This window comes from Apteryx mantelli, chromosome 17 (assembly GCF_036417845.1).
Source record: "Apteryx mantelli isolate bAptMan1 chromosome 17, bAptMan1.hap1, whole genome shotgun sequence".
Lineage (NCBI taxonomy): Eukaryota > Metazoa > Chordata > Aves > Apterygiformes > Apterygidae > Apteryx > Apteryx mantelli.
In genome coordinates this window covers 10,089,661-10,211,556 of record NC_089994.1, presented here as the reverse complement: position 1 = coordinate 10,211,556, position 121,896 = coordinate 10,089,661, and the positions used below count along the sequence as shown (strand labels likewise).

Genomic DNA, 121,896 nt, shown 5'->3' with positions numbered 1-121,896 from the left:
TCTGTTTTGCTTTTGCTAGCAAACCTGAGAAGATACAATCTGGCTGTATGCATTGCTAACTGAAACACTTGCCGTAGGAATGCAAAAACGCTGCCTGCAAGAGAACTGATTGTTGGCATGGAAAAAAATCACCAGGAAACCCTGTAATTTTGAGATGTGGTTGACTTTCTAAAGACAGGCAAGTCCACAACTGAAGCTGAAATCTGTCTTTTTGGGGGGAGAAATGCTTTCAAAACACACTTTTCTGGAGGGGGCTGACAGGCTCATAATCAGTGAAAGGAACGTTTTGGTGTGAGGAGATGGCTATGCCCAGGTAATAACTGATTTTGGACAGCCCATAGGAATAACCCACCAGCGTCTGTTCACCACCTGGTAACTACATATCCAGCTCTTTTGGATACCAGGGCCAGGTATCACAGAGCCAGGCTTCTGAAACTCGCCTTTTGCTACAAATGAAGCCAAACCAGCTGCTGAGGTTTGCAGAGATCCTGACACTATAGCACGGAGCTGCTCTTCATTCAGCTTGATGATATCTGCTCATCTTAGCCAGTACCTAGAGGTATGGCCAGTTAGTCAGGCCTTGCCTGCACTACAGACTTTGGAGCTGAGCAGGTGGAGGAGAAATACCCCTAGCAGAGACAAAGCAAGTGAAAAGCTGTTGAAAGGCCTCATAGCAGACAAAGCCTACACAACGAAACTATCTCCTCTAATTAATCCACGGTCATCAATGAGGCAAATGTCTCTGCCTCCTGAGCCAGACAGGGTGGTGTTTTAATAATAGGCATAAATCTATTGTGCTTCTCTCCTCATGACCTAGCATATGCTGTCAGGGCACTGCATACCTCAGAGAAGGAGTAGAATTTATGTGCACAATAAAACAATAGAGCTTCAGTGATATCAGCTGTTTGACAAACTTTAATATACATTTGCTATAAAACAGGCAGCAATTACCAGAATGTGATACTGAAATAAAAATCCTTGATCCATTTGCACGATAGATCTTCAATTTACTCACATTCATGTGAGAGACACATAAAAATGATATCCATGCTTAAAATCACTTAGAAGCACAGTCTGAAAGACCCCACAGTTGCAAGTGATACTGCAGTACTTAGCTAATACTCATGTTTCGATGGCTTTGCCTTCATGATTCTTCCAGTGGTTCCTTTATGTTTTCTGGTATTTTGCCAAACACCTGTGAATCAGTGCACAACAAATATTCTTGCCATTTAATTTAGCCTTGCATAGAAAGGCTATATTAGGCCTGATGCAGATCTAATCCCAAACCTCTAAAGAGGTTTAAGGCACTCTGGTTTCACCTAATCCCGAAACCTAAACCAGAATCATTGAAAACCTCCATAACACCACAGGAATGGGCAAATAAAGGGTTTCCACTATGAAATTATTAAAAGGACACAGTGTGTCTTTTGGATTTGAGACCTAAAGCTTTACCTAAGGAGCTTGGACTGTCCACAATAAAAGTGTTTATTTTGAAGATAGGAGGTTGAAAGGTTTATTTGACTAGAGAGTTGATTCCGCCCCTCCCACCCAAAAAAGAGAGGGGTGATTTCCTAGAGGAGTGAAAAATCGGAAAAAAGGCTGAATAAGTAACAAGGCAGGGGCAGCCCAGCAAAGCAGCCAAAGACAATGAGGCCCAGGTTTCTGCTTAAATCTCAGTCAAGGCTTTCACTCTTTCTTATTCCTTCTGTGAGAAAGAGCACAGCCTTCAATACACAACCGAGGTCTTGGTCCCTGCAGTTATTCACAGTAAATATGGAAGAAATGACTTACTGGTGATACATTGCTGCTGTGCAAAATGGAGAACCTGTCTTTTCTGAGATCTCTTATTGATGAGAGATAACATGTAAAAACCTGCACTGTAATGGAACTTTCAATTACAAATTGCATCTAACTGTAATAAATTTGATCTTGCATTAATTCATGTTAAATTAATTGGATTCTGTCATTCCTGAATTCTGGTAACCACCTTATCTTGCCATATAACTCATTATCTTTGTGTTGTGAAAGGGGTATTTCATTTTGAAGGAGACTGCAGGGAATATTAACTGCATCATATTCTAATAAACATTTAGTTCCTAACAAATTAAAGACCTGAAGGTATCCTGTACATGTGGTTTCATTATGTGTGGAATTTTATAGCCATGATCTGCTGTTCTAAATCTAATTCAAATCACTTCAGCAAAATATGTAGGAAAACAGGGTTGTATTTGTGCTTTATACAATACTGAAGGTATTTATCTGTATTTAGGACATTCTTCATATTGAGAGGCATAGTTTCCTTAGTGCACTGCATTTTCATAACCATTGAATCCAGTTGACAGCCCTTTAGAGCACGCTCTCGGGAATTAGCTGTCCTATGGGTAATGGGTTTGAGATAATAATTAAATTAGAGTAGAAAAACAAAGCCCAGATTTACCTTCACATACTCACTTAAAATTTGTATGCCTTTGTTTGCACCAGTGGAAGTGGAACAGCATAACACTTATTAAACAGCACTGTGGTACTCTAGGTGTAATTTAACTTTGAAAAGCTCTTTGGCTCCAAAAATAAGAAAAATGAAAAGCATTAGTTTTATGATGTACCAATCTCTCTAACTGAAATTATAGCAGTGTAGCCTTCTGAGAAGCTACAAAAAATGAAGAAGCTTTTCCCTCTGAGACAGGTGATACAAGCAAATTATGGTTTGTTTTCCTTGAGCAGGTCTTGGTGTAGCTGGAGAGCAGCAGGGGACTCTTAAGGGGGAAGTTATGTGTTTCTGCAGTGCTGTCATGTACATGTGCTGTCACGAGAGCCTACCATCACCTGTCCAAGGAGGGTGGACGGGTATGTCAGCAGGGTACAGTTCCAACCCCACATACAGTGTTTTTGTTCTGATAGCAACAGTAAACATTAGGCTGGTTATTTAACTGTTGCTTGAGTCCAACTGTGATACCTAACCATTAACTTTCCTTTGGAACAGTTTCAGGGATCAACTTTTTCCTCTAAAGAGTCTCTTCTGCAAGGCAGCACCTGGAAAACTAACGGTGGCTCTGTCGGGCTGAAAGATTTGGGGCTGCCCGTCCCACAACAAATACGGATTCACAGTGGCAGCCAGCAGGCGAAAGTGAATTCAGGAGCGCGATAACCCAGCGCTCGGCAAACAGATTCCTGGCAAACGAAAGGCTGCAGGGAGCAGGTCTACGAGCATGGCCTGGCATGCACCCCCTGACCAGACTTCGCAGGGCACCAGAGCTGCAGCGACCCGCGCCACCCCCGCCCTCTTCTGCCGCTCCAGGCGCTCCTCGCCAGCGCCGGGGGCCCCAGGTCCTTCCACGGTGGCTTCTCGGGGCCCGGCGCCCCCACCGCGGAGGGGCAGTCTCTCCGGCAGCCCGGCCCGGAGCTCTCTCACCGGGGCCCCCTCAGGCGGCGCGGCCGCGCCGAGCGGCACCAACGGCCGCCGGGGCGCATGCGCGCCTCGCTGCTCTCCCCCTCCCTCCGCTACGTCATGCGCGGGCATCACGTGCTCGCTGCTGCCCGGCGCTCCGCTGCATCGGCCTGGCGGCGCGGAGGCCGCCTTAGGAACAGCAGAAGAAGGCCGAGTGATCGCTCTCCCCCAAAACCCCCGCGGAGCCGCCTGCCCGCAGCGGAGCGGAGCGGCGCCGCCCCGGCGCGCGGAGGGAGCCCGGTGAGCGGCCGCGGGCGGGCGAGAGGGGGCGGCCCTGCCTCCGCGCTGCCGCCGGGGAGGCGCGAGGAACGCACGTCACCGGCGGCGGGGGCGGGGCGTGCCGCCGTCACTGGCGCGGCGCCGCCTCGAGGGGCGCGTGGCGCTGTCGGGGGGGGGGGTTAGTGCGCGTGCGGCGGTGTCGTCACGGCAACCGCTGAGCGGCGCGCGGGGGGGGGCGGTGCGTTTCCGTTGCAGCCGTTACCGTCCTCGCTAGCGGCGTCGGAGGGGGCGCGCAGAGCTGGCGCGGCCGAAGGAGTAATTGCCGGGGGGGGGGGATGCTTTAGGCAGACGCTTGGAGGAGATTCAGCACGTCTCCTGCGCCAGGGCTGTGCTGGATAAAACCGTTCGGGTGGCCATCTGCGTCCGCTGAATTGCGGTTAAGCTGCTGCTCTGAAACGGCCTGTCTGGAGGGTCCCTGCGCAACGTCTCGTCCAGCAGCTGTAGCGCTAAAGCCTTGTGCTTTGAGTTCGGAACATACCCTATCAAATATTTAATATCAGTGAGCCGTAAATACCAAACCTAGTTGTAATGGAGCTTACAGTTTGGGTGTATTGAATTTTACAACTGTTCCGTAATAATCTCTGTGCTTTTATTTTATGACCAACAGTAATGAGTTTTTTTAAGGTAGTTAAAAGTAAGTGCTAGTGAGCAAGCTCGTCTCTCCTGCCCTTGTGTGGACGCTGCTCCTTGAGCAGTAGATCAAGGTGAGGCAGGGAACTGAATCTCCCAAATTCTGTACCCAATTCTGCTCTCAATTGAAAACACAACTTTAGGTGGGATTTTCCTTGCTTTGTGCCTCCCCATCTGCAAAATTGTAACTACAGTCCTCAAGAAGAGTTGTTGAGAGTAACCAGTTTTTAAAGTGCTTTAAGAGCCTTCACTTCAAAACATTTGCAAAAGTAAAAAATAGTAGTTATATAATAATACATGTAGTATAGTAATATGAAAAAATAGCGTATTTCTCCAACTGGATAAACTTCTGATCAACCTCATCTGATCTTCTAGCTGAATATACTCTGAGCTGGAAGTCAAACAGAGACCTCCTCAGGTCCCTTCCAACCTGAGTTATTCTATGATTGTATAATTAATACACTGTAATTTTATGCAAATAATGCAAATTTCTGTTCAGGTATAGCCTACTGAAATCTGCAAAACTCACCTTCTAGCAACAGGTTGACTAGAGTCCCTGGGTTTTTACTTTGACTGCTATCAGAAATTCTACTATCAGATTCTACTATCAGATTTCCCTTTGATTACTCTCAGGAAATTGAAGAAATCTTGCCTTGCTAGATTTTTCACAGGCCGCTTCAGTTAGCGGGGAAAGAGAAAGATCAGCACTGCTCGTTTGTCTTCACAGAGTAGTGGCCTGGGCGTGCTGCTCCCTTTTCACCGAAGGGCAGCACTGGTACTTTCAGATTCCTGTTAGCAGGGTTTACTTGCTTTTGCTCCCTCTACTGGCAGTCTGATTCTGCAGCAAAGTATTACAGATTTATTTATAAAGTGTGTGAGACATAAGTCTACTTTACAGTTATTCTCAGCATGGGCGCTTTGTTTGCTGTCTAGCATTTTATGGACCTAGCTGGTATTCTGAATGTATTCTTGTAGTGTTTGGGTGACGCCTACATACTGATACCTGAAATTTGGATTCTTTTATATATTTCTTCATCTCAGTAGGAGTACTTGATTAAAATAAATAAAATGCCTTATACAGCTCCTTTATATGTCAGAGCTTAAAGTGGACAATGTTCAGATTCAATAGCCTCATTCTGAAATGAACAAAGTACAAAACAGTTATGGTATGTGCTTTGGAAAAAATACAGGACGTGAGAGATTGAAATCTGCAGGCAACTTTTACTCTCTGAGAGTTGTTTTGCAGAACACTTCTTCATGCTTTTTAGTACAGTTTATTTGTGATTTATCTATCATTTGTACAAAGCTCTCTCCACCAAACCTCATTTTTAGTAGTATTTCTGTGAGGCGTTTCAAGAGGGGTCTGTGACTGGGAAGCATTTCATTTAATAATTTGTCCTTTCTGTATAAGTTATATGGAACGTAGAGGACATTTTATTTATTTTTAACAAAATAGATAGATTGTAAATAAACTACTGTGATAACTTCTTGTCTTTTAATGACCCCTATTCACATTTTTATTGATTTACAGGTAAAGTTGTTTTTCTAGCTATTGTAAAAATATCCTGTGATCAGGAAATCTGACTTGATTAGTTCTCACTTGAATGTGTCGTTATCATGTATAAAAATTTAACTGATGCATGCACTGGAGTAGAAGCCAGCTTCTAATTTCACAGATATAATCTATTTTTGGTTAATTGGTGTAAAAACTTATTTTTAAGCATTAGGATTACAATATTAGAATCTTAATGCATTAGGGAGCAAATGTTGGCTAACTACATTGCACCTTAATGACCGTGTTGACCGTTTTAGAATATTGTGAATTCCTTTTTGCAATGAAACCCTTAACTACTGACCCGTATATGTTCTCACATTCTAAGGAGACAATATTTTGGCTCTGTATCATGCAGTACATCTGGTTGTATCATGTCTTGTGTTTTCATACCTTCTATTTTGAGTGTTATTTCTCTGCAAGCTCAGCCATAACAACATACCATTTCATTGAACAGTAAGAACTGTAAACCGGTCAGTTGTAGCTAATTGGCTTATATGGGGAATTTAATGCTGAAGATTTCTGCTTTCCAAAATGTTATTCTATTAGGCATTTTCTTCATGGGGAAACTAGCTACTATGCTTACTCTTCTTGTTTTGCATAGCTGCATTGGGTTATAGATATATGCAAGCCAGTTTTCTGGTGCTGTGAAGAAAAATTTAGTAATGATTAAAAAAGGAAAGGTTGAACTTTCCTGTTCAGACACCTTTTATGAATTGTAATGCTGATTACTGTAATGTGCTGAGTATTTTTGCACAAAATTGAAATCTCAGCAATTTTACGTGTTTGTATGTATGTCTTTATAAAGAAAAAAGGTAAGTTCAGTAGCAATAATATTGCTGGATCCAAAAATTTAGTGTGGATGGATTTATGTTTTCTTTGTAAAAATACAGTTTGACCCACTAGAATATAGTTGGTAATACAAATTAAGGGTTTCAAATTAGCAATAGATTAAAAACTACTTTAACTACTAATTTGTTTTTTTTTTTTTCAAAATTGCTGGTCTTTGTGGAGCAGTAAAAGTGATCACAGAGCAATCAGAAAGAAAGAACTCTACAAAATCTGCACAATTTTTGCCCAAGCAAAACAGCTTGTTTTTGAGCTCTGTTGGCACAGCTGTGTGATAAAAAGTCAATTTTTAGCTTTTCATAAGTTTTTTTTTTTCACAATTGTAATGAATGCATTTCCTATGGTGCATTTTAATTATATGCAACTAATGATGGCATAACTCATCATTTCAAAATTGTTTGTGTCATTCATGACTTGGTCTAAGCATTCATATGCAGTGGGATTATTTGAAAGAACTGGAACTTTGAAAGATGTCAGAGTTGCCCTGTTGAGAGAAGTGACTCATTAAACAGTATGTGCTACTTATTAAGAGTTGATTATGGGTCACAGTTAGGCTTCAAATACTACGCAATTAATAGTTAAAAGGAAAAAAAAAAGTATTACTGGATATTGCTTTAAAAGGTATATATTAGTCTTGAAAGTTTCCAGACTATTGAACTGCAGAATCCAGGCTGTATCATGATTCAGAAGCATTTAAAATATGAATCGGCCTCTTCTGCATCTCAGAAGTGCAAGGTATTGGGGAAAGCTCCTTTTCTATAAACAGATTTGCCAGCGTAGGTCTTCAGATAAACTTAGAGTTGTAGCATCACACCATAAGCAAATTAAGAGTCTTAGGAGCAAAAAATCTCTTAGTCAGCAAATTGTTTCTCTCATGATTTATTCTTAAAGGCCAGAAGGTGATTGTGACAATCAAAAAATAATAATTTGTACAGGAAAGCCTTCCCAGGTGAGATTCAACACTGCCCTAAAGTTTGCAGCCTGAGTTTCCCAGAGCTGCTGGATGACTGTTGGGTGTGAGGTAAAGCCGAGCTGGAACTATTTGAAAAGAAAAATAGACCAATATTTAACAGTTTTGTAGTTACTCCACAGCTTTTCAGTAGAAGCCATATTTCTTTGATTTAGGGGAGGGAAAGATTCTGCTCTAAAACGTACCGGATAGGAATCTTAGGACAGACTTTTTGCACTCAGACAGCTGGAACAGCTGTAGATTCCCCACTGAAATGAAAATGCTACACTTCAAGATTTAGGAAGGTAAAAAGTGTGACCAGAGCATTAAATAGAAGGGCTATATGATACCAAAATTTAGCTCTGTGTTTATTATAAAGAAAATCCTAGTTGTAGAGGAGAAAAAAATGAACTTGTTCCACCACTTTCTTTTTTCCTCAGGAGAAAACACAGAATATATCCTAGGTAATAAATCTGTTTTATGGCTCACATGAGAAAGGGTGGAGAAACTCCCATTATTTTCTTCCCAGAAATTGAAATGCACATGAGCTAACATGGGAGACACTGGGATTTTCATCCAACAAATGCACAGCTGGCTTCTACTTTTATTATTTTTCTAAGCCTAATAATTTTTCATTTGATTAGCTGGTGGCTGACAAAACTATCACTTGCTCCGTGTTTTGTATATTTAGTAGAGTAGGTGTGATGCAAAAAAGAGGTTGTAATACATACCCAGAAGCATAGCTCAACTTGTTCAGCTGATAAGAAATTTCTACTTGCCTCTCCTTAAAATGCAAGTTTCTATCATCAGGATTTGAGTTTGAATATCAAAAAAGTAGCTGCTTGAAAACTGGAGACATTAGAATTATAGCATTTGAGAGTGTTTGAGGGTGTGTTTTTTTTAATTTTATTTCACATTATAGATTTGCATTACACTCTAGAGATACAAATAAATAGACAGGAGCATCTCCTAATAAGTTGACAGTCTACAGGACCAATTTTGCCATGATAAAGTGGGGAGACTGTTGGAGAGAAAAAGTCCTATTTAGTGTAAGGAGGTGGGGGAGGCAGAGCTGCAAACAAGATATGAGGCATCAAGGATTTAAGTGTTTTCAGGGTGAGCTGTGCTGTATAGGATCAGTAAGTGTTGCAGAATGGAAATTTGTAGAAGACCCATGGACACATGTAATGCAGAGGAAACCAAGGAGACAAGCGAAATCTTGATAAGGTGAGCATGCCTACATGTGGGCGAAGAGGAGACATCTAGGAGTGAGGCTGATCTGATGAGCCGTGTCTGTGCAGAGCTTTGTAGGTAAAGCTGTGAAATCTGAATTCAGAATCAGGAGGCAGAATGGCCTATCAAAGCTTCTAACTTTTTGTGCATTCTAAAAAATAAATATATTGGAGAACCTAGTAACCATGCCTGTTTTGTGTTGGCCATTAATACCAGTGACAGAGCAGATCTGCTCCTGCCGCATTGGCTGTCCTGGCATTTAAAGTGCTAAGCTGCATCAGAGCTTGTTATCTTTGTTGTCCTGGGCAAAGCAATGCTAACGTGTTCCCTAAGTAAGCAGCAGAGGAAGAAGAATGCAGTTTTATCCCAGATTGTTAGGTCTGTGTTGTCCATGCGTTTAATATGGTGTTTCTAATTGTTGCTTTCAAAGATTCCAAAACAACTCAGCACGTTTTGGGGGTTGGAGAGGATGTGGGCTATCTGCTTTTGCTTGAATGTTCTATGACGTCTTCTCTGTTTTTAATTTGTAGGGATTTATAAATGATAAATGTTCAAAACCTTCTAAGAAATTTTTTAAGTGAAATGACCTTGAAGCTACAAGTCCATTAGAAATCCAGACTTCTGCTTAATTTGAGGTCAGTTTTGTGTTCTTTTATACTGTGTTTAGCTGAGGAAGAAATGTTTTTCTAAAGGTTAGTAGAATCTATGTGCTATGCATCTATGTGCTGACCTGGCTCCCCTGCACTCACTAAATAATTGTTGACAAGTTCAAGCTCTGTAACTGGAAGGTTACAACTTTGTTAAATGCCATAAGCCAATATATTTTCATGGATAAAGAAAACAACCTTAATGGGAAAATATGAGAATACTGAAGTGGCAGTAGATCATCATGAGAACTCTCTTTTGGATGTAGCTCCCTTTGAGGATTTATGTCTGCTAGATATCAGAACACTTGGTGTATGGGACTGTTACTTGGGCCGTGGAAGTGTGTGAGCCTGTATCAGTAATGTCTTGTTCCACTTGGGTCTTTCCCAGTGCACAGGTCCATGTAGCGACTTCTCCAGAGGAGGTATAATTTGGGCAGCCAGCTTCACACACCGTCTCCCTCCTTTTTCCTCGGTCTGTCTTGCTTGAATTTGCATCTCTGGCCTGCTAGTATTTAGTCATTTGCTCTAATAAATTTTCTGTTCTGTGGTGGACCCATTTGACATTGTGAAGCTGTACTTTTGAGTTATAACACCTTTAGACCCTTTGATTCTTTTGGCCTCTGACATGTGAGACATGCCACGTCGGTTCCTGGCTGGGGACCTGTATTGCCGTGTGACAGGAGGGATGCATTCCTGGAGTGCAGGTGGGGACACTGCTGCTTACTAGAGCCCCTTTGAGCAGCGGTGGCCTGCCACAGTGGTGCACACACTGCTGCAGCACAGCACCGCGGCCTCTCTTCTGCACTCGGATCCCATGTGCCAGAGGGCTCTCCACCCAACCTGCAATAGGTCACAGACAGGGAGAGAGCCCATGGTGCTGTGCTGCGTAATTGATATACAGTCGTAGCTGCAGTGACGTTTCTGGCCTGATACTGTTATAGAGCATTTATGCTCAGTGCATGAGGTCTGACAGGTTCACTGTTGGTAACAATTTGACCTTACTGAACAAGACTCTTAAATTTGAGAGTAATTGGGAGCATGTGAAACGTTCAGGACATTTTTTCATTTTTACTTTTTTTTTCTAGTAAAGCGTATAGGCCCCCCACCTTTCACTTCAACAATTGAGGGTGTTGGTTACTTCCTCCTGTGTTTATGTAAGAAAAGTTTTTTATAGTCCGTTTTTCCAGTTGGCGTATGTACTTCCTCCATTGCAGCTTAACACATCATTCTTCCCACTCCCTCCCAACCACTGAAGTTAATGGAAGACCTTCATTTTTTTTATTTATAATAAAAATGGAGCTGGGGGTTGGAATGATACTGTTCCTGCTTGGAAACATGTTCTTCGACTGGCTATATTTTGTTTGTTCTCAGTAAAGGAGAAGCATGTAAGGTAGCAAAGATTAATCAGACATATCTAGTTTACAGGATGTTTGAACTGGAAATTTCCAGCTTACTACTTATTTCACTGAAAATCTCCCTAGAAAAGCAAAAAAGTTTTTCAAATGAATGGAAGTGGACTGCATTCTATTTTGTTGTAAAAATTTTCTTCAGGGAGTGCCAGATGTGAAGAATTTTTCAATATCATCCCTCCCAGCTCTGCAAGGATCCCAGCAAGGGTGAAGGTAGTCTCGGAGCACCATATCCACCCATCATTTTGCCCCCTATGTCTGGGTCTGGCATGCTGACAGCACTTGAGCCTTGCAAATTTGAAGCTGTGCTGGAGGTCCTAGCTTGAAGCAATGTTAATTGTCCTCAAAAGGGAGGAAGGTAGCATGGCCACTTCCCCTTCACTGGCTGACAGAGGTATTCCTTGTCAGGACAGCATGCACTGTATCCTCTTTAAGGACAGTACAGCATCTGTTTTGGTAGGGCTTCGCTTCTCCTTGCTGGATGTTTTTATCACCAACTTTTATCCAGGATGGTAATTTAGCCCCAGAATAGAATTACTAATATTTTGCTGTTACAGCCTTTTTTTCCCCCCTCTATGACAGATAGCTCATTGAGAATATGTATTGAGAATGTCTTCTATTTCCCGTATTTCAGGTGATATTTCTCAATAAAGGTTAAGTTTTGGAACTCATTTTCCAATTAAAGAGATATTTTAATATAATCTTGCAAGGTTTTCCAACACTAATGAACACAACCCTGGTCCTTCAGTGGGGATGCATGTCACTGTCTAGAATAGCTGCTGTCTAGAATATATTTAATTTGAAGGTGAACTGAAATACCTCACTGCTTCAGATCTTTAATATTTTCAGTCTTCATATAAGCCTTGTTTTTTCCCCAAGTGACTAGTTTTAAGGTGACATGGTGACTCTGGTCCAGTCAGGACAGAAATTCACTCTCCTCTTTTTCTATATACTAGCCTCCAGCTGTACTGCAAGCTTGCAGCAAAAACGTGGATCTGAGGAAGACAGAGCCTAATCACAGCCCTAGGCCTGACAATCCTTGTACTTTTAGTTGCGCATCTCACCCAGGGACATTTAAGGACCTGACAGGTCATTTAGCTCCTCTGGTATTGTTTCATTACTCTGTGAAAATAACATTTAAAAGGGACTCGCTTATTTTATTGCTTCATAGCTAAATAATTGAAATCAGCATTTAGCATTTAATTATAGTGGTTTTATACCGTAAATAGTGTAGTGCCTGCAGAAATATTTGGGTATTTTATAACATCCCCTGTTTTTAAAAATAGAGGGAAAGTCTGGAATTCTTGCCTTCACACTTGTGCCCATTAAATGTGGTTATCATTATCCAGTGACAGCATATGTTCTTTCTAAATAGTATTCTCTTCTCTTTCGTGCTGATACTATCTTTGTGCTAGATTATTCCTGTCCCTAGTAGAACTTCGGGGCAGGAGCGGGAAGTAAATGTGTCCCATATGGCTGCTTTGGACAGCAGTTTGGGGTGTGGGGAGACAGAAGAGGGGAGACAGTGGGGTCTCGGGGGCTGGTGCGTCCCTCCCGGTCACGAGTGGGGGAGCAGAGCCATGCCTTTCTGTACCATCGCGGGAGTGCGTTTCATTCAGGATGGGGTGAAATTACTTACTCTCCCATACGAGAGGAAGGGAGCCAGGGAGGAACTGTGACTCTGAGTCACTGTTCTCCTGGAGCGCCTCCTGGGGTGGTGCTGCTACATGCAGCCCAATACAAGACTGAGCCTGAAGGCCTGAACTGGCTGACTGCAAATATTTTACAGAAGTCTTATTTTCTGGTAATTACTTTAATATGATTCAGTCTTTTCTCTTTTGAGAAAAGTCTGATCTTGTTGATGACTCTTCATGCCTGATCCTTCCCCCACTGTTGTGGGAGCAGGGCAACCATTCCCATCCTTCCTGCACTATTCCTGCTTTGTTTCGCCTCCTAGTTTCAGCGGCTGCGAGTAGGTGCATTTCAAAGCGGTGCTGAGAGTGTTGCTCGTTAATACGGTGGACCAAGAGTGTGTCCTTGCAGAAGAATTACTAACCCTGGACCTGTTCTTTAGAAGTCTTTGAAACTACTAAGCTCACTGGAGATTGTGGGGGTAGAGCAGTTTGCAGAACTGGGGTTCTGGTGCTATTTGCCTATTAATGTGCCCAGCGCTGGATGGATATATGAAGAATGGCTAGGATTTAGGTTCCAGTGGGTCCCCAACACTATTTACTAGAGACTAATAATAATAGTGAACAGACTCATTCCATTCCCAGTTCTCTAGGGTTTTAAAAATCCAGCAGAACCAGCAAAATACCTAAAGCTCAGCCAGTGAAATCCAGCCAAGTTTTGTAAAAATTACAATGGTAGCTTCAATTATATATAAATTGTGCACTTTAAATGTACGATTTACTTAAAAGGAGTTACTTTGCCAAACCATAAATGTACCAATAACTAAACCAAGAAATAACAGTTTAAGAAATCTAAGTTTACAAGGCTTAGAAGAAAACTTGCAGATATTTTTAATGCTTTTATTTAAGCATGTGATTCATATTTAATCCTGGTTAGACCTAATTCATGCTTATATATCTTTATAGCAGGCTGTACACTTCTCATAAGCAATTGACCAGTCCATATTACTGCATTTGTTCAACATGGAGAGAGAGAGAGGTGTAGAGTACAACTCACTTTCATAACCTTTTGCATATATTAGAAAAAATCTGTCTCACATTATACCTGCAAGAAATACATGGGTGCTCATAATTCATATTATCCCATAAAATTTAGAAGAGCATTCTGAGACTGTAAATGAAGGTAATTTATATATAAAACCTCATCCATGAAGAATTTATTGCCATAGCAGATATAATATACCTTGGCACAGACGTCTTCCCTGAAACTAGTACTTGCAGATTTGAAAAAGGAACATACTGAGGTCCTTGCAGGTTAAATTATAATCTGATTTTATACCAAATATATTATTATGAAAGCTTTTGTGTTTGAGAGAGCTAAAGCTATTTGCCAAGTTAATGTTCCATGGCTGTTTCTTGCAGATGTGTGTGAACATCTTCAACTATGTGAGTAGTGTCCTTAAAATCAGTGTTAGTTTAGCAGTGTTATTCTTATGTAAAATTTTTGATGTGTATAAATATTTTTGACCTTAGTGGGAACTTTTTACCACTGAGGAAACTGCAGAAGTACATTTATATAAAATATTCTCATGTGCAGTGTCTGAAAATGAATCTTCTGCTTTGCAGAGGTAGTTTGTTATCAATTTCATGAAATCCAGGTCTCATTTCCTCCTGCAAGGACTGCACTGGGAACATGGGGCCTCATCTTCCTCTCTGCGCTTTGGCAAAACTGCCAGATAAAGGCCATGGGATCCATCCATCCCATCACCGTTTCAAGACAGGGGCCTTTCTGGGTGGCCGCAAGGAGATGTGGCCTCTGTGTCTGTGTAGATTCCTGCTGGTAGACTTGGGCGCATGGTGGCAGAAGAGAGGCCAAGGTAGGCTGCGGTTGCATCGCGGCAACGTTGTGCTAGCGCAGGTCTCGGGGAGATCCCAGCAGTGTCTCCCTCAGTGCTTGGGTGCCTGGAACAAGGATGCGTTTCCTTCTGTTCCTTATGCTGGGGTCTGGATTCTTTTTTCTTTTGAGACTACATTGTGCATATGTGCTTCTATTATTGATGCCTCTTTTTGACCCAAGCACTTTCACTTTCATTAAAGTTAATGATTTGAGATGAAAATGAAGGAAAAAGAAAAACAACCTGTTTCCGCTCCAACCTTTCTACATGGTACAAAGTAACCTTAAAATAGGGAAAGATCTGATTAGCCATAAAATATGTCACCTAAATGCATCTACCTTGGGAATGGAGAGAAACAGCTGCTAGCATGCTGTGCTATAGGGATTTTGGCCCAAGGCACCAAGAGAAACTACAGAGCTTATTGCTACAAAAGTGGACCAAAGCTCTTGAGCATTGGTATAGAACAGCTAAGACCTTTAAAATTCTTCCCTGAAAGATACACAGTGGTATAGGGAAGCAGTCTATTAGGCTTGGATGGACAGAGAATGTTATCAGTTCCTCTGGGATTTTAATTAGTAATTCCAGGAAGTCTAGGTGTTTCAGGAAGTGCCATTAAAAATATTATGCTGTTTCTTCCGGATGTAGATCCTTGCACAGTGCATTCACACTTAGCCTTTTCTGTGTTGGCTTGCCTTACAACAGAAATCCTAAACTATTGAGAGCAAAGATAACTTCCTTTGCCAGGTATATTAGCTGGAATTATATCTACTGCTGAAAGAAACAACTTCTTCCTTGGAAGTCATATGTGATTTTTGAGGTTAGTGGAGATTTTTCTCATCCAATTATATCTCATTGCAGGTGTCATTTTGCTTCTAGGTAAACCCTGAGTGGGCTCATATCTTGAGTACTGTGTACAGTTCTCTGCTTTTCCAGAATGATATAGTGGAGTTAGAGAAGGTGCAGAAAATGGCAACTGGAATGATCAAAGGAAATGGCATGTGAGGAGAGATTAAAAAGGCTGGCACTCTGGTTTAGAGAGAAAAAGGCTGTGAGTGGGGATATCACTGAGATTTACAAAATCATAAAGGTGATGGAAAAGCTGAATGTGAAACTGTTGTCCTCCAAATCCTGCAGTGCAAGAACTAGAAGGCATTCAATGAAACTAGTAGGAGATCAGGTTTGAAATGGATAAAAGAAAGTAGACCTTCATTTTCTGATACTTCAGGTAGTGATTTTGCTGTCACATCAGGTAGAGAGGGCAATAGTATCACTAGAGTCAAAAAGGATTAGACAATTTGATGGATAGCTGAAATCACTGTGCCTTGTAACATCAGTAATACAGCAACAATGGACGGGGAATGGACTGCAAAAAGCAGTCAGGTTTGTGCCTTTTCCCTAAGTAGTATCTTATATTACCACCGTTGGACACAGGTTTCTAGGCTAGATGGACCACTAGTCTGACCCTGTAGGGCATTTTTTATGCAATGCTAGAACCATGTATTTTCATTTGCAAAGCTCTGATTGTTAATACACTGAATTCTTATAAGGATAATAAAGAAAAATTTTGTGGCAAGTATGTTAATACTGTACTGTTTTTATGTGAAGTGTTAGTATGTGTTTCAAAGTCTGTCTGTTGGTAGCTAAATGCCTGCCTGTTACTATGTATAGCTAACATGGCATTTATTTGGAAAAAGTATACAGCTTGGAAAATGAAGTTTAAGTTTGTGTGTATGTTTGTTTATTTTTCTTGGCAGTAGATTTTAGTTATCTCTGAAGTGAAAAGCCATCCAGGTGCAGTGAAGCTGTGGGTGCTGTACGTACTCTAGCAGGACAAGTATGCAGGGAGTTGTTGAGTCAGAGCAGTTTCTTCATGCTCCAATACTTTGTGCTACTGAGATGCTTTTGTGCTAGTTCCAGGTAGGCCAAATCAAGGGAATAGGGCAGACAGAAACTCTGAGATAACCACGTTGGTGGATCGGGCGCCCAGAGCTTTTGCACAAGGGGGTTGGTCCCTGTTCTGGCAGTGGGCGTTCGGGCCGCGGCAGAGCGGTGCTAACGTCCCTGCAGAGCGGGGTGTCCTCCTCAGGCACCCTCTTCGGTGCTGCCCAGGGCCTCATGGCTCAGTCTCTGGGCTGAGGGTCAGTAAACCCTACTATTCAGGCTGCTGCTTCTTATAAAATTGCGAGTGCTTTTATTGTTTGGATTAATTTTTTTGGAAAATTATTTAGATTCATCTGTTATCAAAATTTGTAGCTTTTAGAGGGGGCCTGTAAAGAGGGGAAAAAAAAATACCATACGCACTAATTCGCTTTAATACAGGACACAGAAAAGCTCTTTAAAAATGTTTTGTCCACGTATGTCTTATTTTAGGAAACATTAAGCTTCTCAGCAAAACCACTCTCTATTTTAACTAGAGCACTTGAGCCTTGTTCACCCTGAAGCTTTGGACCGCTTGCGTAGCTCCCCCGCTCCAGAGGCGAGCGCCCGGCAGAGCGGCTCGGGCCCGGCAGCGATTGAGCAGCGCAGCTCGTGCCGGCCCGTCCTGCGTGAGGAAGCGGCTAGGGCTCTGCTGCTGCCGAGCGAGGCAGTGGAAACAGATCCTCGCCAGTGGTCTCAGATGTATTGTTTGGAAACATGTTTGGCTTTTAATCAAAAGAAATGGAGGGCTTGGTACTTAACAGGAGTTCAGTTTTTTTCTCTTGTTTTCAGTAAGTTAAATAAAGTTAACACAAATGAAGAGTTTAAAACATCTGAGTAAAACCTCTGTTAAGCTAATTGAGCTTTACTTCCTTGAGGCTTTTGATGCCATTGTCCTTTTTGTTCTCCAGTTTTCCAGGGAAGTACTTCAGCTATAGGACAAAAATAAACCAAAGAAACATTTTAAATCTTCTTCGTACCTAAAAGGTTTTATGCATATTCTTTAGTTATTATTTACTGGTTGCAAATTTCTCTTGATGTGAAAAAAAATACTATTCCAAGTATATTTTTTCTTAACAAAGATTTAACCCTCATTTTTATAGACAGTTTCACTATTTTTCCTACCAACATTTAGTTCAAAGGAGCACTTCTGAGCATGCATGCAAAAAACAGTTCTATTGTATAAAATGGAGATGTGTGTTTTATATCACGGGAGTTTAGCGAACAATGCAAAGGTCAATTGTGTTGCTTGCTCCCTGTCACATGGTGGGGGGGTGTATGAATGCATCCCTGGAATTCCACCGTGGGATCTGCATCTTTGAAGCTGATGCTAAAATTACTGCTTAGGCTCTTCCAAAGGCGGATACTGATAGAAGATTCAATGAAATCGAAGGTCGCCAGTCTGGTAGGCGTTGAAAGATACCTGGCTATGATACTATTTCTGATTTAATAATGCGAATGGGAGGCTAGCCCTTTGTAATAATTAGGACTAATTACTGAAGAGGTGTTGACAGATGGGCTAAGAGGAAACAAACTGCCTTTATCCAGTGGCTTAGAGTCAGATTACTAGTCTTGTGTTATCTGTTTCTCAGAAAGTAGAAGCTTCAATCATTCGCTAAGTCTTCAAAGGGGAAAGGATCCTAACAATATACAGGATTTGGGATGAAACTATGAAATACGTCTTTAACTCAAAATGGCTAAATTAATCCTCTTTCCGTAAATTATCATACTTTTAAAGTTTGAATTACAGATGGAGAATCTGATTATAGTACTGAAAAATAAGTGAAATCAATATTGATGACTGTCCTGTTGTTGTTTGTTGCTGCTCCTGCTCATGGATTAGTCTGTATCTAGTTCCTTGCTCTGTTAATTATCTTAATAGGAATTCTTTGTTTCCTTCCTTTGCTATGCTTGCTATCCACCTGAAACTGAAATGACAAGGGAAAATATTTAGTATGTTCTCATTTTTAGTGTTTGTTTTTTTGCTTATAAGCAGAAAATAGATCTGCCAAACCTTATCGCAGTTATTTAGCTGCTTAGGAGACAGGATCATGGATATTTTAGAAAATATAACAAATTACACATACTGCTGTTTTTACTGAGAAACTAGTCATTGATGTAGGATTTCTTTCTCTCTTTTCTCTTGCTTTCTGAGATGGTGTCCATCCAGGACTTCTGGATGCGGTAAGTAGATACCATCATCCGATAGGAATGGAGTTAGCAAAGACATTCAAGGGTTAATACTTTGTCACTAGAATGAGCACTCAGTGTGGCTTACTTTAGGCAAATGATTTAAAACTCTAGCAATCCCCCATCTTCTCAAATGACTGCTTTTAAGTGCATCTATTCCCCCTCTCCACCATGTATAGGTCCTGCTTTTCTGAGAAGCATGAGATAAATATGGTTGTCTTGGATGGCTTTTATAAGAAGAGGTAGTTTTCAATTATTTATTTACTTTTTAACAAAAGAGGCCTTTTAATTAGTGTTTAAATATTTATAACAGTTTTATTGTGCTGTAAAATCGGTTATACTTTGATCTAGATTTTCTGGTTTGAGATAATAGTGCTGGTAAAAGTTTCCCTAATGAATTTGGTCAGAACATGACATAATCTGATTATCTGATGAAAGATTGACACTTCAGTTCCTGCCAGCATAAAAGTGCAGTACAATAGGGGGCTGTTCAGCACACATTCAAAGGCTGGGAGTTCAAGTTCAGGTACTGCAGAGTTGTTCAAAGTTCCTAATTATGGTGGTGAAACAGTTTTGTGGTTTTTCACTGCATTTTTGGTCAGTAGTAGCATATCCTGGATGAGAGGAGTGAAGTTTGAAGTTACATATATAAACTACGTAACTCTGTCCTGTAACTTTTATTTTCTTTCTCTCCATTTGCTAAATAGTTATTGGTGTTACTCCTTAAAATATTGAGGAACTAATTGATCAAAACATTGCAGGCATAGGAAACAGTTAGTACTAGAAACTGGGAATTGAGCATCATCAGTATGCAATTGCTGTTGGACTCTCAACCAACTTTTTATTAATATCCCTTACATTTTAACCATTTAACTGTTTGGCATGTGATTACTCTTACCTCAGAGTGTTGGAGATGAGCATACTTAACTGAACTGCTGCATCCTACATACTCATGCAAAATGGCTATAGAATTATGTGATCAAATTAACATGAAAGAACAGTTGTGGGTTTGTATCTAAAATGTAATCTTAACTTCAACTGTTAAAATAAACATTTGTTTTATTTGATGTTCAGGCAATATTTGCTTTGTAAATGTCATTTCTGCTTGCACTGGAATTATAGGGATTCTTATTAGATTTCTTAGACTAATTTGTTCTCTGATAGCTTGGCTTATTTAAATGGCATTTGCTTATACTGTATTGGATGGGAATCCTAATGCACAAGTGGCAATACTATTAGTAATTACGCTTGAATTTTGAGGGGTATTTTATAACATAAAAATACTTTATAATCTGTTACTTTGAATGATATATTTAAAAGTGTTATACATGACCCTGCCTTTCCCCTAAATTATTAAAAGGATTATTGGAAAAAGTAAAATGTATGTACCAAATGGTATTGTCGTTACTGAAACACAGTTACTTCTGACCCTGGGAGTTCACCCGAATAAAGTTTTAAAGTTTTAGCCTAATGAACTGATGCAGATTAAAGTACTGTCCACACTGCTTTGTTTCTTTAAATATTATCTGGCGTGTGACTTTCCTTGGCAATGGGAAGAGCCTGTCTGTGTCTGGAGTCAGTGAACGGAGCCCTAATCCTAGCTGCAGTGACTGCGCTACCTTGGGCAAGGCACTTGCTCTCCCCGCCTCCGTTCCTCTGCCTGCAGTGACCCAGACTACTGCTGCTCTCGCAGACGTACTGCGGCTTACGCAGAAGCAGAAAGCTTCTGAAGAGGAAACGCGTTATGAATACTGATGTAATGAATGACTCCTGCTAACCCTTCCTCATCTGAGCAGTCTCACCAACTTCATCTGACAGTTTGTACGAGTGTAGATTAGGACCAAAATTTGGAATTTGAAACGTGAGCTGGATACAAACAGGAACTATCTGTGGTTATTTAATATTCCTTCTATGCTTACTTCAATTTATCCCATTTACTATTCACAATTTCAAAGTATATTTTTGACCCATTTTTTAAAAATATCTATGAAACAAATATTGCGAATATAAGCAAAATGTATGTGCTGGGTGGAGGGAGAAGAAACAAGTACAATATTCAGATATAAATAAATCCCTTGCCATGGCAATGCTGGGAGAGTACTTAGCTTGTTCAATTAAGTGCAGAATCTTTTTTTACCCCCTCTTTTGATCAATTTATGCTTTGTGAATGTGGTGTGTACTTCTCTTTTTTCTTCTATGAAATATAAAGTGGAGAAATAAAAAGAAATATTTTGGAAAGCTTTGTCAGAGAGCTTAACTTGCAGTGCATTTTGGTATAATTGCTCACCTCTGCAAGGTATCTCTCTTGGTAAAGTGTATACAACAGGAGGTTATTTCATAAGCACAAGAAAGCATAAAGCCAGGAATATAGACAGAAGTTTTAAAAGTACATGAAAAGTAGATTTGCTTCATTGTGTCTTCATAAGAGTCACTTCTCAGTATCTTCTCACACCAAAATTGCAAGAACTGTGAATTTCAGGGACATTGGTATTCAAAGAAACTTGAGGACTTCTGACTGTAAATGACAGTCATTTTACCTCAACTGTGGCCAAAGCAAAATAAAATACAACACTCCTAATTACCTGTGTAATAAAATAGTTGTATACACTTCTGTTTTACCATAGTTAACTCCAAATAAAAGTATTTATAAAGCAAGAAAAGGGTTTTTGTTCTTTTGTTTTAGTTGAACCTAAGATAACTTGACACAAAATTAAAATACGGTGTCTTGTAAAACTTAATGAGGTACTAAAATGAATGTACTTTTAAGATACGTATGAAAAGGGGTTTTGGCTTCTTTCTCCCTTATTGTTGACGGCATCAGGCCAGATCCTGAGCAGAGCTTGAGGTCAACAGAAACAACTCCATTTCTCGCAGCTCTGGACATGGTCCTGTATATCAGGAATCAATTGATGTCACCGTATGATATATATTTTAGAAGTGTAAGTTAATTTCCTATAACTTTTTTCATTATGTAATATCATATCACATATACATTTCTTTAATTCCAAAAACTCTTAAGTTCTATTTCACACTTTGAAGAAAAAAAAGTATAGAAGACAAAATGTCATCCGATGTGTATTGTGTTTCATGTTCCTATGCCCTGGGGGAGGAAAAGAAAAGTAATAGAACAGACAAATAAATAAACGTGGTGTTGAAACTGGCATGACAGTTTCTGCTGTTGCGCAACAGAACTGCAATCAATTTATTGTCTTCATTGGTCAAATGCCAGAATAACAGTATAATATTATACAAGACTAGATTAATTAAAGTGTAATTAGAACTGAATAAATTAAATAATCATAAAAGTTTGTCATGGGAAAAATATGTGTTTAGAATTAATTAGTTTTCAAATAAAATGCTATTTTAATTGCTCAGAGTTACAGAATCCTTAATTGCAGACATATAATTCTGGCCCAAATAACTTCAGTTGCTGTAACAACTTGATACGTTTCTTCTCAGTCAATTCTTTTTAATAGTTTGTTACTAAACAAGATTATTGCAGGAAATGTCTGCTAAAATGTCTGGAAGATGTTTAATTAAGCCCATGCTATCTAAGGACATTATTAGCTCTTGGAACCAAAGGATTTGTAGCGGATGCTGCACTAGGCAGCACCCCTAATTAAGGAGGATGGGCAGACAGCTCTGTGTGGCTGACAGATTGCTATGCTTGGCTGAACCGAACGGCTACTCAAAACAACCTTTTGATGATCCTTGGCTTATCAATTTTCTGCTAGTTTGCAATGATTTATCAAGTGTGCAAATTTAAATTCATTTTTAAGTCTGATGCTGTGGTATAGTGAGACAGTTGTATAAATCCTTTTCTTCCCATTTATAGCGTGCATTTCCACACACTTTTTTTCAAGGAGATTTGGATTAGTGGTCCTACATCTTTTTTGCATGAGCCCAATGCAGAGTCCGTCTTTGAGCTGAACTGCTATGTGCTTTGTGTCCGCTTTTTTTTCCAACAAGGCTTTCTGTAGTTATATCATTGCACTTTACCAAACAATTAATGGCTTCAGAAGGCAAAACAGATGGGTTTCTTTTCCCTCATCTGCAAAATGAGCCTGTTAGTGAAACACTAAAATTTCATCATTCAGCTGTATTTTCATGCTGTATTTTAGACTCCCATATTAAAAGCTAGTGCAATGACATGTAAGATAGGGGCTCTCATGTTTTCAGTCCCCGTATTTCTGGTGTAAATGCATCCAGAATATTTGGCTGTCTCCAAAATGTTTACTTCAGTAAGATTTGCAATGCCCAAAATGTTTAACTGTGTTAAAAAAGGTCAACCAGCTGATAGCTGAAGGCAAATATGTCAGAATGAAAGGCTGGAAAAAAAAATTATCAGCCTGACACAGTGGGAGTATTAGAATGATTAATGTTTATGTTAATTTATGGCTTTTACATATTGATTAATAGCTTTTTGTTTCAGTGACCAAAATGTGTAAGTGGCAATGAGATCCATATGCTAACTCAGTGTCTTTCAAATAATTACAGTCATTCTCAGGTTTGTTCCCATGCTGCATCTATGTTTTCATATGGAAAATAATTATTGTACAGTGACTTTCTTTAAAATTGCAGATGTAAGTATTTGAAAGTGAACCTCAAGATACAAGCCTAGGTTTTAGCTATTTCTGAAGGTTATACGCTGATATTCATATGCATTTTTCTTGCAAACATCTTTACTTAAAATCATAATATATTGTGGTTTAGTCTTTTTCAGTTAGAGGATGCTTAGCGACAAAAAAGGTGCTAACACTGTGAGGAGCCATTATGAGTGGAAATTATTGAAAATGAGTTGCATTGCATCATGATTATTAGTCATTTTCTTTTCTGCTCCTGTAAGATTTCTTGGCATATCACCGGCAGCTGATAAGCAATTTTATTTTCTATCTGTTCATTGACTGTTGCAACTAAAATGTGGAAACTTCCATCATTCCTTGTCTAAATGTCAGGGGAGAAGCTAAGTTTGGGAGAGAACCTGAGAGAGGATGCACTCCTAACCTCCTTGAAGTCAATGGGAAATGGAGGTTCTCAGCAGTTCTCAAAATTAGACTTTTTTGAAGTGTTTTTGTGAGCAAGCAGTCATTGTTAGTCATTAATAACAATTTTGTGCCCATTTAGAATGAAAGCTCTGACAGCATTTAGTATTTCCAACCTGTAAATTGGGCTTCTTGTCAGTCGTAATGTTGGCCGTGTGGCAACAGGTTTATGATAACAGTTGATAAAGAATTGTATAGCTGAGTCTTATAAATCACTGCATTCTCATTGACAGTGAGGTGTCTCTGATTAACATGTTTCAAAAGCAAGAGAATTTGATCAGTTTGACTCTATTCTTGATTTTATATATTTCAATGCAAGCACACTATTGAATACTTCCTGTCCACTGTTGTGAATTTTTGTTTTGTTTAGGTTTTGAATTCAAATACAAAAATAAATCACTGTACATAATCTCTACTTTGGTAATCAAAAAAAGTAGGTAGCAATATGAAAAATAACCAATTTTAACAGAAAGTGTTGGCTACACTTCTAAAAATTAAGAATCCTTTACTAATACAGTTTACTGATTAAATCAGAAATTTCTACCAATTTTAATTTCTACTTGAAATGATTTTTTTTAATTAGCTTTAGAGAAATCCTAGAAATATAATGCAGTCCAGAACTACATTTAGCACCAAAGATATCAAATGGAGCTTCAGCCCGAAAGAGTAATTGTTACATGCTGTGGTGTTAGTTGACTGATGAGTGAATTTTCATATATTCCGGGGCCCCGACCTTTGCAACGATCTGTGCAGCACTCCCCTGTCTCCGGGCCTGCGCAGCCGGTGCCGTGGGCCACGATCCCGCTGTGCCATTCGGGGAAGTGAGGCGGGTGCTGCTGGGCCTCTCCTGCTCTGTACTTGCTACTGCAGAAACTCGGCAGCCAGGCAGCAGGCAGCTGAACAGCGAAGGGCCGCAATGGTCCTGGGCAGACGTGTTATAAGGGTGTTTCTTGGGCAAAAGAGGTTGCACCGCTGTGAAGCCCGATTGTCCATGGTGAGTTAGAAGCCAGAAACACGGGAGATTTGCATTTGGAAAGCTCATCGTGCAAGGGCTGCCTGCTGTATTTTAGCACTGGAGATTGTAAATGTAATAGAATAAACAAATTGTTTGCCTTGCACTATTAATTTGATGGAATCTTTTCTTTCCACTGACTTCCTCTGCGGGAATGACCCACTTTGAAAACACAGACGTGCGGTAGAGCTATGCCAATACAACACGGCAGAATGTCGTGAAACCTTTGCCTGAGTGCGGGGTAGGCAGAGAAGTGCAGTCCAAAAAGGGGGTTTTCTATGAATGAAATAGAAACAGCCTGGAAATGAGGAAGAACAAGTTATTCACATCTTCCTCAACTCATTCTTTTCTGACTTTTCCTTTGGGAGGGTGGCACCTGGTAGACTAGGAATTTCCAAAAAATAACAGGGATTTCATCTATCTGGTGGTGAGCACACCTGGATGTGTTGAATATTTTGCAGTAGTAATTATGTCTGCACACCTGCTGCTTTCAGTCCCCAATCAGTTTGCTAGACATGCCTGGAGAGATTTATTTCTCCTATACCTGAAAAAGCTCTTCTTACCACCAAGTTTTTACTACTTTAAATGAGGCTAAAGAAAAAATGAGCATGGTGGTTTTTGTTCAAGCCATTGGTATCTCAAACTGAACTGCGAAGTTTGTAGGGGGAGGAGGGTGTTTGGATGATATTTTAATAGCAATTTGTTTTTGCTTCGATGTGTGATAGAAATACAAGTGACAGGAATGGGAACAGGAGAGTTGCTGAATTCTGCTGCAATTTTTCCTGTGGGAATCTGTTAATGTTTTTAATTCTCTGAGAGATTTTTCTAAGGTAATCCTTTTGACATTTACATATTTTAAATGACTCTCATTAAATAAAAGCTTAACTTTTCTATCTCAAATGCTGAAGTGATGATACTGGAATACCATTGTATAGAAATTCAGATGGCTTGAAGATTATTCTAATTGCAACCTAAACAAAGTGAGTTTTGTGAAGGATATTAATAATGAATTGTTCTTTGAAAGAATGTAATTCTGAAGGAGATTCAACTGTTTTGGTATTTAGCAGAAGCATATTTTGCTAGACAAAACCTTTTTTAATACCTAATGTGTGGTACTAGCCATTTGCTAATCGAAACACAAATTTGAACAGCTGGATTTTCCCCTCATTACTCATGTATTGAATACAATCTACATGCAAGCCCACGTGCTTGCAGTGCACCTTGTCAAAAATACCTCTGGTTTTCTGTATCGTTTCGGAGTATAGATCAGGTCCTGGAGGAGGATGCTGTTACCAGCACAAGGAAGGCTAGAAGAAATAAAAAGGGGAATATCTTTTAAAAAACAAGACAAGAACATGGTGATGAAGTGTTGCATCTCTTACTTGTGATATCCTCTTGCAACTAAATAGTGCCATGAGCAAAACAATTCATATTCTTCAATGTCCTTTCGTAGGAGGCAGCAGTCATAGCACATGGGTATCCCAGGGACAAACATATAATTGAGTCTTGAGATACTTTTAAATGAACTTTCTTCTGTAGGTTTCATTTTGCTAATTCAAGCCCTTGAGCGAGATTTTGCTCTCAGACCAGCCTAAATACTAAGTAAATTCATTTAATTAAATTTACTACAGATATTCCCAGTTATAACAAGAACGGATTGGTCTCCCTGAGGCTAGATGAAGTTAACAAGAAAATAAATGTTGTGCTAATTAGAGAACTCATTTTTAGACACCTGGGGTGAAACTTCAAAAAGTCGTAGAGATTTCGGATTGAAAGTTCATCTGAAAATGAGTCCTAGGCTTCTAAATCACTTAGGCACTTTTGAAAAATTTACCCACAGGCTTTAACCATCACACAGTCATTATATTTAGCATGTTTATAGCTGTCTGCTTAGCAAAGCACTTTGTAACCATTATCTATTAGTATCATTACACTAATATGTATTTCATTATCCCTTTAAGTAAAGTGGGGATATTGAGCTACCTGGAGAGTTGAAGGTAGCTTCCACTAAATGTCTAAATGTCATATTTGAGGATGCATATGTGTCAACAGAAGCGGATGGATGCCTTCTCCGGGTTTCAAAGCACCAGTGCACCAAACTTTTTTTTTTTTTTTTTCCATCCTCGTGGTACTTCTGTCTGCTTTAGATACCTGAGAACTTTTAATAAAATGTTGGTCTTAAGTGAATTGTCCAAGCTCACAGGTGGAGCAGGCAGCACCGCTGCAATTTTATAGTTACGTAGGTCATTGTCTCAGGCCCAAACCACTGTGCCACTTGCAGGGAGAAAAATGAGACACTCAGTACTGTCACACAACCATTCACCTGCCGATTCAGGATAGGAAGTAATAGCGACAAGTCACCTCATACGCACAACAGAAAACAGCATGGGTTTAGTATTAAATCCAGTTTCCAGATTTGTGTATCTGATTAGCAAAAGCAAGCAAGAAACAGGCTCCACGCAGGGAAGAGTCACCTTGTTTGCTTAGAGCTTGAAAGTATGTATACAGTTGTTATTTTTTTCCTACATCTAGTTTGAGGATTTTTCTGAAGTATTGTCCTTGTAAAGACACGCATTAGAAGCATCTGTTTTGTGCCAGGTAAAACCCTCCCCACAGCCACACACACTTGCTGTCTGTCAGCAAAAACTTCTGTGTCGGTAATTAGAAAAATGCTATTAAAAACCTGCCTTGTAATCCCAGATAGCCTCTGGGTTGGCTCAGTTCTGGTTTGTCTTCCTCGCTCAGTACAGTAACCTGGGATCACTGCAGCATCAGGAGGGACACTGCTCCTCTACCCACACTATTTATGCAGTTCTACAAAGTGTCATTTTGAGGGCAAGAGGATACAGCTGTAGTGTCCCAGTGAGGTGATCTTCATTGATAAAAACCTTATTCTAACAGACAGGCTAATAACACAGGTGAAGCACGTTACAGACAGGCACTTGGGAGCTGGATCTCACCATGGGGAGAACCTGTAAAGCATGTAATCATCTGAAAATTTACTTCAGCCTGTCATGAGTCTAGATTATCAGACATCATAAAACAGATGAGTCAGGCCACTAAAACGTGGAGGTTATCCACTGAGCTCATTATTTTCATACATAATTACACAGTGCTATTGAGGGAGAACTGCACATTATGATGAAAAATTCTGTTTCATCACTAGTCCTAAAAGATAATTGTGTTTAATTAGAACCTATAGATACCATGGTGATTAGTGATCTATTAAACCCAAGGTAGACCTGAATCTCTAATTGCAAATGACTTGCAATAGCCAGTACTTCCATTAAACACAATTCAAAAGCTGATACTGATGAGAGGTGACAAATAAAAATTGAGCTGTTTTAATTTACTATGTAACTCGTAGCTCTGCTGCTCTGTTCTGATTTTCTGCAATTCCTCTGCTTTGAACTAGGAGGCAGGCAGACGCCTGCTGGTCTTCTCTTACAGAATTTAGAAAACTTATTTTAATCTGGTCTAACACATGCATGAATGTGAAGGAGTCATGAGAGTTGACATCTGTTGTGACTAAGCTGCCCTTTTCAGACTATGTGAATACAGGTCAGAAAGGGAGAAGCGTGACTAGTAATGTCTCACAGAAAGCAGTGAAAGCTTGTTTTGTAATGCATGTTACAATGTATTTTCCAGTGAATTGCCAATTGTATTTACAGTCACAGAAGCTGCTGGTTACCTTGCCCCAGCACTGGTCCAGAGGGTCATTTGCAGCAAGTAGGAACAAGGGAGAGTTGTCATTGCCCTTCCTCTTTGCAGGCAGTTCCTGCAGAAGCATCGAAGGTGCTAAGTTGAACGGTCTTTTTTCTGCTACAGAAATATTTTGTGAAGGTGCCAGGTCAGTAAGAGTGTGTCTAATTGGAACATTCAGACTATCCCTGTTAGTTCACAGTAAATTGTGTTTCACATTTCACATGTTTAGGTGTTTGTCTGAGCAACATACTTCCCTATAGACTTGTTCTTTTCTGACTTGGGCCACATTTGAACCAAAGACATAGAGCTGGAAGTATCCATCTCCCTATTGCTCCTTTGGGGAATACAAACCCCTAGAATAAAATGTTTAACGCAGCAGTCACAAAGTTAGTGTGAAATACTGCATTTCTTTTTTCAAGTAAACATGCCTGGAAACAAAAATTGAAGCACTTCAGAGTAATGAGAATCTTATGTAAAAGTTATCATAGTTCTAATCTCATCTGAAATTCTTTTCAGCTGATATAGTCACTGCCATGCTTTCCTTTAAATGGTTGTCAGTAGAAAGCACAGAAATAGAATTATTTTGGGAGGAAGGGGGAAGACTTGCCAAGGGGCTAAGTGATAACTTGCTCACTAAATTTCTGAGCATCCAGTATCCAGCATTCTGTAGCCCTTGTTGGTCCACTTTGCATCGTGGAGAATAGCTGAACAATTTTGTATTTACAAGTACATGAGAGGTACATACACATGGCTGGCTCAGCACTTACCTTGCAGATTTGGTAGATGCTTGATCAGTAAGTGTTAAGAGGAAACATTTTATGCAGAACTGTATGGCAAATAGAAATAACATCCAATAATGGCAATTCAAATGGAAAGAGACTAGAAAATGCAAATGTCCTGAGCAAAAAAAATTTAAAGTTGTAGTTTCACTTTAGGCTGTCTTGTCCACTATGTTATCTGTGTCTCCCTCTCACTCCCCTAGTTCGTTGCTCTGATGGCTCTGCCACCTCCTGATCCAGAGTTTGTCCTAAGAGGTACCAGTGCTGCAGTCCACACTCTGCATTTTTCTTGTGCAGGCCAAGAACCTGATTTCCCGATTCTTTTCTCTGGGTAAGTAAGTCTTTGACCAGGACTTACAGCTGAGCTGAGCATCATACAGACGTTTCCTTTTAAAACAAAATGTATTGCTTAGATAAATAATATCTGTGAAAGCAAGAAAATGCATGATTGGTGATTGATGGGTGTATTGTCTCTACATACAACTTCAATTTTGAAAAAAAAAGGAAAAGTATCAGACAGTCTTATCAGATGGTATGTAATGGTCACACTAAATGCCTTCTGTTCTTACTGCTAGGTCTGAGAATGGTTTTGTCCATGTCTGGAACCTGAAAACACGCAGAGTGGACACGGCACTAGATGGTCATGGAAGAAAGTCTGTCTACTGGGTGGAAACACTGGATGCTAAAGACAGGCTCCTTAGGTTAGTGAAGCAGTTAAAAAACCAGAGGAAATTATTTTTGTTTCTGTAATATACTTGATTAAAAAAAGGAATATGTTATTTCTGGACTCACTGAAAGTCTCTAGAACACATACATAAAATGTACAGAAATACAGAAGAACCAAAAGTGGAAAAAATAGTATGATCACTTTGTTTATGATACGTGTGTGACTACATCATGACAGCTTGGGGTCTGTAGTGTCTTTTATTACTGCACTGAGATCAGGTGAGGTCTTTGGGAAAAGCAAATGCACTTGGATTGGAAGCTGACAAATACTTCACAACTGGTTTCCAGGAAAGATCAAATTTAAAACGAAGTGTTTATAAGAAGGGAAAGGGGGGAAGAGTGAGGAAGGAAGAGAAGAATCAGAGATGGAGAATGGGAAGACATTGAAAATGAGAGGAATTCTGAGTTGCATGTCTTTGCCTTATCGTGTTCTCTTTTAGCAAGGGAAGGTCGGGAAGATTTGTGTACTTTGGACTAGACAGGTGATCTAGAGTAGAGCAGATGCCAAAGCGTCTGTGTGACTTGGAGATGTTCTGACATGTTTATCTAGAGAAGACATCTCTTCTAATATACAGTGGAACTCATTAGCATTTATATTTATTATCTGCTTAAGTACAATTATCAACTCTCTCCCATATAAAATCATACTGAATGAGTATTGTTTGTATAATTATAGAGTTTTTCTTTTTCCCCTATTTTTGCTGTATATTTATAAGAGTTCACACAGCAGTGTAATTTTAGGAAGGCAGTTTCCTATATTTTTATTTCTCTGTTCTAAAGCTAAATCACAGCAATTTCTTGCAGTACCATGCTGTATGTATGTCCAGTGCTATACATATTTTGATATTTTGTCACTCGACTGAACAATAGATGGGAGTTTCTGCATTGATGTTGATGTCTCAACAGTCTGTAGATTTGCGTCTACCTCCGTTTTGGATTCATACGTCTGTCAAGTGATACTGCTAATTAAAATAATGTATGGATAGGGTATTTTTGATGACTCTTTATCCCAGGTGATAACATGAGGACAGATATCCTGTGCTACTGTAGTTTGTGGATTGAAACAGCTATAGCTTCTCCACAGTAGTAGTTTGTTCTGGGCAACTGGAATCACGTAAATGTGTAACAATAGATATTCTACCCTTCTTCTGGCCTCTTCAATCTTACTGTATGGGACCAACACACAGGCTTTTCTGTGGGATGGGGAGGTAGGCAGAAAAGCCTCTGCTTGAGCTGCACCAGTACATCTGTGATGCAGCCCCAGCCACTCCACTGTGTTGATGTTTCAGCCATAATATTCCATTATTTAATTCCTGTTGCTCATTGCATTGCCGGTTCCTCTCCTGTCATTCCTCCACACATACCTGATGGTAAGAGCCCTCTATGCCGTCACTGTAACTGTGGGTAGTTGGCTGCTGAGTGACTGTAGTTCTTTATTTATGTTTTGTGTGGTCTTTGTTGTCTTGCTATTTGTGTCTCTGAGTTGTCAACATGCCTGATATTTGTATTACACTGCTAGGGTAAAAGAGTGTTAAATGAGCTGTTCTCTGTATACGTTTGATTCTAGTCCTTTTAAATTAGATATCAGCAATGCTAAAATGTAAGTATTCATAGATATTTGCACATAAAAACAGGATTACTGTGTATGATCAAGTCTGTCTTCCTAAGGAAACATGGCTTACTGGGACAGCAGAGTATCTGACAAGTCCTCCCTCTTCCCAGTAGCTTTTGAACCTATTGGCCAGTTTTACAGTCAGTGAAGGGTAGACATCTCACTGACAGTGAGTTCTCACACATTTCATAAAAGACCCTATTAATACCCCAACAGAAGGAGAAGCTGTAGTAAGCTTACTCCTTAGTAGATGTCAAAGACCCATCTTTGAGAAGCTTACCTATAGGAAGCCAGGTTTCCTCAGTTCTACTGCTCACAGAACAACTTGTTTTATTGTAAAAGCCAGGGTCGTGACCAAAGGATCTGCCTGTGGGATTTAGCAGAAGGACGGACTTCAGTGACGGATTCTGTTTTCACGGAGAATGTGGGATTCTGCAGATGCTCTCTGTTAAAGGTGGCACAGGGGCGCTGGCTGATGGCCATGGCAGCCAAATCCCTAGAGGAGGTAGGAAATATCTCTTTTTCTGGTGCTTGGCAAGGGGTTGCTTTTGTTTCTTAAATAAGATAGTGCAAAAGGGCTGTCAAATACTCTGCTCAAGAGAAGGTGGGAGAAGGAACCTTTTGGGGTTGCTAGTTTTACCTGCCAGAAAGATGACCTAATTATATAACTCATGCTCTAATAACAAGGATACTGTCCCAAGTTTTGTCTGATATTTAAATATTTGCAGCTGCTGTTGCTGGTCTTTCATGTGCTGGAGTTTTGAAAACTCCTCTGGTGCTGCTGCTGAATTCTGTTAACGGGATCTAGCATCCTTCTGGGGAACTAATGGTCAGAAAGTCTGTCAGCAGACAGAGGTACTCATCCTCCACCTGAAACTGAAAGTCAAGTCTGGTGAGAGAAGGGGAGGGTGCAAGTGATTTGTAATGTGATGCGTGGTCTTTCACCCCGGGCTAATTCTTTAACTGGTACGTGGCCTGGAAGTAGTTGAATTACTATTAGCTACCAGAGGTTTGCTCTGTGCGAGATGATTGCAGGCTTCATTTTAGTTCCTACTTGATACATCCACACCTAATACCCATTATCACAGCCAACATTAACTGACAGCTTTTTTGGCAATTTCCACTTCTGTTTTGTAGAAATCGTATTTTTGTTTTCTTGGATAGACTATTTGCGGTTATCACACTAAATTAAATTAATCAGAATACCAAAAATAAGAAAAAAAAAGAAAATGGCACAAATAAATAAATGAAATATTGTAGCTAATTGCAACTTGTTCATGGACATAAAAGGCCACATATTTTTCTAGATTTTAAGGCACATCTCTTGAAACTGAGAATTACATTGTATGTATACAAAGTAATATGTGGGAATTGTGCCTGCATTGCAAGAGAATGTGAACTTTTTATTATTCAGAAGTTAAGCACATATTTAAGTACTTTGTTGGATCACAGCCAGAATGTTCAGCATTTTGCAGAATGGAGTGAGCCAGTAAACACAACTACTGTAACCAGAAAATACAACCATTGTAAGTCCCATACATTGTTCTGATCAAACAAAAAAGCTGCATCCATTTTACAGCAGTGTTCAATAATATTTAACTTCAAATGAAACAAAATTGAAAAGTGCGTTTTTGTGTCAGGCAGGGAAGAGTTATACACACATGCATTCTGTTAATGAAGATTTAAATAATCCTCCAGTCCAAAGAGAAGACATTTACCCCAATGTCTTTCCCTTCCTTCTTACAACTCATCTCTATTTTATTTTCACTTGTATCCTTGGGCCGTGCAAACTGATAATGATTTGCTCTCTCCTGAAGTAAAAGAGTTCTACTCTGTGTATGAACCTTTACATTAGAACTGTGTCAGGATTCCATAAATTCACATAAGCTCCCATAATATATAGTGTTTCCAAATAGGCAGCACTGTGTGAGACACAGTACATTTGTGGCTTATGATTAAAATTAAGACTTAATAAGTGTTTATGCTTGGCTGGTGCCCAAAAAAGAGTAATTTTGTCTTAAAGCAGGTTCAGTCCATAAATAATGAGATCTGAACAGGCATTTATTTGTTCATGATTGCATTTAAATCACCAATTATGAGTTACACGCACTTTTCTTGCCAATTTGCCAGAAACATGTTAAAAGCTTTATTAATGTGAAAAAGAAAAAGGGTGTGTTTCCTTGTGGCCAGTTTTAGCCACCCAGGAACACTATTAACCTCAGGCAAAGGCAAATCTTTCTCCTATTAAGCAAAACCAATATAAACACAGAACTTCAAGTTTTAGGTTACAGTTGTCAAAATATATGAAATAGTATTTATTTCTAAGGCTCAGTTGCCTCTAATGCAGACAGTCTCTGGAACTGTCAGTCTAGCAGAGGCAGATCATGCCTGACTGCCTTCTGCAAAAAGCTCTTCTCGTCTCTGTTTTTTCTTTGTCCTTGGCAAGCCCAACTATAGCCCTTGTATCAGTTCTTCCCTTTTGAATCAAGGTAAAGCAAAGGAGGTTTTTTCTTTTAACCTGCAGAAGTGCATTTATCACAGTGATACCTCTTTCTTTGTTATGTAAAGTTGCAGTTTCAGTCTTTTTCTTCCTGGGATCTAGCAGGTAATGCTCTTTGGAGAGCCAGTGATGAAAGACACTAGATGAGAGCAGGTCATCTTCATATTTATAGCCCATTTCCTGTGACGGCTAACTAGGTTACTAGGTTGATAGCAAGAAAGTTGCCAAGCAAAAAGGAATTTTTTGTTAAGAGCTCGGCTCCAAAGACCCAGAATTCCCAGATGATCAAAGTTTGGTCTGTTCACAGGTTTCATCCATACATTGGATGGCTCTTTGCTGTAGTCCCTATCCCTCAAAACTGGAGAACAGTTTCCTGTTCCACTGCTAATTGGCTTTAGAAAATGTTCTGTATATTGTGTTTAGCACATTGCAGACTCGCAGTCCTAGAGTGCAGCTGGCTTTTGGCAGGCTGGCTGACAATCTCTAGAAATAGGAAGATGTTCTGGCAAGCTTTGAACTAAAGGTATGGGATTGGAAAGCCATCGCAGCTGCCGTGGTCTTGATTGATGGCTCCCAGAGGAGCCATATTTGTCTAATACCTCATCTCAGATACTTAAGGAAATTCACATGACTGGGGCTGTCCGACAGCAATATTGGGCCTTTGCACATTCTGAAATAACCTAGAATGTCTGGTAATGCTGGATTTACCAAATGTTTGAAGTCCTTTAATTTTATGAAATAATGCAGGCAATTGTTTATTGAATTAAAATAAAAGATCACCCCAGTGATCTTAAGTATGCATTCGGGAAACAGTGATATGGAAAAAATATTCCTGGCAGCAATTTTTTCATACCTAAGAATTTCACTTTCTCCATAGCTACGGGCTCAAGAACAAGCCCAGAGCGAGGCTCTTTTGTGTCAGTCAAGAGACTCAAAACCTGCCAGTGCCAAATTGCAAAGGCAGACTCCACTGATCTTGCCTGCCATCATCCTGAGGTGGAAATGAGCTACTTCCTTGGCAGAGGAAAGACTTGCCCTATGCTAAAAAAAAATCAGATCCATAATTCATTATCATCAGTGCAAGCAACAGTAGAGGCTGCTATGTAGACAGCAGGTGTTTAACACAATGTTGTCTGACCCTATTCAGAGTAGAGTCAGACAATATTGTAGTAAAAATACCTGTATACCATCAGTGCTCCAGCTTGCATTAGCAGAGAATTCTTAGATTTAAAATTTGCTAGTGCAGAGTCAGCCAGGAAATAAATACATACCTTAAATATGTGCAGTGCCTGTATATCCACAAAAGCTCTGTGTTACCATGCCAAAACTGAGAAGATAATGCAAGTGTCCACAACTGAAGAAGCTTAGCAACGGAGGTGGAAAAAGGGGAGAGGGAGAGGAGAGGAAGCAGGGGAGTAATTTTTAGATGAAGCAGCCTGCAGTATCATCCACTGTATGAAAGAAGATTATAAAATACAGAGGAAAGAGCAGAGGGGAAGAACAGGATATGTTATATTGTAGCAGTTTTATCTGGTCTTCCATAAAACAATGCATTTATTTAGATAGCTGTAGATTACCCTACAGCTCCAACTTAACATGCATTCTCCAATTTCCTCCAGACAGAGTTTTTACTGGAAGAGCTTACACTAGCCTTAATCACCTTAAAAGACTTTTGTTTTTAACAGCAGAATTTTGAACTGGAGCCTGACCAAATACTCTTGTTTTCCTGATGTCAGGTTCAGGTTTTGGAGCTGCCATCCAAGACGTCAGTCTGTACCTTGAAGCCAGAGGTGGGTGCCAAGCTGGGCATGCCCATGTGTCTTAAGTTATGGCAGGTAAGGCAAGAGCGACTGCTAATTGTGAAATGTTTTCCCTGTGATTCATTTTATATGAAGCACATGAATCTTTCTTCACATGGATTTTGATTTATTATCAAACCAATCAAGTAATTATACTATTAAAGGGGGGAAAGATTTGTGAACATCCTTAATGTAACTTGCAGAGCTTTCCAAGCTTTAATGGAAGATTTGCAAATACCCAGGGAAAGCTTTGTATCCTTAGGATAGATACGTTTTTTTGCACCAGTCAAGAGGAAAATGAGTGACTTACCAAAGCCAGTTGTTTGATATGGTTTCTTGCTGTATTATGAATGATGAGAAATGATTGGGTTACTTAAAAACAATGATTTTAATGGCAGGTTGCATTCATTTCAAGGCCCTCAGGACAAGGAAGTACTCTATGAACATTTCTATTCCAAGCATGCAATAGGAGCAAAATACTGTTGTTGTATTGACTTTGGACAAATGGGTAAATAAAAATACTTCTTGCCAAAAAGATGAACATTTGCAGGGTATTTAGCAAATAATGTATATAGGGTGCCAACATTGAAAGGCAAGTAATACAAAAAGGTGGCAGTGGAGGGAGGAAGGAGTTTAAGTGTTCGGCTCTACATCTTGCAAGAATTGGTGGCAAAGCTGATCCCCTATTTTAACCCTTCGGACCACATTCCCTTATAGGTCTGCAGTACCATCAGAGCTGATTCCTGCAGGCTCATCTGAACATTTCTATTCATTTCAGTTGAAGAAAGTACTTATGAATCAGCTGTGAATTTGAGGCCTTAGGGTCTTCACGCCAGGTCGTGAACCAAGTGAAGTCCAGAGGAATTAGTTTGCTGACCATACAAAAGTAGGACAGGCCACAGTTCAAATCCCATGGTGGAATTAAAAACTAGAGAAAAATCAGAAGACAAATTAAAATAGAATGCTTAGGCTTTTATTAAACAGAAAGTTTCTTCAATAAATGCAATCAGTGTTCAGTACTCAGTGAAATGAATGTGGCTTTCTGTCTCTGGGACATATTTTAATACGGTGAAGATAACTGAGGAAATGTTCAGTGTTTGAAAATATTGTTGCCTGTATAAAAAGTTCTCTGTCTTGCCACACTTTCTACATACATTAATATTGCTATTCCCCTAGGAAGCAGAGCAGGTGCAGAGACTTAATTTTATGTAGTTTTTAATTTTGCTGCCAGTGGGGATAAAGCAGAGGACTGGGAATCGGAAAAGCTAAACTATTCCATGCAAATTCTGGCTTTGGGAAGTCACCACATCTTCCTAGACTGCAACATGCAAGGATAGATAATCATTTACAGTCTCACAACTGTATTTGCCCTCTTCACGCAAGTGTACAACTCAGTTTAAAATATGGGGGTGGAAGGATACTCTTCAGGGGCAAATAATTATATGTGGTATACCAAAGTGATGCTCTGCTTTCTGCTTTGTGGTTTAATTGTAAGCGGCAGCTGAGTAACCATAAAAGCAGAAGAATACGGGCTAGCACAGCTGCACCCCTCCCTGAATAGCAGTAGTCTGGGATTTCTTTGTACATTACTGCATTGGGCAATATAGACATAATGCAGAAGATGAGCACTCCCCAACCTATGGCTTATGGGCAACATGTTGCCTAATAGACCATTTGATGTTGCTTATGGCACAGTAAATTAACAAGTTGAAACAGAGGCTGACATGGAGAGAGAGCCACGTAATGGTCTGAAGGAAGTCTGCTCAGGGTTGTTGTCCAACAGGAGTTTGGGGGACTGCTGCCATGTATCATCATATTTTTCAGCACGCCAAGAAAATAAAAGATCCATGCATCAGTGAAACAATACACTTTACTAGCAACAGCTTGAATTAGAAACTTTGTTGTAGAGTGGAAGGAAATTGAGGCTTAAGTTAGGCTTGTGGATTAATCCTCACTGGCTTCTTTTAAGCTGTTAAAAAGCTGGCATCAGTGTATTTTGTTGGTTTGAGACTATTTTTTTTATTCTCATTTTACTACATCTGTGCTTAAAAGTATTAGTTCGTCCAATGGGTTTTTTTTCCTTGTGAAGGTTCATATTCTTAAATACATTGTCCCCTGAGCTTCACACCTTCCTGCTATTACTAATTGGGTGGGGTAGCATTTGCAGGAGTAAGGATAGTCTTTCCTTAAATTTTTTGCACTCCCTGGGGAAGGCTTCATGTTGCGTAATGGTGCAAACAAAATAATTCAACAGGAATAATACATGTAGAAACTGGAAATGCAGAGTTATTACTTTATATAAACTATAGCAATTATTCCTGCTGAGTTGACAGCAGATCACCTTTTCTTCCTTCCTTGACAGTTATCCAAATGCAACAACAAAATGTTCTGCTTAGGAAGAACAATGATTTATATTTTAAATTTTCCCCTGAAACCAGAACATGAGTGGTGAAGACGTTTCTCCACAAGTGTCCATTATTAGCAACTGAAGGAAATAGGCTGTTGTGATCCATTGCTTGGTAAGTCCAGGCATCAGACTGAGAGCCCCCGATCTTTCAGTAGCCTTTACTGGTTAATTTCAAGTCTATGTACTTATTAAAATATTACACGTCATATAATTTGGGAAAGTCAGGAGGGAGATATGGGGGAGACCTTCATTTCAGAGAAAACAATGATTTGATTGTTTTTTAAATTAGACCAATCTTAGATCTCACCTGCAAATTACTGTTTTTCAAATCTCAGCTAAGATACGCATAGTAGAAAATAATGTGTTTTAGCCTGGCATTTTCCATGATGCTGAGCCCCTGGCTGTCTCTCGTCTTAACGAGGGCTGCTGGGTAATGAGTACCTGTGAAGATCCGGCCATCCCATTTTGAGCGAGGTAGAGGAGCTGACCTTACCCATCCATATCTTGTTTCATTGGCTAATGAAAGCTATACCTTATATAGAGCCCCAGGGCTCTGCAGGAGTCATGTGCTTGTAGACGAGCTGTACAAATAATTGATTTTTTGGTTTGCTGCCCATACTGGGGGCTCTTTTAAACCTAACTGAAGCACTATGAAATATTTCATTTTTCTTTGAAGCTTTTACCATGTATTACAGATAAATAAATACTTAAATGTTTCTTTCACTCAGATTTTTAAAAATTTTTTCTCCCTCCCCAAAAAGCAGATATTCTTCATTCAAAATACCTGATGATATAACATTAATTCACAAATATCTGATAAATATTTTTTGACTTGAAGTTTTATTATCTTAACAAATCAAAGATTTGACAGAAAACTCATGCCCAGTTCTGGTTGAGGGCCGTTTATCACATGAGATGTTCTTTTTTCCTTTGTAGCCAGAGCATGCTCCCTGCCTTTTCAAAAAAGAGAAAAAGATCTTAAAGTAAGGAATGACACTCCCGCAGGATCCCAGGTGTAGACAGTCCTGTTCAGAAGGAAGATGTAGGAGATTTCCCTTTGGCTTCCTCATTTTAAGGGCCAATTTTCTACCCTGCTCAGTGAGATTCATTCCTCGCTTAAACACTTCTCTAGGCTGGATAAACCCAAGAAAGAACATGAGGCTTTTACTCATCAGTCTTTTTACCTAGCTCACCCATCTCTTGTTAGTTTAACTCCCCCTAGAACAAATAATAACCAGTGTGAGAATAGTCTGGACCGTTAATAGAGATTGTGAGCCTTTGGCCAGTGCAGGTTTGCATCATTGACAGCCAGTCAGTTTGAAAGAACCTCATTCAATAATATGATGCCAGTAAAAATTAATTCTTTATAAACTTCCCTTAACTTTCTTTTGAATTGAATGCAAAACAGAGGAATCCTGTAGGATCAGCTGGTGTACAAGAAGAACTGAATAACCTAATGGATGCATTATTAGGGTAAGATGTCCCTCTGTGAGGTAGCCTTAATCCCCAGGTCTATTTTGGTGGCTTTTCTCCTATTAAAGACATAACTGGCATTAACAGATGCCAGTTTCTTAGTTGCTTTTCATTAGGGATTTGCATCTTCACTCACATAACCAGTTACTGCTTACAGGGTCATTAGTCTTTTGGCTGGAGCAATGATGAATATTTTCCTTAAGTGTGACATGTAATCCAGTAATGTTCCCTTCTCTGAGTTATTTCAGAGGCTTAAATAAATTAGGTGTCTGCCCAGGGTGCCATGCCCTTTGGCCTGTGACATCGTTAATCAAAATAGCTCTCAATTGGTTACAGTGGGACTCAGGCGCCCGTTAACCCCTTGGTGACTCGCCCAGAGATTCTCTGAGAGGTTCAGTGTCTATCTTTAAGCACTGCCAGGCACTTGGGTAAATGATCTGTATGCGTAACCCCACACTTGGCAAAGTGAAACTAGAATCTTTGTGCATGGGACTTCTTTCAATAGCCGTACAGTTTTGTATAGCATGATTGTAACTCAGTTGCTCTAAGTAATATTTTTAAGGAGCACAACTGAAGTTTAGGCCATGAAGTAGAGCTTCTGAAGCCTTCAGACTTCAGGCACAAGAATTTTGTTCAGGTGATGTTGAGGAGGATAGTTTGGATTTTCAGAGAGTAAAGTATTTTTATATATTAATCTCCTCTCTCGCTCTCTCTCTCTCTCTCTCTGATATTTTTATTTATATACATATATGTTTATATATATATAATATATATATAAAAACATAAGAGTGTCAGCAGTTACATAATAATATATTTTTTTTTATAAATGTGGCTGGACTATCAAGCTTTGTCTTTAATGGTTGCATTGATTTTCAGACTTCTAACTTTTCACTTCTATGCCAGTCAGCATTTTCATTTTTTTCTGGTGCTTGGATTGAAACCTAATTGTGGATGAGAATTTTCCTAAAAAACGCTTTACTTTTTATGTTTCTTTTTCAGCTGGACTCTGGTTCTCAACCTTGGCTTCTGGCTGGCTATGAAGATGGATCAGTGATCCTTTGGAATCTGTCAATGGGAAAAGCGTTGAGCCAACTTGTTTGCCATCAGGAGCCAGTGATGAGCCTTGACTTTGACTCAGAGAAGGCCAAGGGGATCTCAGGCTCATCTGAAAAGGTGCTTAGCATCTGGAGCCTCAATGAGCAACAGAACCTCCAGGTCAGGATCATTGGCCCTCTAGTGTCATTTATCCCACTTTGCACTAACAGTTTGATAGACTAAAAAAAATATTTAGTCATGAAGAGGAGTTGTTGCAGATCTCTAGCTAATTAATCACAGACTGGTTAGAATGCCTATGCTATGTGACTAGACTTAGCGAAAGGTGGTGAGGATTTAAAAAAGAAAAAAAGAAAAAGCTTCTCTCACATGTTTCTGGTTTTACCAAAGTTGCAACAGGCACACAGGCCTAGCATTACTCAAGCCATTGCCTCTATGTCTTCATTTATCATGTTAGTAGTATCCAGCCCTTGGAATGTCCTAAACATTATAAATGAGTTATAAAAATGGGAAACAAAGGATTGCTTTTCCAAAGGTTCTGCTTGAATGGATAGCGCTTTCCTTCCACTGTAAGAAAGGCAGAAATATTCCATGAAATACTTCACAAATCAAAAGAGTAGGAGTGATTCAGATGCCCAGCTACCACCAAGAGAAAGTGTGATTTAGGCAGCCAGCGTCCTCTGACATCTTTGAGAGTCCTAGTCTGAGATAGGGAAAATAAGTTAATTGGATGAATCAGTTTGTGTCTGAACTACACATACCTGGAATGGCTGGTTTGGAAGGAGGTCTTATAATCACCAGTTCAGTCTATGCTGGTGAATGGCAATAAATATTGCTTAATCTAGACAATTTTAGCAAGTGTTCCAACAGTGCCAAGGAGTTAAGTAGGTTTTAACTAGGTGTGGAAATGAAGTACGTAAATAAAAGCTCATGCAAGTTAAAATGGCCCCTACATAGCTTCTCCACTGCTGAGTGCTTCAACCTTTTTTTAATACGGCAGTTGGCCCCTGAACGCACAAAGAAGAGGACCTTAACCAGTCCCTGTCTGCTCCCATAGCATCCTCGAGAAGATAGCTGCTAGATGTACAAATTCATGGAAAAACAGTAACTGCTATTCCAGCTTGCAGCTTTTGTGGAGATCTTCTAAGTAGTGTGGTGAGTTAATGCTGTTTCTGAAAGGAGTTACAGGACGAAAAACATGTGTTTGGCCATCTAACAGTTACTTAACACCCAGGGACGCTGTGAAGACGCACCATTTATTAGGCATCACCACAGAATTAGCATGTACAGATAGGTAGGGCACTAGGACCCCAATGCATACAGTATAAATACACCTGTATGAAATGAAGTTGAGAGGAGACAGTGCTCACCAGATCCTGAGGCAAAAGTCTGAACTTTAATAATCAATAAGACACATTGTAAAAGAGGTACTCTAGACTCTGAATAAGTAGTGAAGGAGTTCTAAGTGAATGTGATAAAGATGTGTTTAACAAGTCAGGTACAGAGTTGTCATGGTTTCGTTTTGCTCCCCCTCCCTGTGGCAGCCTTCAGTTGGTTCTTCCTCTCACTACTGGCACATGGCTCCACCTGAGTAGGCGATAGAGTCCTTAGCACAGGGAAGCAGAGGGAAAGGTGAGCAGAAAAGTCTCAGTAAGAAACTTGGTATTGAGACTAGTTTTCTAAGTTCAAGGTGCAAGAAATCTGACATAATGACAAGTTTCCTACAGTTTCAAATGCTTTGTGTTGGAGAGGAAGCTATTCCTTCATATTCATTATATCTTTGCTTTTTTCCTAAGTTCATGGTAGTCTGATAAAGAAAATATTGTTCCCCACAGCACATTTCAGTTATGAGTTAACTGTAATGCAGGGGTACAGGTATGACTCATGGGAAAAATAAACCCTTGAGTTGTTCACCTGAAGTATTCCAGGTATTGCTTTCCACAGAGTGTTCACATGCCCAGGAGATGCAGGGTTAATTGCAGCTTCAGCACATTGCACTGAGAGATAGTAACTTTTCTCAAAAGAAATTTAAATGCCAAGTATTGTAAACCGTAAGTATTGTTTCTGTGCTTCATGGATAGTGTGAATTCCATAATAAAATGCATCTCTTATACGAGCACTAGAAATTGTCAAGGACCTAGATTAAGTTTTTTTCCACAATTGCATTAATAATATAAACCAGATGGGGATTTTTTTTCCTGACATTCCAGGTACCTGAGGTAATGGTAGACGTTGGAAAGCCACTCAGTTGCACATTATTTTTATTCTAAAAGGTTTTAATAAGTAAACGTGGTGCATAGCTATCTGTTGTTGGAGAAATAATGACGCAATGATGGTACTTCAGCTCTGTTTTAAGTGGCAATGTTCCAGTGTGTCAATGAATAGATGATGAAGGTAACTTCATAGTTTATCCCGATGGGGAAAGTTTGGTGTATTGTCTTCTACCAGAAAGTTGCCGAAATCATCACTGTCAGCAAATGACTGGATTGGTTATGAGCCTTCTGATTTGGATGAGATAGTATAATTAAGTGATGATGTTTGTGGCAGAAGAACATACAAGGTAAACAGCTTCTGCAGGTGACTAAACAAAGCAGAATTGAGAAATCTGATAATCGCAGAAGCTCCTTACTTTATATGACAAGGAAAAAAAAATCTATAAGCTGTAATGTAAATAAGCACACAAGCTTTGGTTGGGTTGCTAAGGTTTCTCAAATTCTGAAGCTCCAGTTGCTGTCCCCACCATATTGGCTATTTCTCTAATTAAGAACAGGGCTTAAAGACATGATTTGGAGTGTAGGGGAGGGAGATTAGAAGAAAAAAATCATAGATGCCATGTGTTCAGGAGGGAAGGAGAGGTGAATATCTGTTGGCCTCAGCATGTCAAAGTTTATTAACATGTTTGCTAGTGACTGCAATTGTCCTTGGCCATGACTGGCTGAAAGCAGCTCACCTCAGCTTTTCCCTCTTTCTTTTCTGAATTATCAGTTGGTTAAAATATGTTAGTATGCATATGTTTACAATAGTTGCCCATAAGTGAGTGGATGGCCCAAATCCGTGCAATAGGGTTTCACCTGGCTATGAATACCTCGAGCAAGTTGTTCTACTTTGTTTTGTTTTTCTCTCTCACCTCCAGTATTTGCAGATCATGCACAAATGCCCACTGTTCCCTCATGTTCTGTAGCCAAAAGGCATCACCATTATAGGCTTCATTTTCAAGTTGCAGCTTGCTGATGACATGCAGTTCCTCCCAGTCGTCTTGATTTTGCTGTATGGGTCTTGCCCACGTAATTGACAGTAATGATGGGAAACACTACACCCAGGACTGGTTATAGCCATTAGCTAATAACCTCGGTTACAGAGTAAGGCCCATCTTACTTTTGCCAGGCTAGTGATGTCAGTAACATCCTCCCCTTGCTAGTACACATATGCTAACAAAAATCCCACTGAAGCCATGCTGTGTTAGCATAACTGGGGAGTTTGGAATAAAATATGTACCAGCAAAAAGCACAGATTTTACAGACCATGTTGTAACTCCACAGAGAGGCTACATGCAGCCTCCTACTGCTGCTCAGGCTTTAGAAACACTTGCTATCCCCTGTCCTGAACTGGGTGTAGACACCTTCTTCAGGGCCTGTTTAAAATAGGAATGTATGGAAGATGCAAGAAGCACATACGAAGTTTCAGTTAGCCTTTTTCTCATCGAATTTGCATATCTTTTAGATATATTGCTGCTTGAGTGAAGAGCTGGATACTTATTATATTGCTGAAAAATAACTACTTACAGCTTTGTTCCTGTAAGATTCCACAATGTGCTCCACTGTATCTGAAACCAACTTTGACTAGCATTTCATGGGTTGTAGTTTTCTAGATCCAATATTATAGCTAATGTGATCTGCAACCAATATATTCACGAAAAACTTGTACTGATTGTGCATCATGGAATGTCCTTCTTAGAGGAAAATTACTCAGATGTAACGTGCTTTTCAATCCCTTCCCTCCTGAGGAAAACAGTATACAACATGTAGTGTATTAAAACATGCACTGAATTAAGCTTTGGTACAAAATAGCTACATGTTAGCTTTTAAGTACATGGAAGCATTAACATGTCATTTCCAACTGTAATCTTGAATTATGTATATAGATAACCACGCAAAGATCAGAGTACACTCAGAAGGCTTTTCCGCATTGTGACAAAGCTATGCTATTTCAACACAAACATACATACACTATGATGCATATACTGCACGTGTTTCAGAGATGGACTGCTGACTAATGCAAGTTATCTGAGGTGAGAAAAGCAGAAGTGTGTTAATACTGAGTCCATTTTCCTTGTACTTCAGAGGAAGTTCCAGACTCCAAAATGAAAACTTTCTTTTTGAGGGCTAGGTAGTGTGCAGTCCTAGTGCCTCAAGAAGGATGCTAAATGCCTTCCAATTTAATCATACCCCTCAGAAGTTTGTGCCCCAGTAGTCTCCAAACAGTAAGAAAAGGCTTCCAAGATTGAAATCAATAACTTGTTCATAATCCCCTTCTTGGAATTTGGTGTAAATAAAAGTCTCTTGGGAAGGAGTACTTGAAATACAGATTTCCTGACACTGTAACCTAACTCCTGGAAGCATTCCTTTCTCAAGACTGTGGTAAATGCTACCACAGCTTATTGGGGTTTTTGTGAGGGGCCACAGTAGTAGAAATAAGTAGCAGGTAGTTTAAATGCTAGATCAGAATATCAGCATGGGAATAGTGCAGAAGTGGGAAAATACACAGCCATAGCTTTGAACTTTGCAGCTCATGCAAGAATAGCTAGAAGGGCAAAGATGTGTAGTCCAAATCTCAAACTCAAACCCCTGACTCAGAATTTCAATTGTGATAGAATATAAAGAGTTTTAAATGCAATATGAGTTAAAACAGAAAAGAGATGCTTTTAAAAAAAAAAAGAGAGAGAGAAAGAGACTGGTGCTGGAGATGGGCTCAGGTCAAGGGCTTTTCCACCTCTCGTCTATAACTGTTCTCACTGGGACATCATCCACCACATGGTGAAAAGCTGCACACTACCTGCCTGGCACCAGGGTTTATGGGTGGGCATTGTAGCTTCTGAAATCCCCAAAGGTTACTTTTTCTTTAGTTTATAGATGATATCAAATTTTTTAAAACAACTTTCTTACTCAGGTTCACAAAATACACAAACTTGTCAACTCTGGCATATCTGATATTACCATCCGTTCAGACAAGAAGATATTAGCAACAGCAGGGTGGGATCATCGCATCAGGATCTTCGGCTGGAAAAAAATGAAGCCCTTAGCAGTGCTGGACTACCACACAGCAACTGTCCATTGTGTGTCCTTCTCAGATCACAGAAACCCAACTGAGAGACTGCTAGCAGCTGGCTCAAAAGATCACCGCATCAGTATCTGGTCAATATATACTCAGACATGACATGTTCTGCACTTTCACGGGCTAGAAAGCAGGACTGGTGAAGCAGTAATTCAAATCTGGATGTGGGGAAGCAATAGCACATATTTCCAGGCTGAAGTGAGAGTCTCTGGAAAGTGTTAGATTAATTTTTCTGCTGCTTGTTCAACTGCAATGTTGCAAGTTTTGTTTTCCAGAGAGGAGAGTTGATCTTTAAAATTTATAACAAGTGGAGCAAAGCCAGTCATGAATGAAGACACGGGAGAAGTAGCTCCGAGTTCTGTTGCAGGCTTTGCCATGGCTTTTTCTTTGGCAAGTTGCTTGAATAACCCGTGCCAATTTCTGCTTTTCTGAAAAGGGACTGGAATCTCTCAGACTGCTGTGGGGGCAGAATACATCTGTTTGTAAGTCATTTATGTATCCAAGAATCTGAATCAGTGTAAAATATGACTCTTCCCTGAGAATTTATACCCATTAAACCACCTCCAGTGGTTTCTCATTGTCAGTTACTTTTTCTTCCCTGTAACTGAAGGCTATCGGAACAACCTTGATTTGTTCACACTTCTGTCAGTTTCTAACTTAAACCAACAGCCAGGAATGTGACTAGGGACGGCCTTTGGCATTTATGAATTTCATTATGTCTCCTGTCACCTCAAGCCTTGCAATTAATCACAGGAAAGAAAGAAAGAAAGAAAAAAAACTTCCCCTGCCCTACACTGCAAAGCTATGTAAAGCCTTTTACAGAGCCAGTGCTAAATCCTTTCCATAGACTGACTAGCAGAAGGATTTAAACTCAGCAATCCAATTAGCACCCTTCTCCTTGGAGAGTTAGGGGTAAGTTTTCAGCATGGCAAGTCTGGGATTCAGCTACACGACTTCCATTAACATTAAGGGAACTGCATGGATAAATCCTTATCCACAGAGTGCAAATGGATCCATTAACTTGTCATCTCTATGGTCATGGAAGCTGAAATTCATTCATAAAGGGTTTTTTTTGTTTCAATCATGAGACAGCAATAGCATTCTTTTAAAACATATACTGGGCATGGAACAGTCCATTCATAGACATCTTACTGTTGGATTCAGGTTTGTCAGGAAGTTGCAGTTATAACTATACCACTGAAGCAATTAGCAAGTGCCAGGTTGTTGACAGAGTAATTTAAAAAGGAGGTGGCCTGCAGACTAAAACTCAGCTTCACAAACTGAAGTGTTTTGTGTATGGCAGTGCTGCTCTGTTGATCTTTTATTGGAAATATTTGTTTCTGCCTCTGTATGGGCCTGGACATCAAAGAAAAAGTCACCAAAATTGTAATGAGCAGCAACATCAAAAGGCTTCAGAAATTATTTCAGGGAAAATGCACAGGTGAATTCTAAGGTCTGCTATCCAGCTGTGCTTTGCAGGCAAAGACAATACTATTGAACTAAAAGGCTAAAGCACCAAGCCTGATGTTCTTTCCATTAAAACACAGAAACAACATATTGTTGCCAGGCTTTCCTAAACGCAGCTTGGCCTTTCACGTTTTGGAGTGTGATGACACTTTAAATAATTTGTTTCTTTGATTATTTCTTTACTGTTAGGTAGCTGCATGGAGGATCACACTGCAGTTGAAATTTAAGGCCTAATTTCGAGTGATCCTGAGTCAAGGGGAGGTGCTGGTGTTCATTACACCCACCAGGTACAGTTGTATAGATGATAATCTCTCCATCTCCACATGCCATCCACCTCCCACATGAAGGAGGAGCTATCCAGACAGTACAAGATTCTCCAGGCCAGCAGTCTTATGGAATGAGACAGAGACCTTCTCCACAAGCCTACTGCTGGAAGAAATATTTTTCCCCTCTCTTTAAGTAGGTCAAAATTGAAGTGTATATTATAGTGTATCATTACAGAAAACATTGTCATGTGTGGTCAAGATACTCTTCATTAGGCTGCTTGCAAAGAGATTTCATTTTGGCTGACCTGTCTTGTCATGTAGCACAGATGAAGCCTGTCAGGCAGCACTGAGCCTAGTGTCCCATCCATTTGAGTGGGGCTCTGTAAACATAACTTTTAGTGAAATTCTGCTGTAGGAGAATTCACATGCATGATCACCCAGTGACCCTTAATTTTCAAAGCAACATAACTCAGTGCATAAGTACTTGGGTTTTAGTCTCCTCTTCACTTAGATTCTAAATAAATTGTTTAAATATTAAGTGAAATAAGCAGACTGCAAGTCTCCACCTGCTCAGGAGAGCACCCTGTGCTTTAACCTGTGGAATCACTCCACCTTCATCAACAACCTCAAAGCAATGACGATAGTCCATGTGCCAGAACTACCTGCAAGCTGGTGGCTAGGCACTGTCCTGGAAGGTGAAAAGCCAACTCTGCATCTCCTCAAGCACTGACCCAAGGTGTCCTGTGTCAAACATGAGCACTCTACACTCCCCACAGACCCCTCCCGAGGAGACACAGGGTTAGCGGCACAGCTGCTACAGTCATTTTGTGTGGAGCATGATCAAGGCCAGCAACACCTTCTTGGGAATCCTGATACAACAGGCATGGAACTCCTCAGTGCTGGAGCCTGACATGCTTTAGACTATATCTGAAAAGTTTGCTTCTGAGCAAAATTTAGTTTCCACTGTTTATCACTAACCCCCATCCCGAAGATGCATAAGCAGTCCCTGAGTTGCAAACCCACAGCCAGTTCCCTCTCCCAGCCGTGCATCCCAGCCATTAAAAATTCATTTCCCCCACCCCTTCCCTAAGGATCTTGAGATCTTTTCTGCAGTGGCACTTGAGAGATGAGAGGGTGTGTGGGGGGGGGGGGCTGGAGGGAGAAGCATTCCTGTTTTCCATGGCACCAAACAGCAGCCTACAGTCTTGGACAACTTCCACAGAATTGAGAACTGTAGATTTAATTCCCATCCAGGAGAAAAGGAAATGAAATCTACGGCTCACCCATCTTGGGTGAATGGTTACTGTACAAAATGAGACTGGCCTCACATACTCCCTGTAATCACTCGCATCTCGTTCTTTTGACAAGAAAAGGCTGCTTTGCCACCAGAGTACTCTAGGCTGCAAGAAGACAGTTTCAGGAAGGAGCTGGGTTAAGATGCAAACCTCTCCAGTATTTCAGGGCAGTTGTGCACAGCATACCACTTGTTCTGAATGCCATTGATGAGCATTAATGCTCCAAAGGCATTGTGAGTATTGAAGGTATTGTCACAGCCTGGCTTCTGCTCTAGACACAGCTGGCTTAGGGGTTGGGTCATAACCACCCCAAACTAAGCAGTATTCCCCTCTTGTGTTCTAGTCCTTCGCTCCCAATGCAATGTGCAAAGTGTGTCTTTAATGAAGACTGTGCACCTTACATCCACAGTAGGAAATAACTTTTGATGCAAACACCATAATGTTGGCACAGTGGCAACCCCTCTAAGAAGAACAGATTAATACCCAATGTCTTAATAAGAATGCTCTTAGATCAGAGCATGAGCGTTAGACGCTCCAAGTATATATTTTCTCTGAAATAGCCTTTTAATGTCAATGTCTATAGTAATTAGGGAGACTCGTAAGAGAGGCTTAGATTTATTAATAAGTTTCTTGGAAGATATACTAAGGATTACTAGCTATGTACCTTCACATCTAACTTACTGCCCTTTGCTTTTGTTTTAAAAATAAACTCAGTCCTGCAAGCACAAATTGAAAATGAGGGCATGAACTGCATCTGTAATCTTGCTAGCAGACATGCACAGAGGTGAAGAGTTTCATCAGCTTCAAGAGGAAGGACACATGTATGCAGATCTGCTTGCAAGAATAGACTTAACCTATATTTATTTAGTTCCCATTACCAAAGAACTATCCCTGTGATACTTTTGCATGTTATAGCAATGAATTCATTAATACCTTACATGATTATTGATTAAAAAAACAAAAACAAAACAAAAAAACAAAAAACCCCACTCTAGTCAGTAAGGGGAATTTTAATGTTTTTCACATTAGTTTTGTTCCACTGAGCAAACAGACTATATTAATTTGATATTTGAATGTGAATTGCAGTCTTCTAAAAGTGTATTTGCTTAAGGAGCAGACCTGGACTTTCCTAAAGTAGCATGCTTTTCAACATGAGGGGCAATCTATACAGACTGTAAAATACAGTTATTTGATTGCATCTAGGAAATTAAAATATTTTCAGAAAAATTGTTAAACTTCTTTAAAATTGTAACATTGGCATGTTTATCACTTAAGAGTACAGCTGACTTACTTGCTAGCAAGAAGGTTATGAGTGAAGAGCCACCTTAAGCTGCTGGAGCTAGCTCTGGAATCTCACCTGCCAAAAAGGAACAGGACTAGCCTGTACCTGGCCTAAAGGATTTGGGAGTGAAGGTGATGACAGCTAAATTATTACAAAAGGCTTCCTCTCAAGGATCGTCTTTGGCACTATGAGAGGGGAGAAAGCAACCAGCATTCATAAACTAATAGAAATAAATCCCAAACATTAGCATTTGTGTAGCAATTACATGGAATATTTATCACCACTGGAATGAATGGTGATCTCTGACCCTCAAACATTTTCTGCAAATGAATCCATTAGTTCCAACCCCTTTCTCTTATCTGTGCATATGCCATAAAGCATTCCAGGCCTAGTTGTAGATGAGCAAGGAAAGAGGAGATTAACTGCATTTGTAGTAATGAGTGAAAAAGGAAGTAGGCTGAGGGCCTGCAATGAGAAAGTTGTTAAATTTAGCCCTATACAATGCAATTGCATTAATAAGCCAATAAATTACTCTGTGCAGCTTGACCTGGACTGCTGCAAAGGTTTGCTTTTTCTAGGGTGGAGTTTTATAGTTAAAAGTCAATACTAGCTTCTGGATTGGTTTGTTTCTTAGCACATTTAAGATGTATCTACAAAGCCAACTCACAAATTAATAAATCTTTTCCTTAATTCAGTCTGCCAAGAAGAAGTTAAAACACTGACTGCTGCAGCAGCCATGTTAATGATGTAAACCAAAGGACTGGGGATTAAACAAGGATTACTGAGTGCTAAATCAATGTGTTTCCTTTTCTGGCTGTATGTCTGTGGTGTGAAAGTATGGATCATTCCTTAAAACACGGCACATGACTGCTTGGATTAATACTACATGTTAAAGCAATGCTGAGACACAAGGTTTGATGTTTAAGCCTGACCATTCGGTGTGCTACAAGAAAGTGATGGCAATGAACAAGGAAGGTGGCGTGACTTTTTCCACTATTTGCACTATTCTGAAATTCCAGTCTGGATCCCAGTACTAAGCACTAATATCAAACTAAGCACAGAGCAAGTAGCCATATTCTGGATATCAAATTCTTTGTCCCCTGACCTTAACACATACTCTCACCCCTTTTAAGACAAGACCAGCAGCCTGACTTTAAGCTGGTCAGTCACACAGCCATTTGCATGTATAGTTTTATTTGTGCCCTCCCCCACCTTCTTGTCAAGTAATACAAAATAACAGGATTGTTTGGGTTGAGGCATCTGCTCCCCACTGTGCATTTTTTTAAAGATATCAGCTGCCTTTGCTTAGCCTATTAAAATAAGAATTTTGTACCAGAGTAGTGACAACTCTTCCCCCTCTCCCCCCAAGCATGTAATACTCATGTCTGAGAAGGGATATTCTAAGTTTTAGCTATTAGTCATTTAAACACCCCCCCCCCCCATACAATCCCTCACAAAACCTTTGTCACAATAAAGTATTATTAAACCACATCATAGTTGGGACTGTGGCAACAGCATCTCTCAGTTGTGAATGTTTTGCCCATTTGATTGATGGTGTGAAATATAACTAGTAGCATTATTGTGTATTGCTTTATCCGGACTTTACCTGGTGGACTTTGATGAGCAGTTCAGTATTATAAGGGGAAGGGGAATGGAGGGGGGCGGGGGGCAAGACCCAAACCAAACCAAACAAAGCAGCCTGCCCCCAAACTTAGAAGCACAAAGGCCCTTGAAGCAAACTGAGATGCCAGGTTCCTCGTGGAAAAAGGAAAGGGATGGCAGGGAGGAAAGGTACTTAGAGTAAGCAGATGGTGATAGGTCTGTCCTTTTAAACTTGCAAGCCAATTCTTCAGAAGTATTTGCTGTCACCCACATTCCATTTAAAAGTGTTGGAACATTAGGAAATCCTGTAAACTGCAACATGCACTGCATGTCTTGGGAACAATGTAAACACACTGTCCAAAAATGCCTGTGCTCTCCCAGAGGAGTGTATATTTATTGTACTACATGTACTGCAGAACCATCTCAGGTCAGTACTGACTTGTGACAAGAGAGTGACATGGCAATGCAAGTATTTATTGTAACAATTTTTTATTTCAATTGGAAGTTCTAGTCTTAAAAAAAAAAAAATGCTGATCAGACTGAGATTACAGTTGAATGCTCTTTCTTCCTAGTTTTTATTCAAAGTGTACGCAAATTAGAGTGGGAAAAACCTGTGGCACTTTCTAGACAGCAGTGATCTGTTTCCTCCCAGCTGCATAGATATTGAACCTGATTATGTCCAGATCAGGGAATCTAGGGAGCATGTTAAAATGCTGAGCCAGACTTCTGCTCCACAGTTCTGGCATCTCATGCTTGCAAAGGTACATTTTCCAAGTACCTGTGGCACTGATTGCTATTGACATGTTCTGACATAGGTAGGAGGCAAGGTTAGCACAATGGGCCTACATAATAATTTTAAACATGGAAGGGAATGTGGACATGGTATTTGTCTTGATGGTAATTAAAAGAAATGTTGTTGATATGAAAGCTTAATGATTCTTGGATACATATGGTCTGTGGACACAGAAAAGCACCTAGGCTGCTTTTAACATGATACTTAATAAGTATTATCTTTTCAGATTTTTTTTTTTTGTCTCAGATATTTTGATGGCATGCAGACTTGGCATCACGCTAAATAGAGACATTGAGTCTTTAAAGTGTTATCTCTTGAGCCCATCTGGTTTGAAGTAGCTGACAACAAGCAGGTAAGGGGATAGAATAAAAGACTCGCTTCATTTTTGCTGAAATAAAAGATATGTAAGGCAGTGCTCAAATAAAATCAGACTGAGAGGAGGGCCTCTGCACTCCCCTCTTGCCATCCCTATTCTGCCCCCTTGAGATGTTTGGAATGGGAAGTCTTCTTCTGTGACCCCTCCACACTCCGTGCTAGCTCTGACTGCCCACACTGCAGGGGCTCGCATCCAACCCAGTGGCAGGTGAGCTAGGCAGGCTGGAGCACAGAAGAGAGGGGGAACCGTCTGCCCAGTGGAATGAGGTACAATGGGCACAGTAAGCAAGCAGGGGAAAAAGCAAACACTAAGGCAGAGCCCTTGTCCATCAGTCAAGCTAAGGCCATTGAAAAAACGAATAGTGCAAACACTTCAGATGAATGTGCTTCAAGCAGTTTTACATGCTGTTTATTCTGTTTTTAACTTCCTTTAGCAGTTTACAGATACAACCCAAGGATTTCAGTCTGAGTACCTGGGCACTTGTGCAATTACCCGTTTTACACGCAGGTATAGAACACAGCAATGGTGTCAGAAGACTCCTGCCCTGCCCACTAAAACAACCTGTGGGTTAGTTACTTAAACCATCTTCAGTGAGAGTGTATTTGGCAGCAAAAAAAAAAAAAAAACAACCCAACAACAAAACACACCCTCTCTGTCTACCAACGCCCACTAAGAGCTGTTCATACAAAAATTAGGAAACACTGTAAGAGCCATCTGGTAACTAGAACTCAAGGCAGAACAGAATTAAAAGGGCACTTGCTTTCTGAATGAGGCAGACTATAATGAAATGCTCATCCTTTCATGGAGGTGATGAGAGGCTATCTGTTACCAGTTACAGAATCACTCTGGGAGCATGAGCTGGAAGTTGCTATACAAGCTTGGATGATTTTACACCATGTAACAGCTAGTCTTGCAAATACAGATGCTCTCTTTACCTTTATAGAAGTTACGCTGCTCCATATCCTTATAGAATTAGGTCCTAAATATGACTTTTCTGGCTTTTGTTCTTAATCACTTTGTTACTAGTTCAAATTCATGCATTTAACCTAAATATGAATGAATGATTTATTGTAATTATTTTGTATAGGCTGCTCTTCATAAACTTAAAAAAAAAATCTCAAAAACATTTAATTTCTCATACGGAAGGAACACATTTATCATACTTTACTTGGATATACTTGGCTGAATAGTGCATATATATGCAAAACATATGTGACATATTCAAGGCTGAATTTCATAAAACAGAAATGCTATGAAATGTGATATAATAAATATTACACAGGCATATGTGGTCAATTTATAAAACTATAGTATCTTCAGTAAATTTATAATAGGTCATTTCTATTAATGGGGAGGGTGGTGGATGCATTTTTCTGGCATATGTAACACATGCAGTACTTTACATAGCCTTCCAGAAGGAAGGTGGACCTCTGAAAAGAGGAGCAGCACATGCACATATATAGTGTAATAAGACGTATACATTAATTCTGAAACATATGGCTATCTTGAACAGGCTCTTTTTACATTGATTGTGTGTACAATACACTGGGCAAAAAAAAAAAAGTATAGAATACGGTGCTTAGAGGTTTGCTAATCTCTAATACACTAACTAGGTTCACACAGACATTGGGTGTCACTTGCTTCAATGAAGAACACATTTACTAAGCACACGCCATGGTCATGATAAGGGCCAGCAGTAGAAATCTTTGAGTACAGTTGCTTTCCTCTAGTTATTTTAATCGCTCTTGTAAATTAAACATCTTACGGATTGATTGAATAGGAATAATTAAGTGAAGAAAAAATGCATTTTTTTTCAAAAATTTACATACATATTAGCCACTATACTATGTTCTCTGACTCTTCATAATACTGTGTTAAAGCAACATCTAAATTATTGCTGTCTGATTATCCTGAAGTCCTAACCCCCAGATTAATACCCTTCCTTATTTATGCCTGTGCAGTTTAAAGATCAAATCTTGGTTTACTAAAACGAATCTATATTTTTCTCTCAGATTGCGTATTTACAAGTTTGGGCCGAAGTTCCTTAAGTGGTCCTTTTGTATGCGTGCATGATCTGATTGGTGCAATGCACAACTCTTCCCTCTGGAGGGAGCTTGCTCTTCAGGCACGGCCGGGCGGGTGTGCGTGTGTGCCGCATCCTTCGTCCACCAGTGCCGTGGTGCAGGGATACCCACCATCACATTCCAAATCCGATCCTCCGATCCCACTGGAGCGATACGTTATCTGCTGTCTACCCAGGCTGTTTAATATAAATGGCAGATCAAACCATTGCACCCACCCTCTCAACAGTTCCTCCAGCAAAAAGCTTTTGCTCTTCACTCCATCATGAAACTGAACAACAGAAGGAAAAGCAACAAGAAGCAAAATCCATGTGTGCACATGTGTGCACGTGCACACACACTCCCCCCACCCTCCACCCCAACATACGCTCAACAGACTTGCAGCAACTTCTTGAGCTCCTTGGATGGAGGTGCTAAAACTTGCTTTAACAGTACTGCTGCATTAGCTCCTCCAACACTCCTTTGAGGAGGTCTCAGCTTCTGCCACCTCCCTGCACAAACAAAACGCTGGGGGTGCCTAACTTGTTTCCAGTGGCTGTGGGGACCATTTAGGCATTTTACGCGGGCAGAATATTACACAGCTTCTGTGAACTTCTTTTTTCTTATCCCTTTCAGACCAGAAGAAAGTACCACCGCCCCTTTTCCAGCGATCCACGCATCACAAGTTGAAATGCACTTGCTGGAGAGAATGAGGTCTCCTTAGCAGAGGGAGGACAGCATAACAGCAGAAGTGGCCCCATGTCACACAGCCCCAGTAGCCATGGCTGGCCACAAAGGATGAACTAAGAAACCTCAAGTTAGTGGGGACCCACACTGTCTCCCAGAACATCTGTACGCAGTTAGAGGGCAGCTGCTGGGCTAAGGAGAACCTCTGCATGAACAAACTTTTCTGGGGAATTTCACACCATTACCCAGGAAAGGGCACCTACTGCAGGCAGGGGAAGCTGCCCCATTTACACACACACACGCCTGCTCTTGGGCCTTGTGCTCAGCCCTTGCTGCCCTGCATTAGGGGCTCCTGCGGGAAGCACTGCAGCAGCTTAGGCCCCCTTTGAATTCTCTCCAGAGGAGCGAGGCATGTGAGAAACCAAACCCTGGGCAGGGGTCACGGAGGAACTGAGCCTTGCAGCATCCCCTTTTCCCTTCCTCGTAAGCAGGCTGTGATCCCTTGCCCCAGGATAGAGGGGAGAGGATAACTTCTTTTTTTTCTGGGGGGCAGGGGGAGGGAAGACTTTTTAAGTCTCCCAAGGTTGCAGCATTCCCTGTAGAGAAGTCCTGGGCTTCCTGGCAAAGGATGCAACACGGCAGAAATAAAGGGAAGCCCAGCAAGTCCTGAATAGCTAAATGGTACAGAGGTCTGTAGAGTGTGTGTGTGTGTGTGTGTATGGGGGGGGGGGGGTAGGTGTCTCTGCTCATGGCTCACAGAAATCTGAGCATAGAGACCACTGGAGCTCCTATCAAAAGTGGGAATCTCACTGCATGCAGAGATGATTTTGCAGGTGAACATTTGTTCTTCATGATCTCATAGGTGGACCTTGCTCATCAGACCAGGTTGGGATAAAACCTACAGGGCTCAGTAGTTGTGTAAACAGTCACCAAACCTGATCCAGGCCTTTCCTGTGTGGTCTGCCCTGGTGGCTGCAAAATGCCTTTTCACTCTTACTGCAGTCCTTGGGTCACCCTCCACCCTGCAACGTGCTGTTAAACAGACTGTAGCATGCAGGAATCCAAACTACTTGCTCCCCTAGCAATGGCCACAAATAGGTCTGCTTGAGATTGACTGAAGTGATACCAACCCCCTAGGACACCGAGAGGCACCTTACGGTGACCACCTTCACAGTTCCACCCAAAGCAGTTCTTGAGTCCCCCGAACTTAAGCAAAGATTTCAAACAACATCCATGAAGCGTGTAAACATTATGCACAAACACTGCAAGCATATAGAAATATCACCCCCATGCTTGCATCCTATGTTGAATTTAGTCAGATCCATCAGCAAGAAAAACAAAAAACGAAAACAACCAAAAAAAAAAACCCAAACAAAAATGTTCCTGAAAACCTGAGTTGTCCCTGGTGTTTGGTGTAAGTGATCAGGCAAAGAACTCCATCATTTCACCTGTAGATTCCTAATCCTGTATTTACCCACTAGAGTAAGTGATGTGGTTTCAGACCTGCTGAGCAATCAGTAAATTCAGCTTGTACCTCTGGAAAACAGAGCCACATGGCTAATTTATTCTGTAGCCCTGTTTAGGAAAGACAAAGATTGCTTGTAACCTCTGTGCTTGGGTCTGTTTTACCAGCAGCTTTTAAATACACAGTGTTATGTGTGACTTGAGGTGACCATAAGTGGAAGTATTGTCTGGAAATGCTGTAGCCTACTTCCCAAGTATTTGCCTTTGACCTCAGTGACAGTATGTACTGAGTGAAGTTTTAAACATATGTATAATCAAATCATACAAAGCTATTTTTCAAATGAAACTGCAATACATATAGGTAAGGCATGACCTGTACATGATACCTCTTGACTAACCAGTTGATAGGTAGCATGAATTTAAAGTATCACTGGTTTTCGATGTTACAGCTTTTGTGTGATTTTAATAAGGCTTCTACCGCTCAATATGTATGTAGTTGGGGTTTTTTTGTTTTTTTTTAATGCAACTTGTTTGTTGGGATAGAAGAATAACCCTGCTTGCTTTCCATATCTGGAACACTCCCACCCAGTGAGATGGGCACTGCTATACAAGGAAGAAACACAAGTCAAAGCCCAGAGAAGGCTTGATTTAAAAACTATAATAACATAGCATGAAATGGACTGCTAACATGTTTAGTACTAACACATGCAAGTACCTTGCAAGTTGCTGGCCTAAAAGCAAAGATAGAAATACCATTTTCACACTTAAAATTGTAATCTTGATACAGCTGCATGGTCTCTACCTTCCATTCAGGCACAGGACTCCCTGTAGTGGTTCTTCTTCTAGCCCAGTGAACCTGAGGGCCCACTGCCCCATACATAGTTAAAAGTTTTGACCTGGGATTTTCTTTTCTTCCAAAGGGGAAAAATTAAGCTTTGCACAGTCAATGCAAGGACTTTGAGCCACTTTCTGTAAAAGCACATTTTACTGCTGGTGTACAGGGCTGTTCAGTCCTCTCAGCCCTTGTGCAGCAAAGTGTGTTTGAAAAGGTCTATGGCCAATCTGCATTGATCAATGTATGTTTAAAGAAAACAGGTGCTAACAAATACAAACAAAAGTGTCCTGTATCCATTTCAGCTTAGGACCCCAACCCTGTCAGTTGTTGCATAATGATCATTATAGCCATAAGCAGCCCCCACAACTAGGGGGGGGGAAGGGGGGGAGCAGTCACCTATGAAGATTCACTAGTTCCTCAGGCTAAACAAATCATAAAACTACAGTTTTGTATTCCTCCTTAAGTGACCTCAGTTTGCAGGGGAGGTTTAGACAGATAAACTGACAAACACACACAAGTAATTAAACAAGAAAAGAAAGAAAGAAAGGAAAGGAAAAGCATTTATAAATGTCACTGTCCAATGTCTTTTCAATTTAAATGTAATAAGATTATCTACACGTATCTACAAATATCTACAAGTATCTACACTGTTTGCAGATATAATTCTTTGGTTGTCATGACTTTTTTCTCTACACTGCAACTATCAAGGAAAAAAAATGTTTGTATAATCTTTGAAAGAAATAATAAATATAACAACTTCATTAAACGTTTGACCAAAGCTTTGGCACTAATCAGTTTACAGATAACAAATCAAAACTCTGAAATAACAGCGGCAAAACAACAGAGAACATCAGAGAGCCATTTCCCACTGATTAATAGTAAGCACAAGGCTATTTTACATCAACCTTTCTGAGAACATTAATTATGGTTTAGTCAGACACTAAGAATTTCACAATTCACTGCAAATGTCAAATAAAATACATATTTCTTGCACAATTCTTTTCCATGGATCCAGATATATTTTTTATAACAGAAAAAAAAAAACACAGAAAATATTCATGTTAGCCTGCAATCCCTTCTTAACCGTTCCAAAGAGTTTCGGAAGCCCAAAGCCCACTGCCAGAGAATGAATAAACATCACTATTAACACTGCCACCTGCATAAGGGAAGGATTGTTTTAAAAGGTATCAGCAAACCATTGCAGAGTTGGTAGTAAAGACACACAAACATGGATGAATAGAGAACTCAAAAGAAAAAAACTTTTTTTTTTCATAGAATCACATGGAAGAATCAGAAAAGTGTTTATAATACTGTATACCAACACAGCTGAGAAGCTGTTCAATACCTTCTCTGAACAACACAAAAGGACTGACATTTGGTGACGCATCTGACAAAAAAAACACAAGCCAGCTATTCAAAACACATCACTGGAGAAATTGTGATGAACAGGCCCATCTTTTCAACAATAAGGAAAAGCTACTGAAGAGGAAAAAAAAAAAAAAAAGTACTTACCAGCTTTAAGAGGAAAGGTGCAGCAAGCAGGTAGGTGCAGAATAGGTGCTTTAGGACTACTGCAGTTTGGGTCAACCAAATATAAGGGGTGAGGCATTCTGGGAAAAAAACCCTGAAGTTCCTCTAAAAGGCACCTCTCAATGGGAGAACAGCAAGAGCCCAGGAAAGGCTCTGGGAAGGCAGTACTGTGCAGCTGCCTCAGGAGCAGCCAGTTTACAAACTATTGCTGAGAATATACAGTCTAAATTTTGTGGGTATTCCCTCCGCCCCCAGGCTAGTTTTTAGATCTTAGTAGTATCAATTGTTGCGAAAAGAAGAAGCTGTAGACGGCTGTGCTCTTGGACATGTGCTCTTCTCAACAGCTCCAAAAAATAGCTTTTGTGGTTAAGCTGCCCCCATGAACCCTAAAACTCATGAACAGCTCAGCAACGGGAAAGACCAGCGTGGATTATATTTCTTATAGTGCTGCCTGTGGAGATCCAAAGTGTTCCCTTAGGTTAAACTGTTTCCTTTGACAGTATCCCAGAAGAACGGAGTCAGTTGTGAATGAGGCCAAGGTAAAGGGCAAACTTACATCAACACACGCTGAATTATACTCCCGCCCCGGGGTCCGTGGCTGCCTGTGGCTGGTGGCTGCCGGTGCTCGCAGCCCACCCTGCAGCACACTGGCCCGTCCTACTCAGTGTTAACACAACACATTCCTCTGGGCTGGGAAAACCCCGTGGCACTGCCCAAAGTGGTGGCAACGCCAGATTTCCATCACAAGGCCAGGTGGGCGAGTGGGGAAGGCCTGGGGCTGGTAATCAGCAGTACCAGAGCCCAGGTTTGGCTGGGGCCCTGACCGCCAGCAGAGTCTCAGGCAATTCACCTCACAGCTGCCACTGCTCTGCCCTGGGCGCTAACGGCTCCATCCTACCCGCTTCCCGGGGCCCTATCATCCTCAACACCCAGCACACCACGGAGGTGGGATGGGGTGTCCGCAAGAACACAGGAGTGGGGGTAGGGAGAAGGGAGATAACAACATATGGCTTCATTTATCAAAGTGCAGCTGCGGGTCACACAGCGATGGCGAGCACCCCACGTGCCCCCGCCAGCCTCAGGCACGCAGCCGCCCCCACCCTCGCAGCCCGCCGCGGGGTGGGGGGGCGGGGCGGGGCCCGGCTCCCTGCGATTGGGCTCTCCGATTGTCGATCAAGTCAGGCTGGCCTATCAGCTCGTTCGTGAGGCGGGAAGAGGGGGAAAGGCGGGAAGAGGGGGAGGACGGTAACGGTCGCGGCGACGGTCGCAGCACGCGCCGCCGCTAGTCTCTCGCCGGGCCGTGGCGGCGGCGTTATCTGGGCCCGTAGTCGTAGTTGGCGGGGGCGCCGGCCGACGAGTACATGTTGGCGGCGGCCGCCGCGGCCGCGGCCGCCGCGTTCATGTGGTGATGGTGGTGGTGGTGGTGGTGGTAGCTGTGGCCGCGGATGCCGGGCAGCGGGTAGGGCGCGGGCCGGCTCTTCGCCCCCAGGTAGTGGTCGTAGGCGGCCGCGGCGGCCGGCGGGTACTTGTAGGGGTGGTGGTGGAGCGGCTCCGAGGCGGCGGGCTCCAGGCGCAGTTCGTGGTGGGGGGGGCTGGTCCGGCCGCCGGCGGCGCCGCCGAGCGGCACGAGGCCGCCGCCGCCGCCGCCTCCGGGCAGCGCCGGGCTGAGCACGCGCGACATGAGCTGCTGGTGCGCGGCGTCGGCGTGCAGCGGCGTCCCGCCCGCCGCCTCCCGCTCGTAGTCCCGCCGGCTCTCGGCAGCATCTGCGGGGGGCACACGGCGTCAGCGGCCGCCCGGCCCGGCCCGCAGCGCGGAGCCGTGCGCGGGAGCGGCGGCGGGGACCGGGCCGTGGGGCAGCACCTCCCTGCTGCGATAAGTGGGGCTGGATTGACTGACAAGTCGGTACACGCCTGAGACTTTTGCAGTTGTGTAACGCTAAACAAATACAGACTTCCCTTTATTTTACGAGCCCGGAGTGTGCTGGGAGGAAGGCCTCCGGTTGTCTCCGCAGTTGTTTGCTCTGCGTAATGGAAAAGGAGGGGTGGGCGGCTAGACCGGACCGCAGCTCCCGCATAGGAACAGGTCTGCCCTGAGCGTGCTGCCGGGGTGCTTTCAAAGGGCAATGCAAGGTGGTGTGAGTGGCCCTTGCTGCATCTCTGCCTGAAAAGCTAAAGTTTCAGCCAAAAAGTCTAAAATGGGACACTAAAGGAAGAGCACGGTGTGTTTTAAACAACCTTGCTGCTTTCCCTCATGTTTAAGCACAACAGCAATGAGTGTTTTGGACCTAATAAAAGTGAATTAGACTAAAAAGATGTCTTTTTATTTAAAGAATAGACATCATCAGTGCAAAGCTTGTTAGCAATGAGGACTTCCTGGGCTGTGTGCTTGCTGTAGGCAGCTGTGCCCCAGCATTGCAAGTGAGGCTGCCTCCCAGCACCCGTGTGGTGCTGGCTGCATGGGCCAGGGTGGCAGGCAGGCCCAGCCACTCGTGGCACTCACCTTTCTCCGTCCCGTTCTGGTGTGCGGGGGAAGACACCGGATTCCGGGATCTGGCAAAAGCGCTCATGAGAGGAAGGGCCCCAGGCCTGTGATTCCTGGGCCTGGAAGAGAAAGAGGAGAAGTGACAGGGAGCTATTGCTCCAGGCAAATGGGCACGCGCATGCACCACTGCAGCAGGGCTGTGAGCTGCTGCTGGCAAACAAGGCCTGACCCAGTGCCTGCTGAACACAATGCATGTCTTCTATAAATGTAAACTGGGCAGGTGTGCGCTAAACTGGGGGCAAGAGGGGGCTAGCTGTAGTCAGCGAAGCAGCCGCCTTACCAGTCTTCAGGGTCGCAGTCTCTGAATCCCTTGGCAAAAGGGTTGCTGGCGATCTTGAGCTGTGTGATCTGTAAGGAGAAGCGGGGAACAGTCTGAGTGGCACACATAGGGCTCCCCGGTTAGGCGACGAGCGTGTCTCTGACCGGGCTTTCAGGGGTCGGTTGTTCCTGGTGTAATGGGGAGGGCCCAGGTGGCCTGGGAGCCAGGGCCCTGCTGGGGCGTGCTCTGCTGCAGAGCACGAACATGTGCTTTCCCTCTGTTTGAAAATGCGGGCTAGGACGCTATCTGAGTTCAAGGCGAAGGGAGAGGTAGCCCGAGTTGGCTGCAAAAGCTGCCTAAATGCACTTGTAAGAAAATGCCACATTATATGGGTCACCACCGGAGCAGCTAAGACAAATCACTGGATAAATCATACTTATGTATTTATTTAATTCGCCAGGGAGAAGGCAAGACATTTTCTATATTTAAGCAAATCCACGGATAAAGTATGTGATTGTGAGTTTCCGGAATGGGTTGAAAAACAAACTTTAAGCCCCTCAGTGACAGTTCCAACCTTAGAGGTCAAACTGATAGAAAGCAGGAGAGAAAGAGCAGCTGTCCGGAGCCATCAGGCAAATGCCAGCCGGGGAGGGACTCGGAGCCCCTTAAAGGCACAGCCGGCCTGGGCCGTGCGGGGAGGTCGCATGCAGCCAGATCCCAAATTTTGGGGGACCCCTTCGGAGAGGTTTGCTCGCGGCTATTGCAAAAAGTGGCATCGCTGCTGGTTGCTTGTGAGCAACCCCGCAAATCGGTGTGGGGATGGCCGAGACGCTCAGCCCCTCGGACGGGCCTGCAGCATCGGTGCAGAGCAGCGACGATGGTTTCTGAGCAGTGCAGAGAAAACCCTGCTATGAAACCGTATTTGCACTCGAGCCTGGGATTCCTGCTCTTCACATTATGCTGATGCGATTTAAAGAAGCAATTGGATTAACTGCTGCCCAGAAATCCGCATCGGATTAGGGGAGAGGGAGTTGTCCCATCCCATCCCGTCCCCCCCCAATATAATTGTATTCCGGTGAGGAACAGACCGGGAGGGAGGGAGCCCGCAGAAGTAAAATCGCAGATTTATCCAAACAAATTGTGAGTGACATTTCGCAGCGGGAAGCCTGTAGTTTCCCAACTAGCCGGGTCTCGGGTTTACATAGGTAATGACGTCCCCCTGGGCCGCGGGAGTCTGCGACGGGGCAGGAGCGGCAGGGCTGGCGCTCACGTCGCTTCCTCGGTGTGCGGCAACGCGGCTCTGCGGCAGCTCCCCCGGCTATCGGGTTCCTCGAGCTGCCCGAGAATGGGTTTAGCAGATGGGGGAGGAGGAGGAGGAGGGAATACCCCCAGACACCGCCGCCTCCGGGGGACGCCCGCAGCCCGGCCCTGCGCCCCGGCGCCGCCGCAGGGGCCGAGCAGGCTCCCCGGGGCGCAGCACGGGCTAGCCCCGCTCCGCTCTCGCACCAAGCGCCGCCGCTGCAGCCGGTCCCCGGGGCCGGGCTGGGCTGGGCTTATCCGCTTCCCGCCGGCGCCCCCGGTGCCCCGGCCCCGCTCACCCGGTGGTTTTGGTAGGCGGTCACGGCCGTGAAGCGCGTCTCCTCGAAGACGAAGGTTTTAAAGTTCTCCTCCGCGTATTTCTCGCTGTCTTTCCGGGGGTCCACGTAGACCACGTGAAAACGCGGCTGGTATCTGTGCATGGAGTTCAAAATGATCTGAATGATAAAACGAGCAAGGAGACAATAACTGATCCAGGCGGAGCAAGGAGAGAGGAGCGAGCGCGCAGCCCGGCGCCCCCGCCCGGGGCAGCGGCGGGGCTGGGCAGGGCGGGGGCTCGGGGGGACCGGCGGGGACCCCGGCGCGGGGACCTCCCCGGCTAAGCCCCGGCCCCGGCGGGCGCCTTCCGCACCTTCTCGCCGCGAACACTTACGTGCCCGTTGTCATCCAGCAAGTTGTTGGTCAGCTTGAGCTTATCGAAGGAGACGATCTGCTTCATCCACTGCGCGCCCTTCGCCGGGGAGTCGGGGTGGTAGTGCACCCTGCCGGGGGTGGCGGGGTCGGCTTTGCCGGCCACCAGCCAGGAGGAGCTGTGGAAGGCGTATCTGCCCGAGGAGAAAACGCCGTCAGCGGCGGCCCGGCTCGGCGCCCCCGGCCCCGGCGCCCCCGAGGGGTCCGGCCCCGGCGGGCCGCTTCCCCCGCCCCGGCGAGGTGGGGCTGCCGCCTCCCCGGGCGCTCCCGCTTCCCAAGGAAACGGGGGGCATGAGCGCTTCCCAACAGCCGCCCTCGTCGTGGGGAAAAAACAATATTTTATCAGATCGCCGATGAAACTTGCCAGAGAGGAATCTGCGGGATCGAGGAAATTTATAGCTACCTGTACAGATTTGGGAGAGAAGCCGCAAATGCTCCTCTCCCTCTACAAAAAAAAAGGTGAAAGGGAGCCCTCTATACAGGAATATTCTGGCTCTAAGTGAAGAGTGGAAATTTATGTGCAGATTAATAGCAGGTCCAGAGTTTAGCAGCCTTGTTTCATTCTTTCAAAGTACATATTCAACAGTAACATTTAAAACAGAGAAACCAATCTTCTATACACGTGTTTACTTTAAAAGCCAGTGTTTGCACAGGGGGAATTAGACACCATTGGACTCGAGCAGAAACATTACTTTTTAAAGATATACTCAATTGGATGTTATATATCCCACTTCCCTTGACAAGCAAACATTTCTAGGACGCCCTGAGAATTTGGATATCTGTCTAAATATTTATATATCGGACCCTGCGATTCATACGCACGCTGCCTGTTAGGCGTCCTGATCTGAAGCTAAATGCATAATGCGCCTTTCACTGTCTTAAAATTAAAGGACTTGCAAATCAGCCCGCATCGCTGACTTGCGAGTCGCCGGTTTCCGAGGCCTTCCTCCGCTCCCGCTGGAAACAAGGGCAGGGTTTTGTGGCTCGGGCAGCGGGGGCTTTCCAAAGAACAAACCCCGCTCTCTTCCCCCAAACGCGCAGCCAGCGAGCGCCCCAGGTGGGCACTGCCGCGGGTCGGCACCGACGCTGCCACCTGCCCCGTCCGAGGAGCACCGGGGGTTTTTTTGGAGGGGAGGGGGGAACGTGTCCCAGGTGCGACGGGGACAGCGGCGCCGCGGGCGTCTGCACCTGCCCCCGCGCAGATTTTGCGCCCGCTTGCGCCCGACCCCTCCAGTCGTTGCCCGAAATTCAAGGGGGTCTCGGCGGATCCGCGCCCGGCGGAGCCGCCCCGGCCGCGCCGCTCCCGGCCCGAAACTCGTTACGGGGCGTCCCGGGCGGGCGCGTCCCCGGGCGGCAGCGGCTCCTCGCCTCTCGGCGCGGACGGGGCGCCCCGGCCGCCGCGCAGCCCTGCAGCGCCGAGCACCGCCCGCCGCGTTACTTGCCGGTATCGCTTGTCGTCCACGGGGACGAAATCCATCAGGAGCATGTAGTCAGCCATGGGGTCCATGCCGAAGATCTTCACCTGGAAGGTGGGGAACATGCGCCTGGCACGGAGAGGAGAGAAGAGAAGGGGAGAGCTGAGCTCGGGGCGAGCGGGTGCCCCGAGGGGCTTCCCCCCCCCCCCCCGCCCAGGAGGCCCGGAGCCCCGCACCCCGCGGCCCTTCCCCTCCCGCTCCCGACGTGCGCCCGAAACGGGGCTTTGCGCCTCCCGGGCGCCGTCTAGGAACCACGGGCCGCCGCGGGGGCAAGGGCGGACCCGGCGGGGCAGCATGGGGACAGGGCGAGCGGGGGCAGCTGTGTCCACACGGCCCCCAGGAGCATCCCAAAGGACGAGCCGGGGCGGCACTGCCTTTCCGCCGGTTCCGCCGCTGCCCGGCCCGTCTGGGCCCGACGGGGCGGCTTGTGCCGCACACGCAAAACACCCGCCACGGCGGGGTGCAACGGCGCGGGGGGAAATAAAGCTTTGCTGCCTCCCCCTTTGCAGGCGGGAGACACAAGTGGAAGAGTTTCCTTCCCTGCTTTTTCCCCATCTTGCCAGCTGCTCTCATGTAAGGCAGACGCAACGCAAAGCGTCCCCCCAGGCCCACCCCGGGGTGCCTGCTGCGGTCCTGCCTGCGTGCGACCCGAGGGAAACGAGCTCCCACGTCTGCAGCTTCTGCTCCCCAAAACCTGCGCCCCTTTTAAAGCAGTGATTAAAAAACAGCAGCGTGTGCGTGGAGCCCCCGTGCATCCCGCGGCCGCCGGCCCCGCGGGGACAGTGCCCGCGGCGAGGAGGGGCGCACGCACGCCGCCAGGCCGGCCGGCACCGGGCATCGCCCAGCGAGCCCCTTCCCGGCCCCGTTTCGTTGCCGGAGCCCGGTGGGGCCGGGCCCCCGCACCGTTGCGGGTGCGAAGGAAAGCGGAGGGCGGCCAGTGCCTCGCAGACAAGGGGCTCAAGGGGGGCCGCGACCCCGGGGCTGCCCCAGGGGCTCTGCTCCCTGCAGACCCCCGGGGACACGTCCGAGGTGGGGGGTCCCACGCCCCGAGACACAATTTTTCCGAGGGGCTGCGGGACAAATGCAGAGGGGCCGGGTCCGGGACGCCCCCCCCGGACGGCGCCGGGCCCGGGCTGCAGCTCCCGAGCGGGGCGCGCCGAAGATGCGCCCTGGCGTCGGGTCTCGTTACGGCTTCGCTTTGGTTTGATATATTCTTTACCCGACCAGGAAACCCAAACGAGCAATAGCAGTAGGTATTTCAGGAAGGAGGTTTGAACCCGTTGAAAAACCAAACCCCAAATACCCCCCGAAAAAACAACCCGACAAAAGCCGGGCCCCACGAGTACCCCCCGGCCCACTCGCGGGGCACCTCGCCAGACCTGCTGTGCGCGTCTCAGGGCTTTTTTGGTTGTGCTGCTGCTGTTTTCCACCAAGAAAGGGCTGCCTTAGCCCAGAGCCAGGGCACCCAGGGCGGTGGGGGGCCCAGGGCTCCGGCTCCGCGGCCGCGCAGTTCCTTCCACCCCGGACCCGGCGCTACCGGGCAGCACCCGGCGACGGGCAGCTCTGTCTCCCTCTCTGTAACGCTTTAGCAAACCCTGGAGAACATTTCCAGTCGCCTCTTCTGTTATTATTATTTTTAAAGGTGTAAAAGCCCCCATTAGCTCCAGTTCCGGTGTTTCTTGTTTTAAAACTTTTTAAAACAAACAACCCGAGTTGATAAGACCCACCTAGACAAACAGCAGGGCCAGCCCAGAGGCGCTGGGAGAGAACAGGCTTCGCAGCGTCTTCCCTGCGCCTTTTCCTGCTGGTTTTACCCCGCTTTCTTCTTTTTTTACCCGCCTGCCCGGAGATTTGTCGGTGTCATTAAATAAACGAAGAGGACGGGGGAAAAGAAAAAAAAAAAAGAAAAAGAAAAGCCCGCGGTTTGAATCAAGTTAGTTCCCTTTCGAGGCCGTTTGGGAGCGGAGTGTTTGCAACCCTTTCGCTGTCCCGGCAGAGCGAAGGAAGCCAGACCGAGGAGCTCCTGTTTGCAGAGAGCCGCCGCCTCGAGCCTCGGCGGCCTTTTCCGCCGGGGAAGGCGGCGCGGAGCCGCCGCTGGGCTCCGGGCCGCGGCCGGGGACGGCGGGGCGCAGAGGGCGGCCGGCGCCGCGGAAGGCGCTTTCTGCGGGGAGTCGCGCCCGGGCTTCCGCACCAACGCGCCGCCGGCTACTTTTTCACCGGGCACCGAGATGATTTTTTTATAGCAAAATGCTATTTTTTAAATTATGCAAATATAGAAATATACTTAATTTTTCCCCACCTTCAGGAGCCTCAAAATCGCCGGAGGGAGAGCAGCCACCGGAGCCGCGGCAGCAGCGTTGCTGGGCCCTTTCGGAGCAGAGCCCGGGCTGCTCCCTCGTCCCCCCAGGCACCGCGGCAGCGCCCCTGCGGTCATTCCCGGGACTCATCGAGAGCGATCACCGGGGAAATGTATATACTTCTTTTTCTATTATTTTTTTTTCCTCCCTCCCCGTATCGCTTTAAATCAAGGGAACAAGACAGAGCCTGAGCAACGCAGCCGGCACCCCAGGAGGCAGCGGCCCCAAACCTGCCCTGCAACGAGCTCCCGCAGCAAAGGCGCTCCCAGGCGATCGCAATTAAACGCAGTTAATTAACAAGGCTAATTGCCCCCCCCCTTTCCCCCAGATGTTTTGCTCATTTCTAACGCGGCAGGATCAGCCGCTTCCTTTGTTCCCGGCCGGGAGCGGGAGCGGGCCCGGCCGCCGAGCTGGGCCGAGCCGAGCCGGGCCGGGCCGGAGCAAGGCCGAGGCGAGCTGGGCGCAGCCCGAGCTCGTTATTCGGTATTCGGGAAATGCAATATTTCTGGGGGACGTTTCGAAGTGTAAAACAGCCAGAGCTGGGGTCTGTTTGCAGTCCCCGCCGAAAGGGAAAATCTGCCCCCACAATAAAAGAAAATCATTTAACCGCAGGTTTTTCGCGCTTGTTTTTTCTTTGCTCCTGGCTGTCCCCTCTGGGAAGGACAGTGCCCTTTGCGAACGCGTCCAGCTTGAGATTCGTGCGGGGTAATCGAAAGCCGAAAACGCCCGGCAGTGCCGGCGCAAAGAGCGTTTTTCAGCGCGAGTAAAACACGCCGCGGAGCCCGCAAGCAGAGCGTGCCCGAGCCCGGCCAGGCTCCCCCCGCCTCCCCCGCCTGCGCGGCCAAACTTTAACGTTTGCTTTTAGCCCCCCAGAGCGGCACTTTCTTCCGCATAACACCCAAGGCCTCCGGTTCCGCAAGAACTCGCAGATTCTGCCCCGGGAGAAACGTGAGGATCAAATGACGGCAGCCCTGGGCCCGCAGCTCGCTTTTCCCCTAAACGCCGCGGATCCCGCCGCCCCCGGCGGGGCCCCGGCGGGTCCCCGGGCGGCCCCGGGAGCGGGGCGGCGGGGCAGGGCCGCGGCCGCGCAGCCCGCGGGCTCCGCACTGACCTGCCGGCCTTGGTGACGATCATCTCGGTGCCCAGCTGGTTGAACTCGTCCCACAGCGCCTTCATCTCCAGCTGGACGCTCACGTTGGCCACTTTGGGGTTCTTCTTCACGGGCGCCTTGGCGGCGGCGGCCGGCCCCGCCGAGCAGCCGGAGACGGCGGCGGGGCCCGCGGCTGCGCCCCCGGCGCCCTCGGGCGGCTCCGGGCCGGGGGGCGGCGGGTTGGCCCCGGCCCCGGCCCCCGCGAAGGGGTAGCCGTGCTGCGGCTGGGGCGGCGGGTGCGGGTGCTGCTGAGCCGTGCAGGGCTCGTAGTGCGGCGGCTCATGCTGTCCGTACGGGTCCCCCGGGGAGGGCGAGAGGTGGTACCCCCCGGAGGCGTTCAGGCTGCTCAGGCTGTTGGCCGTGAAAGCTGCAACATCGCAAAAATGGGACAGCTGGGTGAGCCAGGGGCTGGAGATAGCTGAAATCATTCCAAAAACAGGCGGTCAGGGCTCGGCTCCGGCTCCCGCTTTTTTCCCCCCGCCAGCCTCGGCGCACCCCCCGCCCGGCAGCTCCGCGCCGCTCCGCGCCGCTCCGCGGGGTGCCCTCCGCCTCCTCTCTGCCCCGCGCCCAGCCCAGCGGGGCGCCTCCCCCTTTCCGCTTTGCTTGGCCCCAGCCTCGCTCCCCCCGGGGCAGGCGGGGAGCTCGCTGCTCCCGCTGCCTGCCTGCCTGCCTGCCTGCCGCGGCTCTTTCTCTTTTTTCTCCTTTTTTTCTTTTCTTTTTTTTTTTTTCTTTGCAAATCCGAGAGATCTGCCAAGAGCCGCGGCGGTGCAGAGCCCGTGTTATCTCTGCAGAAGGCCTCCCTCGCCGCACACGAATTGGGACAAAGCAAACTCCCCTTCCCCCCCCCAAAAAAAAAAAAAGAGGAGGGGGGTGGAAAACCCCGAAGAAAGAAACTGGTTCTTATTTCTGTGTAACTAAGGTGCTGCAGGTAACGTCCCTCGCTGTGGAGCCGCGGGGACGTGGCTGACAGGGGAAGGCGGGTCTGGTTTTGCCAGACCCCCTTCTCTGCGCCTCCGAGCCACCGCGGGGATGGATGGGGACAGCAGCGAGGCACCGGCTCCGCGCCGAGCAGCGCCGGGGCGGCCGCGGGCGAGCGGCCTAGGGGCGTGTGACGGCCCCCGGCGAGCGGGCGGCTCCTTTGGGTCCCCCCGGTGCTGAAATGCTCCTCGCGGTCCAGGGGGGCTCCTGGGTGCCCAGCGCGGCGGCGGCCGCAGAGCTCGCGGAGCCGCCGGCGCCGTCGGAGGATGCTCCGGCACCGCCGAGGAGGCGCGGGCGCGGGCGGCGGGGCCGTCGCAAGCCGCCGGCGGGACGCGGCACAGCCCGACTTTACAGAGCGAGCGGCGGGCAGCGAGCGGGGAAGGGCTGCGGGCGCCCGGCCGTGCCCGGGGGGACGCGGCCAAACCGTCCTGGGCAGCGGCCTTGCCGCAGCGAAGCCTGCAGCCCCGCACGGGGAACCTGGAAGCAGTAAAATCCTCTGAAAATCGGTGGCCCCCGGGGGCGAGGGGGGATCCTGGAGCGGGGCAGGGGGCGGGCGGCGGCCGCCGGCCCTGCGAGCCCTGCGAGCCCTGCCTGCCCGCGGAGCGGTGCGCGCCGCGCGGGGCTGTGCTCGGCGCTGCCGGCACCTACCTTCCATGTCCCTGGTGACGGTGCTGAAGTGCATCTTCTGCGGGCGGGGGCCGGCGCGGGCGTGCTTGCTGCGGCCACCGCGGCGCTCCTCCAGCGCTTCCTTCCCTGCTTGCTCGGCGGCGGCGGCGACTGAAATCAGAGAGGCGATACTGAAAGCATTTGCCTTGGGAGACAGAGGGCTGTTTTCGTCCATAGGGGAGACACCAATGCAGGAGCAGCAGCCGCGGCAGCCTCCCACCACGAGCCCCCCCTCCCACCCCCTCACTCCCCTCCTTTCTAGCGCACCATCCAGGGAGGTGCGAGCGAGACCCCCCTCCTTCCAGAAAGGTGGGGAGGGAAACGAAAAAAAAAAAAAGAAAAAATACCCAAACAAAAAACAACCCAAACCCTCTCCCCCCGCGCTCGGGAAGGGCGTTGGGGAGCAAGAAACTTCCCCAGGGCCCTTTGCAGCCAGCGCCGAGCACCGAAGCGGCCGGATCGAGCCCTGCCAGAGAGAGGGAACCGGGGGGGAGAAAATAAATAACCCAACCGATTTATCCCCCGGGGTCTTAGTTTCTCCCCCCCCCCCAGCCTCTTTCCCTGCGATTTATTAATTTATTTCCTCTCTTCCCTCCCCCCCAACCACCACCTCCTGCTTCTGCCCCCCCCTTCCCCTGCTGCACGTAGGGAAAGTGGCTCCCTTATAGGCGCTTTCCCCCATTCAGTGGCTGGGAGGCGTCACATGGAAGCCGGGGGTGTTTGCCTGCAGCGGCGGCGGCGGCGAAAGCGAAGTGAAACTCCTGCCGCGACGGTGTCAAAGGGCTGGGGAGGCCCTTCCCCGCCTCCCGGGCACGGCGAGCGGGCCGCCGGGGAGGGATGTGCCGCGGGGCGGGCGGAGGGGCCGGCGGTGTCAATCACGGCGGCGGGGAGCCGGCCGACGGGAAGGGAAGAGCCGCGCCGCGCCGAGCCCAGCGTCACGCTGCGGATGTCCGGTACCGAGAAGGGGGATCGCTCCCTTCCTCCAGCCCGGGTCCACCCGCGGGGCTGCGGCCCGGCCCGGCTCAGCCCCGAGCCCGCCGGAGCGCCGCGCCCGGGCGTTTCCAGCCCGCGCCGCCGCCGCCGCCGGGGCGGGCAGGCGACCGGCACGTCGGGGTGCGCGGCGGGCGCAGGTACCGCCGCCCGCCTCGCCGGAGCGGCAGGGGGGACCTCCCCGGGCCACCAGACCCCCAAAGTCACAAGCAGGCGCTGGACCGTTTCCTTGGCCGAAAAAAAAAAAAAATAAAGCGGAGAAAACGGAAAGCAAACGGCGCGGCGGCGGGCGAGCCCGTTGCGCGGCCCGGGGTGGGAGCCCGCGCCGTCGGCAGGCACCTGCCCGGCCCTCCCGGGCGGCGGAGGGAGGCCGGGCCGGTGCCCGTCCCTGCCCCACGGAGGCCGAGGCGCTACTCACCGGCCGGCACGGGCCCCTCGGAGAGCCGCGGCGTCCCCCGGGCCCTTCCTCCGCATCGGCACGGGGCGAGGTGGCGCGGCCGCCCCGCTGGGCCCGGCCCGGCCCCGGCCCCGGTCCCGGCGCCGGTCCCTGCGGACGGGCGGCAGCAGCGAGGTCCCGGGGGAAATGCCCCGACGGGGCGGGCGGAGCCGTGGGGCGCGCCGGTGGCTACCGCCGCGATGGGGGTTGCATAACCCGAGCGATGCGCGGAGAGCCGGCGTGAGCAAGCGGGTTATATATAGCTGCCCCGTCTGTAGCCTGCGGGGCTTGATTCTTCTGTTGAAATATTATCTTTGGATGTGGTAAAAATATTTGCAGAGAAAAATCTAGACGACTCTTACATATTTGAGCATATGTTCCTGCCGCTAAAGGCATAAGGGCAGAACGTGACACGAACGTTGTTTTGTTGCTTTGCTGCTGCTGTCAGCGCGTTTCCCGGCCGGCCACTTTTCTACCCTGATCTTACGGGCACGCAAAGGAAAAAGCTCTCCCGGTGCGGAGCCGCGCTGGTTACCTGGCTGCAATAAAAGCAGGAGGGGAGGGGATTTCGTTGGGAAAGCACGGGGCGAAAGTGCCGGAGCAGCGGGGGAAGCGGAGGAGCCGCGTCCGGCTGCAGACACCTCCCGGGCGGCGACGGCAGAGCCGCCGGGAGACTCCGCGCCAGCCCCTTCCCCGCTGCGTCCCGCTCCCGGCAGCGCCTCCCCGCAGGGGCAAAGGAAATCCCCCCCCCTCGGAAATTAAGAAAAGCCCCGAATCCCAGCGCCCCAACGGGTGCGGGGGCTCGGCGGTTCCTGCCCGTGCTTTGGGCTGCCCCAGGCCGTGTTCCCAGGTTTCTCCCTTTCTCCTTCCCGCCCGCCGCGCTTTTCCCCGGAATCCCCGCTGCTCCGGAAAGCCATAAAGCGCGCAAGCAGGAGCGGAGCCCCCGCGGCGTGCGGGGCGCTGCGCCCTGCCCGCTCCTTCCCCTGGGCCCGCGGTAACTCCGCGGCCTCGCAGGCGATGCCGGGGGGGGGGGCAGCCCCTCTCGCAGGCCCCCACGGGGTTCACACGCGTGTTAGCGGCTCCGGGGGGTGGTAGTGGGGGGCGAAACAGCCCCAGATCCCCAGGACGGGGACCCCCCCCACCCGGGAGAAAAAGCCGAGAGAGCCGGTTGCGTTTCTCTGTGCTGCAAAGGGGCCCGCAAAGGGGCCTGCCACGGGCTCGTCCCCTCTCCTGCCCCCCCGGGCCGCGCCGCGGCCGCTCTGCCTCGCCGCAGCGCTGCGGGGTGAATCCGGCCTGGACGGGGCTGCCAGCACTGCTGCTATCGCTGCTGCGTTGCCCGCGGCTCTGTAGTTGCCCCCGGGCCGAGGGGCAAATGGATGAAGCCCGGAGGCCGTCGGAAGGGGAACAGGGGAGAGGGCGAGGGGGTTTATCTGCCCCCCGCCCCCCAGCTCACACCTTCCCGAGCAGGTGGGAGGAGAGGTCGGGACTGTCTCGCCCCCGGGAACAGCTCCGCGCTGCGGGAACGCCGAGGGCTCGAGCCGGGGGAAAAGGGCAGGAATCGGTGCACATCCCCGCCGGGGCCACACGTCTCATCTGCCCCGAAGTGCTCCCGCCCCGGCGGGGCGAAAGCCAGCGGCAGCACTGGGGAAAAGCAGCGCTTTGCAACGGCGCCCGCGGCCCCCCGACGGCAGCCCCTGCGCGGCCGCCTCCCCGCCGCCCCACGCACCCCCCCGCGGGTCTCCCCGCGCCGATCCTGGCCCCACACAGCGCCGTTCCCCGCAGCGGTAACCGTGCGGGGCCGGCGCCCCCCGCTTGGTCCGGGCCTCCAGGACCCCCCGCACCCCGAAGTGCCCCAGGCCTTTCCGGCGAGGCCACGCTCAGAGGACGCCGGGGCCGGACACCCCGGGCTGTGGGGCCGGACACCTCCCTGCTCCCTCGGCGGGTTCCTCCCCGCCGGGCCCCGCCGCCCCGGGCCGGGCTCAGGTGCCCTCCCGGGCCCGCGTACGCCGGTCTCTCACCCCGGGCCGCGGCCGCGTGACAGCAGAGGCGCCCCGGTTCCTCCCGGGCCGGGGGGCCCCGCACGCCCCGCTGCAGGCCGCGGCGAGGGCGGCTGCTCCGCGGCCCGCGGGTGCGCCGGGCGCAGGTGCGCCGCGGCCCGAGGGCTCCTCCGGCCCCGGGTGCTCGTCCGGCCCGAGCGGCCCCGGTCCCGCCGCCTCCCCCTTCCCTCCGTCCGCCCGTCGCACTCACCCCCTCCGCTCGCATCTCTCCTCTCGTCCCTGCCGCGGTCCCTCCTTTCTGCCCGCTCCCCCGGCCCGTGCCCGTGCCCGGCCCCGCCGCCCCTCCCGCCCCTCACCGTGCGCCCCGGCGAGCCCCGCTGCCGGCCGCGGCCGGGGCCGCCCCCGCGGGGCAGCTGCGTCCCCGCACAGCCCGGCTCCCCGCGGAGCTGCTGGGCCGCGGAGAGCGGGGCGGCCGCGGCCGGCCCGGGGGCTGCTCCGCGCACACGTCCGCGCGCGCGGATTTCTCCCTACGGTTCCCCCGCGGCGAGGCGCCCCGGGCCGGGTGTCACGGGCGGGCCAGGGCCCGGGCCAGGGCCAGGCCCGGGCGTGCGGACCGCGGCGCCTCGGGGCAGCGCGGAGCGGTGCGAAGCCGCCGCCCGCCCCCGCCGCGCTGCCCGGGCTCCCCGCGCCGCCCCGCGCAGCGCCGCCGCCGCCGCCGCTCGTGCGCTGCGAACGATGCGAAATAATAACGACAGAAATGAGAATGGCAACAATAACGGCGACGGCGACAGGAATAATAATAATTCGTAAACGTTCAGCTAACGGGAGTCACCGACATTTACGGATTCGTTCTAAGAGAGGAGAAAAAGAGGAGAAGGGGCAGTTCTCGGCAGGTGAAAAAAACCCTGCAGTTCCCGCAGGTCCCGCAAAAAAAGAGGATTTTTCTAGCGTTTAATTTGAGAGAGTTATCGATTGTTACTATTACTGTTATTATTATTATCATTATCATCAGTATTACTACTACTACGATTATTATGATTATTTTGCAATCGACGTTGGAAATGTAGGAGCTGAAATTAACAAATCTGTTTAACAGATCTAAAACCCAAATATACCGTTGACCAGGTCTCACCGAGGAACACAGAAAGACAGAAAGAAAACAAGAAGGAAAGAAAGAAGAAAGAAAGAAAAAAAAAGAAGGAAAGAAAGACAGAAAAAGGCAGAAAAAGTAAGAAAGAGAAAGAAAAGGAGAGAGAAAAAGCAAGCAAATAAACAAGCAAGAAAGAAAGATAATGAAATAAAGAATTAAAGGAAGAAATAAAGAAAGAAAAAGAGAGAAACAGAGAGAGAGAAATAAAATAAATAAATAAATAAATAATAAAGGAAATAAAGAACGAGCGAAAGAATAAGAGAAAGAAAAGAAGGAAAAGGAAAAGGAAAGAAAAAGAAAAAGGAAAGAAAGGAAAAGAAAATAAAAAAGAAACAAAGAAAGGAAGGAAGAAAGAAAAAGACAAAGAGAAAGCAACGAGAAAAAGAGGGACAGCGAAAGACAGAAATACAGAAAGGCAAAGACAGAAAGAACGAAAGAAAAAGGCAGCAGGGAGTCGAGGGAGGCGACGGTGCCGCTGCTCTGCGGCGAGGCGCGCTTTGGCGACCCGCTTCCCCTGACGTTAAGCGGTTTCGGCTCCGGGGTGGTTCCTCCGCGATCCGCTGCCGGCGGCGGCCCGGCCCGATCCCTTCGCCCCCTCGCCGGTACCGCGCTAGCGACCCGCTGCCGCCGGACGGCCCGGGGCGCCGGCCGCCTCCGCGCCCGCCCGGCCCCGCGGGCTCCGGGGGTCCCACGGGCTCCGGGGTGCCGCGGCCGGAGGACCCCGGCCCCGACCCCGGCCCGGCCGCAGCCCCCGCCCCGCGCCCCGTCGGCGCGGCCCCGCCGCCCGCCGCGCTCGGTGCCGAGCGGCTTTAGCCGCCCCGGCCCGGCCCGGCCCAGCCCCGGGGGCGCGCAGCCCCGCTCCGCTGCGCGGCAGGTGCGCGGCGCCCCGCGGAGCGCGGCCCCTCCGCGGCGCCGGGCCGGAGCGGGGCTGGGGCACCTGCGGCCGGAGCGGCTCCCTCCCGGCCTGGCTCCCTGCCGCCTTCCCGGCCGCGGCGTCCTGCCGGGCAGGGTCTGGGAATCAGGGGCTAGGGCAGAAAGCGAGGAAAAGAAGAAGAAAAGAAAAGAAAAAGAAAAAGAAAAAGAAAAAGAAAAAGAAAAAGAAAAAGAAAAAGAAAAGAAAAGAAAAGAAAAGAAAAGACGAGACTAGAGAAAAAGAATAGAAAATAAAAGATAAAAAAAAGAGAACGATCAAAGAGAACAAGAAAGACGAGAGAGAGAGAGAAAGAGAGGGAGAAAGAAAGACACAAAGAAAGACAAAGAAACAAAGAAAGAGGAAGAGATAAAGAAAGAGAGAAAAAGAAAGAGGGAGAGAAAGAACAAGAGGATGAAAGAGAAAGAAAGAGAGAATTAAAACAAGCAGGCAAGCAAGCAAGCAAGAAAAGAGAGAAGCCCTGGACGACAGAGATTCTAAGAACAAGTAATTATTACTGTAGTCAGAGCAATCCTCACAAGTACCAGTCCTTGCTCACTCACAGGCAGCGAGGTGCCTGGGCAGTGCCCGGGGCTGCGGGGCTCTGCGGGGCTCTGCGGCCTGGGACCCCGCAGCGGGCACGGGCTCGGCGGGCCGGGGGAGCGGGGCTGGCCCCTGCGCCCCCGCCGGCTCCCGCTTGCCAGCCTGGGCTCTGCGTTATTTGCTATGGAGATTTGGGGCTGGTTTTATGGGGTCGCTTGCCTGCAGATCCCAATGTAGAGATCACGCACGGGGAAATTCTCAGAAATAAACCTGTCAGCCGCCCTGCCCGGCACACAGCCGGCAGGGTTTCTCCCTTTCCTTTCTCCCTTTTCCCCTCTTTTATTCTTTCCTTTTTTCCCCCTTCTGATGATTGCTCACACCGCTCCAGCACGACATCCGCACTCTCCCACAGTGCGGTCGCCCCATCATGGACCACAGTTTGGGGTCCCAAAACTGGGGTCTGGGCTCAGCCCGGGTGGTGCTGCCAGAGCAGCTGGTCCGATCCTGGGGGAAGCTGCTGGGAAGAGGCAGGTCTGCAGGGTGCAGCGCTGGGGGGGTGCGGGGACCCCCCATCTGCCCTGGCCACTCATGGGGCAGCAAACAAGCTGAGGGGCCACTATCCTTATGCCTTGTGGTGAGTCTTTGAGGGGGGAATACATCCCATCAGGAGGGGGAAAAAGAGCCCCTGAGAGCAAAGTGGCTCTGAGAGAGGCTGGAAAACACCCAGCCCGGGAGGAGAGGGGATGTGGTGAGGGACGCAGAGGGTTTGGAGGGAATTAGCAAGCGACCAGCTCAGCCCCCCCCCCCCCCCCGGCAATCTGCCTGCCCTGTCCCGTCCCCCTCTGGACACGGCCCCCCACAAGCCCCTTTCCCAGGTGAAAGCCCTGCTGGCAGGGCTCTGCAGACCACCCGCTGCCCAGGCAGCCTCCCTCAGCAGCCCACAAATCTACAGAAATGTAAGGTATATCCCAACAGCAATAGAAAGCTAGTAAGAAAATAAATAAACAAAAAATCTAACGTCCTGCTGCAGCCTGTACGCTCGGGTGTGCTGCTGGGGGTTGCCAGACGGAGCCCGTCCCGCTTTCCCCCCGCTCCTCCAGCCCCCTTGCTGCACTGTTTATTAATGCCACTGAAAAGCTCTTCACGGGGTGCTCCTGCGCTGCCTGGGTCTCATGCGCACATCGGCCGCGCTCCACGCAAGCAGACTCCTGCCCCGTCCCTGCGGCCTGGCCCTTTCCTGGCTCGCACCCTCGGCTTCTGCGTGCGGGAAGAGGGAGCGCGCTCGCCGGGCCGCCACCGCACCTCGGTCACGCAGGGGAACGGGGCTGCAACTAAAGGGAAGTGAGGTGCTTTTAGTTTGAAAGAAGGACCCCCCCCCGTCTGACACGGAGATGCCCAAAATAGCTCAATTCGAGCATATTTCCTCGTCGCGGTGCAAGCTTGGGTGAAGGGCGGCGAGGAGACCCTGCTGCGCTCTGCAGCCGCTGCACCCTGCTGCGCAACTGCCGCCGCGTTGCACCCGGAGGAAAGCAGAGCGACCTCACTGCTTCTTGCTAGATCCTGCCAGCGGGGCGAGAGCTGCTTTCAGGCAGCCAGAAACACCGTCCGCTCGAAACCGAGTCACTGGAGGGAAAAGGAGGCTGCGTGACTCAGTTGTGGTTGTTGCACCGAAGGTTTATATTCACTCAGCCCCACAGCAGTATCCTGTGCAGACATTTATTTTGGCTTAAGCCAGGCTTGTTCTCGTTTTGATTCGGTCAATGAGGCCTGATCCGCACAAACGCTTTGCGCTGGTGGAGCTGCTTGAGCCACGCAGGTTGGTTTAGTCTTGGTTTGCTTCCAAGCAGGGCAGCGCAACGTGGCCGCGGGTAGACGGGCACCGTCCTCGCGTGCAGGGAGCGTTACTGAGTTCAGCCAGCTGCAGGAGGTGTGGGGTCCCCAAAACTCCCTGCTCACAGCTGCTGCACTGCTGTAAACTCTCCTGCAAGGACGTTTTCCCTGCAGGGAGTTTTCCCTTTTCTAATAGGGCATTAAATGATCCCTGATATTCCCTGTTGTCCCAGCATGCCTCCTCTGACTGTCATGGCAAAGAGCAGATCCACATTGCTTGTTCTGGAGCTGCTATGTTTTAGTGGGGTTTTTGTCTGGCAGATGATGTTATATATTAATTACTAACACAACACGGTACGTTAGCACAAACAAATTAACACGCACGATAATCAGCAGGGCTCAGCCTGCAAGTGGGAGGCTGCACAATTTCCAGGGCTCCTGCTGGGAGAAATCCTCGCCCTGCATTGCTGGGTATTTCACGGGACACATTGCAAACTTGACCCAAGCACCATAAGGAATGGATGCTTCAGCTGACGTCAGCTGCTTCTTCGAATCCAATCCGGCATAAAAACTGGCTCACTCCATCCCAGAGATTTTTCTCTGTGCGTCACTGCTGGAGCTGAACCTCTGGACCGGCTCCAGCCGAGAGGCAGCCGGGCTCCGCGCTGTCACTGGGGGCAGCTCACGCACATTGGAGACGCGAGGGAGAGAGCGATCTCAGGGAGCGCACCCGGACCCGGAGACGAGCCCGAGGCCTTGCTGGAGCCCGTGTTTGTCCGTAAAGGGCAGCGTTGCTTCTAACAGAGAAACACGCTGGCTGCGCTTGCTTCTCTGAGCTTGCTTCACTCTCTTCTCCTTCTCCTCCTCCTCCTCCTCGCGCGTGCCCCGGACGAGGTGCGCTGGGGGCATTCGCAGGCCCCTTGCTCGGCCACGGGCCGCATCCCCTGGTCACGCCGCGGCTGTGCGCAGGAACCCAATCCAACAGTGTTCCCGTGCCCTCCCAGGAGACGTTGGCTCAGATTTCTTTAGGTACCAGCTGGCTGTCACCGATATGGGACGCGCTCGGCCAGCGGGGAACATACCGGGCGCGTGCGCGCCGAGCTGGGGAGCAGGGCTGCGCGGCCTCTCCTCCAGGGCATCAAACGCTCTGCTCGGCCGCGAGGGCTGTGCACGCTCTCGACGCCTTGCTCCAAGCCTGTAAAAAACCCGTGCCGGGCAGAAGCCACCGGACAGGCAGGCAGGCTCTGCAAGGAGCGCCGTGCTCAGCAGGGACGAAGGCCTTCAAAAAGGTGCTTTTCCAGGAGAAGGGGACAGCCCTGTGGTAGGCGGCACTGGGGGAAGCGCGAGCCCCGGCGTCCCGCCACGGCCGACGCGTGGTTGATCGCTTCCCCCCAGGCAGCACAGCTGGTGTGGCTGGCCCTGCCTCCGCGGCAGAGCGATCCGAGCCCGGGGACCGTGCCGGGGGGAGATGGAGGCGGCGAGGGCACGAGGAGCTGCGCGCGGGGAGCAGCCCAGCGTCCGAGCGCCAGCGGTTGGACGTGCGGCCCAGGCACTATAGAGGCGCCTTCGGGTTTGCTCACGGGGACTTTACAACCTGCACAAGACCCACAGCATCCCTGAAATGCCGTGCCCCTGGGAAGCCGGGGCCCCACTGAGTGAACATCCAAGGCTGCAGGAACCTGGGGATATTTCTTCAGGGAAAAAAACCTATTCTCTTTTCCCCCTTTTATACAGCTGGTGAGTGGCTGGGCATGGTAGGAAAGTAGGGTTTGCACGTGTGAAGCTTTGGCTAAAGCAGGCGTAGTCACTAAATAACACCTCCCGGCACGCTATCTGCTCAGCCCAAGAGTGACCCCGGGCGCTTGCGCTGAGCCGCAGCTGAGCCTTTCAAGCCTGCGAGCGGTGCAGGAGCGTTTGATCACAGCAGCGCCGTGCGCTTTCCCGCCTCGGCACCAGCGGCGCCTGGGGAAGCCTGTACGAGCGGGACAAGCACGCAGCAGCGCTTCGCCAGACTAGTCCCCCCGCGCCGGTGACTCAAGGACTTCCCGAGCGAGGCTGCGCCTTTGCGTTGAATAATCCTTGGTGGTTTGGCGCTTGTGAATTCGTCTAATGCAAACGACTGGCTGTGGAAAGGTTGGAAGCGTCTAAGAGGGAGCTACACATTGGAGCCCAATGGGCTCGTGGCTGGGAGCAGGATCGGTGGAGTTTGGCTCTTAAGGGTTTATTTCTCTCTCTAGTGAGAGAAATATCTGTAGCATCCTGGCTCCCAGGCTCCCTGGATCTGCGCCCAGGGCACAGTGCGGATGTGCCAGGTTGGTACCGTGGGGTCCCGCCCCAGCGGTCTCTGCCAGCACCGCCGGGCAGAGGGCCTGAGGGAGCTCCTCGGCTGGTGAGAGAGTGGAAAGCAGAGTTTATTTTCCCTTGGCTGATGGGAAGCGGGGGCCACATTCCTGCAACATGAGCGACAAGTCTTCAGCCAGGAAAGGGGAGAGCAGAGCAAGCTCGTCTCAGCGCTTCGGCCAGTATTTCTAACGCATCAGTCTTCCATCTTGAATATGGTGGCGAGGATGGTGATGGTGCCCCAGGACAGCGGGGAGAGCTGGTCCATCTCCCACCCCGTGGGAAGCCGGAAGAGGCGTTTCCTCACTCCACTCATGCCTTCCAAGTGGGATTTTGACCTCTCTTGAGTTTCTACAATCCTGGCTTGGCACCCCTGTGCTTAGAAGGGGAAGAGGGTCAACATACTTTTCTGCAAGCCAGGTCCTTTCGCAATGGCTCAAATGAGAGGTTCAAAACAAGGACATCCAGAATTACTAGGCATATTTTAGTCCCTTTCCTAGTTGTGTCTCAGTGTCCTCCTGTGTAAGCAGCAGTGATGATGTGCAGTCACCTTGGGAAAGCTGTTTGGCATTGAAAGGGATCCAGGATAATTTTGGCTTAAGCTTCTGCACAATTTATTTGTTGTATTTTTAGGTTTTGTTACATAAAATAACACAGCACCCTTTCTAGGTCTTCTCTGGCAAAGTCTTAGTTAACTCTTGTTCTTCCTACTTACTACATTCATTTCCCCCTTTTCAGCCGAAATACCTGCCTGAAACTGGTCAGAAATCCATGTTCCTGGGGAATTTTTCTTTTTTTTTAAGTGATAATTGTTTTCTTGAAATAATATCCACAGTTTACTTTTCTTTTTAGAAAGCAAAAGTGTTCTTGAAAGAACACTAACGCTTCAGCCCCAATCCTGATTTTCCATAGCCAGACACTAAGCGGAGAAGGTTTGGGGGAACAGAGAGGGGAAGTTAACTGTACGTTTCTTGAGACTCTGAGTATTTTTAATGGAGAACAGTGACTGATCTAAGCGATTCTCATATGTGGCTGATGCCTGAGGAACATCCTCCTTTCCCAAAACCTGTCTGAGAGCCTGCTAGGACAAATGATGGGAGACGCACAGTCAGACTGCCCAGAAATTAGAAGAAAACAGGTTGTTTGTGACTTCTGCAGGAGCAAGCCTGGCGCTGGCAAAGCGCGGTTGCTTCCCACGGGCTGAGGTCTGGGAAGCACCGCCGTGCCTGCAAATAGCATGGAGCGGGTGGCACTGAAGGGTGGTTCAGTGCCGGGAACCGCCGGAGCAGCAGCAGGGCCTTTCCGTGCCAGCACGGCCCGGCTCGCGCCTTCCTCTGCGGAATTTGCACAAGGACAGATTAAAGAAAGCCAATTTCCTTTCTCATCAAATCAATTCCTTCTGGGGCAAACAAAGCCACGAGCGCGGCGCTCTCGTCCTCCCGTGATCTCGTGGTTTGCTCCGGCTGGAAGAGGCAGCGCTGGAAAACCCGAGCCCATTTCCTGCTCTGCGTGCCGCAGCATATATCCTCGCCTCAGCCCTGGAAATGCTTTGATGGATATTATTAGGCCCGGAAAGCATTCGGAGCTCCTTTCTTCCGTACGAGCCGACCAAGCTGCGACTGGATGAAAGAGGGGCGAATGGGAAGGGTCTGCGGACGCCGCGGGCAGGCCGGCTCGTGCAGGGGACCCGCGCCGCGCTCGCTGCCTGCGACGGGTGGCATCGCTTTCGTACCCTCCTGCCAAGGGGCAGCGCTGCAGCAGGGGGCCGCTGCCAAGAGCCCCCTCGGCTCCTCTTGGCAGCGCTGCAGGGACCCGTTTGATGTCCCAGGCTGGCTCGCAGGCGCCTCGCTGTGCCCTGGCAGAGATGCAAAGGCTGGAGGTGAAAAACAAGCCACGTCCGTCCTTGTAGTATTCCTCTTCGGTTGGAGCCTGGGTGCTTTGGTGCCAGGAGATCACACTCTGGCTTCCATTGTCATGCTGCTGCGGCATCATCCTGCCCTGCCCCGCCTCTGCTCAGCAACGTCATCACCCCTTGAGACATGCTAGCAAAGGCTGCGAGCGCGGGGAGGGATGTGCAAGGCGAAGCCAGCGTCCCGGGGAGGGGAAAGGCAGCGCTGGTTTGCCCTCAGGGTATTTGCCCGCTCACCGGGGCTGCTCATGTAGGCCTGGTGTCCCCAGGTCCCCTGCTGCAGGGTGGCCCTGCTGGAAGAGCTCCGATTTAGATGATTTTCCACCAGCCAGGGCTGTGCTCTGAATATTGCTCAGCAGCTGGAGGACGTGAGGCTGCAAGCCAAAGCGCAGCACCAAACTCACGCAGGGGACCCCGACTCCTGCCTGCGTCAGGTCCTAAACACTGTGCCATGGCTCCATCTCAGGTCCTGCAGACCACGTCCTCCTCCCCAGCCCACCCTCATCTGACCCTGCCAGCGAGGGGAGCCGGCCCCGGCGGGTCCCGCGGCTCTCAACCAGGAGCCACGGGGCCAGTGTCAGCCCTTGACCATGCTAGGTCTGTGTGCTCAGCCTGCCCAGCATCGGGATCGGGAACCTACCGTGGCTTTGAGCAGAAAAGTGGCTGAAAAACAAAGTCGAGCGAAGCCTGTCTGAAGCTTTGCGAAGGACTGGAGCTCTGGTCAGTGCTTTGCCATAGTGCAGCCAAGAAATGACGGGGAGAAACCTCCGGGAGCGAACAGCGCTTGTGGTTACTGGTGAAATCCCAGATTAGCAGAAAGGTCTGGTAAATGGAAGCAGGAGTCGCTCTGACTGCAGCATCTGTTGGATGTGGAGAGCGGTTATGACTCTCTCCAAATACAATGCACATGTACTGGGGAAAATGACTGCTACAATAACAGGAATAAATCTTAATAGAGACTTGGGTGATAACAGACACCATAGGGGAGTTATCAAAATGGAAAACACATGGCAGCATCTCCGCCAGGCCTGAACAGAAACCCCTTGGAAGGACTAGCAAGCCTCGTACCTGAAAGTGAAAGAAAACGCAGGGGAGACAGTGACGGAGAGTTGGGGCCAAGGGAACACGATGAATCTCATCATCTCGCCCTGCTTAAAAGCGAGAGCAACCAGGGTCTGGTGCTGGCACCCAGCTGCCTTCATGCCCTCCCTCGTTCAGAAGCCGGGGTCTAAACGCAGCCCTGTTTGACGGGCTCTTACCCACTTCTCCGAGCTCTGGCAAGGCAAAAGGCTGCAGGTCAGCCAGGGCAGGGACAGGTATTGACCATGTGCAAACCAGACCTCAGCCTCTGCTCTGCCTCCAGGACTAGTGGAGGAGCAACCCGAGGGCCTGGCGACACGCGGGCACAGCTCTGGCCGTGAGGGCAGGATGGATTTGTTTTCCTGCAGTCATAGGAGCAACAGGCTTGAGCCCAGACTTCATGCTACAGCAAAGAACAAGCAAATGGGAAACTCTGCTCAAACTGACAGTTTCTTGGCAGGAAGCAGCAAGAGACAGGACAGAGCGATGTTAGATGAAATTGCACCTTCTTCCAAGCACTTGGAAATGTCTTCAGCAGAGGCGAAACCACAGATTAGCCAGAGCACAGTAATCCAGCTCCGCTTCGCCCTCTCCCCAGGAACGACAGCCTCTCCTTGAGATCAGCTCCCCACTGATGGATGAACACATGCAAGACGGGACCAGAGCAGGTTGGCAGGAGACAAGGGTATTGCCTGTCCCCGGGGGTGGCAGGAGGTGTGAGGAGCAACCCCACATCTCCGGAGCAAGGCCATGTGTTGCGCTGCCACTTGTAGACCTCAGACCTGGGGGTCGGTGGTGCTCAGGAGCAAGATGTACCAACGGGTCACCTGGGAGCTTTCCCACCACCCCGGGGACCAGCCCTCACTCATGACTGTGCCGGGGGTATGGCCATCTCCAGCCACCCAACCCAGAGCAAACTCAATGACCGGGGATTAAATAGTGGAAAATTCAAAAGACAGCTGAGGAAGGGGCTTAATATTAGTCAACGCATTTGGCACGCTAGCATTAGACGAGCTGGGACAGCGGCAGTGAATAGGGATGCTGTTATAGCAATGGAAACAAGGCTGGAGGTAGGAGCGCAGAGCGGCCCCAAGTGCTTGTAGCCCCTAGGTCGTCAGGGACTTTGCAATTAAAATAATGGCAGCAAAAGGGGCATCCTACACCTGCAGCCTCTGCTCGGAGCAGGCGTCTGAGGGGGCGTCCGCAGGACAGACCGACTCTGGTGCCCGCCACGGCCAGGATGAGCCCTGATCTCAGCCACACCAATCACCCAGAGTGATATAATCCAGGTTTAATAACCCAAGCTTGTTTGCTTAGAGTCAAAAGTCACCCCTGCCCTGGGGATCAGCGAGGAGGAGCCCCAGGCTCCACGCTGGTCTCTTCCCACAGCCGAGGGACAGATCCTGCCCGCGTTTCCCAGCCTGGGACTCCCTGATGCCTGTGGCACAGTTTCCGATTTAGCTGGGATAGCCACCGGGACCCAACCCCGTCCTGGGACCGGGCCGGGACCGCATGGTCTCGGACAGGCCGCAGATGCTTAAGTTGGCTCAAGCCAAAGTGCTTCAGGCAAATGGGTCCGGAGATCAAACAGCAGCTTTCCAGCAGCCCAGCCCGGCCGGTTTGCTTTACAGTGCGTTTAGTCACTAAAAACTCGCCAATAAAACCGTAATAAGTGGATGGCTAAACAGTATTTCAGAGTCAGTAAAACAAAATAGGGAGTTTAACAAGGCAAAAATGAATTGTTAACACCGCTCCTCCTCTCTGCCCTATAAAACACGCAGGCTTTTACGGGCAACCACTTAATTCACAGCTCTGCCAGTCTGGTGCAGCGAGTGAGGTGACGATCCATCGTCCCCATCAGCATCCAGGCCCCGATCCCGCTTCTCCAGGCGGCTGGAGACCCTCCAGGGGCCGCAGCTCACATGTCTTCTCCATGGGGCCACCACAAGCCGGCAGGTAAAACCGCAGGGCACCTTCCCGCCGCGCTGGGCTCCCATGCCGAGCAAACAGCCCTCTCTAAAGGCTTAAGGGACCACCTTCGCGCTCGAAGTGACCCCCCCGTGTTTAAACCAAACAATCTTGACCTCTCTCTCAGTTTTAACCACATAAAAGCTCACCTTTTGGACTCTCCATTAGGTTTTATGATGTGCTTCCATATTTAAATGGACATGACTCACACCAGGGTTTCTGCCGTGCGCGCGGAGGAAAGAAAAGATGAATGCCAGATGTTACATATGAGTTACTCCAGGAAAAAAAGAAAAAAAAGGAAAGAAAAGGAAAGGAAATGTTGGGCTGGGCTTTCAAAGCTCTCCCTGCTCAGGTGAGCATCAGGCTGATATTTGAATTTGCTTTAAAAGTGCAGAGGTTTCCTCAAGATGAATGATTTGCTTGTCCCAGCTCCCCGACTCCATCCCTGTGGTCACTGTGCTTCTGAGGGGAGCAGACAAAGTTTCGGCTCTCGCCAGCACTGGTCCAGTTTCTTAAAACTCTACCCAAGTTCCTGAAATGGGCGATAAACTCGCAAGACACTACGACAAATCCCCCGAGCCACGTGAGCCTCTGTGATTACCAGGACCGCCCAGGGGTTGGTAAGGGTTTTCCAGCAGTTGCTAGCGGCTTTCCAAAGCACAAGGAAATTACAGGCTTTTTCCCCTCAAAATTACACTACAAACTCCTCTTCTTCGGGTGTTTCTGCCCGCAGTGCTGGTACCACAGCCCCACCGTGCCCGCGATGGTGTTCATCACGGCACCGGGCGGCCACGGGGATGCGGCCGGGTGGGATTGGCATTGCCTAGTGTCTTTGCCGCGGCAGCGCAGCCCCTTCGTAGCACAGGGGCAACCCCCCCCCCCCGCAACGTCCCCAGTTAAACCCCCTGCCCCGGGTCCAGAGAAGGCACCCGGGGCCGTGCGGTGCAGGGCCGCTTCCTCGCCTCGCCGCATCCCCCTCCAGCTCCCCCGTCACAGCAGGGGCTTCAATTTTCTGTCAAAAGTCTCCTGGCCAAACCCAGCAGCTGTCAGCACCTCCCTGTTTATTTGTGGAGCAGGAGAGGGGAGAGGCGAGGGCAGCTCTGCTTTGGGGAGCTGCCTCCCCCCAAAACCCCAGCAGGAGCTGGGGCCACCTCAGGGTCCAGCAGAGCTGGGTGCTGCAAATGGCCAAGCAGAGCAGGGAGCTGCAGAGCATTTCCCATGGGGAGCAGGACACGGCAGCGCTGAGTACCAGCCAGCAGCATCCTTGTTTTAGGGCTGGATCCAAAGCCCAGACCCAGCTTTGGCCTTCAGTGAACTTTGCACCAAGGCTGGCTTCAGGATGGCTTTGCAGAAGAGCCATGCCACCAACATCTGTCCCCAGCTGTAGACTTTTTGCCAGGACCAGGGAATCTGTTGGCTCAGAGCACTGTGCAGGGTGCACAGGCTGTTTGAGGTCAGGTATTTAGCACAGCTTAACAGTGCCTGTTACACACAATAAACCCCTCCAGAGCACCAAGGAGTTTTGCAAGGGAGTCTCAGAGGCCCCCAGTCTGCCCTGGACCCATGAACACTGCCATGACACAGAGGACATTTGGATCCAGACCACTTCTGCAGAGCCTCTCAGGAAGGGAACTAAGCTAAATCCCACAGCCCATCCTCAGCTTCCTGGGGACTCAAGCCTGCCATTGACTTCAGTAGGGACAGCACATGTCCCAAGAGCTTCAAAAGCAAGCCACAGCTTACCGTTCATCCAGTAACTCATCAGGAAAACCACACAGCAGGCATCTCATCACATCTGCCACTTGCTAGGGAGGCATCTTGAATGATCCCAGTGCAGAGACTGCAAGAAGTCAGGCTAACATGAAGCCTTCGATTTTGGGGTGATGGGAAACTGCTGTGTGCTATTAGTGGATACACCTGTGCCCATTACACAGGTGGGTAGCCTGAGTCCCGGGGAGCACACACAGCTTGCTTCTGCCCAGGACAGTGAAAGCAAAGCCAAAAATCACGTGCTGCGCCTGGCGCCCTGACGCAGATGTGCTGGGCAGGGCCCCAGCGCTCAGCGCCAAGAGGATGAGGCACCCCAGAGCCTGAAGTCTGTAAAATGTCTTCGCAGCTCTGCCCCGCTCACGAAAGCGCTCTTGGCTGTTCCTGCGCTGCGATACCGCCCGTGGCACTGCTCCCCAAGGCGGCCGGAGCTGCGAACCCCGCGCTCTCACCCGCGTCACTGGGGTGGAACGGGGCTCTTTTGCCGTGCTTGCAAAAATCATGATTATTAGTTTTTGTCTAAAGCTTTAGTATTTTTCCACAGTGGTAAAAAGCAGGTTCCCTCGCATGAAAACAACCCTTTTGTTTTAATGAGAGACCGTGACTCCACTGGTGCCTTTTCTTCGCCTTTTTACCATAAAGGTCTCATTGTGCGAACGCGAATCTTAGCTAAACAATCCCCGTTTCTGGGGCGGCGAGGTTTCCGAAGAGCCAGGTTTCGTTTCTGCGCACAGTGGCCGGGCCGGAGGGGGCCGAGGAGCGAGGCGTGTTTGCTTTGGGCCTTTTCCCGGGCTCGGGGCTGCGGTCAGTGCCTGCAGTCGGAGGGCAGCCGGCAGCTCGGGGAAGCCCGAGCACAGAGAGCGCGGTGGCCGCGTCCCCGGCGAACGCCCGGCCGAGCCGAGGGCAATTTTGGCGCGTGAGCAACCGCGCGGCCCTCAGCCCCTTCCCTAACCCGCCGCCGCGGGGAAGCGCCTGGCACACGGCCGGGCCGCCAGCTCTGCCCCGCTCTCCGGCTGCCTTCGTCGCGCCCCGCTGGCACGTCCCTCCCTCCGGCCTCTGGCCCCCACCGGCTCCGCGTGGCCGCGGCCCGTCGTTCCGTTTCGGGGCACGGCGAGGGAGCCTCTCGCCGGCGCGGGCCGCGGCAGCAGCGCCTTTCCCGCGGGGCTGGTCCCAGGGCCCCGGCTCCTTGCGGCGGTGCGGTGCCCATCACCTCATGGAGGCGGTTTCGGGGATTTGCCGAATCGCCGGCTGCGGCTAAGCCGATGGGGTCGCAGCTTCTGCCAACAGCAGCCAAGGCGGCCTGAGACGCCGCTGCGATATCCCTGGTATCCAGCCGGGCTGCAGGTACAGCAGGGATTTGGAGAGGGAGGGCTACAGGCACTCGTGCCGTCCGTCCTGCTGGACCCGTGTCCTCCTGTCCCGCTGCCAGGCCATGCCTCCGACCTGCCGCGTCCGGGAGCCCCGGTCCCGCGGCAAGGGCTGCCGGGCTCGGGAACGCGCCGTGGCGCTGTCGCCTTTTCTCTGTTTCGTTTCACTCGACGCCCCCTGCCTCCCTCCCGGCCTTCTCCGGCTCGGTCGGCCTTTTCCAGGCATTGCCCCGGGCCCGGACCCGAGGCGGTGGTGGCTGCGCCGCGGCATCCCAGTGTCCTGGTGGGCTGCCTTGTCCCGCTTGCCGGGCTGCTCCCGGCTCTGCCCTGCCGGCACTGAGGCCGTGGCCCCTGGCCCCAGGGCTTCCCGCGGGAAACCCTTTGCCCGGCTCTGCTGGCGATGGGAACCCAGGAGCTGTAGGAAGAGGCAGAGCCCGTCGCTTCCCTGCTGCTCCTCGGCTTCCCTCCTGGGTGGTCCCCGGGCCGTCCTGCCCCCCCGGCCTTCGCAGAGGTATCGTTTCTCGCCCCCCGCTCCGCACAGGGCCGGGGCTGGCCCCTCCGCTCCGAGCCCCTCCGGGATCCCCGTCACGGCGGAGGCACGCGCAGCCAGAGCCGGCCGAGGTTTCGGCCACGGCTCGTCCTTCACCGCGCTCGGCGCTGCACGAACCGTGGGCAGAAGCGTGGCGGCACCCGGACCCCCCTCTCCGAGCCCACGCCGGGTCCGGGGGCTGCAGAGACCCTCGGCATCGTGCACTGCCGAGGAGGCACCACTCCACCCATCGCAGCTTTTCCGGCATGGGCGGACGCGGCCTTGAAACCCCGACCAGCCGTTCGCCCCGAGCCCCCGTCGGGCGGCTGCTCCGGGCGGGAGCGACGCTCCGCGCGGCCTCTGCGCCCCGCGGCTGGCCAGGCACCGCCGCCGGCATGAAAGGGGTCCGGCGGCTCCCGGCCGCGGAGGGCTCCCCCTGCGAACAGGCGAGGCTGAAACTCCACACTAAGCGTGTGCAAGGACATTAAGCTGTTGGAACTAAAGGATAATTTGAAAAGTATTTTCTTTAATACCGGCATTAGGTTTCCTCAGCTTTGCAGTTGGTAAAGAGAAAAAGAATGTCCTTACTCAGGGAAAGCAAGGGAAAGCTGAACCGGGAGGAATTAGGTGGTGGTGGGCGCCCGGAGCCGGGTCCCCTCGCTGGGCGCAGGGCTGCACTCGGGGATGCACCAGGCTGCCCGTGTCCCTGCTCCCGAGCGCAGGAAGCCGACAAGTGGCCAGCATGGGGAGCCCGGCGCGGTCCCCACCGCCCGCGGGGCACCCGGCGAGCCGGTGGCCCCACGCAGAGGAATTCCTGTGCCCTCGCGCAGTGCCCGTGTGAACGGAGGCAGGAAAATTCGCCGCAAGATGGCTTTTTGTGATCGCAGAGAAACTGCGAAAGGAAGGAAAATAAAACGAGGTTCCGTTTTCCTCCCGCTCCCCTTCCACGCGATGCTGCAAAGGGTCAGGAAGTGCCCAGCCATCGGGAACAATGTGAAAAAAGCCCGGTGCCGTTTTCCCTGGTGAACCTGGCGGGATCCCAGGCTGGGGATGCACCGCCGGCGGTGGCGGGGAGCCCCCGGGCCCCGCACGGGGAGCGCGGCCGGTCTCGCGCCCCCTTCTGCCTCCCCGCCCTGCGCGTGGGGCCCAAGCGGCAGCTGCAGAAGGACGTGCCCAAGGCTGCTGCTCTCTAACCTCCCGTCCGCCCCGAAAACGCCGTTCGGCTGCGGGTCGAGCTGGCGCAGCCTCGGCTCGGCTGGTCCGAGCCAGCCCTGTCGGTGCAGACCCTGTGGCCACGACGCTGCGCGGGACGGCAGCCTTGGCTGCCTCCGTGCCCGAAATGAGCCCCGCTAGAGAAAACGCAGCAGCTTGAGATGCGTCGGCACTGGGTGCTCGGCAGAGTCCCCGCGGGCTGCCGCCGCCGTCCTCTCCCCTCCGGCCCCGTCTGCGCGGGACGAAGCACACGCAGCCCGGAGGAGAAGGCTTGCCTGGGCCTGCTGCTCATCTCCGGAGCTGAAACATCACTGTCCAGTCCCTCGTCCCCAAAATCTGGAGATGGCCTTAAAAATCACCAGACTGAAAAAGCCCAATCGCTTTAGTATTTGCTTTAGTGGCTTGATTCAGGCATTAAAACGAAGCCAAAACCTGTTAAAAAGCGACTGCTGAGCTCATGAGTAACCCCAGGTCGGCAGGAGCATCCAACGCTGCCAGAGCCGAACCCCCCGGGGGACCGAACCCCCCGCGAGCAGCGGCCGGGGGCTGGGACGGCTTGTCCGTGAAGGCTGCGCTTCCCCAAATAGCCACCTTTCTGGGAACGTCGCGCGGCCGCGGGGAGGCCGGGCTGGCTGGCATCGGGTGACCAAAGCTATTTGTGCTCCCATTGTTCGCCCGGGTGGTTATTAATAGATAATAATAATAATGGGGATATTTATAAAGCACCTCGGTGCCTGGGAATGCCGAGCAACCTGCAAACCTCCGCGGGCCCGTCTGTTGGCCCGGCGCCGCCAAGGAAAACAGACCCCGTATCCCGCTGAAGGGGGTCGGGTCGCCGCGTACGGGAAACGCGTGGCGCTGCAACGGGCCGGGGCGAGCGCGGGCGCTGCCGTCCCTGCGAGAAAGGGGCCGCGGATGCCCCTCGCCAGGGGCCGGCGGCAGCCCAGCACTGGGGGAGAGGGAGCCGGCGCCGAGGGAGAGCAGAGCCGGCCGGGTCGGCGTCCCGGGCCCCGCCGCGCCGGCTGCCGCCTCCTGCCCGGGTCTGCTCAGCAGCCTGGAGGAGCTGGAGAAACGAGGCCACTGACGTCCTCACGTGGGCGACGGAGCCTGGCAATGACCTTTGGTCGCTTCTGCGCTGGGCTGGATTTGAAACGTGAATTAGAGACCGGGAGGTGAAGCCTCCATATCCCCTTACAAATCCCCGGGGGCACCCAAGCCTCGTCAAGCCGCGGTGCTTGGCCACTTATTTATCGCTCCCGGTCGGCGACCCTGCCCACCGCGGGGCTGGTGCTGCCGTCGGGGCAGCGGGTCGGCTCCGGGCGCCCGGGGCTGGGGCAGCGGCGCGCCGGGTGCCCTCGGCAGCCCTGGCCCCTCGCCGGCCGCAGGAACAGGCCCGGCCTCCCCGGCAGCCGGCGGGAGCGTCGCTCTCCCGCTCCGCGCCCGTGGGAGCCGCGGGCACGGCCTCGGTGCCATGCTGCACGGGGCGGCGGGTGGGACGGTGAGACTAATTCTGCATGCTGCAATAGTGTGTGTTGGCACGTTCACAGCCGGACAGCCCTTCTCCTTGAGTTAGTAACGGTCCAAGGTGGGAAAATCCTCTACGTGGCTCGAGTCTGTCCTCTGAATAGCTGCAGAAGACCTGCTTTTATTCAGAAAGTCGTCCGGCTGACTTTAGTCTTCTTTTGCCCCAGGAGATCTCCAACCCATCAGATAACTTGGGGTTCATGAGGAAAGCAAGTCGGAGGCACTGGGCATTTAAAAAAAAAAATCCTATCCCCCTATACAAGCAAATTCCCTTCCAAGCCCTCTGCAAGCAGCTTCCCCCCACTGACAGTCTTACTCCTGCTTTCGGGGCCTGAGAGGTGTCGGTGGTCGTTTTGCAGGGCAGGGGCCACGGGAGGCGCCGGGCAGCGAAGCCCGAGCGGCTTGGCTGGCTCTGCCCTCGAGCCACCCGGGACCGTTCCCGCAGCCGAACAACGGGGTTTGCCAGGAGATGTTTTATACGAGAAGTTTTAGCACCCCTGTGTGGCATCACTCTGCTATGTGTGAGCCGAGCAGCACACGGAAAAATCCGCCTGGAGCTTCGGGAACGCCACAGCAGCCCGCGACGGCTGGAGGCAACGCGCCCCGCCGGGGGCCGAGCCCGAGCGACGTCCCCGGTTACAGCCGGGCCTCCGGAGAGGGCTGCAAAGCCCCTCGGGGCGGGACGGCGCGACGCTCCGCGGGGCCGCGTTCCCGGAGGCGCAGCCGGCGCTCGGAGCAGGAGCGGGGCCGCGCGCCGCGAGCAGGCAGCGCTGAGGCCGCGGGGGTCGGTGCGGGCGCTGAAGGGGTCTGCAGCAGCAAAGGCGACGGCTGAGCGCCCTGTGACGCGGGTGGCTGAAGCCGCTGGGATTCAGCGGCGCTGCCGCGGTTGCACCGTTCAGCCGCGGGGGCTCTGCAGCTACGCCGTGCCGGGGGGCTCCTTCCCGACAGGAGCGCGGTGGCGTAGGCGGTGGAGTCCCGTTTTCAACGGTGATAAAAGCACTTAGGTCTCCTGAGTACCCGAGGGTCTGCGGTCTGCGGGCACCCAGACGCTTGTCGGGGATGGAGAGATCGAACAAAGCCCAGGAAAGACGGGTAAATCCGAGCAATACTGGTCCTGAGCTCCCGACTGGGCTTCATTCCACCAGGCACTGCCTGCCCTAGCTAGGGACCCTTATACCCCCGAAGATGTGATGCAGACTGCTGAAATGCTTGTATTCGCTTGAAATACTGCCCTGGGTCTCCGTGACGCGCGGCAGGATTTATGCTGTTAAGTCAGCGGTGGAAACGCGTTTCTCGAGGCTCCAGCTGAGGGGCTTCGCCTCCGGGTGCCGGCAGCAGCGTGCGGGCCAGCCACGGCAGCTCGGCGACAGGAGGTGCCGCGTGCAGCCGCCCGGGCCAGGTCCCGCATCCGTCCTGCGGCCCCTTGGCTGCGGGAAGGCTCCTTTCCCGCACAGGGGTCCGGGCTGGTGCTGCAATACGTCTTCGTAGCCGCCCCACCGCTCCGGGCAGCTCTCAGAATCCCTGCGCTGGCAGAGGGAACTTGGGGGGGTCAAACGGGTCTAAGCGCCGCTGTTCAACAGACCAAAAACGTTCTGAGGATAGTTCATCCAGGATAAAAGCACAAAAAGAGAAACGCGGGGCTGTAAGGAGGTGCGACGCAGGTCTGGCGCTGGGTAGCGGGGTTCCCAGGCGCGGGGCTCGCCGGTGGCTCTCCAGCGCGGAGTTAATCCGATCAGCTCAATCGCCCCGCGCGACCTTTGCAGTACGACAGCCGATATATTGAACAGGATTAACTGCGGCCTCGGAGCGAGCAAGCACAGCCTTTGCATCCGGCGCTGAATTACTCTGCCTCGCTGCATTGCTGGAGCCCGCGTTTCTTCGGCTCCGTTTGCTTTTTTTAGCGCAGGCACATTGTGGTCAACCTGAAATTACACCCTTGGTTAGCACACAACAGAAACTTTTAGCTTTCACTGAAATGCGAGTTAGTCAAGTATAAATAACAGTTGTGCTGTTTACGATCCTAAAACTCAGACTGACTTCTAGCTAAAATTACATATCTGTCCCATGTGTTTGTTTTTGTTACTTGTGTCAGGAGCAGAGTCCAAAATACCCAGGACTCCACAACAGCTTTGGGAATATCACATTTTCAGCCCAGTGGCTGGCTTGTGCTATAATGATTTTAGACTTCTTGAAAACACAGATAAAGAAAAAATCGGCTAAACAGACTAAATTAAATGTAAAAACTCTTTAAAGCAATCACTGTCGGCTACCACTGGAAAGCGATCTGCAGAAACCGTGCTTCTGCCGGTGTTCCTGTGTGCTTTCAGGTCCGGCTTCACTGATTTCCACCTTGGTTCCCGCCCTGGGAAAACGAGAAGAGTTCTGTCCATCCCGGCGCCGAGCGCGGTGACGTGCGGGAGCGGCCGCAGCTCCGGAGGCCAGCGGAGGCAGGGAAGCGCCCCCAGCTCCGACGCGGCACGCCGCCTCGCCGAGCGCGGCTGGAGGCCCTGGGGCGGGACAGGCTTCCCAAGGACCCGCAGAAAACCCTGCGCCAGCGCCCTGCGGGGCGGCGCTGGGCTCCCTTGCTGCCGGCTCTGCCCCCCCGGGGCGGGGGGGGGGGGGGCACCAGGGCGGCCTCGGCCTCGGCGTCCCCTCGCGCTCGCCGGGGGGCAGGCACAGCCGGGCTGCGGCCGCCGTTCGGTGCCCTTCTGGTTTAACACCCCCTTTTTGGCTCTTCCGCCTGCCTTGGGTTATCGGGGCGAATTTGGACAAGGGATTCGGCATCCCGGAGCCCCGGGGCTCCTCGCAAAGCCACAGGCGTCGGGTGCGATCCCGAGGCCAGGTTTAAGTGTGGGTAATAACATTTCCCTGTCTGAACTGCTGGCTGGGCTCAGCTGGATAAAGTGTTCCCGTCCGAGCTGGAAGTGTCGTCGCGTCCTGGGAAACAGCTGCCATGACGCGCTGCGGGGACGGCTGCTGCGCGCAGAGGACTGACGCACTCGTGGCACTCGCCGCGGGAGCCCAGGTACGCCGCGGCGGGGGGCCGCGCTGCCGAGGGCCGCCCAGCGCTGCGCGCGGGGAGCCCCACCGCCTTTCCTGGGCTTGGGCACAGCTCGCACCGGCGGGACACGGGAATACGGCTCCTCCGCAGAAGGAGCTGCCCGAAGCGCGTGGGACCTCCAACGCGCCTGACTGAGGTGCCGCCGATTTTGCAAGGGAGACGAAAGCCGGCTAAAGAGCTGAGCCAACGGCCCACCTTTCCAAAAGCCGCCGAAGTGCAGACGCGGCCCTTTTCCCTCCCTACGAGCCCAGCAAGGCGCGCAGCCTCTCAAGTGGGTCTTTGCAAACGATCAAAGCGCCTGTGTGGCTTTTCAGGGGTTGAGCTTCCACTCCCGCTCCAAGGTCCAGCTTAATAATGCAGCTCGTTAAATAAACAAGGGGCTACGCGGAGCGCCGGGACCGTGACGATGGAGAAGATCCGGTGTTCTCTTCCCACTGCCGAGCCGGCTGCTGATGGACATCTGTCTGTAAAACATTGGGCCTTTTCTTGTTTTTAATGCAAGAAACGCCTTTTCCTGGAGACCACCACTGAATACTGCTTTGCCAGAGCAGCTCCTTCACAATCCAAACAGAGAGCAAGTGAGCATAGAGGATCCATTACCCAAAAACTCAACAAAAGCTTCCTCACCCATGAAAAGTGTGTGCGCGGCGGCGGACGATCTCGGGGATGGGCTGGGGGGGTTCCTGGAGGGCGGCGTGCTGGGACCCAGATGAAAATACTTCCATCCTTCTCTCCAATAACCGTACCTCCGCCCGGCTAACAAAAATAACCCCTTGTTAAAGAGAACAGGAACCTGGCTTGCAGAAGGGGTTGGGGGGCCTGGTGGGACCCCAGCTTTCGGGGCTGCTGTGCCTTGGGACAGGAGACACCACAAGCCGAGACGCCCGCACGACGGTGGGGACGGTCTCTCTCGCAGACAGAGTTTGGGTTCACGTTCCTGCACGCACATTTGAATTGCAGGAACTGGCTGCTTGAATCTGGTTTCAGCCCCAAAACTGAGCCGAGACCTTTGCCGGCCTGAGGGAGGTTGGTCCTTTCAGCCTTGCGGTCGCCGGGGAGGGGACGGCCGCGTGGGTGTCTCGACCGCTTTTTATCAAAGGCACGGAGCCGTCCTATCTCACTTCTCATCTTTTTATTAGACTCGAGATTTGTTTTGCTAAGAAAATATGGAAAATGGAAATGCTGGTAATATGTTCCTTCAACCGAGCCAAGTTCCACATTCCCGTGCGCTCTCAGACGCCTTCGCGAGCGTCGCTATTTTGCCGAGCGTGCAAAAGGCACGGCAGGCTCCCGGAGCGGTGAAGCCCGGCGGAGCGGCGGGAGAGGCGCAGCGCCGCCGCCGTCCCCGTCCCCGCCCGGGGCTGCTCCCGCTGCGGAGGGCTGAAAACGGGCTGTGCGGCCGCGCGCCACCTCGGCGTCCCCGCGCCCCGGGGCCAGGCCTCCCGCAGCCGCTCAGCGTGGGGATGGGCGATTTCAGCCCGGCAGGTAAAGCCAGGCGTCCCCGCAGATCGCTCCTGGAGGGGACATCAGCGGCCAGAGAGATGCTAATTGCTCACGAGAAATGGTCCATCGGCGCTGGCAATGGCCCCAGCTGCGAGCTGGTAAATAACCTGAGTGCTTTTTTGGCAGTAAAGCAAAAATCTGTTTTTGTGCGACGATCAGCAGAGGAGAACTTGGCCGGAGCAGCCCGGGGCAGCGGGGGGACCCGAGGGAGGAGGGCGACGCGGGGAGCCGCTCGCGGCCTTGCGCCCTTCGGGAGGCCGCTGCCGTGCCCGGAAAGGGCTGACTGCAGCAGGGGAAAGTTTCCACCCGTCTCAGAATAGCTTTGGTTTTCCGAAAACAATTTGATGTCATCGAGGATGATTTCGCCCTTCGCCCCCGCGCGGGTGAAATTGCAGCCGCGTGACATTCTCACGTTATGCAGGGCCGAGCGCGGCCGAAATTCCTGCGAACGAAGCGCGCTGGACCGCGGGGTCACCTTGCCGGCGGGGAGAGGGGGCGGCCCCGCGGCTGCCGCCCGCCGATCCGGCAGCTCCGAGGGCGCCCGCAGCCCGCGGGCCGGCCCGGGGCTCGGCTCTGCCGCCGGCGCTCCCGGGCAGTGACGGGGCCGCGGGCGCCCGCAGCTGCGGGAGGAGGGCAGAGCCCCGGCCCCCGGCGCCCTGCTCCCTCCTCTCCTGTTTTTCGCAGCTGAAAAGAGTGGTTTCCTCCCGCTAACACCCAGGAGCTGGCAAGTTTCAGCCTGGAGTGATTCCTTTTTTTTTTTTTTTTTCCTAAAGAGCTGCGATAAAAATAACCCCCGGGAAAAAAAAAAAAAATCAAGCGCTCAAACCCCTGCAGGCCTGACGCAACCTTCGCTCGCAGGAGCTCCCGGACCGGCAATACCGTAGTAAAGATCTGAGCTATCACCAGGAAAAGTAGGAAGCAGCCAAAGAAGGAGAGGTTGCCGCGAGCTCGCTGCAAACGCGCTCGCTTCGCCCGTCTCCCCGCGCCACCGCTTCGCCCCGTCGCTCGCGGGCGGGAGGGTGACGCTGCGTTTTCGGGGCCGCGGGTATTTATTTTACACTCTGGCGCTAGGTCTGAGCCTCCGAATGTAAAAACAATCAGAAGGCTGAAGTGTAAATTCTCCCCGCTGATTTATTTACTGTTGTGTTTTTATAGCACCACATGGCTCTGAGTTTGCACTGGGCCCATTCAACCAAAACCCGTGTCATACACTTCCAGCGAAATGAATGACTTTATAAATTCTCTACAATAATAATCCCGCGCACAGGAATGCGCGCGGAGAACACCCAGACGGGGCTGGAATGTTTTAAGAATATAATATTGTGCTTTTCTGGTCGGGGAAGCACATTTCTCCCCGGGCTCTGTGGTGCGGCCGAGGCTCCAGGCCTGTCTGCCCACCACCTGCAACGAGCCCTCGGGGACGTCGCGGCTCAGGCCACCCAAACCGCGCCGGGCAGAGGCGGCCGCGCCGCGGCGTTCGCGGCCGTCGCGAAGCCCGGCCCAGCGGAGACCCGAAACGGCCGTGGGGAGGGGGGAAGGAAAGGAAGAAAGGCAAGGAAAGGCTTTGATAGGAAAAACATCTGATCCGTGTTCTCTAATCTTGGCTGTGCTGGTTAAAGCGCCTTCTGAGGGCTCCGCGCCCCGGGAACGGGGACCCCTTTCTCCCCAGTTAGGAGAGCAGGACGCTGCTTCCGGAGACGGGACGCTTCGAAGGAGAGCCGGGCTGCGCCCGCGGGGCCCCTCGCCCCGTCGTGTGGGGCGGTTTCTCCCCCCGTTGCGTGGCCAAGCCACCGTTTCCTCCGGGGCGAGAAAGCGGCTCCCGGCGCTGATGCTGCCGGCGGCTGCGGGTGCAGCGGGGCGGGAGCAGGAGCGGGGAGAAGCCTGCAGGGAAACGCCGTCGGGCGGGCGCTTCGCCCCGCTGCCTGCGCCGGCCGGGAGGGCAGCCGATCGCCAAGGCGCAGCGCGCCGGCGCGGCCGGGTTTCCCCCGTCCTCCCCGCCGGCGGGGCCCCGCGGCGCCGCTCGCGGCTGCTGCCACGACAAGCCCTCGCCCCCCGCGCACCCGGCGGCCCAGCGCCTCGATGGGGAACGTCTGAACGCACTGCTGGCTCCGGTCGCCAAATTCCTGGACGTATTCCACGTTAAGATCTCTCTTTCGCTCCAGGAGTGTTTTCCTTCGGAGCTCGGGGATGTTACGCAGCTGTTTGTAAACACTTTGGCGTGCAAAGCCAGCGGCGCGAGGGGAGAGCAGGGCGATCGTTCACCAACTTTCATCCTTTTGAACATCCGAAGAACGTTGCGGCCCCAGAGGGACAAACCCGGCCGTGCCGGCACCGCTGAGCGTGTCGGAAAACCCACTGTCCTTCTGGGAAACGCTCGGGTGATGGCAGGGGGGCACTAAGGCTGGACTCGAACCGCAGCCCGGACCCCTGCCCCGTGCCCCAGGCCCCCGCCGAGCCTTGTATCGAAAGGAGAAAGCTTGAGAAAAAACGCCAGCAATCTTCCTGCGCAGTAATAGCCGGGCAAGATGCTTTACTCCCCTTTCCTGTCTTTGCTGTACAAAAGAGCACCGGATTTTTGGAAGGATTTTTGCTCTTCTGTACAGCCCTAAATGGCCTGGGGCCCTGGGAGCTCAGGCCCTCGGGCGAAGCTGGTGCAGCTGCAACCGCGGAGGTGCCGGAGCTGGTGCAACGGGGGGTCTGCGCGGCCCTGGCACGAGCCCTCCGGGAAGAGCCGCACCAGCCGCGGCGCGGGGCCACTCTTGGTTGGCAAAGCTTTTCCATCTCCTTTCCTATTCAGGGCGCCCCGAGGATGTTCCCTGTCTCCCATTTTTGGGAACAAGGGTGTTTTGGGAGACAGCTTTTAAGCAGCCCAGAGATGGGCTCCCTTCCGCCCGTGCCCAGCGCGCAGCCGAACACCTCGGATGGCGGCTCGTCCGCTGGAGCAGCGTTTGCTCCCTGCAGCTCTGCCCTGGAGACGCCTCGCTGCCGCCACCATCTCCTGCCGGCACAGCCCGCCGGCACAGCCCGGCCACCCGGGCAGGTCCCCGGTGCTCTTCTGCACGTGACGGATTGGTGCAGGGCATCACCAGGACCCAGAATTTTTCTTTCCATCCCTCGCTGGCAATCGTTCAGCTGATGTCGGGAAGACCTTGTTTTCTTTCTTCTTCAGCTAACACTTTCCCTTGGCGTTAAAAATATCGGCAATGGTGCTGGCACCGGCAACGGGTCCGGAGTGCTTTTTCCAGCCCCAGCGAGAAGGTGAGTTGTGACTCGCTGCGCTGCGCCCGATGCCGAGCTGCTCCGGGCGCAGGCGTGCGCGCGACGTGGAAGCGCTCCGCGGCAGCTGCTGGCGGCGCCGCGCCGTATCGCTCCTGTCCGACGCTATTCAAGGCAGCGGCCTGAACCCCGACACAGAGAAACAAAGCGCACGGGCTCCGCAGACCTCTGGCGTTAGCAGCGTGGATTACCTGAGATCGGGGCAAAATGTAGGTGGCAAATAATTGCTTGAGAAGAGGGGACAAACAGAGGGTGGACCTGGCCCTGGAGCCTGCCCAGGAGAAGGGGCTTGACAAATAAAAGCATAGCAGGAGTCAGAGGCAGAGAGTTATTTTTATTTGCCACCGACCGTGGCCACCTCCTGCTCTCCCCTCTCCCAGCCAGGGGCTCAGCAGCGGCCCCGCTCCCTCCTGCTTGCTGCCTCGCTCTCGCCGCCTGCACCCTCAGGCTGCCCGGCACGGACAGGACAGGCTTTACAAGGCACTTCTGCAGTGGCGGGTAGCATCTGTAATTTTATGGAGCTTGTAAACCGAACTGCGAAGTCCTTCAAAGCCCACAGCTTGGGCATTTCACCCTGCGGGTGCGCAGGGGCCGGGGCCGGCGAGGGCAGCGGCGCATGGGCCAGACTCCTTGCCGCGGCGCCTGCAGGCACTCCTGGAGTCACAGCGGGAACGAGCTTGCTTTCCTTTTAGCATTATCTTCATAAAATTAGCCTAGCTTTCAAAGTCTCTCAGCGCTAATTATATCCTCCTAGGGCACGTGAGCATGGAAGACTTGAAGTCAGCGCCACCGAGATACTGAAAGGACGGGAATAAGGTATCGGTCAGCCACGAGTCCCTTGGGTTCATGCTCCACCGAATACGGCCTTCAGCATCCGGGGAGACAACTTGCACCCGGGCAAGTTTTGTGACATCCCTGGAGGCCAGCGAGTGCCCTGTGGGCTGCGACGCCGCGGGAGCGCAGCATACCGGGGGCAGCAGCCCTCGAGACGGCACAAGTAGCCGTCTATCGCAAAGCACCAGCCACGAACGTAGCTGGGGCAAACGCCAGCGGCGAGCGCTACCGCGGGGCTCCCCACGAAGGCCGCTCCGCTCTGCGTCCCGAGCCAAGCGCGCTACCTGCCGCCGTGGCTCCCGCAAGGTGGCCGCGCCGCGGGCAGCCCCCGTGATTGATGGAGATATTCGTTAAACACAAACCCGACACTTCGCTCTCAAAGCCCAAATAATCCGGCCAGGCTGTCTCTGACCAGGGCGCCCTCCCCTCGGCACGTTTTTTAGCAGCGGTTTTCAAAATAAAACCAGCAGCTGAGCCCCAGAGGCGAGACCCACCGGGGGGATCCCTGCTCGCGGCTGAGCGCCGGGGGCAGGTGCTCGGCCGCAGCCAGCTGTGCACACACGGACCCTAAGCAGCGAGCATTAGGCCGTGACAGCTGCAACTGGCTCTGAAATAAGCACCAAGCACGAAGAGATTATGATAGATTTTGCCTGTATTATGAAACTGATTTTACATCGTATAGGAGGCAAAAAATATCTGCCTCTCAAAGGGCTGGAAATCCTTTTGCCGGGCCCTAGGCGCGAGCGGGTCGAGCTCGGGGCTGCCGGCGGGGTCGTGCTAACGGAGCATCTCCTTTGCACGGCGGCTGGTGTCCGGCGCACGGCACAGAAACAAACCCGTATCCGACAGTCCGGCCTTTGGTCTGGCGGAGAAATAAACTGTCCTTACAGTCTGTTTTGTTTCTCTTCATTTAATGAAAGCAGTTTTCGAAGTCCTTTAGGATGTTTGGCCAAGAACGGGTCTGCTTTGCTCCAGCGGGGATGGGGCGGGAAGGGCTGCTCTCCTCTGCCTCCGCCACCACGTTATTCCCGCCGGGGGCACGAGGCTTCGGGGAGCTGGCAGCACCTGCGGGCTCTCGCTGGAGCCTGCGTTTGTAGCAGCGTGAGAGAAACGGCCTCAAAGCCGAGGGGAAGCCGGGGCCAGTGCGGTGGGAGGGAGCCCGACGGGTCGCGGCTTGTCGTGCCGCCATCCCTGCCGGCAGATGCCGCCGGCGGCTTCGACTCCCCCGCGCGAGCGTCAGGACTGGCAGATTTTTGGGGGCAGCTCGATTCGGGGGAAGCAGTGTCTGCCTCCAGATGCGGCTTTCGAGCGGGGCTGGCAGAACCAGCCCGGCGCAGCCCAGCCCGGGGCGTTTCCATCGGCCCGCCGTGAGCTGGGGCTTTTGGCTTGCCGTCGGCGATTCCTCGTGCCATGCGCACTTCAGTGCCAACCAAGAAGACGAAAAATCTTAACGCTGAAGAATATCAATGGCATAACTCGTATTACCTCATCAGTCATCTAGGATCTGCGTCTTAGGAAAAGGGTGTTTAAAAAAATGATGGAATCTGGCTTTTAAAAAATATTCTCTCACTTTTTTACTAGGGTGTCCGCAGCTGTAAAAGTGTCTAAGCTGCTAGTAAAGGGCTTCTGTTACTGGTAAGAGGCTGCAGAGCTGGTTGTGAATGTTTATGAGTATACTGAAATATGTGATTTGGGGGAAAATGCTAAATGTTCCCATCTCTGGAGAAGGTCATTTCTGTGTGTGGCTGAAATAGTGTCTAATTCCCCTTCTGTTAATACCACAAAACAGCATCCACATTAAAACTGAAGGAAAGCGTTGTTGGATGATCAAAGTGCCAGATTATAACTTAAAAACTTTTAAAACCCTGGCTGACATCTCTTAAAAAAGCGAAGTTCCAACTGTGGACGCCGTGAGGTCTCTACAAAAATGTTGCCTGTGCTTTCTATCTCCACCCGAATTTAGATTTTCTTTTAATAACTCTGCTGGGAACGGGCAACGCACCTGCCTCTGGCAGGGGCCGGTTCCCGGGACACCTCGGCGCCGGCTCCGGAGGCCGAGCCGCAGCTGGGAGCGCCGGGGGACAGACCTGGCTGGTGCTGGGCTCCGCCAGCCGTCCGCGATCGACGTTCGTCCGCGGGGACTTCACGGGCGCAGCGGTCGGGGCAGTCGTGGGCACGGAAGCAGAGCCCTGCGGTCAGCGATGAGGCCCTTCCCGCGGACGCAGGACGCCGGCGGTCACCGCCTGAGAGGCTGCGGTTTGTGTTGCGGAGGACAAGGCCAGGAGGGAAGGAGACATCCTCGCTGGCGGGTGAGAAAGGAAACACGGGGGGCGAAGAGGCCTGCAAGAGCTCGTAAAGCCTCGCCAGGCACGAGCGGGCGCGCGGTGCAAAGGCCCCCACGGGCAAGGGGAGCCGCCGGGCACCAGCGTCTCCTGGCTGCTTCGCAGAGCAAACCCTCCCAGGGGCAAACGTTTTAGGGTTTTTTTTCCTTGCTCTCGGCTCTCTTGCGGAGCCGGGGAATCGCTCGCGGTTCCCAGAGCGCGCCCGACCCGCTGGGATGGATCCTGGCTTCCTGCACGAACGCCAGGTGTCAGTGGCGGCGGCGGGGGACATCCGCACGGGGAAGCAGGATGCCCCGCGGGCTTCAGGCTCACCTCGCGGCATTATTTAGCCGCTGGGGTTATGGGAAACGGCCTGAGCTCTCCAGGAACCGACAGCGGGACCCCATCCTGTTATCATGCTCCATGATCGTCCATCAGGAAATGACATAAATACCCTCGTTACTCTCTATTTTATTTTTCACTGTTGTGAAGCATCTTTTTCGTTTGTTTTTGCTGGGCGGCCAATCGCCGTGCCCTGGCTCCCCACATCCTCTGGGCACGGGCTGCCGCTGTCCCTCGGCGAGGCGGCCAAAGGATGTGCCTGGTCGCCCGTGTTTTTTCTTGCCGCCCCAGTGATGCTGCCTGGGTCAGGAAATAAACCCGTCCGGACAGCGGCAGGAAGGGTGGCTTTTATCAGGCTGCCCGCGCGGAGCGTGCACGACACGATGGGCACCGCGTGGCCGCCGGGACAAGCACAGCGGGAATACGAGTTCGCACGAGTCCCGCTGTTGTCACCCAAAAGCAGCTCCAGGCCGGTGACTCTGCACAGCCACCCCGACCCTCCTGCAAACCTGCTGCTGCCTGGAGCGACTCTTACTGCAGTGTTTTTAATGCCCCTTTCGCTTTGCATCCCGCCTGCCTGAGAGGGGAGGCTCCTTCGATTTGTGTCTTTGGAAATACATTAACTGTTCCTGCAGGTTAATTGTTTTCTGGCAGTTCTACCCCAAATTGCTAGCCCGGGAGCTCAGGAGGCCTCGGGGGCCAGCAGCCTGCCCAGCGACCGTGGGAAAGCCGGTCATGGGCTCTGCGCCGGCATCGGCCCTTGCCCTGGTTCAGGGACGCCGTACGGCTAGCGTGGGCCTGGGGGGCACCGCGCACCGGGCAGCCCCCGACCCAGGCAGAGCAACCCCTTCGCCTTCATCCCCGGCTCCGAAGAGCCCAACGGATAAAAAGCCAAGGAGAGCGGTCACAGGGCGATGCTCTGATTTACAACGCCGCTGTGGTACAGTACTTGTAGCCTAGTTAACAGCTGTTTTGTTAATTCCCTATTTCTCCCGTAATCTGTGTATTTCTGTCCCAGCTAGGGCACAGTCTGTGATATATGATGGAGAGCTCTTTCATTAATCATGTGCAAGTGAAAGCATAGACTGGTTCTATTAGTTTTCAGAGCGCCAGGTCACAGAAATTAGCTGGGGCCTGTGTTTAACGTGCTGTGTGCCGTGTCTCCCACCTTTCCCGGCAAGACGACGTGCCTCGCAGGCACGGCTCGTTGCTCCGTCTGCGCAGGGAGCAGGAGCGAGGCTCGCCCGCGCTGCCCTTGGGGTGACTTTTGCCAACAGCATCACCAGGCCCCCCAAATACGGAGATGTCCGGGTGCTGCGGGACGAGAGCGAGGCCCAGGGAAGGCAGTGACTTTCCTAAAACGTCAGGAAGCAAAAATCTCCATTTTTATTACAGCAGCATTACTGGGGCTCTCCCCCTGCTAGATGCTGCGTTTACATTTCGGGTGGCCTGCCTCTGCCTGCCAGAAGGGGGTTTAACTATTTCTGCCAATTATAGCTGGGGGAAACTGAGGCCCAGTGTGATTATGCAGTGGGTGAGCTGGCAGCGTGCGGCGCGCCGGAGCGGCCCTGCCTCCCTGAGCGACACCGGGGATGGAGCCGGGAGAACCACCAGGGCCTCCTCCAGCGAGGAGTGCTGCTGCGCCTGAAACTCAGCTGTTTAGGGCAAAGCCGCGCTGTGAAAAAATAATGACTCAGCTCTCCACGGGTTCCACTTCATCTACGTTTCCTATTGTACACGGGGAGTGTCCCGCCGAGGGCTCGGGCTTTTTTGGAAGGAAAGGGTGTAACCAATTCATTAGCTGACCCCGGCATCCCCGATTTGCATAAGATGCTTCTGCACTGTAACTCTAGAGCAACGCCGGTGATTATAAACACACGACAGCGAATGGCGAGGGTGGTGAAAGCCACTGTAATCCCACATGGGGTAATGTGCTGACGGACGAGCTGTGGTTGCAGGACCCCGGGCTCGGGGCAGCCTGCTGAGCTCCCACACGCTGCGGGAAATCCCCCGAAGCGGCCTGGCAGCTCTCCCCGCAGGAATCCCGCTGCCCCCACAAGGGTCCTCCTGACACGCGGCCCTTGCGACCGGGCAATGGAGAAAGTAAAATATTGCCTCTATGAAATGTTGTCATCCAACTCCCCGATCAGAGCCTGTGATCCTGCACGTGCAGTCTAGACAGCCCGTGTCTCGGTCCTGGCGCTCGGCGGGGGGATGCTGGGGCAGCTGGAGCATGAGGGTGGCAGGGTCGTCTCCACTGTCCCCTGGCCTGGAGGACGCCCAGGCACAAAGTAGAGCCACCCTGGGGCTGATCCAGCCCATGCCAGCTGCCAAGCCCCTTTGCTTCATCTAGTATCATAGGTGTGCCCACGCTTGCTCCTGGCCTTAAATATGCCCTCTTTTGATCTTATTTGGATGTCCAAGTTTTTCTCAAACCACCTTCCTGTCTTCTTAGTGTCATCAGAAGCACCTTGGAGTGAGGACCTGGCGCGGTACCCACTCTCCCATCACACATACGCAGACTATTAATCTGTGCAGGGGTGTGTTATTAATGGGTTGATATGTATGTAAACCCCGGAGCTACAGTGTTGTTCTCGGCAGCCTTTTCCACAAGCTGAGGCACAAAATTCTTTGAAGTCTGCAAACATTTCGCTGGATCTCAGCACCTTCCATATGGATTGGGGGGCCATGCGTGAGTGTGCTGCGCCGCGCTGCACCAGACTAACCTGCCCCTCGTTTTGGGGAGCTGTCAGATCTTTCTCTTGCCTTGTTCCAGATGAATACAGATTTCTGGCCTGATCCAGTTGCCCCTGATGCTCCTGACCCAGCTGCAGATAAGACTGCAGTGATTTCATTGTCTTGCTCCTTTGAGGAGTTTTCACCATGATTTTTCTATTATCCCCGCATTTTGTTTTGCATTTGTCTTCCGACTGTACTTGCTTAGACAGGCAAAGTGAAAGAAGGGATATATAGCTTTGGGGAAGAGAATTTGTTTTTAAGCTCTAGACTCCTCTGTGCATTTGGATTTTATTCTGCTTCTTTTTCCTTTTATCTGAAAGCTTGGAAACACAGAAATAATTCGTATTTAAGTTATTAATGACCAAAACATTTGCAAGAAAAAAGAAGCTGGATATTTCGAAGTCAGCTCTTATTTATTTAGACAATGAGAATCAGATTAATTGTTTATTGTCTAATCTGGTAATTTATGTCTGACACAGACTAGTACCTGTACATCAAGGGAGATGCAAGAATCTTTTCTGGGATTAAAGAGTTTATCATCTAGAATGATTTTTTTTTCCTAAGCAATTAGTAATTATCTTTTATGCTTTTTTATTTTTAGCATACATCCATCTCTCTCTCTCTCTATACATATACATATCTGCCCTACCTCAATAAATGTAACTATCCATTTCATACATGAAGATGTTTATGTTGTTGACATGAAATGACCATTGACTATCCTACTGCACTTGGGTTTCTACACGACCTGTCAAGAATGATTTCCATGATCTAATTGACACGATGCAAAAAAGATTTCCTTTTATCATGTCCTACCTCCTTTTGTCAGTGGAAATAACTGATCTCCCACATCCTTGAAAGGTCTCATGCAGGCCTTTTGCGAACCCCCATTGATTTGGGAATTATCTTTGCAATGTCCTGCCCGCTGCCTCGGGGCTGCTGGATATTTTTGCGGTGCAGGTTAACAGAGGAAGGGGAGCGGGTGCTCTTTACTGCAGGCAGAAAGGTTTGAAGAGCAGTTTGAATTGTTGCTTGGCATTTGCACCAGTGCTTAAAACATACACATCTCCTTAGACGTACTGTCAAGTCTGCTCCCAGGCTCCTACAGAAGCTCTTGCTTCCGGCCTCATCCCAAATTTCTTTTCTCCTAAAGAAATATCACTATTAGAAATGTTGCCATCATGCTATTTTATTTCTGGAGGGTAGTTTGCAACAATCTGTTTCTGCTGGCTTGTCCTCGTCCTTCATGAATGGGTTGAAGGGATAGCCAGCAACGGCTGCTGCCCAGTCCCCATCTGCCTCCAACATGGGACCACTTCAGCTGTCCAAGAGCGAGCACCTGGGGGCAATCTTGTCTCCCACCTGGAGCAGCCCTGGCTGGTGGGAATGAAGCTTCTCCTCTCGCTGGAGCTTTTGGAGAACATGTTTTGCTACCTCTCTTATGGTGTAGGCCCAAACTAACGGACGGTCTTTCACTGTATGCCTCAGGCTTACATGAGCTGCATATTTTTTGGGTGTGAGAAACCCAGGACCCACCTAGATGTGCCCAGGTTCAAAGATCAGGGCTGAATCCCACCTGTTTAATACTGAACCAGTCCAGCAGATTTCCTGTGAAACACAGATAAGAAATACTGACATGTCTAAAGACTTCATGTCAAATCCATTCACCATCCCCAAGCTTGGAAACCCAATGAAGGCATTGGTTCTCTAGGATGGATGTTCATGCACTAAATGTGACAGAGTGAAAAAGGGATTACTGGAGGAATAGCTCTGTTAAGTTCATACTTTTTTGTGGTTATGGATTATGTGTTTAACAGATTTCTACTCTATTGTCCTATAATTCCCCTCAGTAGGGAGGCTTATTTTAACCAAATGGACCACATTTTTCCTTGTTTTTCTAAGAGCAAGCCATCTGTGCACCAGGAAAGTTTTTATGGGCTATGAAGGAACACTTATAGGTGCAAAGTATCAACATTCCTGTAAAATTAAATTAATTACCTGTTGGGAACAAGGATTTCTTTTTTCCATGGTTTGACTGAAATTCCCAGGTCTGCCCTCCAGTTCCCTTCCAAACTGGGAACTTAATCAGATTAATCAAGGTTAAAGGCATTTCCGCTTGCTACTCAAAACATAGCAACTCCCCTTTGTCCTTATCGTGGTCCCGTTCAATCACTCACTGCCATGGAGGAATGGGCTTGGCTGGGGGACGGGAACGATGCGTGTGCTTCCTTTGACTCAGATCCTACCTTCCTTCCTCTAAGAGTCACTGTAGTATCTTTCATTGCTCAGAGTCCAAAAGCAAAGCCTCCCCCACAGGGACACAACAACATGCTCAGAGATGGCAAATGCAGATGAATCCAGACTGCGATTTCACTGGCTCATCTCTCCTGTCTAAGAGGTCTGTGCCTCATTTTTACCCTTCTTCTCTGAGAATGATGCCTGACTTTCCCATCCTTTTCTTAATCTTTTTTTTTTTCAGGTGGCTTCAACTACAGCACACGGGCTGCCATCATGTCCTTTCCTTTTGTCTGAAATGAGTCCACAGTCCCTCAGAGCAGACCCACTTTGGCAGGGATATGCTCAAAATTTAGTGATAAAGCAGAAAGTGTACTGGATATCCCAGCATGGAAGGAAAGGTGGGATGCAAAAGAGACGGGGAGCTCTGCAGCATAATCCAAGAAGCCACGTTACTTCTTGAACTGCTGGGGCAAAATTTCTTTACAAAAATCAGCTAGTCCCTGAGAATATATACTGTCACTTCTGTCAGCAATACAGACTCAACAGCTGGCTGCCCAGCTGTCATTTGTGCTTCGAAAGCCATTTTAAAGTCAGATGAAGTTGATCAGCCAAACAATTTAGTCATTTAACAGCAAATACAGAGAAATCACAATAAAAAAGGTGGGATCCTTAGCAAACACCATCCCAGTTGTTAAAACAGTTCAAGGATCTCGACAGCAAAAGCTTGGCCAATTCAGCTTAAGAAGCCAGCCATGTAGCCATCTGATCACAGCCTTCATTAGGCTCTAGAAAACATGTGTGTGAGACTGCAATGATGTGTTGGCCAGAGATCTTACCTCTAGGGTAACATACTCTTCTGTACTCAGTCTCAGTTACCGGAGCAAATTCTCTCTGGTCCTCTCAGCAATTGTATGTTATAACCATCTGAAACAGATAGAAGCATTTCAAGCTAGAAGTTATATATTTTTACATTCTTACAGTTGGCTCTGGAGCCTTCTCTGTGAAGTTGACTCAGGAGATCTCCTACATTAGAGATGGAGAAGACCATGTGTCCCCTCAAGCCCTGCAGTGCAGAAATCATCCTTACATTCGTATGAGCAATTGGCTCCAGCTGAGCTGTAATTGTCTTGGCCACGGGTTTCTCTCACTTCACTTGGAAGATAATTAGAACCCACCAGCTGGACTGCCTTTAGTTTTAGCTTATTGTTTAGCTTGAAATACCATGATGTTAGTGCAAGTTTGCGGCCAGGTTTATAAATGGAGCTGAGTTGGCCCAACAGGAATTCCCTGCTGAGACGGTCCGACCGGGGAGTGAACGGTGTGTTGGCATGTGGCTCTCAACAACATGGCACCTTTAAGACAATTCTGTGATCGTGTTCACACAAAAGGAGGAGCTTCACTTTTTTTTTTTTTTGCCCATGTGACACACACTGAAGGATCCCTGAAATATTAAAATAAACAGAAAGCTTGACTTGCAGAACCTGTCTGCTAAGCCAGGAATCACATTTCTTGCTGCAGTTTCAAACCGTCACCCAGAGACTTGTAAAACATTGACAAAAACCTCTTTGCCCCAGAGCTTTCAACAAAAACAACAGCCCGGTACTTGCACCCATCCCTGAAAGAGCAAATATTTTAGAATCTGCTCCTGCTTCGCTCGCCTTGCTTTTACCCCTACAAAAGGAGGAGCTCTGAGCACATTCTCCTTTGTAATTTCAATTCCTTTTCCATTCATTCTCTTGTAGCTGATTTAAGGATTAGAAGGCCCGAGCATGCCAGATGTGGGGGAAGCAAGCTTAATGGATGTAGTAAAAGAAATGTAAGGAAACCCCCTGATCTAAAGGCCCATTTCCTGCTAACTCTCATCACTGAGTGCTTTCAATGAGCAATGCATAATCGCTTGTCTGACAGAGCACTGCTACCGTGTAAAGTGGGACTGCTCTGAAGTTAACTTGTTACTACAAGGTGCAGTGGAGTAAAGCACAGGGTGCCCCTGAGATAGAGACCCCTATCTAGATTCTAGATGGATCTGAATCGATGCTACATATATATTGGCCATCTAAGCTTCCTTCCTCAAAGACCTGATGGCCTAAATAGGTACAAGAGGAGAGCACACCACATAAACAAGGGCCAGCTTAGTCAGTGACTCACCCAGGAGGTCTGTGGCAGAGCGAGGAATTGAACCCAGGTCTGAAGGATGAGTGTTTATGTTCACAGTAGACAAAACTGTTTCTCCTTTCTTGGAGATTTCTGATAAAATGCCTGTTGCTGTCTCCATTGTGAAAAGAGAGGGACTTCCCTAGATGACTTTATCAGAAAAAAAAAATCTAAGTGAACAGAAATCGTGGAGAGTATTCATGACTAGGTATGAGCCTCATAATAATAGAAGATTTCTTTTATCTTCTAATATTTCTTGATATTAGATAGACACTCAGAAGGATGCTGGAAATGCCTTATGCAACTTAGAATTGGACTTGTGAGGTTATACAGGGTTTTCAGAGGGTGATATTTTATGAAATATGTCCCAGAGCCTTTTGTCCTCATGTTTGGAGTGAAGGTGCAGCCCACAGGAGCCATCAACTCTTGAACTGAAAAAAGACCATGTCATTTTCAAAGCAGTTTGGCTAGATCTTCAGGGTCCCACTCTAGACTTTGCCCCTCAGCCATCCTAACTTGAGATTTGAGAAGATAAGAATGTGCAATTTAGTTCTACACCACTTCCAAGAGAGGCAGCTGACAATATTCTACCTTTAGGATCAACAATCATCACAGCAGCTGCTGGCAGAGTATCCCAACTGAGGGCTCCGCATGTCCCAGGCTGGGTACCCCATGCTTCCAACAATCCACAGTCAATCGCATTTTTGAAAAGGGCCTTCTTTTGGTGAAGAAATACCAACCATACAGATAGAGACAGGATTTTTCCTTGTCTGGTCTTCTTAGGGAATATACTTTCCACCATCTGAACACGCAGATCTAACGTAGCTCAGAGGGAGGTCAGCAGGGGTAGAGAGTGGTCTTCTGCCTAGAGGTTGTCCACTCACCCAGCAGGACCCAGCTGGGGGTGTTGGATTCCTGAGCATAAGGAGCAGCTTAGGCTCTCTCAATATTGTCAGCCTAGATGAGCCTTGAGAGCCAAGTAGAAAGGATGGATCTATCCAGATGAGACTTCCAGTCCTTTTGGGGAGAGGAAAGACAGAAAGATGTCAAACGACAGCCAGAGCCTTCTTTCTAAGGCAGGAGAGATGGAGGGGGAAGCTGGCGGGGCTGCCATGCTCTGACTGGCAGGAGACAACACCACTCACAAAACCATCCCCTGGAGATGAGCAGTTCAGACCCTGCCAGCTCCCTGCTGGATGAGCACCTCTCAGCACCTGGAAGTGTTTCTGTTTTCTCCTTCCCTACTGACACTCTCCTTCCTTCCTTCCTTCCTTCCTTCCTTCCAGCAAAACTGTGTTGCTACCCAGGTTTTCCTAAAGCTTGACTCGCTCTGCTTCAAATTCCATTCAGCTCATTGAACACAGAGGCTCTCACTGCTTGGAGAAGAAACCTAGGGAGACTGCAGATAGCTAGGGTTTCTGATGTGGTTGAAAGGCCTTGACCCTGTTGAAAGTCCTAGGTTTCACTGATAACCACCCTGGCTGTTCATTGCTTCCTTTATACTCAGTTCTTTTGAAATGTAGAGTCCAGGGCTAAAACTATCAGTAGTTAAGATCCCACAGATTTCACTAAAACCAGGTCTTTACTCCAGGTCTTCTGCTGTGCAGAGCTCTAGTGTCTACCATGGAGGCTGGGTGGCTCACGCGGTCTCAGGGACTTACTCTCTTGGCTTCCTGCTCACATCTGCATGCAATATTGTGCCATGCACAGCAGATTTGAGCCCAAATGTAGTAGGTGTAATACCCACGAGTCTGGTGGATGACAACAGGAACTAACGTGGTTCTGGCGGCAGGTATAAACCAAACCTCGTCTAGAAACTTGCTTAAAGTCATGAGGCAGAAGAGAGAACAAACACTTTTGCCATGTAGAGGGAAGTATTTACATTGGTCAAATCAGGCCAAAGAATGTCTCCCTCAGTGGTAGGAGCAGTGAGAGAGGAGAATTGGGCTGGATTTTAGCAATACAGCTAAGCTAAACCCCTGAATTGGAAATCTTGTGCCTGGGGGATGTTTGCATTCAGTTTAAGAGTGAGAACTGCCCCTCCAAGCCACTGTGTCTGAAGAAGCCAGAAAAGCTTGGGACTTAACATCTCAGCAGCTCAGTGGGGAGGTGATGGAGACATGGTGGGACACAGGAGGGCACAGAGTAGTAAGCTTTTATTAGGTGTGGATGATAACAAATGTACTTAGTAATTGCTGTGTGATTGGCGTCTGGGGAAAACTGACTCCAGGACTGGCGCCTAGGGAAACGAGCTCTCCAAATCATAAAGCTCAAGAGCTTTCCTGAGAAAATAAGTCAGCTCTTGCTTTGTTGAATACTGCAGGAGATCCAGTGGGAGAATTTGTTTCACTTGAGTCAGCAAATCATTGCTAAGTCATTGCCTAGGCTCCTCTATACACACAAGGAGCGTATCCGTCTGGCTCCCTGGCCTCTGTAGGCACTGGCTCGGTAGTTTGCAAGTCTTGGGAGCAGTGCGTGAGACGCTGTACCAAAATTGCCAGCTGACAACTTCCCGGGGAGCTCTGGAAGCTCCCCCCAGCCTGTTCCCTCTCACACCCTCTGACTCCCTCGCCATGACCCCTCTGCAGATGTGTAAATGGCACCTGAGAGGCCTGTGTGCAGAGCTGGTAATTTGTCCTCACCCAGTCTATCCCCCACTGGTATGCAGAAACATGCTTGGTGTGAGAAATGTGTCCTTGGCACAAAGCCAGGGACCAAACAGACAAAGAAATAATGTTTACCCCCAGGGCCTTTCTGACAAACAATAAAAAAGCAATAGAGTCAAGATAGATTACGCGTCAGCTAAAATATTACCTCTTCCTGCCAATTCTTATAAAAGGAGGCAAAGCTGCTCTTTACACTGAACTAAAACTGCTGTTAAAATACTCAAGGAAAATAATCATTTAGACAGCATCTTTCTTTTTAGCCAATGACATTAATATTCTTGTTAAACCTTTATTGTGACAGTCTGCTTTACACGATGCACCAGGCAGTTTGCTCTGTTTGAACACAGACATGCACAAAGGGCTAGAGGACTTGTAGCCAGAGATGAATGGCCTGGTGATAGCATCAGGTGGTCAGAGATCTTTGCAGAGGAATGGCCTAAATCCCCTTCTGGCAGGCACAGAAACCAGTTTTAGGCTGGTTGTTGGCTCCTATGCGTAGTTCCTTCCAAAGGCACGACGGAAAACCTTACCTCTTGGGCACCAGAGGTTGCAGTAAGTGTGACCACCAAGCTGACTTCACCTGAGCCAGCAAACTGCACGCCAGTACCCAGCTGGATTCCTGTGCTCACCTGAATGGGTCCTAACCACAAGGAGATGAATAGGCACTAGGTGAATATTTTATTCAATAAACTTGGCTCTGTTGCTGTGTGGAGGGTGAGGCATGTGATTTATTACTTACAAGAATTTGGACAGCCGCTGGCTTAGTGTGAAAATGCTGGCAAGTGTCAGGGAATTCATGAGCTTTACATGCATGATTATCGATGACTTTTATTAGCAAACATTACTGGATATCCTCCCTTTTGAAACAATGTCACTGACCAGGCAAAGCCAAACTACGTGGGACTGAGTTGGCAAATCAAATGCTGTCATTTGTGAATAACCCACAGTCAGAAATTTGTCTGGGTAATGGCTCATCAACAGCGGGCAAAGGTTCTGCTTAGGAACAGGTAAAGAGAAGGGCTTAAACTTCTGCAAAGCTTGGGCAACAGCCACCGTCTAAGCAGCGTTCAACACGAACACAAAGCAGCACCAAGCCGTAACTCACCATTAAGTTTGACAACCATCGTGCAGAGTCACTGTGGATGCGTATGCCATGGTGTAAGATGACAAAGGAGAACCATGCCTACAACTTCAGTGAAAAAAAGGATCAACTTTATACCTAGCATTAACTTTACCAGCAGTTGCTAAAGGTATCTACCATCACTACACTTCTTCAAGACTATGACAACTGCAAAAGCACTGGAGCACTTGCAGCCAAGATTTTTTTTTTTTTTTTTTGGTCTTTAACCGTGTCTCTAAACAGGAAGGATGTGAGATGAAGAATGCTAGATCTCGACAATGAAAATCTGCATTACTTGGGAAGCTACTGGTGAAGACTTTGAAAATACAGTTATTTCCAGTAATGAAAACCTGCTGTAGTTACAGAACAGTCTCCTCTTTCTGAGACCTGCATGTATCCACGCTGGAAAGCAGCTGGCAGATGAGATAAGCTTGAGATAGCTTTCTTGGCTTGGCTAGCATAAAACTTCCTTTTATAGAAAGCTGTTTTCTGCACTCAACAGGACCTGATTTTGAACACTGGGCTTCCATGTTGATCATCAGATGAAAATAAGTGTTTCAGTGACTCAACCAGATCCTACTTAAATCTCTAATTACTTGTCTGCACCCACAGATCTGGTAGTGAGACAAAATGTTACTCACAAACATCTGTACTCAAAACGGAGAATTCAAAGTGGGTGACCTATATAAAGTAAGACACTTTCTAATTAAGACAATAATATCACTTAGTTCAGGCTTGGAGTCCTGGCTCTCCCGAAGCCCCTGGATGGCATTTGTGCAGCAGAGATCAGATAACACCACGTCACACTGCTGCACACACACTGGATATTAAGCTCTGCAGAAAGGACCACCTCATTCTGCGCATCAGTTCAATGCTCACTGGTGTCACTGCTTTGGTGCAAAGAGATCTTTCAGATCTTGATTAAGTACTTAAACACACGTTTAATCAAGACCTATTGAAGAACAAACTGCAATGGAAACTAAGCCCCTCCAGTTTAATGGCGCTTAAGAGTGCAGTTGAATTGGGGTATTGACATAACCACTCCTACCTGCAAGAGAGGGAAAGTAAAAACAGCCTTCCAAAATAAGAATACCAGTGTAAAACAAAGAGAAACATATCTAGAAGTAACAAACCCTATTATAGCTAAATATGGCCAGCCCATCAGTCAGGAAGCAAAGTCATAAATACATATTTCTGTTTTGAAATTGAAAAGAAGGAGAAATGGCATATTTATCCCTTACAGCAATAGCGACATTCTCTCTAGTCCGTCAGAAACCAGGGAGAACTTTCAACAGGAAGCAGTCAAGTGATATATTTTTAAGATCAGCAGAACTGAGAGCAGTATGATCTGCTACTGTTGCTTTTAAGGAAATTTTGGAACTGAGGGAAATTCCATGAGACTGCACAGAATTGCAAATCGTGTCAACATTTGAACAGGGGTGGACGGGAAACCCCAGGTGGTATTAAGTCAGTTAATCTGGTATTGATTCTGGGTTCAGCTGTGGAAAGAGTGATACTGGATACAAACATTAAAGAATTAAAAGGTAGCATATTTCATGCCAGTCAGCGTGGTTTTGTGGAAAACAGGTTTTGCCAAACTAACATTATATTGTTTTTTGATGGAATTACAAGCTTTGCTAATAAAAATACTTGTGTTGCTATAACACAGAGAGCTTCCTGTAAGACATAACGCTTAGTCCTGCAGGACACTGATAAAAATAGCAAGCACTCTGCAAAGTAGTGCAGCATTTATTAAGTTCATTAAAATTAAGGATCAGTAGAAGACAAAATAGATATAAATGAGGAACTGTGATTAAACAAGGCTGTTTCCGATGGAGCCCTAGTAGGCACTGTTCTTGAACAGGTGCTATCCAGTTTCTTTCTCGGGGATATAGAACCAAATGTAGATGTATGTAGCAGTAACACCTCAAACTGGCTCAACAAGTGACTGCAGTGGTTGGCAACGAGAATGAGGAGCAGCTCCATAGACTGCTGTGGAGCCATGGCTCCTTTGATCAATGTGCACTTTAACCTGAACAAATCAAAAATCAAACAACCAAGGGTGAAAACTGGAGGTCTTACTTACAACACGTGAAGACCTAAAGAAATTAGAAGGGACTTGGGGAGCACAAAAGCAGCACTGCACAACTACAGTTTAGAGTATTTGAATTTACAAAGGGGAGACTATCGAGTGGGAGATGGAAAGTGATATTATCTTTGCCTGAGGTATTAGTGAGACCATTTCTAGAATATTCGGTCCTGTTCTTGTACCTTCCCTTCAAAAGGATGTGGAGAAAATTGGGAAGTACTCAAAAATGTGTATCTAAATGAGGGAAGGTCTGGAAACTATGCCATACAACGAAAGGTTTATGGAACGTAATCTACATAGCTCATCCAGAATCTGAGAACAGACTTCGGGAAAGCTCCAACATTTTTTGTATTCATTTTTCTTTGGAGTGAAACCAAATTTTAAAACTTGACATCTTTCATGAGATGGATCTTCTGTCCTTCAAGCTATTCTCATCAGAGTGACCCTAAAATCTAATAAATCCTACACCAATGGTAACATGAAACTGAATTTTAACTGGAGATTGATTACACTTCTTTCTAGGCAAATCATTTGCTGGTTCCTGCAGCTACAGAATTATACACCCTGATGTCATGAACAATTTCTCCTTGAAAATTTCTCTCTTCTCCAAAGAGGCCACATGGCTGAGCAGCAGTTAGAGGAGGCGAGGACTAAGCTGTGAGCATCCTGGGCTCTAATCCCACCTAAGCCCCTGCCCAACATTTTGAACCTGAGCAAGCCACTTAACCCCACCAACCCCCAGCCCAGCTGTAGAACTGTGCAAAAAGCAAGATCTTGCTGAAAAACAGATGTTGCATCTCAGCTGAGTGTTGCTGGGTAAATACACATTTCTAAAAAGTAACTCAATGAAAACACCTGCTGGGGAATGCAGGGAAGTGGATGGATGGAGACTGTTGCATTTCCCATAAATTCACACTGTTCATGTGGATTCCTAGGGAGAAAGGGGGGAGGCTTTTCCCTGATGATCATCATTGCATCCCAGTACCATCAAATTCCCAATGATGGCACATAGACGTCTGCCAAGAGCCAGCTCATTTGTGGTTTGGCCACCTGTGAAGTCCCTCTTCCCCCTGATAGAGGTGGCGGGTGGGAGGCGCTGTCTTTCCACCATTTGGTTTGGAGCACACCAGTGAGCCCTGCCACTGGAAAGCCCTGTGTTTCAGTTCATATTTATTCATGTGCTCGTTTTTCTTGTTTGGTGAATGGTGCATGTCAATATTTAGTCATTGCTGTGGAAACGGCAACACTCATGCAAAGGGAAAGAAAAAAAAAAAGGAGGGAGGGAAGGAATAGAAAACAGTATTTTAAGGCCTTTTGGATGTGCTTGCACATTGGACTCAGGAATGTGAGTTCGTTTTGCCCTTGTGCCTGCAAAGGAAAACAGGAATTGAAAAAGGGAAATGGTACCAAACTGTTTACGTGAAACCATGGGCAAGAACGGGAGCCAGAGCTTTTGGGAATCCCGTCAGGCATCAGCAGTGTGCATGCACAGCTCCTTGGAAGAGCTGCCCAGAGCCTGCGCTGCAGCAGCGCTGCTGCTCCTTCAACCACCTCCTTCCTCTCCAGGGTTTAGGGTAGCTCCCGTTCCTCTCCGCCTCATCGCACGGTGCCATCGGCCTCACATGCCACACTCATCTGCCAGCCTGAGGAAGCCAACCCTTGGCAGCTCCCCCTCAGATCTGTCAGTCTGCAGAAGAGGCATTCATAGTTCATAGGCATTAGGTTCATAAGACCTGTGAAACACTGCTGACAAATGAAGATTCATTGATCATTATTTCATAAACCTAAAAAATTCCCCAGCATTTTTTAAACTTCATTTAAACTGCTGCCAATAATATCTACCTGCTGAATACTGAAAGCTAAATGATATTGGGGAAATGCTGGATTTTAATTACAAAAAAGGACATGTAAAAACTTTGTAAGTTTTATATTTGAGTTATATTTGATTTGAAAAAAAAAAAGAAAATGTGGTGAATGTCATCTCCAAGGAATATTATTTGCTTTGTGTATACCAACAAGTTGGGGGAAGTCCCCTTTGTCCCTGTTGTTTCAAGTGCAAGGGGTACACCTGGTTGTGATTTGGAGGAAGGGCCATCAATACAGTGAAGATTAGTTATTGTCTGATGCATTTGGCTGGGGGCACATCCTGAATAAAGGCACAGGGATGCGCATGCAGAGACCTGAGATAAAGTCTATCCTGAAGACAGAAGAGGTCAGCTTCTGCTGCCAGCTGGGCTGCTGGGTTTGCTCTGATCAGGCTCTAGTCTTTTAATATGACATTACCCTTTGTCAAAAAATGCCAAGTCTCGGAGTAACTGTGGAGAAAGGGGAGACTGCAACACACCCCCAGGCTTTGGCAATAGTTATAGAATACGTGTGTGTGTGTGTTTAGATCTTTGATTGCAAAACAAAAATGGCATTAAGTTGGCACAAGAAAGGAATTTTATACCTGTCAGTTTCTGCACAGGTCTGTAAATGGCAGAAAGTTTCAATTTCTGCCAGAAAAGCATCACGGTTCCCAGACGCAGAGCCAGAGAAATGATGTATCTAGACCAAATACAAGAATTTGATTCTGATTTCAACACAGCTACTCTGGATACGAGCACTGAATAAGTTTGCAGAGACCTGACACAAGGTAAAATGGAAATTATTATTGGTACTGAGAGCCACAGTAATGAGGCCTGTTTCTGTGCTCAAATCAACTGGTAGCTCATAAGCACCAATCAAAGCCTATCAAGGAGCTACATCTAAAAGCTACATTGACTTATAATCACTGATGCTTGGAAAAAGTCTTATTTGACTCTTGAGGAGGCAGAACGTTGGAACTGGAGACCCAGCATCACTAAGCAGAGGCAAAGGCAACCTGCAGGTCTGGTCCTCTCCATGCAAGTGCTCACTCTCCAGACACACCTCATGATGGCATTTGTGCACCATCTGCCTTCTCACAGGGGCAGAGGCAAGCCCTCATGTTCAGACTTAGTGCTGGATGCAACCTCCCGTTATCATTCACACTGGCCTGTTCGGCTCCGGCCCAGCAAGGCCCCGGAGTGGCTTTGCGCCAAAGAAGAAAACACAAAATCCCCCTGCAGCAGACGGATGGTGGGATGCTCTTCATGTGAGCCTCATTGGGGGTCTCATTCTAGCAGTTCAGGATTGGCTCAAATCTTGAAGTCCTTCCAGAACTTTAATCATCAACAATTAAAGATAATCTTTCTACAAGTGCCAAGTCACCTAAAGGTCTTTCTCAGATTCGAACTAGTTGGATCCAAGTTCTAAGGACTTCTGTGGGTCAGGCTTCGCGTAGTATCTAGGGTTGCCAGTCACTGTATCTGCTCTTCCCCTTGCTTCTCCAGTTTCCATTAAGAAATTGTAGAAAGCGGTTTGGGGCTTCTGTGCCATGTTCCCATCCAGACCAACAGTATCCTTTCTCGGAGAGGGTGTGTAACTTGTGCCGGGGCCGCACTGTGATTGCTGAGTACATGCAGTCCCTTTTGAATCACAGGAAGCATGTAGGCTTAGGAGATTACCAGCCCATTATTAACGTTTCAGAAAAATATAAAGTGGTTTCCGCTTTATCTGTTTATTCTGTGGCTGATAAAATATTACCATTTTTCAGCCTCCACTGAATAATCCCTGGTCCCCATATTCCCAGACAATATGGTGTGTGGGTTAAACAGATCACCCCAAATGAAGCTGTTTCTCTTGGCTACTGTCATACAGGAAGCTGGTGAGAAAAAAAGTTGTTTGCACAGGATTTAAGCATTTTGAAAAAAAAAATGAAAACGTGATGCTGAGGAAAACATCAGGCAAGTAGTAAAAGTGCTTTGCATGTGCGCAGCTGTTTCCTGACCATTTCTATTACAAGGGCACTTGGTTTACAGGAAATTCCAGTTTATATACAATGCCAGCCTCCCCAGAAAATGGGCTCTGGACTCGGCCACACTGATCCGCTTTGTGCAACTGGTGGTGCTGGCAATTTCCCCACCTGCAGGTCCACAGGCAGCATGGACTGTTTTGATCCCACCCTGACTGGTCCATAGGAAATGGTAGTAAATTCACCTCCATCTGTTTTCTAGCTGGGCTGTTATTTCTCCTGGTTAGTTTTGAGGTCACCTGCCAAAATTAGATACTGGCCCAGATATAACTCAGCGTATGAGCTCTCTGGGCAGGTGGCTGGCTCTGGGCTTGTGCTGTGCTGGACACGGAGTCAGTCCTTCTGCTGGAAGCTCCCGTGAAAAGAAGCAGAACTCAAATCCACAATGTGATGTACTAGCGTGCTCACTGGGCACAAGGTCTTGCATCAGCCTCTACATCCAGAATTTGTACCAAGTTTAAGGGAGCTGAGAAACTTATGATTTCTACTAGCTAAACTTTCCTGCATTTTTCCAAGTTTACAGTAGTGACAACAGTAGATGGGCAGAAATTGTGGCAAGCTCAGATAAACTTTAAATGTTTAGCTTTTGCTGTTGGATAGAAACCTTAATATGCTCCAAGCACCAGTATGGCTCATTGAGGGAGAAATCACATGGCAGTCCCAGCCATGCTCGCTTCTCATCCGGAGGTGCTGGGAGCGAGACAAGTGCGAGCAGGGTTAGCTGGAGTTCCCATTCTGCTGAGTTGGCAGAAAGCCTTGTAGCAGCAGATGCAGAGGGATTGAGATGATAAATGGACTTTGGAAAGCAACCCAAACATGTACATACAAATTAGTATTTAACATACAGTTGCTATTTGCAAATTATCCCCTTGTGATTTTGCTCTTGAATGAGAGCAACTGTGTTAGCTGAACAAACAGTAGCAGAGGGAGCTGCAAAAATGCACTTACTCTCCCACCCACAGCCACACTCA

At 48.9% G+C, this 121,896-nt stretch overlaps 2 protein-coding genes across 5 annotated transcripts; one reads left to right on the top strand and one right to left on the bottom strand.

Annotated features, from left to right (window-relative positions):
• The first annotated feature begins 3,607 nt into the window (after window positions 1-3,607).
• On the top strand, window positions 3,608-46,650 carry GNB1L (G protein subunit beta 1 like). 4 transcript variants are annotated; one of them, XM_067307089.1, is made up of 7 exons: window positions 3,608-3,685; window positions 29,368-29,495; window positions 29,740-29,865; window positions 31,845-32,007; window positions 35,739-35,837; window positions 40,681-40,896; window positions 45,901-46,648. In XM_067307089.1, the coding sequence occupies exons 2-7, from the start codon at window positions 29,380-29,382 to the stop codon at window positions 46,165-46,167; spliced, it is 987 nt and encodes a 328-aa protein (XP_067163190.1). In that variant the 5' UTR covers window positions 3,608-3,685; window positions 29,368-29,379; the 3' UTR covers window positions 46,168-46,648. The 4 variants fall into 4 exon arrangements, with proteins under 4 accessions (XP_067163190.1, XP_013801010.2, XP_013801011.2 ...); XM_013945556.2 differs by lacking the exon at window positions 3,608-3,685 and adding an exon at window positions 21,486-21,565 and having other exon boundaries at window positions 45,901-46,650; XM_013945557.2 differs by lacking the exon at window positions 3,608-3,685 and adding an exon at window positions 25,424-25,510.
• A 12,112-nt stretch (window positions 46,651-58,762) lies between these two features.
• TBX1 (T-box transcription factor 1) lies at window positions 58,763-71,362 on the bottom strand. The gene is made up of 8 exons (XM_067307116.1): window positions 71,139-71,362; window positions 69,474-69,930; window positions 65,973-66,074; window positions 64,493-64,664; window positions 64,122-64,277; window positions 62,545-62,612; window positions 62,223-62,323; window positions 58,763-61,486 (listed from the first exon to the last, which is right to left on the bottom strand). Exons 1-8 carry the CDS (start codon window positions 71,329-71,331, stop codon window positions 61,035-61,037), a joined length of 1,701 nt encoding a protein of 566 aa, XP_067163217.1. The 5' UTR covers window positions 71,332-71,362; the 3' UTR covers window positions 58,763-61,034.
• Window positions 71,363-121,896: the final 50,534 nt, after the last annotated feature.

What these genes read in the sequence shown, in the direction of transcription:
- TBX1 (XM_067307116.1), bottom strand. Translation starts at nt 71,331, where the DNA reads ATGGACGAAAACAGCCCTCTGTCTCCCAAGGCAAATGCTTTCAGTATC. An exon ending in ATCGTCACCAAGGCCGGCAG is followed by an intron (nt 66,075 to 69,473) that starts GTCAGTGCGGAG and finishes TCTCCGTGCCAG; the next exon opens with GCGCATGTTCCCCACCTTCC. An exon ending in CCGCCTACCAAAACCACCGG is followed by an intron (nt 62,613 to 64,121) that starts GTGAGCGGGGCC and finishes TTCTCCTTACAG; the next exon opens with ATCACACAGCTCAAGATCGC.
- GNB1L (XM_013945556.2), top strand. Translation starts at nt 21,509, where the DNA reads ATGGTCCTGTATATCAGGAATCAATTGATGTCACCGTATGATATATAT. An exon ending in TTCCCGATTCTTTTCTCTGG is followed by an intron (nt 29,496 to 29,739) that starts GTAAGTAAGTCT and finishes TCTTACTGCTAG; the next exon opens with GTCTGAGAATGGTTTTGTCC. An exon ending in TGTGTCTTAAGTTATGGCAG is followed by an intron (nt 35,838 to 40,680) that starts GTAAGGCAAGAG and finishes TTTCTTTTTCAG; the next exon opens with CTGGACTCTGGTTCTCAACC.